The sequence below is a fragment of the Sphaerodactylus townsendi genome, linkage group LG06, assembly GCF_021028975.2.
Source record: "Sphaerodactylus townsendi isolate TG3544 linkage group LG06, MPM_Stown_v2.3, whole genome shotgun sequence".
Lineage (NCBI taxonomy): Eukaryota > Metazoa > Chordata > Lepidosauria > Squamata > Sphaerodactylidae > Sphaerodactylus > Sphaerodactylus townsendi.
The window spans coordinates 34,364,383-34,488,636 of record NC_059430.1 but is presented as its reverse complement, the minus strand read 5'-3'; the positions used below and the strand labels follow the sequence as shown (position 1 = coordinate 34,488,636).

The following is a 124,254-nucleotide window of genomic DNA, read 5'->3' as shown; positions in this document are numbered from 1 at the left end:
CATTACCATGTGTAATTTCTTTAGATATTTATGCCCTTTCTGTCTCAATAGAAGACCCAAAGAAACTTACAACATCATCCTTTCTTTCTTATGACAACAGCACTGTGAAATGCCTTAGGCTGAGAGCTTGTGCCTGGCCTAAGGTCACCCACTAGGCTTCCATGGCAGAGCAAGTACAGCAGGGGCGTATCTGCCATGGGGACATATCTGCCATGGGGACATAGGGAGTAAAATGTCCTTAGTACTTAGTACAGTATTCAAGTCTGGCTCTCCCAGATCCCAGTCTGGTACTCAAACCACTGTGAAACTCTAGCTGTTGCTAGTGTTAGTAGTACAGTGCCTTCAATATGCAAGGCATTTCGCAGAGCAGAAAAAAGACAGGTCCCTGTTCCAAGGAGCTGACAATCTAAACTATACATTTTAATGTGTCTCTTGCCAATCTTTTGAATGCTTTCAGCTGCATTAACTTCTGAAGGATACTCATAATAGTTAATTCCATTGCTAAACGTCAGTTTAATGTGCAAATTCATGTAATATATATTCAGAAACCATAGACTTGATTCTGTGGCCATTGGTTTTTCAGTCAGTCTTATTTGTTCTGCTTTATTTTGAAATGTTTCGCTTCCCTGTTAGTTCTCAACATTTCATAGTGTTTGTAAGCATGTGTGTGCGCGCGTTCAAAGCACTCTGCTGTCTTTTGGGTTCTTATAACACCTCTGTGGGAAAAGGTCAGTATTCCTCCAGCTCTGCAGATGGGGAGCAGATGCTGCAAAATACTGACTGGCCCCAAAGGACCACCTACTGAAGACCAAACCAAAAACAAACCTGCATCCACTTCTAACATTCTAGGCATGTTTACTTGAGAAAAAGTCCCCCCCCCACCCGATTTTCTCCTGTGGGATTTGCTCCCAGGTAACAATGGTTCAGATTGCAACTTTTGTCCAAGGCAAATCACTGGAACCGGAAGAAGCAGCACGTGAGGCAGAGATACATGAATTGCGAGGGGAGTCTTTTAAAATATATTTGGGGCCTGAGACCTGATCCTTTCCATTCATTGCTTATGTCTTTTTTAAAAAAAGAAAAGCACAGTTTGTATGCATGTGCCCTTCATAATTGGGGCCTGGTGACCTTTTGCCCCCATCTTGCAAGGCTTGGGTTGTCAGATCCAAGTTGGGAAACTCTTGGGGATTTGGGGATGGAGCCTGGGAAGGATGGAGACCTCAATGGGGTACCATGCCATAGAGTCCACCCTTCAAAGCATCAGTATTCTCTGGGGAAATTCAACTATGTAATCTGGAGATGAGCTGTAATTCTGGGGGATCCTGAGGTCCTTCCTGGAGGCTGGCATGCCTATTGATGTGTTATGTCTGCACATCTTTCCCTTTGCCATTTGCACCTGTAGAATGTGTTGGCTAGTATCCAGTGAATTGTAAAACCCATTCCATTTGCCCAAAGGGACTTTTAATTTGTCTTCCCCATATCGCCTCAACTCCACTGCCCACCATGCCACCTGGCAAGGTATTTTTGAAAGTGAAGGGACATTCCAAAGCAGGTGGTTGTGTGAAAACAGAATCCTCTTTGCTTCTTCGAGGTTAAGTCTTATTACAACTAGGAGCTGTATAGAGGTGGAAATGTCAGACTGTGACTGAGGAAACCAGGGTTCAAATGTCCAGTTGACTATGAAATCAGTGTGATTACCATGAGATATGTTTATCAGTCAGAGGACCAATTCACATATTACAAAGGCCTTAGTGTCAATTCAGTCCACTTTGGAATGGAGACTACAACCTGGAGGTAGAAAAAGCTAAGCCTCCCCTTACACTGTTTTCCTATTAAAAAAGTAAAAGTAGTCCCCTGTTTTTCCACTGGGGAACTACCGTTTGCCCATTTAGGAAACTGACATGTAGCCATTCATAGATGTAAGTTTGCCCAGTGGGCAATTAGCATCTCCCAGAGGCCATTTCAGTTTGGGGAAAAGGTGCTGGGGGAAAACATAAGCATCTTCTCACTGAGCACCATGGTCTTAATCCAAATCAGGCCTCTGTGCACATGCAAATCACGTTCCTATCAGGAAACACCCAGAACATGTCTGCTGAAAGTCCACATAGAAGACACCTGGACTTTGTAACATACATCTCAAACAGTTGTTGTGAGGATAAAAATAGGGGGGTGGGGAGACGATAAGACTGAATTAAAATTAATAAATCAGAAGAGCTGGACCTTAGAAATTGTTGCTATAAATCCTGTACATTTATTTAAATGCATAGTTAACTACAGTATTCCAATGATGCTGAGAAATGCCTTGGTTATTGTTAGAGCATACACACTTTGCATCTCACAAGGTGTCTGATCAGTTTAAGAATTGCTGGCTTTGGAGCATGACTTTTGATGTATCCAGAATGCAGAAGAGTGCATTCAAGGAAAGTGTCATAGTAGGGTTGCCAACCTCCAGGTGCAGCCTGAAGATCTCCCAGAATCATAGCTGATTTCCAGACTAGAAGAAGAAGAGTTTGGATTTCTCTCCTGTAAGGAGACTCAAGTTGGCTTAAAAGCTCCTTTCCCTTCCTCTCCCCACAACAGACACCTTGTGAGGTAGTTGGGGCTGAGAGAGTTCCAAAGAACTAGCCCAAGGTCACACAGCAGGAATGCAGGAGTGCACAAAACACATCTGATTCACCAGATAAGCCACTGTCACTCAGGTGGAGGAGTGGGGGACCAAACCCAGTTCTTCAGATTAGAACCCACCTGCTCTTAGCCACTATAACACACTGGTTCTCTACAGAGATAAGTTCCCTTGGGGGAAATGGATACTTTGGAGGTTGGGCTCTATTGGTATTGCACTCTGCTGAAGGTTCTCCTGTCCCTAAGCATTGCCACCCACCCCAAATAGGGATGCCAGCTTCCAGGTGGGACCTGGAGATCCCCCAGAATTCAAGTTCGTCTCCAGACTACAAAGATCAGTTCCCCTAGAGAAAATGCGTGCTTTGGAGGGCAAACTCTATGGCACTGTCCCCCACTGAGATCCCTGTCCTCCCCAGATCCATCCCTAAATCTCCAGGAGTTTCCCGACTGGGATCCATCAACCCTATCCCTACCCCCTCCTGGTGGCCAGAAGGGACCTGGCAACCCTATACAGAAATTTAATACTAATAACTCCCAACCTTAGCAAAAACCACATGGTACTTGGGCTTTCTGGAGCAAGGACTATTTAAATACATGATTTGAATAACAGAAAACAGAATTTGTGGGATTGGGATGCTGTACAGTTTCCAAGAAAATCAATAGCATCTATGACAGTCTTAAGAGTACTTGCAAGTCTCTCTGGCCCCTTCCGCACGTGGGATGAATAATCACAGCTGACCTGATAAGGGACGGCAAAAACACCGTCCCCAGGGAGCCGCTCTAAGCGACAGGGGCTGCTGCTTACACTTGGCAGCCGCCAGGCCGAAGGCGTACAAAGCCACCGTTTTCCAACCTTGCTTGCCCAGCGAGGTTTTTGGAAAATGGCGGCTTGGAGCCACTGCCGTGCGAATGGCAGCGGCTCCATGGCGCCTTCCCTCCTCCCATGTCTGGGCAACCTACCTGTCCTGCGGCCCTCCGGCGCATCGCCGAGGCCTGGGGACACGCTCCCTCTGCCCTGCGACTCTGGAGCGGTCGTGCAGGGCAGGGGGCGTGTCCCCTGGCCTCAGCAACGTGCCAGAGGGCTGCAGGACAGGTAGGTCGCCCTGACGACGGCGCAGCTCTGCGGCGATTACTTGTCATCGGGAGAGCTCTGGGACCGTTTCATCGCGAAGCAGCTTTCCCAGAGGTAGTCGGCGCGGTCATCTCACGCCGACCCAACCCCTTCTGCCGCCGTGCGGAAACGGCCTCTGATTGTGTGTGGGGATGTCATTGATCTGGGATGGAAGAGAGACACTTGTCTATTCTAATTAATGTAGGTTCTACAACTACATTCTTAAGTGCAGCATGCTTATTTGAATGGAGCATTCGCCATGGTCCTCTTCTTGACAGCGCACAAGCACAAGCACAAACGCACATGCACATCTTCAATTTCTTTGGAGGCTTGTGAATACCCCTTATTGTGTATTACTCTTTATGTGGAATTTGGTCCAAAATAGTTGGAATCCAAGGCTTGGCTTTCTAAGCTTAATTTAAGGCTTAAGCTAGTCTTTAGTGAGAAGGGATACCTTCATGAACTGGGACTGGACTTTTTTAAAGATCTTCTTGGGTGAAACTCCTTGACAAAAATTGATAGTCCTTGGTATAACATCAGATTTAATGAAAACGTCATGGGAAACAACATATTCTTAATTTTGACTGTCAAAGTGACAGATTCAGCCCACATTTATGTTTGCACCTCTCAATAGTTTGGTATGTCCCCGCCATATTTTTTTCATCATAGGCATATTATTTGAATATTCCTCAACAAGCAAGCACATTCTATCCAGCTAGGTGAAATGCTAATCCTTCTTAGGTTTGCCAGGGTAGATTTATGAGTATCCCATATTCTGATCAACTCCATCCACACAGTTTAGGAAGATTTTATACCTCTTTTCATATCCTTCTCAAGTGCCCAGTTTGTGAGGATCTCAGCACCCTTTTTAGCACCCCTTTTGTAGCTTGTTATTTTTGGAATTTTTAATTTTGTGATAAAATCTCCAAAATTACTTTGTTTGTAGGCAGGGTTTTTCCAGTCCTTTCAGCCTTTAAGTTTCTGCTGCTCAGGAGCATTGTCCCATGGAAATTTGATGGGGGGAGAGGAAAGGAAAGAAAAGCCTCCCCTTTTTAGCCTAAGAAATCAGAACTGGTTTAAAGAAAGAAAAATGGTCAAGAGGCTAATGTTTATTAACCATTACTCTTTATTAGACCTCACAGAGGTGTAAACTATACATACAAATACATTAGAAAGATACCCTCTTACAGTAATGTTTCACATTATGGACTGGATCCCAAGAAGGGTTGACAAACATTTCAGTACATTCTACAAACCAAAGGTTGTGGTAGCCTTTATGAATACAGTATGACAGAGCCCTTATTTTTTTCTGTTGTCAATGTAATTGTTTATTTTTGAAAGAATCCTGACAGCTAACGCTTGAGATCTTTTGGATTTATCAGGATGAAGACATATGAAGTGGCATTTAGGAAGCACAAATACACAATTGTTTATGAAACAATGTTTACCATGTTGGACAGGTTGTACAGAGTGGGGAACCTGGCTAAATGATTCTGAGTAGCCTGTTGATCTATCAGGGTTTGCTTTTCTTTTGGTCAGTATTAAGATGCTTAGCTTTGCTGTGGGTCTGTGGAAAGCCTGCATGTGCTATATGGGGAGAATAACTGGTTGAACAATATTGTCGAAGTATTTGGTATAGTGTTGGGTGGGAGTTCTGCAACACAGTGATGTTACATACACAGTATGAAATATTGTCTGTCATCAAGTCATGACAATTTTCATTTTCCAGTATCAAAGGGAAAGCTAAGCACAGTACAAATCCAGTCATTTACAGCCCAACCTACAAAGCGTTATGATAGTGCATTGCCCATTCACCTTAGCAGGACTTGTGCCAACATGAGCAAATGTGCCCCTTCATTACTGCCCTATTATACCATTAAAAACAGTGGCCTTGTGGTGGTTTTTTTTGAAGATTGCAAATGCTTCCATGCAATCCAATTACTTCTCAACACTGGTAATGATCAGACTGATGGCTTTAAAAATAAGGGGCACATTCATATTTTTCTCTGAAAACAGTTTCTCTGGAAAACAATGTAGACATTAATTTCAGCATTTAGGGTTTTTTGTAGTTCAGTGTAGAATTATCAATAAGTTAGAGGGCTACCTACAACATCACAGATTTGTAGGAAGTCATGCATCCAGATATCAGCCAGTCCAGTTGGCTTTTAAGAGTAGATTCTGTTGGACACAGGCAGACGCCACTATGAGTTTGAAAGCAATTTTGGTAATCTTAGCCTCTGAGGTTGCATGGGCAAAAAGTGTGTACAATTCCAAAGCCTCCCAGGACTGCCATAGCATACCTTACCACATTCTGATTTTTTTTTAAAAAAAAACCCAACACATTATCACTAAGAAATCTTGTGTTTGGCTGGCAGATATCTGCAGAAAAACTTGCTCAGAGGTACCAGACGGCTGCTTCAGTTGCTTCACAGCTCTCCTTGGGTCGCAATTGGTTTTCCCTCAGGTAATCACTTGGGTTTTGACAGTCCCTCTGTCATACCTCAAAGTAAAAGTTGTTCTCATTTACTGTATTGTAAAAGGAAGCTTTTAAGTTTGTGTAAGTTTGTTGCAGGCAAGCTCCTTGCTTAAGGCTCCAGTCCTCAATGGGGCTTGTGCCGGCGGAGCGCTTTGGGGATTGGGCTGCAAGTGGAAATAAACCTAAATTACAACACAGTTTTTGTAGACTGCTTACAACAGGCATTAAGCAAATTGACAGATTACAAGAAAGTAGCAAAAATCATTAAGGCGCACAAAATCACTGACATGCACAGAGCCCTCAGCACATAATCTGTGCTAGCACAAAAACCTTGGAAATGTCTATGTGCTGCCCTCTGCCATCACTTAAATTCATTCTGCAATAGCAAAGTGCTGTTTATAAATTAAGGTCAGTGGGACACTGTATTTTTTTTTCCTTTGCAAGTAAAAACTATCTTACCAGATGGTAGAACTGGAATGTAAAATGTGGACTGAAGTCCACAGATCAATGTAGACAGCACTCCAGTTGCCATCTAGGGTGAATGGAACTCTGCAAACTCAAAGAATGCTGTCCTTGACTGCTGTAGATCATGAGCCCAATGCCTTCAACTGAGTGCGCATGAAGGTATTTTGAACTATCTGTGAAGACATAGGACTTAAATAGTAAGTGTGTGCTTTCAGACCTGAAATAATTTGAAGGTGCTGCTGTGTTGTTCAGCACCAATGTCAATCCGTAGTGCAGGTCACCCAAAGGAATTTGAGTTCTACTGAATTTAGTCTCATTGAGTTGCATGCAATGACTCCCTTCTGCTCAGGCACTTTCCTCGGACTCGGTGAAGAAGACTTCTCACTGTTAGCAGAAGGACTGATTGGATCCAACCCATTATTCTCAGCTGGGATATTGTGGTTGAACTGTTGTTGTGGATTAGGCCAAGGGCCCATGAACATGTTATTTTTTTCAAAGTGTACTAGTAAAAATGTGTTACGTGAATACAGCAGCTATCTGTCACTACATACATGTATTATAGAGATATGTTTGTCCTGCAGCTGGAATTGAGTTTGGTCCAATTATAGACACTCTGCGGCACATCCCAGTTTGCTGCCATGTAATTTGGGGAAAGGCCCTGATAACATGCATAAAAGGTAAAAGCTTTTCAACAGCAACTGTTTTCTTCATGTGATGGAAGTAGAATGATTCCTATGCAAAACATATGTCTGCATGCAAGGTGAGGATAACATATGCCTTTAAGTCAGAATATATATCAGCATATCTTGTGATACCTATCGAATGAGCAGGCTCGCATAGCAAAGCCAAAGAAACAAATAAGCAAGCCACGAACACCATTATTCAGGTGCATCCGAAAAGAAGACATTTTGATAAGTTTTGAATTAGGAATGCATCAACCAACATTTCACAGATACATGGAATACTGACTTCCTTATTATTTTTCTATTTAATACTGTTTTTACTTGTGACTTCCAGCTCAGCCCATGTATCAATTAAGTTTGACAGCCCAGATTTAAGATTATTGTCAGCCAATCACCAGTCGCTCTATTTGGAATGTCCATTGATGTCAATGGAGCATGCAGTGATGTTAGAACTGCAGCCACATATCCATGAGGACCCCAGGCTCTGTGGAATGCAAAGAACTGGAAGAAGAAGGTTGGATTTATATCCCTGCTTTCTCTCCTGTAAGGAGACTGAGAGGGCCTTACAGTCTCCTTCCCCTCCTCCCCACAACAAACACCCTCTGAGGTGGGTGGGGTTGTGAAAGCTCCATAGAACTGTGACTAGCCTAAGGTCACCCAGCTGGCTTGTGTTGGAGTGCACAAGCTGATCTGGTTCACCAGATAAGCCTCCACAGCTCAAGTGGCAGAGTGGGGAATCAAACCTGGTTCTCCAGATTAGAGTGAGCCTGCTCTTAACCACCATACCACATTGGCTCTCATCTTGCTATGGGGGATAAATGCAGTGATAGTACAAGCATGGTGCTGTCCAGCAATTATTCCTGCTAGTAGCAGAGTCAGTGTGACCCAGGGATGGTAGAACAATGTACAGGTACTCCCCAGAAGACTGGGACATCTGCTATTATTCCAGATTTCTCCCTTCATGTTTTGGAAATGTTGGTTGTGGTTAGTTAATAAATATAAGGCTCCATTGATGCATGCCTTTAAAATTTGGTACAAATGCAAGAGTGCTGCAAATAATTCCAGAGTTTACATGCAAGAAGCAAATAATTTGTAGTTATGTTGCAAGTTATTTTAAAAAAGAAAAAAACAAACAAACCCAAACCCAAAGCAAAATCAAACAGCCTTCCCTTTTAATTCAGTAATTTTGAGGCTAGGTATAGACAGCAGTTTTCCAGTTACTTGAGGCAGGAATGATAAAGTTATCATTGCTCGTTTCCATACCATTAAGGTCTCTTTCCAAATAAAGTATCTATCACTGTTGGGTCTACATGAATGAAGGTTCCTGTTATACCTTTAATTCTGTTTTTAGAATTTAGGTAGGGGGACAGCTAGATTCAAGCTCAGTAGTGCTTCAGTGAAACCAACAAATTTTCAGAATATAATATTTTGAGTCAAAGCTCCCTCCATCAGATGAAGAGGCGAAGGGTGCTTTGACTTTTTGAAAACTTATGCCCCAAAATTCCTGTTGATCTCTAAGATGCTACTGGATTTGAATCTAACTTTTCTATGCAGAGCAGTGCACATACCCTCTGAAACTAGGTTGAGGAAGTATTTCTTCAAACCCCAATACTGATTTGGATGATGAGACTCTAGAACTTGGTTTACAACTTACAGACATGACTTTACAAAATGGAAAATAGAAGCCAGCGAAGTCCAAGTTTACTTCAAAAACTTATTTGGCCAGAGATCAGCATGCCCAGAAGGGCCATTTTAAAACAGGAGTGAGAGGTGGAAAACCAGCATTGCGCTAGTCTAGGTCAGATTTTAGTTCAAAGGCATCCTGTTACTTACCCTTACCCTAATGCAATAGAGAAAACAGACATTGGTAATGTTATTTCTTCAAGCATTTGAAAAACTATTGGCCCTGATCCAGCTAAAATTGGTTACAACTTGCACTGAAACCCCATACATACTTATGCAATGAGTGAATACCTTTGAACAAAAAGGGGGCTTACTTTTAAGAAGTCATACATAAGATTGTACTGCATGTTTCACTGAAAGACTCATCATTACATCAGTAGCTGGTATTAGTCTTGGTTAACTTTAAAGGGACTGGAGCTGCTATCAGTGCCTAGCCTCAATCTTCCTAAAAAAATGCCAGTAAGGTTTGGTTTATTCTTTGTTAGAGGAGTATCTCTATACTGTATTATATGTAATCAAGTTTCAGATATTCTTATAACCTCCTTAATGTAAAAGTCAAACAGAAAAAATGGTATGTATGATACTGTGTTTGAGCAACAATAGTCTTGTAGAATATTGCAATATTGTGACAAGCAAAAATGTCTATTGCAGGATTAAAATGAATAATAGGTTTGTATTCAGGATTTTGTATCTCTTTTAAGACAGGAATTTGATGTATATGATTTACCAAATGGTGCTTCTATTTCTAAAGTAAATGGTCTGTGACAAAAAAAAATCACCACTGTAGAATTGTGACATTAAATAGTGTCAAAAAAATTCAAATTCCCCTTCTAAAAATAATCACCAATGAAAAGGCATTTAACCTGGATTGGCCATTTGAAGCAAGAGCCATGGAAAATCAGTCTGGATATACAGAACACTTGGATGAACTGGAGCAATATTTTAAAAAGAGGAACCAGTGGTATATATTGAATATTTAATAAATTATTACAATTCATTTCCAGACTAAAAGTAGTTTTAAAACACATTAAATAGACTGGTTATACTTTTCATCAGAACAATTTTTTTCCTATCTAGTCTCTAAATTCAAAGAATCTCTAATTGGGTTTAACTTTTCATTTATTTTTAAAAAACCCTTTAATGGTGTTGTTTTTACACATTATAATATCTGTGAAAATAATAGAAAGTTTTTAAAAAGAAAAACCACACATACAGACTTGTTACACACACACACACACTCGCGCGCGCACACAAACACATTTTCAGCTTCACAGGATGCTAGCCATGCATTTTCAACTCTTTTTCACAAACTGCAGCAGTTGGTTTTTAGGCAACATGTAGCTTCTTTTCTCCTTGCCCCCTGTAAATACATCTGATGCTCCCCTTTTCTTTCAACTTCAGGGAAGTTATAGCTATAATGCTCATTCAGACCAAGGGGGTATGTCTAACCATGCAATTCCTCTGATAGAAGTATAATTCCATTTGTGGAAGTGGGAGGTTAATGATTTCAGCCACTTCGCCATCCATATTGCCCCCCATGCTCTTCAAGAATATCAATTACAAATCACAGGAGCAAAATGTCAGGGTTTTAGTGCACTGCCACAGGATAGGGAGTGGATATCCCAGTAGCTCCAAAGTGGTCTCACTCATGTCAATGGGACTGCTCAGGAGTTATCAGAAAAGAAATGCAAACGCTTTTGCCCCAGTCCAGCTAAAAAGGTCCCTATGCATGCTTCTGCTTTTGGATCATTTGCTGGATCATGAACTGTGGGCAAATCCCATGTGCACTGCAACACATCTGAATGGGGATGTCAGTTTTCAGAACACTGCATTGATTTTCAGTGGGATGCATATTAAAATGCATGCCCTTATCTTACATGCTACCCATGAGTACCTGCTTTTAAAGCACAACAAGACTTAACTGGGTTGTTTATCATGTTTAAAGGTCCTTTTTAGGGCATTTTCATAATTGAACTTAAATCATGACACTAGAATCAACTAGGCACGTAATTGCGACAGGGGGCAGGGCACGCAGTAAGCACTCCAAAAAAGGAGAATGTGTGTCCCTGGGCTGCCGGATGGCCACACCTTCCCACCCGGCAATATGCGTGCTAATGCACACAGGCTTTTGGGTGGCACAAGCCACCTTTATAAGGCAGCACGCGGTGGCCTCGGCCTCCTTTGACAGCTTGAGGCAAACTGACCCACCCGCCCTCCTGGAAGGGATGAGATATTTTAGTTTTCGTTGCAGTCCTGCAGGGTTGGTTTGGGCAGAGGAACACATCGTTTGGGGGGAGACTGAGCTTGCATGCCGGACCTCCCCGCCTTTGGGGGCCTCCATAAGAGGCTTGGAGAGAGGCGGGCTCGGGGAGCATGCTTCCAAGGGCCTCTGCAGGCGTGCCCAACACCCCAGATGGATGGGCCACAAAAGAATGGGGCGGATGCCCCGTGGCCCAGGAAATCTGTCCTCCCAATAAAATGGGGTGGAGCCAGGATCAGCCAGGGAGGCTAATCGGCTGAGAAGATGCGCTCCTCTTGATCGCCCAGCTTCACTATAAGAATTACATAAATAAAAAGGGCTGCGGCCCTATTTCAATCAAAGCCGTGTCTGTGATTACTTGAGTAGCCTCTGCATGTCTTGCCGCAAATCTGTTTTGCCCTGATTTCCCTCACTAGCCAGCACTGGCTACCATGTATGTTTTGCTCTGAAAATGATTCCTCGTTGCCAGCATTCACACATGCACATGAATGGCACAAGTGAGGCTCAATGGTGCTTTTCATTAGTGTTGTGGGTAGAAATGCTCCCAGGCATTTGAAGTGGAACTGCAAGGTGGCAACTGAGCCTTCTTGATGAGAGTCTGGACCATATCGAACTCTCCGTTTGTTTACTTCAAGACAGGTTCAGTGTGTGTGTGTTTAAATGCGTGTACTAACTGTAATTTTGGATCAACACCATTGTTATAAATGATTTTTAGGTATATCATTTATTTTATAGCAGAAGCCTTCTGCCATGATCCAAACTCCCACATCCTGGAACAAGTATAAGACTATTTCCTGCATTTGCACAGAACAGATATGTATGGAGTTGGGATTTAGCACCCTTACGTACGCCAGGTAATGCCTCATGAGTACAGTGTACTCAGTACTGTTGCAGTACAACATCCATTAATCCCAATGGGATGTGTGCAGTAGTCATTCATGAGTCTCACTGAAACAAATGAAGGTTAAGCAGCAGCCATGTGGGAAGGTCCCTCCCCTGGATATTCAAGGGTCTTGAACAGTGGTGGGATCCAAAAATTTTAATAACAGGTTCCGATGGTGGTGGGATTCAAACAGTGGCGCTGCCGCACACATGCACCTCCAGTCCCTATTGGGCAGGGAGGTTGCTTTAGTAACCCCTTCTCGGCACTCAGAAAAAATTAGTAACCACTTCTAGAGAAGTGGTGAGAACTGGTTGGATCCCACCTCTGGTCTTGAAATTCAATGCAGTATCCATCATTGGGGTGCATCTTGACTATAATATTTTCTTCAGATGTAAAATGTAAACACACTCCCAATTTTACAGATGTCCCTCTCTTAAGTGAGAAAAAGTAGAAAGGCTATGGCTATGAACGTTTTTCTTTTTTAAGCAAAATCTATATATTTGTCATTTTCTTACCTTAAAAATATGTATATACTTTCTTTTATAGGTTTTTTTTAAGTCAAGTACTTTCTTAAACGAAACAATAGCACCACTTTGGCATTGTTGACCAAACCAGTAAAAGGTAAAGCAAAATTAGCTACATTATTATTTTCTGAATTTAATTGGTAAAAGTTCTTGCTCTCAGAAATGGAGGAGACTTGGATACAGCAGATAGTACATACATATATACATTCACAGGTTCCAGCCATCATCCAAAGTTATATTAGAAAGGTATTAATATGATACCCATCTCAGTCCATCTGAATTAAACCCCACCTGTGCAATGTCACCCCATATATCCGTGGTGGTGAACCTATGGCACTCCAGATGTTCATGCACTACAATTCCCATCAGCCCCCAATTGGCCATGCTGGCAGGGGCTGATGGGAAATGTAGTTCATGAACATCTGGAGTGCCATAGGTTCACCACCACTGCCATATATGGTTTCTCAAAAATGAGTTGGATCCAAGCCATGGGATTGACTTGAGAAGTGCACTTACACTAATGGAAAGAGCTGTGTGAAATAGTGGGAATGTATGTTAACTGATTAACACCTCTATTCTCTTCACTAGAACTGACTTTAATTAGTATTAATAAATTAGTATTAAATTGTATCTTCTTCCAAAAGAAGAGGCAGAAAGAGCAAAATTCTGTCACTGGTTCTAAAGTTCATCCTATAAAAACAGTCATGGGTGATCCTTTCCACTCCATGCTATCATGCATTGAAAGGCAGATTCTCTAAACATTAATCTATGTGTAGCTATAACTCTGCACCAAGTTAGGTCCCCTTCATATGTGTAATCACCACATAGAAGCCATCTCCACATAGGCTATAGGGTCACATGACTTTGTGAGTGAAGTCATGAATCCTTTCCATCCAATCAACTTTCTCTTCCAGCAGATTATGTGGGAAAGATCTACATTACTGACATGTGAGCCCCGCAAGCATGAGATCACATCACAAGGTCCCCAGCAGCTTCTGAGTTTGAGAACAAGGCCTTAAGCTTTTTAATTTTCAGTGAAATGATGCAACTTTATTCTGTACAGTCTGAATCGCCATAGCCATGGTAATTAATTTACGGTAGCCTGGATTTCTCGCTCCAATTGTGGAGAACCAGAGGGGTGCAAAGGCCCCAGTGTTAGTGAAAAGACAAGATGTAGCTTTTCTGTGACACCATTAGTTGATTCTAGAGTAGCAATTAGTCAAGAATTTCTCTGCAGTGACACAAACTGTTGTTCATTTTAAAAGTTTTGTGACTTTACAGAACCAATTGTTGCAAATTCTTACAGCAATTTTAAATTTAATACTGAAATATTTAATTATGATTCTTTTTTCAAAAGCTTAATGCTTGGCTAAGTTTTCACCACATTTCCAAGTTTATTATTTTGCTTTTACCTCATAAAGTTTTGGCCAAACCCTCTCGTATCACAAGCTACAAAAACAGCACCATAGTACTATGAAACAGTTTTACATACTGATGATATATGTGTTAGTATTGATATGCTAAATTTCTACATACTGCACTATATGGAGGAAAAAAAAGACATTTTATTTATATTGTTGCAAAATAACTCATTACCTGAAAGAATCAGTGAGGATTTAAGAGAACCGATGCATGCTCTCTGCTGATTCAAAACAAACAAACACAAAGAATCCTATTGTTGTATCTATTCACATCTTCATGCGTATGGGGAGGGGGAGAGCTTTGCCTTAAATTTTGTCATTCTGATGCAGCAATTTGTTGCAGACATGGGGACTCCCATGCAGATATGGAGCTCCAGCATGTGCAGGCTGCTCCATTCACTTAAGTGGCTAAGGGCAGCTTTGTGCATACAAAAGGTATGTGCATCTATATAGCTGCTTCCATACGAATGGAGGAGCTACACATGCCTACTGCAGCACATATAGAGCTCTGGGGCAAATGTGAGTCACCCATATTCTGTTAATTGCCACAAGTGAAATGAATGTTACTTTATAGCTGGTGATACTGGGAATGTTAGACTGTGCAAATATGGAAAGGGGCAAACAAACAATGTTATCAGACACTGTAAGACAAACAGTCTGTTGCTTGTATAGAAGTGCAAATATTAAAAAAAAGAAAGAAAGATACCACTTAGACAAGGCTGGTGAATGACTCCAACAGCCTGGTTCATAAGTTAATTTAGTGCAATTGGATTCATCCAAGGCCTGTACATTTGCTGGCCTTTGAGGGGCTCAGGACTTTATAAGAGTTGACTTCTTGAGCAGATGTGTGTTTGTATGTATGCATGTAGGACATTTAATGGCAAGTGAATGATTGAAACAGCAATCTACCAGCCTCAGACACGTTTGAGTACTGAGCTGGTTTCTATTGGAATGTTAACTTGCATTGTTCATGGGGAGAATGCCCATTAGTGGCGATTTCATCAAGCTTATCAAACTCTAGTGATTTGTCCAATGTTTGACAAATTTATTTACAGCAAAGTATCCTGCAGATGGCACATTCATTCTTCAATCTTATTGATGGGTTTTCTTACATTCTGTAGTTTCTGTTTCCTGTGCTTCCCCTACTTGTGTTCTTCAAATGCACTTCCTGAAAGGGAAATGGGAAAAATAAATCAACATAAATATATAAAGCTTTAACTGCTCTTTCCCAATCCTTATCATCTTTAATTTCTTGGTCAGCTGCTACAGTTCCCACTTCAGTTACTCAACGGAAGAGGTAACTTTCCCAAGGTTAGTAATCTGTTGAGTGTAAAACAACTATTTAAAATGGCAGCGCAAAGTTATTAGTAAAATGAATAACAATACCATTAATAAAAGCAAGTATATACCAAAATCATGAAAGTTAACAACTAAGAACACCATCTGGCAGACACTACCATGGGCAAAGAATCCCCCACTTCCCCCAAGCATTATTCAGCTGACTGGCAAGGGTCCTACCAGGTGCAAAATGAGGTCAGTGTGATGACATCACTTCAGGAAGTGACATCATTGTATTGCTAATAATGAGGGAGATGCCTCATTTTGTCCCCGGTAAGACTCTACCTCCTCTGCTAGCAACCCTATCTGGTGAATAACTATAAAAATCACTGGGAATAATAACAGCAAGATGTACAAGACCAATTAATGATGTAACGAAAGATCTGGAACAATAAAAGCATTGTCTTCATTCAGTTGAAAGACAATAGATTTGGTGGCAGGTGAATCACAGTGAGGAGGATGTTCTAGAGATCTGGTGTGATACTAGAAAAGCCCCTTTATGGTGCTTCTGAGCAAGAACTGTAAAGATGATCTTAGTGGGTGAGGAGGTTCATATGGGAGGTGGCCAATGTGCTGGACTGTGTGCATGTGGCTGAGATTCAGCTAAAGAGAGGAGGTAGAAAAAGAGCTTGATTGAGACCACTACTGATCCCTTGTGGGTGCTGCTATCTGCTAGAGGACGGACAAGTATAAGGTAGCCTGTATCCCATCACACCACTCAACAATATAAGAAGTCTTCCTTGGAGAGTGTTTCTTCAGCTTAAGTGGCGGGTTTTCTCCAACAGAAGAACTACTTTAAGTTGAGCTAAGGGGGCGTGCTTCACATTTGGCTAAATCAGAGTGGTAGAACATAGGCCAGTACTCCTTGGTGGTCAAAAATGCTGTCAAGTCACAGCTGACTTATAGCAATTTCATAGGGTTTTCAAGGTAAGAGGCATTCAGAGATGGTTTGCCACTGCCTGCCTCCATTGGGCTGAGAAAGTTCTGAGAGAACTGTGTTTAAGCCTGAGATCACCCAGCAAGCTTCATATTGGAGGAGTGGGGGGTCAAATCTGATTTTCCAGATTAGAGTCTGCCACTCTTAACCACTAGACCATGCTGACTCTCCTAGTAGATCTCATATACTTAAAAAAATCCTTATTCTTGTGTCCTCCTTCCTTGGCCAGATTAAATTATGAAATGACATGCTCTGACATAATTAAAGATGAATCTTAGCTATAAAATATGGCATTTTTTAGAAAGAACCCTCCCCCCACACACACATTTTATAGAAGGTGAAGTAAATATGTTAGCCTCAAAGAATGTTCCTTGTCTTTGCACCAGTGCTTTGATCACCACTGCTAGAAAGGCAGGAACTGGCTGCCATGGCAGCACACATTGCAAATGCAGCTTTGGTCGGAGTAACACATTTCTGACAAACACAAACAGCTGAAACCAGTTAAAATCCAGGGAGGCATCTGGTTTGCATTTGGATCACTTCCCAAGGCCTTAATGAGACTTTCTCTTGCAGCCAATGATATTCCTACAACAAAACCACTTAGAGAGCTTCGTCTCCTTCCCATTGGTTGACTGTTTTCATATTGACATTTGACATTGACATTTGACAAATGCCCAGTCTTGACATTTCTTGATAGGCCACTGGGTGTTTAAGTAGTAGCCAGGCTGGTTTGTAGACTTCAGCAGAGGGGTTGTAGCTCAGTGGAACAGTCTCTGCTTCCCATGCAGAAGTCCCAGGTACAGTTCCCAGCATCTCCAGTTAAAAAAGGCTGGGCAGTAAGTGATAAGAAAGATCTCTGCCTGAGACCCTGGAGAGCCTCTGACAGTCAGAATGAATAATACTGATGGTCTGATTCAGTATAACAAGGCAGCTTCATGTGTTCACATGTGGGTCTTGCGCATCCTGAGAAAGGGGGTTTAAAGGAAGTCAATGTATTATTGCATTTACTTAGAGCAGCAGTGGCGTAGGAGGTTAAGAGCTCGTGTATCTAATCTGGAGGAACTGGTTTTGATTCTCCGCTCTGCCGCCTGAGGTGTGGAGGCTTATCTGGGGAATTCAGATTAGCTTGTATACTCCCACACACACCAGCTGGGTGACCTTGGGCTAGTCACAGCTTCTCGGAGCTCTCTCAGCCCCCCCTACCTCACAGGGTGTTTGTTGTGAGGGGGGAAGGGCAAGGAGATTGTAAGCCCCTTTGAGTCTCCTGCAGGAGAGAAAGGGGAGATATAAATCCAAACTCTTCTTCTTCTTCTAGAAGGTTGGACCAAGCCCTGCCCCTAAGGTTTAGGAAAGGTTGCAGAGTAAAAGCCTGCAAGAACTATTCAGATGAGTTTCGGGAGGGTAGTTGTGTTAGTCTGCAGGAGCAGAACCAGATTCATGTCAAGTAGCACCATAAAGGCTGCACATGATATCAAGATTTTGGAAGTATAAGATTTCGAGTCATTGGTATAAAAAACATGTACCCTGAAAATCTTGTTCATCTGGAAGGTGCTATTGAACTCAAATCTAAATTGGATTAAATTAATTTTAAGATTTACAGGGGAGGGAAGGTGGCACTGTATAGCCCAATCTTGTCAGGTCTCAGAAGCTAAGCTGATGCCCAGGCAATCCAATAGTCAGACTGGGGGGAGCGGCATTTCTGCTACTGTCCTCTACCAGTCATAATCTTGATATCATGTGCAGTCCAGTCTCATGGAGTGGAGCAAGGGTAAGATGGTTGCTGATCTTAATTGAAGGGTTTGGTATCAAGAGTGTCTGCTCGACACATGACACCGTTCTTTTCCCTCCCAAATTAAGAATGCAAGACCTGCAGGGGAAGGCAATGGCAAACCACTTCTGCTTCTCACTTGCCTTGAAAACACCTTGCCCCAGGGGTCACTTTACACACACATATACACAGTGTATCTCTTATTTACTTTTTAAAAAAATGAAATAAAATGAAGATAATCTTTAAGATACACAATTTATTAAATCTATGATGTATGTTAGAAATTAAGAAGGAAATAATAATTACTGTTTTGTGCCTTTTATTATTTATTTTTAAAAACATGTCTATGCTGCCTTTCCACCCAAATAGGGTCTCACAGGCAGAAAACATGAAAACATTTCCACATTAAAACAGAATTTAAATTAAAGCATACATGAAACAACTTAGTAAAACATACAAAAACACCAACACAAATAAAACCAGAACCAGGGAAGAGGCCAGTGCAGCTGTTGAAGGTATATCAAGCAAAAGAAAACAAAAAATCTTTACCCACTAGCAAAAGACAAAGAGAGAGAGAGAGAGAGAGAGAGAGAGAGAGAATATTTCTCTTCCTAAGAAAGAAGTTCCAGGTTTGTTGCCATGACTGAGAAGGCCCTTTCTCAGGTTGCCACCAAGTGGATGTGTAGGTTCATATGGGAAAAGATGGACTGGTCCCAAACTTTAAAGGTCAATACCAGCACTTTTGAGGTAAGGCTGAAATCACCACAGAATGGTGCCTCCCACTCCCAACTCCAAAGGATGGTCCAGAAAGTTACCAGGGTTGATGCCACAGACAATTCATCATCAGTCTCATAAGCAGGTCTAAAACCAGATCAGAATGGAGCCAAACAATCTGCTTCATTCAGGAATCCCTGAAGCTGTCCAGTCACCATTCATTCAATCATCTCACTCAATAATGCTATTTTTGGCTGTATCTGTATCTTAGAATTTGCTCTCTTGTCTTACTACAGAATGTCATTGCCATACTTTGATGCCTTTCAAGGCCGGAAAACTACTGCAGCCAAGATATCTAAGCTGTCCATTCAAGTTGCCCATAAATCCTTAAGCAGTCTATGTATAATGTATGAATTGGTTCTGAGGAGTGGATTGGACTGAATGTGGAATAAGGAAAGACTTAGGCATGGTGTAACCATTGGAAAAATGCTTGGAAAGCCTGCATAGGTAGTGGCTTCTTGCCTATGATGAGATGGCTCAATATATCCACAGCCACATGCAGAATTTGGCTTTCAGCTCCCTTTTGAGGCAATGGGAAAAACAGGCCTGCAATTTCCTTGCCCACAGCCATCACACACCTAAAGTAGTGTATGAGGATGAGTTATTGAGGGATCAGTGGTGAAAGAGACAGCAAGAGTCTTGGTGTTAGAGGGAAGTATTGCTTGCCATTTTTAAACTCCCACAGACCTGTGACAGGTTGAAGTGTTTTGTGGAAATCTTTGCTTAGGCAGCTGTGATGATCCAGATAGGTAATTTTAGATTTTTATCCTTACCCCTCTTGGTAATTTATACTTTAAATATGAAGCACAGAATGAACATTCAACATACTTGCCTCATCCCATCCCACCATACCCAAAGATATGGAGCACATGATCTCTTTTTAGTTGTTATAACCATGTGTACCAGGAGTCCTTCAAGTTGCATGTAAGCTACCTGTGATGTTCCCAATAGGCATAGTTACCATTTCACTTGAATAGGTGGATTTTGCCTGCATGTGCTGCTTTATGTTCACATGCAAAAAAGCTGTACAGGCATATTTACATAATGGAAGCATTTGGGTCACATGCAATCTCAGCAGTGGGTTCCTAGTATGTGTGGTTGTAACCTAATGTTTATGTAAAAATAAGTCCCACAGCAATAAGTAGTCATTGCTGGCTACAGCCTACATCACCCTACCCTGCACCACCTAGCCTATCATATTTCTACCCTAAAGTCTGGTTGTAATAGCTCTATTGTTAATACAAAGGCCTTAAGTTTTAAAATGAATAGTCTTGTACTATTCCTAATAATTGCTCATGTTTTCCTTCACACAGAGAGGCAACTAGCTACTTTTAAACTAGAAAAGTAAAATAAGTTACATTTATTTTCCTATGGCTGTGTTACTTTTATTGAAGTCCTGTTGACTGATAACTGAATTTGCCTTGTTAGCTTTTTCATAGATTCCAATGTAATGAGGAATAAACAAGGACTCAGAACATGTCAAAAAGTCAGCCTTTTCCCTCCTTGTGAGAGGATGACAAATGTTCAGTTGATGAAGTCCAACATAAAAATCTGATTTCATATGCATATTGATTCATCATATTGAGAACACTGAAAATAGTTTAATAATAACTTTTCAATGACCTCAACCTGATGCTGTTAGAAGCAGGATACTGAAGTCCTCCAAAGCACCTGTTCTTGTTGGCAAGCCTTGGGTGCTATATTTTTTATTGACCTGAAGTCATCCAAGGATGATGACCTACTTCTAGCAACCAAGTTTCGTTCTAGGTTGCTATATGAGAGAGAGAGACCATATTATTTAGTCTAGGGCTGGCAAACTTAACTCACAATGCAATTGGCCAGAGGTTTAGAAAGATGGAAACTGCACTGTTAGACACATAAATGGATGGACAATAATCTTTTCCATGGGGGCAAAAGGACGTCCTTATTCAAATGCTTAAGTAAGCAGGCTGTCAAGAGCTGGTGAAAGCCTACTGGGATGTTGTGTTTTCCTCTTGCTCTTGACTTGGGTCTTTGGGGAGGGCTGGGAGAAGGTGATGTAGAAACCACTGCCTTGTTTCCCTTTCTGCTCTGAGCGTGAAAGTTTTTTCTCACCCTCCTGCTAAGCAACACCTGTCTTAATTATAGATCAACTTGCCTTGCCTATACTGCTGCTAGTTACTTCACCCTGCTGGGATTTCAGGGGAAGGGGTTAGAGGGAGGGAGTTTTTAACCCTGAACTGCTGTTTTGAACTTTAGTTCCAGCAATGAATTGTAGGTGACTGTATGCCCTGATCCCTTTTCAATAAACCAATTTCTGCACCCAAGAGTCTGGTTATTGCAGAACCTGACACAGGCCTTGATTTTCAGTGATGCTCTGAGATTTCATTTATTTATTTCATTTATACCCCACTTTTTTCAGTGAAATTCAAGACAGATCACAAATATAAATTCAGACAGAAAAAAATATCCAATAAACAATGAGGTAGGATTAGAACTACAGAACTGTAAAATAATGCAAACAAGTGACAGCCTGAAAATTACCTGGGGCAGCTTTTATGAGATGCAGAGCCAAAAGCAAGCAAAGGAGAGGATCTGTGATTGTGAGAATGAGCCAAGTGCACAGGCTCAAGTGGCAGACCAGGTGCTTCAAGAGGACCTGGAAGGCAGAGTCTTCACTCTAGTCCACTCCTGCCCTGTCTCAGTCAGTGCTGTTGCCTTGCACATTGTAGCACTGTATCAATTTGGTCTTCCTGCTTGCACGCTCGGTCACAGCTGGATCTGTTTAGGGGAAAGACTGAGTATGCGTGCTCACCTCTCCTATACTGGGGAGCCCTGTAAGGGATCTTGGGGATGCAGTCTTTCAGCAATGTGCCCAGCTCAGGGGCTGTTGGGAGGCTCTCATCCCCAAGTGGCAGGGGAACCATGGAGAGGCTTGGTCCCATGTGGAACTCTGGGACTTGGCATTCCATGTTGCTCCCTTAGCAGGCAGGTTAGGACAACATGGGTGCCATTGGTCGGCAGGCAAGTCAGCTGATGCTGGATCTGAGCCTCATGCTGTGCCAGTGCTCCTAAGGCTATACTCAATAAAGCTGAGGGTGCTTTCACTTCAGTTATGTTCTCTGATTCTCCCCATCACTCTCACCCCCTCCCCTCCCCCTAGGACTGCAAATTCCTGTCTAAACACCCCAGACTCCAATTTCTTACCTAGCCTCTCTGTCTCTTGAGTAGTAATGATAAATGACTCGGGTGAAATTTTCACATCAGCCATTAGGCAAATCTTTTGAACTTCTTTAGGCAGATATGCAAATGTTCAGTTGAAGTATTTCTTTTGGCACCATTTCTTTCTAATAAGGGAGCGCTCATCTAATCTAGCCTTTCGCAACTCTGCTGTTGGACCATTGATTCATCTAATCTAGTACTCTCTACTTTGAATGGCAACTGTTTCCAAGGTAGAAGTCTTTTCCAGCTGTGCTCCCCAATATCTACCTGCTTTTATCCCAGTCTTTCTACAAACATGAAGTAAATAGTTCTTTTGTTTGTTTTTTTCTTTATGACAAATGTAGGTTAGGCCGAGAGAAAGAATGACCAGCAAGCTTTATGGCAGAGTAAGAATTTGAAACAGGGTTTCCTAGTTCATTCAAACAGTACACCATACTGGATCACAATGGCATTGTTTAAAAAGAAAATTAGATTTTTTAAAAATGGAGATGAGATCCTAAGCACTTATGCATGTACTTGATCACTGAAATTTGGTGTCTGCCAGTCCATCATATTTATCATTTCTTATGTTAAAGAATATGTAGCACAACTCAAAATTTCAGAAACTAAGGATTCGTGTTTATAAAGAGGAATGAAACCAGGTCTCACAAATGTTGCAAATGTTTATGGTGGAGATATAATTCCTAGTGTGCAAATTCATGAAGAATTTATTGTACATAAACAACTTTTGGTGTTTTTTTTTTCACAATGCTGGATTTAAATTTGGAGGTGCCTCAGATTAGCAGGTTAGATAAGTTCAAATCAAGGCCTACCTTTTGTGCTTTAGGCATATCAGTATGGCGCTGCGCACGTACAGACCGTGCCGATTTTGGTGGTTTGGCAGGTGCACAGTACATCTCCAGCCGCTTCAGGTCGCAGCTCTGGAAACAGCATTCATCCACTATTCCTTTGGTGGGATTTACACGCCTGTTGCTCCCATACCCTGCTGGTTTACCTATATGAGACCAAAACAAATCAGTAGTTTGTTTAGAGTAGTCACAAGAATTTGTTCAAGAGTTTCTTTAGAGAAGTCACAAACAGAGTATTGTTAGTTTGGTGATCTCAGAATGTGAAACTGGTCATGTGCTCTGATCTATTTAGTTGGACCACATATTTTAAAATGTTGCCTACAATCTAACCCACTGCTAGAATCTTATGTGCATATTGTATGCCATAAATGGGTTGTGTATATATTACATGTTTAAGGATGAATGGTCCTCATATTGCAGCAGTTGGAAATCAAATGATTTGACCAGAGGTTCTCAAACTTTTGCAATGGGAGGACCACAAGTTTGCTTGTTGTTTTTCACAAATCCCCAAGCCCTCTTCTCCCTTGATGGCTCCTGCCACCCATTCCTCAGCCCCTTTTGAAGAAATATACACATGCGGTATCCTTTCTCATCCTCAAAATGACACAGTGAGAACCATAGTATGTATACACACATGTGCTGACAAGTTGCAAACTTTATGGCAGCCCCAGCACGGCATATGATAAAAAGAAGTGGTTGCCTTCCTTCACAGAACCTTCCTTGATGGTCTCCCATCCAAGCATCAACCCTGATTAGCTTCCAAGATCTGATGAGATCAGCCTACACCATGGCACCTTCCCTCAGAGAACTGTAGTTCCTGTGCTTTAAAAGAAAGTTTCAATAAAAATGTTTGTAGTATCAGGTACATGGCCTACAAAGTCAGGTCTAATAGGGCAGCTGATGCTATAGAGTTACAACATAAAAAGCCCTAGTCCATTTTCTAATCATTCTCAGCCCTTCATTGGAACCAGCTTAGCACCAGAGATAATACAAATCTTAGTTATTGGTTAATAATTTCTAAGTAGAGTCCTGCTGAATTAGGAATGGAAACGGGTCTGCAAGCTTTCACTGATGGTCACAAAAAGATGAAAATCAAAACAGCATTAAAAGGGGAAAGACATGTCCTAACCTCACAGCTCCACTGATAACATTGCATTCCACTCACTAAAGTTGGAGTCCAATAATTAGTCAGGTAAATTTTTAAGTGACTGATATTTTGGTGGTGAAAGGCTGTATTAAACACCTGATAATTACAGAGTAAAACTAGGCATAGATCGGACAACTCAATTCCTTAGGTCTAATAGAGATGAAATAATAACTGAGAAATAATGTTCAGAAAAAGATACAATTATAGTGGACAGCTTTTATTCAATGGCCAGTTGTGTTCTCTGATTTCCTTTTTGGTTGTTCACATATTTTCATGGACAGATAAAACCAAAGTTTATGTTCTGGTTTCATGTTTTTGGAAAGATGAAGTACTGAATGCCAAGATTTTCTATTGTTTGAATCAGGAAGCTTATATTTTTAGATCTGGATTTTTTCTTTGATTTCTTAAGAATATGAGTTCGGTTGCTAATTTCTTGGGATCTCCTACCTCAAGTTCCTGTTGCTCAGCTGGGCAATGGGAGGAAAGACCTAGGAGAAATAGGGGATACAGGCAGAATCCCCAGCATGAGGATGTTGCTTCTTGCATTTCCTGGAAGTGATGTCACCGCATGAGGTGATGCTCCAGCATTCGCCCAGAACTCTGTGGTTAAATCACAGAATTTTCAGCAAATTCTAGAACGTCACTCTGGACGATGACATCAATTCCAGATTCTGCCAAAAGCTGTATCATTGCTTCGGATACACCAGCCACGCACCACACAAGATGGAAGTCTCCGCTTCCCCCTTTACCCACAAGTTGCCAGCCATTCAGCCCTAATCTTACACAGTTTAAAAAATTGTTCAGATATAGTATTTGGTTGACTAATGGAAGGTTTCAAAAGGAGCTAGGTCTTGTTGGATAAGAAAGTATGTTTTTCCACATTCTGAGGAAATCTGTGTGAAGTTTAACTGTGATTCAGAGCCAGAAGTCTGAAGCAAAATTCATATGATGAAAATTTTGGAAGCAACTACCTGGGACTTTAAATATACCATCTCTTCTTTAATAACAAAATAAATATTGAGCCAGAAAACTGCTGTACTCTGAACTATGTATTTGCATTATCAGTATAAAAGCTAAATGATTGTAGCAACTTTCCCCAGGTGCGATACATTAAATCAAGAAATAATACTTTGTAAGTCACTAAAGATGCCCTGCTTGAAGTAAAGGCACACTGTGGATGAGCTTGTTAAGGCCCTTGGAAACAGGAATTAAGTATCAAAAGCTTCAGAAAGGCAGAAAAAGAATGAAATCTGAGCTCACTCTAGCTACTGCCTAAGATGTTCTGATGTTGGGATGGGGGGATGGGGGGGAAGAGCTGCCAGAATACCTTATTGAACCAAACTCCCTCCACACCGTAGCCATTGTTGTAGCATCACGGAATGTTCATAGGGCTGTCAACCTCCAGGTGGGGCATGGAGATCTCCTGGAATTACAATTGATCTCCAGATAGCAGATATCTGTTCCCCTGGAGAAAATGGCAGCTTCCTGTGGTGGATTCTATAGCAATATAATCTGCTGAAGTCCCTCCCCTCACCAAACCCTGCTTTCTCCAAGCTTCAGCCCCAAAATCTCCAGGAGTTTCCCAACCCAGAGTTGGCAATCCTATATCTTTGTGGAAATTCTAACTTTCAGGTGTTAAATACTCAAAACAGAGCCAAAGGACAGAAAGGTTTGTTGGTGGAGAGACAAGAACATACAGCACTATTTCAGAAGAGCTTGCATACACTTTGAAGCAGAGATGGGTTTATCCCACTGAGCTTGGATTGGAGTAAGGCTCAGGAAACTGCAAAATTTGCCAAATTTGTCAAGTATTTCCAGGCTCCTTTCAGAGCTTGGAATTACTCAGAAGAGTCATTGGTCTTCCTCCTTCCCTTTCTCTTTAATCCCACTGCCTACCACTATCAGGTCATACTTTAAAAAAATTCAAAAGAAGTCATGGCTGAAAGAGGCTATGCATGGCAAGCCCCAAATCTGGGAACACAGAGACAGATCATACAGTAACATTGGTGCTGGGATGTGGCCAGAGGGCACCCGCCAAGAACAGAGCCGTAGGGAGGGGGAACTGCACCCGGGGCACACGTGTGCCCTGCGCCCCCGCCACGCCCTAGAATGCTCCTGTCACGCCCCTGCACCGGTACGCACTTGGTGCATCATGCCCCCAGTCCCCTTGGCACTACGCCACTGACCAAGAATGACTGGGGGTGAGACTGCTTGAGGTAGCAGAATCTGCTGAGAAGGGCTAGAAAGAACTCTCATTGGGAGAGAGGGTTGGATCCAGACTATATTTTCCATTACTGGAAAAGGAGTAATAATTTCTAACTCCCACTTCCTTCTGCAGGCCCCTGATTTGCCCCATATGCCATTCCTGAGGGTCTCTGCTCCCCAAGAAAAGCTTCTTGGGAAGATAAAAGAGCTGCAAAGGGAGGCAGGATAGTTCTGTTCGGCTGGCAGAAGTTTCTTCTATCAGTGAAAAATTTAGTCTGGATCCAACTTGTAGTGTAGAATCTCATGTTGGGAAAGCATAAGGTTGCTCATGATTCAGTAGTTGCCCTGTAAAACATGGGACACATGATGGGAGACAGCAGGCAAAAGAAAATAATAATTAAAAATACGTTTAGTATTCTGAGTATTTTCATTGCTTTTCATGCATTATCTTCCTACTCTTTACAAAGACTCTATACAGATTACACAATATTATTACCATATATTGTAGGTGGTGAAGGTGGGAGGCAGGGTAGATATGTCTTCTCTAAGGCCATCTGGCAGGCTCCTGGCCAAAGTGAGATTTGACTTGGGAAAGTTCTGCCTTTCAACCACTATATTACATCACATCTTACATGCTCGCAGTGCATGGGGAAAGCATGCCCCTCAGTGGTGGGATCCAAAAAATTTTAATAACCGGTTCCGATGGTGGTGGGATTCAAACAGTGGCGCTGCCGCACACACTCACCTCCAGTCCCTATTGGACAGGGAGGTTGCTTTCGTAACCCCTTCTCGGCACTCAGAAAAAATTAGTAACCACTTCTAGAGAAGTGGTGAGAACTGGTTGGATCCCACCTCTGATGCCCCTCCCTCCTGGCAACTCTGGAAGGCCTGTATTTGTGCAGTTCTTAGGATTTTAAGGTGACATAAGGACATGAAAGGACTGGTTTGCATTTTGACCCAATGGGAAATGGTGGAGGGTGGCGCAGGATCATGGTCACTATAATTATGGTCAAGAGTATGTCCTGCCATGTTACATTAAGTTTTGCTCCCTCATCACAGGTACTAGATAAGTGCCCTTGGTAAGCTGGGCCAGATTGATCTGCTACCTGTTTGAGGCACCACACATTGTAATGTGCATTGAACTAACAGCATACCCAGAGCTGAATTGCAGTCATGTGAATCAGCTGTTTCGACTACAGCCAAACAAAAGTCTGTTGACTTTTATTGTATGTATTGTTCAGTCCTGAAGTGTGTTGTTCCTTTGCTGGAGTGGTGAAGGTGGAGCATATCAGCATCTGTCTGCTTAATGCCAGACAATAATTATGTTTATTATTATTATTACCTATACAGTTGCTGAAACATCCTGTTGTGTTGCTATGACATTGCACATTGCTCCCTCATGCTATACATTCCTTTTATCATGACCTAGTTGCCAGGGTTTTTTTTCCTAGTTGTCATTAATAGGATCCTTATGTCTATTCAGCCTTCAGAGTTGCTGACTTCAACATGTAGGAGTCTTGTGCCTTCGTTTGAGATGTTATTACTCATGCACTTGAAATGAGCTTATTCCATCACATTTTTGGTTAGCTCTCATGAGGTTTTCTATCACGTAGATCAAAAATGGTATTTTGGCTACTGCTTTAATCTATTGTAGTCAAATTGACATTGCCTGTGCTATGAACTAACATCATGTTTAATCATACCATTCAGTTGGCTCTTGTAAAAACAGGCCAGTTATAGAATTTCACTCTTTGAACAGCTGGCTTCTGTGGCAACAGCACTTCACTTTAAATAGGGCCACTGACGTAATTCAGAACTCGGTTGTGTACTCCGTATTTTTCCAATGTAAAATTTTCTTTACCATGAAGAAGAAGAAGAAGGAGGAGGAGGAGGAGGAGGAGGAGGAGGAGGAGGAGGAGGAGGAGAATTTGGATTTATATCCCACTCTCTCTCCTCTAGGAGACTCAAAGGGGCTTAAAATCTCCTAGCCCTTCCCCCCTCACAACAAACACCCTGTGAGGTGGGTGGGGCTGAGAGAGCTCCGAAAAGCTGTGACTAGCCCAAGGTCACCCAGCTGGCATGTGTGGGAGTGCACAGGCTAATATGAATTCCCCAGATAAGCCTCCACAGCTCAGGCGGCAGAGCCGGAAATCAAACCCGGTTCCTCCAGATTAGATACACGAGCTCTTAACCTTCTATGCCACTGCTGCTCCTGTCATTCAGCGTCATTCAGCTAGACTGAATTCAAATAGCATCTTAGAGATCAACAAGATTTTCAGGGTATAATATTTTGAGAGTCAAAGCTCCTTCGTCAGGTACAAGTAGGAATGGAGATTCCTGACTGGGATATAAGGGGGGGGGGGGATGCAGTGAAGAAGGGACTCAGGATACAAAAGTACAATGCACACTGTAATCAGCTTGATTTGAGGAGAAATGTTTAAAGCAGAAAATTAGCATTTGTAATGAGCTAAAGAATCCTGTTTCCCTGGGCAGTTCTGGAGGGTCTATTGTTTTGAATTTGTGAATGAACTAAAGTTCAGCAATCTCACATTATAATCTCCCCTTGAGGCTTCTCTGTTTGAAGACTCCCCCTCTTAGGTCAGCAATGGAATGTCCTGGAAGATTAAAATGTTCTCCCATTTTTAATCCATGTTCTACATGATATATAACAATGATCCTGTTATTATACTTGGAATGCATGGTACTTCTGGTTTATGCCTAATAAAGGTTTTTGGATTGGATTGGATTCTCTCAGGTTCCTTATAGTGAATGTAATTATTCTCTAAATGTGATATCCCACAACTGCCAGACTTTGCCCTGACCTGGATAGCACAGGCTAGCTTGATCTCACCAAATCTTAGAAGCTAAGCAGGAACAGTTTATTATTGGATGGGAGACCACCAAGGAAGTCCAAGGTTCTGATGCAGAGACAGGCAATGGCAAACCACGTCTAAACATCTCTTGCCTTGAAAACCCTATGAGGACTCCATAAGTCAGCTGTGACTTGCTGGCATTTTGGACCCCCAGTGTAATGTACTTTTAATATCATACTAGGGAGCAAGGAAGTTTTTGAAGAGCATTATTTCCATCTGTATAAGACCTAGCTGAGCCTTCGTCCCTTCCTGTCTCCAGATACTTAAAGCCTGAGAATGACCAGAGGCATGAGATTTTTGGAGCAACTCAGAGCTCTTAACCTGTAGCTTACGATCTATGGTCATCATGGCCCCACAGAATTTTAAGCTTACTGAGAATGTGGTCTTATGATTTTGTTTTCTTTGTTTATTTAAATTACATGTTATTAATTTTATATTTAGGTGTTTTTCAAAGTTTCCTTTGGTGCTCATAGGGGAAAACAGCAGTGTCATACACCATTTAAATGAATGAAATTTTATCTAAAATAGTATTAAAACTAGAAACTGGACAAACATCATGTTTTTGTCAGTAAGAAGAAATATCTCTTACTACCTTTTCCCTGTAGTATGCTTTATGGCAACTTTTAGAGCAATTTTACAACACAAGTTTAACAAAGGCATATTACTCTAAGTAGCAAGTTATTGTTTCATCTAGAAAGACGTAATGAAATTAGCTATGTAAAGGCAATGCTGAAAACATGGTTTGCATAGTCTGACCTTTCCAGAAAGTTCTCCAGAAGTTCTAAGCAGGTCTGCTCAGAAATAAATCCTATTTTATTTAATGGGCTTTGCTCGTAGGATTACAGCTGACGTGTCTGACTTTTGTAGCGCTGTTCTCACAACACTATGCTGCCCTGCCAACAAATTCTTGGTTGCAGAAACTTTAAACACAGTCCTATGCAGGGAATAAAATAGAGTCGGTCTTCACATGGAAAGATTATGAGATAATTATTCTTCTGTGAAGTCTCCAGCTTAGCTGCATTCTTACCCTATAGCATAGCATGCTTAGGAATGAGTAATTTGGCCTTCACCTCTGCATTTACAACGTAGAGTCAGTATTCACCAGAGAATTTGCATTTGTAGCTGAGTAGGCACAGAGATATATATGACAACTGATCTTTGTCATTGCCCATTTGATTACTAGAGCAGATTCTCTGATGATTATTAAAGCGGTTTGCCAGAATATGTGCTAGTCTTGCAGTGGTGTCCTACCCCCAGGACTCATTGTAGATTGTTAACTTGGATATTGAAAGAAAAAGTTCTGGACATTGAAAAACCATTTGTTTTTCAATATCCATGCTGATGCCTAAATCTTTTTGGTCCATGAACAATGACTTAGCCAGAGATAATTTTATCACAGAGTGTCTGCATACTGTAGAATGCTGACTAGCCAGTGTTTTAAGGATATTTGTAACATATTGTATTAAATTTTGTGTCTCCTAATGATTTCCTTCTGCAGACTACATTTCCTGCTGTTCAGATTTTTAGATTAAAATTCAAGGCATTAAAGTATAAACTTGGACTCTTAAAATACATCTCTGATGAAGCTTTATACAAAATTGAGATGCTCAGAGATTCGTGCAGCCTTATCCTAAATGGGTTTCCTCAGAAGAAAATGGACATATCTTAGTATGTATGTATGCTTAACTGCCTGTGAAAACAAATAGGCATTCAGTCAACTGTGTTATGTGGTTTCAGAGAATCATATGTATGTAGGAAGCAAATTAATTAAAAGCTATCAACAAAACTATGAGTGTGGATTCCTCTTCTAAACTACCTCCTCTGAGAGCTGGAACTTCTGCCACATCTCAGCCTAGGCATTGTGGACCATTTGTTCCAAGAACACAGAAGGCTAAATTTTGAACTCTTTCTGATTTAGTTTGAACAGTCCCATTTTTATTCTGGTTTTCCCTTTAGAGACAAATCCATGAGTGTATTGTCGAAGGCTTTCACAGCCGGATTCAACTGGTTCTGGTGGGTTTTCCAGGCTGTGTGGCCATGGTCTGGTGGATCTTGTTTCTAACATTTTGCCTACATCTGTGGCTGGCATCTTCAGAGGTGTATCACAGAGGGAAGTCTGTTACACACTGTGTCTTACACACTGTGTGACACACTGTGTAACAGACTTCCCTCTGTGACACACCTCTGAAGATGCCAGCCACAGATGCAGGAGAAACGTTAGGAACAAGATCCACCAGACCACAGCCACACAGCCTGGAAAACCCACCAGAACCATGAGTCTTCATTTTCACATTATGATAATTATTCCAGATGGATTTTGTTGCTGACATTCAGTGGTGGTTTGCCATTGCCAGTCTTCATCACAACCCTGTTATTAGTTGGTGGTCTCCTATCTATATACTGATCAGGGCTGACCCTGCTTAACTTCCAAGATCTGAGAGATCTGACAAACCAGGCCAGGGCAAGATTTCCAGATGAATAGTCATTATTAATTTGTTTTATTTTTGCATTGGTTTCTCTTTCCTTATATGGAATTTTCTCCTTTAAAATTAATAGGTTTTCAATGCAATTTCCCCATCACTTAAGTGCTAATGGTGTAAAAATGGCTTGCATGATTTGTGCATGGCATAAAAGAAGCAAAAGAACTGTCATCAGTAGGGGACCAATAACAAATTAGATCACACATAATAAAAAAACCAAATGAAAATAGCTGCATCACCTTTACCCAAACTTGGCAGAAGTTTTTTAGAAGTTCTAAAAAAATCTATAGCTCTTGCTGCTTTATTCATTAAAATAGTCCAGTTAGCTACAGTCTGTGTATAACAGCAATGCACACAGAATAAACCTAAGACAGTGATTGCGAATCTTTTCGAGATCGAGTGCCCAAATTGCAACCCAAAACCCACTTATTTATCGCAAAGTGCCAATGCGGCAATTTAACCTGAATAACCCCCTCGAGCGGGGGCCATCCTGCTGTAGCCTCCAGCAAGTCCCACATGCACCACAAGACCCTTGTATGCACCTCAGTTCTTAGCTGACCTTGCAACCCTTCCCCTCCAAACACATAGGTCAGAAGTAAATAACCAATCACCCCTCCCCTCTGTTATGTGTGGTTATGCAAGTGTGCAAGGGGCCAGTATTTCTCAGCTATGGGGATTACTGTATTAAAGTATGTGTCTTGTACCAAATGGAAATTGAGTTTCAAAAAGCATTTTGGCATGAAGCCATATAAGTATTTGGAAATTTTGCATAAAGCAACTATCTTTATAAGAAAAACGGTAAGAAACTGTGAGCAATACAAAGAAAATATCTTTACTCTGACTTTTGGTAGCATGTCATAGAAAAATACCTTAATATATGCTTCATATGATAGGGTAGCAAGCAATCAATGAAACAAACTCTAAACGAGGCCCTTTTACATTATTTGAATTGATAAGAAACTTATTCTGGATTTGACCTCTAGAGGTCTTAATTTTAAACTTAACTTTTATATTTGTAGCAGAAGTATGTTTGCAATTGTTTCCTTGTGCCAAATGCAGCATATGTTTGCCTGTTAAATGGATTTATTTGCATTAAACTCTGGTTTGTTTTTTTAAAGTTATCGTGAGACATTTTGTTCTTGCATATCCTAAGAGAATTATGTTGGGAAAGGATGTGTGTGCTGTGTATGTAAAGAGAATATAAAATACGGAATCTATCAGAAACCTACGTAAAATGCTCTTTCTGATTATTAGAGGATTTCAGGTCCAGTTGATAAGCCTATTCCAGAGTGAAATGATTAGGAGGGAAGGTGGATTGGTATAGCCCAATCTTGTCAGATCTTGGAAGCTAAGCAGTGTCAATACCTGGATGGGAGACCACCACAGAAGACTATGAAAAAGAAGGCAACGGCAATACCATCTCTGCTTTTCACTTGCCTTGAAAGCTGTCTGCAGTGGTTGCTGTTAAGTTGGTTACTACTTGATGGCACATACATACATATGTGTGAAATAATCACATATTTAATAGGGATGCCACATGATTTCTACTGGTGGAATTTCACACATTTGTTCTGTTAGTGAACACACATTCCTCTGGCTTGCATCAGGGAAAGCCTCCTTCTGCCAGAGGAAACCAGCTTCCCTGGTGGAAAGAATGTGGAAGATCCAATCAAACGCAACATGCAGCAGAATCAGATGTGGTCCTAATGGTTGGCATGGCTGGGCAGGAAGCATGCACTGGCAAGGGGTCCATTACAGTCTGCTACTGCGCCAACTTGCTACTACAGTTTGCTCTTTTGCCTGGCCTCTCTCTGCTAAAAAAGGCAGCCAACAGAGATTGAGGAAGGGAGAGGTCTTGATGGTAGCCAAGAGGACAAAATGCTTTCTAAAAATGGGAGTCTTGGGGAATTTTAAAAACATATTGTTTATTTAAAAATATTTATATACTGCTTTTTTTCCTAAGTGGCTTACAAAGTTTAACATCACCACCCCAAATTCAAATACATCAAGACCAATATTTACAATAAATGACAGTCAATGTGTGTAGTGGGTAGGATGGGAAGCTCCTCAGCCCCAGCTAAATTTCATCCTTAGAAAGTCCCACAGAGCTATCAGCCCTAAACTGGAGAAACCAGGCTAGCCCAGTCTCACCAGATCTCAGAAATTAAGCAGAGTTAGCCGTGACTGGTACTTGGATAGGGAACCACCAAGGAAGTCTAGGGTTGTTCAGATGCAGGCAATGGCAAAACACCTTTTTACTTGCCTTGAAACCAATTAATTAATAGTTAGCAAAAGGCTTATTACCTAAGCCAGGAAAGGGCTAGATAGCAAGTTGAATAAATAAACAAATCTTCCATAAATTTGTCCAATCTCCATTGAAACCTGTCCAATCCAGCGGGTATCTTCAAATTTCACATATTTGGAAGCCAGTGATGCTGACATGAAAAGGAAATCAGGAAGTTTGTTTGACCACATGTTTCATGTTTAGAAGCATGGCTATATCAGTGTATTACACATCTAAGGAAACAGGTAACTAGTTGCTTTACCCATGACGATTGACCAAGCCTTCATGAACACTGGAGTTACGGCATTATGGGGTGATCTGATTTAGCAGAATGAATTTTAGCTGAACTGTGAAAGCAACACTTGGGAGATTTGTCTGGGAATCAATACAATAAATAAACAAATAAGAAGAGGATTGGGTTCTCTGGCCTATGTGTGATACTTCTAACAATCCTGAAATGCCTATTGGATCCTGGCTGTGTGCAGAAAGATTTTCTGGCTCCCATGCAAACAATGCAGGTTGTAAACTGAACAGAGTTGTGTTAATTTTTAATTTGTTTGCTAGACACTTTGTTTTATAATGGGACAGGGTAATAGATTTCCTTTGGAAAGAATCTGCTTTCAACAGCAATTTTCCAATTGCTTAATCTTAAGGGGGGTGGTGGCTCTTTCTTAAACTTGTTATAAACTCTGTACTTTGGAAACTGTTTACTCACACATACTCAGTGCCCTCTTTTTAATGCTGCTGTTAGGAAGCTTTTAAGTCTACAAAGTATGTGATATGAACTATGCCATCCACACAGTAGTTTCCTCAGCCATTTGGGGTGGTGTGAAGACCAGAGCCTATATGTGGCATTGATCTGGGATATGAAGTGTAAATTTTATAGGATTTCTTTAGAGAGATGGGCCAACAAAAGAGTGGTAAATGATACAATGTACTGCTGTAGACCAATACAGTGCTCTAGAGGGTATAATTGTTGCCAACAAGTCAGAGTTTACAAGCCTAGGTCAGATTCCATGGCTGGAAAATGGTAGACTCAGCCAAAAAAAAGAGGAAGGATACTTTGGCAATAAAAATGCTGTGCTGGACAACAGTCGTTTTGAAGAGAATTGCCAGATTTATCAAGGACTATGATAAGATAATTAGAAGCTAGTAGATGATTGTTGCATTTTGGTTCAGGATGGAACAGTGTAGAATAATAGATACCAGAAGGCTTTTAAAAATGGGGGTGGGTGGGAGTTAAGCGTTCAGCACATCAGAGAGGAGCCAAAGTCTGCAGCTTCATACTCATCTCACCCTATTCTGACATACTTGAGAAAATGCACGCTCTTACCTCTGTATCCTGATTACTGGAGCTTTTTGTGGGCATAGTTACCCTCATTCAAAGCACCATATCTGGTACACACAGGGAGTTAGATCAGAGGCTGCCCCAGTTAATACCCATTTAAAATCAGCAAAGAATGATTCCTTAAACACAACAAACCAAGACTACAAGATTTTCTCATGGGCTCATTCCTCACATGCAGAATAATGCACTTTCAAACTGCTTTCAGTGCTCTTTGAAGCTGTGCGGAATGGCAAAATCCACTTGCAAACAGTTGTGAAAGTGGTTTGAAAACGCATTATTTTGCATGTGCGGAAGGGGCCTTAGAGACTTGCCAAATATATTTCCAGAGGCAACATATTATATAGATATTTTTAATTAACTAGCGGGGGACTGGGTGAAAAAAAAAGCCAGCTCTATTTCCCATGACCTGAGGTTGAGTTGAGATAGAAAACTGAATTCATAAGGTAGAAGTAGAATGGGATATCCCTGCTCATTTGCACACTGGATATTACGCAACTTCACTGAGGCCTTTGGCTGAGGCTACTGCCTGTTCAGATATTTCTTGATAATATTAGTATCTGGAAACATGATTTTAAAATTGTCTTTCCAGAATTCACATTCCATGCTAGGTATCCAAATCTATAAGGAGTCTGGCCAGGTTGCCAATCTCTAGGTGGGATCTGGAGATGTCCTGAAATTACAACTAATCTCCTGGAGGCCAAGTCCTATGAAAAAAGGTTTGGAGGCTTGGGAATATTCAATCTGGAGAAGAGGAGGATGAGAGGGGACATGGTTGCTTTCTTTAGCTGTTTGAAAGGCTGACACTTGCAGCCCAATTGGGGGGGGCACGAAGGGAGTCATGGAGGTGGTGGGACCCTGTGCTGGCAAATTTGCTCTCCCGGAGCACTTACTGCCACTCCCCTCCATGACAGCCACACCTGGTGCAGAGCACTTCATCAACACTCCTGTGCCCCTGCCAGCTCCACTGGAAGTGTGGCTGGGGGTGGAGCCAATTTTAGTCTGCTTCCGCCCTGTTTTGCCTGCCAGGATGCTGGTCCCCAGAGCATGGACCTTCGGGGTGGCATAAGCTCATTGAGCCAATGGAGGGCTTTTTGATGGCAGGAAGGTTTTTTGTATTTTGCCTCCCTGGGCTGCTGAAAAGCCCTCTGGAGGCAGTGGGGTGGCACTTCAGAAGCACCATCTTTGGCTATTCCAGGGCTCTGGACTGTGGTGCCCAAGGAGGCCAGCGAACTGTTCCTGTTGGCAGCATAGAACTTGCAACAATGAGTATAAATTGCAGGCAAAAAAGTAGTAGCTAGACATTAGGAAACATTTTTTCAATGATAACAGTATTTCATCAGTGGAATCGGCAGCCTGGGGAGGTGGCAAATTCCCCCTCACTGGCAGTCTTCACACGGTGGCTGGACAAACATTTTTCAGGGATGCTATAGGCTGATTCTCCTTTGAGTAGGGAGTTGGACTAGATGGCCTGTACGAGTCTATTACAGAGATTAGTTCCCCTGGAGAAAATGGCTGTTTTGGAGGGTGGACTCTCTGGCATTATATTGTAATGTTATTCCACCCCACCGCAAACCCTGCCCACTTCAGGCTTTACCCTGAAATCTTCAAGCCCCAAGCTTGCAGTGCTACATTTTGCAGTTTTGTGGAATTATGGAAAATTAATATCTCTGAACATCACTTAATAAAATATTCCAAACGTTTGATCAATAGCTCTATAATTGCATTGACACCCACTCATTTCAAAGCAACCACAGCATATGTGGCACAATTCTGTTTTATGTTTAGTTCAGCAGTTGATAAGACCTTCAAAATGACACTTTATCTCTGAGACACACACTCTCTTTCTCTCTTTGGTGTTAAGTCATATCTGACATAGCAACCCCTGGTAGGGTTGTTCAGAGGTAATGTTCAGAGGTAATTTGACACAGCCCGCCTCTGTGTCATGACTCTGGTATTATTTGGTGGTTTCCCATTCAAATATTTTCCAAATTCGACCCTGCATAGCTTCTGAGATCTGATGAGAACAGGCTAGCATGGGCTATCCAGGTCAGGGCAAGATTCCGATAGTGAAGATACTGATAATGGTTGAATTTTGTTGTTGTTTATTTTAATGATTGTAGTTTATTTTGATTAATGGCCCTGGCTGGTTGCTGCATGTATGTAGGATAGATGCAGAGCATTTGCCATTGCATAACATAATGCAATTATTTATTTTATTTGGCTTTTCCTTGGTGCTTTATGTTCCTTTTTGGGGGGAAACAGATTTAAGCTAATCACTATAGCACAGAGCAGATGAAAAATATATAGGAATATATCCAAATGTTATTTTCTGCTATCCCAGTGAAGGTATTTCTTGAAGTCCTCCTCTCCCGCAGCAGCATTTTCAGAAACTTAGTGGGCTGCAGTGCATGGGGGGGCGATTTATGAAAATCACCCCCACCTTTCATTTACACTGGTAGAAAGTGACCTTCAGATTCAACCTCTTGTTCAGCCAAAATGATAACACATTGGTCCTTACCTTGATGGCCCAGACTAACCTGGTCTCATCAGATCTCAGATGCTAAGTAAAATTGGCTCTTGTTAGCAACTTGATAAAAGACCTCCCCTCTTCTCACAAGAATAGGGTTGCTATGCAGTGGCACCTATGAATGTCTCTTGGCTTGAAAACCATGTATGTTGACTATAACACAACATGTTGACTGTCTCAAAAACAAACAAAGAAAGAAACCAAAGTTTTGTTTTCTTTCCTGTCATGGATGTTTTGGGCTTCGAGCCATGATGCTAATACAAAATCTCTAAGCAATCTGACTGAAAGCTGAACAAAGCTTGAATTTCACAGAAAGTCCCACATCCCATGAATAGGAGGGGGCTGAATTGAGTGGGAGGCAAGGGCATTGCTGATAAGCTTTTGTATACAGAAAAGAAATGCTCACATATTTGCTCATAAAGCAAACAAACTATAGATTTTCCCACATTCTTATTTGTGAGTCTTTCAGTGTGGCCAATTGTTCAATAAGTACAGTTTCCCCTCATGGTTAAGTTCCTAAAGTAATCACAGTAATTCCTTCTCTGCTTTAGTTATCCTAATCCAAGTTTTCTGAGAGTTTGACATGAGTCCTAAGAACATTTAAAGATGTTTCTCAGTGATACATTTTTTTAAAAAAATTGGCAACAGTTCTTTCCTTTTGTTTCATTGGATTCAAACTCTGGATTAAACAAACATCATAAATTACAGAAAAGCTGAATTGTGCTGAAGTTTCATCTAGAAAAGAGTAGAGTTTTCACTCTGAATTTCCTGCGCCTGGTCAATGATTCTCATAAACATCCTCCTTTTGAAAATGTGCAACTTTTGTTTTAGAATTTACTGACCCACTCATTTATTTTGTATGTCTATCTCCACAGGCAAAAAAAATTGTGTGGACAACTATACCATGCTCTTTACATAAATGGTGTGTATTGCTATAGCTACTGTGGCAAGTAGAAATGGAGCAGTATACTGTACTACCTGTAAATGACCTTTTCTGCATTCATCGCTTACCACAGATTTTCCCAGTGGTCAAACCTGGTGTCCTCGAAAATTTTCTGTGAAATAATTTTGCACACTTCCCCCCCCCCCTTTTGGTATTTTCCCCCCTTGTCTCTTCAGTTGCATTTATTCCACATGCTACTGCTGAAAACATATTATTCCTGATGGTGGTGGGATGCCATTCATGATCATGGGCGGAGCAAGGGGAAACTGCACCCGGGGCGCAAATGTGCACCCTGTGCCCCACACTGCCCCGCCCCGCCCCCGGAATGCCCCTCCACTGTCTGGCCACGTCTCCACCTGGACATCACACTCCCCACCCTGTTGGCACTATGCCACAGTTCATGATGTAAAACAACCCCTCTTTTTTTCTTTTGTGCTTCTTTTGTGCTTCTCACCTTAGTGTTACTGCTCTAGTTGCCGCTAGTTCAAAATATTTCTCAGCCCTAATTTTTACATCAGTAGTTTGCTAGGAAATTGACAAAGCTGCTCCAACAACCATACTTGTTTGTATCTTTGCCTGTACATTAAGATAGCAAGTTCTATGTGAAATTGACATAGCTGATCCAATCGACCATGCTAGTTTGAACCTCTGTTTCAATGTTACATTGCTAGTTAAATACGACAAAAATAAAATTAAAGAAAATCCTTTTGAAAACAGAAGAGGAGAAAATAGCTGAAGGGGAGGTTGGGCAACCTCACAGGGCATGAAATAAGGACCAGGTGTTTACACAAAATAGAAGCTACCCCCCAACTACTGGAGCAGGTCTCATTAATTGAAGGAACAATCACATAGCGCCCCCCAACCACATTATTCAGCCAAATTAGAGCTGCAGTAACACAATCGCTTCTGTGGCTGTTCCTTGACAATTTCCTACCGCAGAAGCAACTTCCCTTGTCAATTTCATTCCTAATTGTGGACACAATTTATCTTCAGCTTAAAATTACATCACTAATTCAAGATGAAATTGACAACGTTGATACAATCAACCTGGCTTGTGTCTGTGACTTAACATTACATTGCTAACCTGATACGACAAAGAGAATTTTGAAAATGGAGGACACGGGAGAAGAGAAAATGGCTGAAGGGGCAGTTGGATGACTACACAAGGGTATGGGTAAGGGCAAGGTGTTTGATGGGGCAGAGAAATAAAGACCATTTCAACATGATCTCACACTCAATGGAAGCTGGTTCATTAACAGACTGAAAAAAATTGAGGTAAAAATGCTCAGGAAAACAATGGAGGGAAAATGTTTCCAGAACCAAATGGAGGAAAAAATGTGTGGAACTAAAAGACAAAATTTAGCATTTGGTGACAAGGTATGTTGTAAAGAACTTGTGTGGAGAAGGCCAATGAAAGAATTCCATTTCAGTGTGTTATTTCATGTGTAGCTCTGTACCAACATAGCTGGGTTTCTATTGGTTATAGTCCAATTTGAAGAGATGAATAATGTCCTGTTCCAACTGTGAATCTAGTAATACTGATTGTTTCCCCTACAATGTCACTGCAGTTTTCACCCAGGAAAATCCAGTTGCAAACAACTGTCAAAGTGCATTGAAAGTGCATTATCTACCATGTGTGAAAGCCACCACAGTAATGTCCTTGGTTGGCTTACAATACCTGCTTGTTTCCACAAGCAGAGTTGGTGTGTTGGTGCAGAAACAATTAGTTTTTTAAAATTCAGAAACACCAGAATGTTGGTACATGCAGTGCTTTTGAAGCTGTGTACATGAAGCACAAAGACACTGAAATTGCCATTGGAAAGCCTGTGATGGATAAAAAAGTTTATGGTGTATGTTCCACAAGAATAAAACAACACCTTTCAGCTGACAGGTATAGGAAGGTAGAGAACAGGTACAGAATCCATCTATAGCCAAGCTGAGATAATCAGAGATCCTACATCATTGCTTGGGAGATCATGGGAGGAGGGTCTTGTAAAGAGATTCAAATTTATGAATCAACTATTCCATGTAGAGGTTATACACAGTAGCATTGGGTGATCCCAGATGCTTGAGAAAGGACCACTGTGATCACACAAATCATGGTAGCCATGTATAAAGCTCCAACATGGACTAGTGATTTATGTAATAACTCTTTCCATGAACACGAGCCCACTGCTGTTTCTACATGTTTTTGCAGTTGATTACATAAAGACTCTCTCTCTCTCTCTCTCTCTCTCTCTCTCTCTCTCTCTCTCTCTCATTCCGCATGGGCCAAAAACAGTGGTGTGAAAATGGTGTGAAAATGGTATAAACCCTTTTAAACTGTTTTAAACCCATTTCCACCATTTTCACACCGTTTTCACATCGCTGTTTTTGGCCCATGCAGAATGAGCCTCTCTCTCTCTCTCTCTGGCCCTTTCTGCATGGGCCATAAACGGCGCCCTGGGGACGGCAAAAACGCCATCCCCAGGGAGCCGTACGCACAGGCGGCGCTGCGAAAACGCAGCAGCGCCAACCTGGCTCTCCTCCCCCTCCCCCAGGGCGGCGTCAGGCCGCCTCCAAAAACCTCCCTGCCGGTGGGGAAGTGCCCTTTCCGCAGTGCGGAAAGGGCCTCTCTCTCTCTCTCTCTCTCTCTCTCTCTGAATACTAAGAAGAAACACAGCCAGCAACTATATACTTAAATAGATGAACACAAGTGGGGACCCACAATACTTATGGAGGGAAATCCCTTCCCCCATTACTGCTGATTCCTACTGCTCAGTGGGGGAGGGAGCAGGATATTTGTGGAGGGAGAGAATGCAAATATATTTTGGGAAGGTTAACAGCCCCATATCATTCATTGTTGATTTAAAATGTTTCTGCAAACATGGCCCCCAAGTCTGAATAAAAATCTGTTTAGCCGCAGATTTGCTCTGCTCTGCAGATGGGGGAAGGCGGTCACACATCACTATTAGATATATTGATTCCCAGTAAATTCTCACATGGCAACTTATTTCCTGGGTCCCTTCTTATTTCTTCCTGTAGGAAGGTTAGATCGACCATGGCCGGACTTCATGCACTATGGGTGATTTCATTATGTGAAGTGGCCTTCCTGAAAGTGGCAAAGAGATGCCCTCTTTGCTGAGGTTCTGCAAATCAGAACTTTTCAAGATGTCTTTCAGAATCAACACTTAAGCTTCTTCAAGTTTAATTTAATGTTATGTGGTATTGTACGGAAGTCAGTGTTCAACAGTACGAGATCTTCGGGCATATGATGGGAATAAAAATACAGTTGCTATTGAAATAATTTCTTCATAAGCTGAATAAATGGAAAATGGATCACAGTAAAACATTGCAAACTAGGAAAAAGTGGAATAAAGTTCATACATGTATAAAGCTAGCAGTATTGTACAATCAGCCTTGGCACCTCTGTGACTGCGCCTTTATTAATCTATGAGTTTTCACTGCACTGTTTAGAGAAGAGGTCACTACCCGTGTTGTTCTTGACTGTTTTGAGTAATTTTTGTCTACCACTTCTGCCATCCTTAAAGGTGTAGGATTTCATTAACACAGATGTGGAGCATCTGCTGTTGCTGTAGGAGGGGGCACTTTGGTGGTTTTGATCATATTCAGCACAAGCAAATTTCCTTTGGGTCATTTGATTATCAAGCTACAACACGTGTTAAATGGGGGATCTCAGATCAGGTCTCCTAACCAATTGGCCATGCTGGCAGGAGCTGATGGGAATTGTAGTCCATGAACATCTGGAGAGTCGCAGGTTGCAGACCCCTGCCCTGGTTCTTATGTTCTATGATCCTAACTAATTTACCTAGGGAGGGTCTATGAACAGTGGTAATTCATCTGCTTTGAAAGTATCAGTTTCCAGCACTTCGAGCTCAAAGTATCAGGTGATGAGAAAAACCTCTGTCTGAGACCCTAGAGAACTGCTGCCAGTCTGAGCTGACAATACATACTTTGAAGCTATTGTAAGGTAGCTTCATGTGTAAATATATTATAAAATCTCTCTTTCATCCCAGGAGTGTTCCCAGGCTTATGGAAATAATGAAGTGGTCTGTTTGCACTCTGGAGACCTCTCAAGCATCCTGGGATTGCTAGACTGTGGAGAGTAGATGCTGTTCTAAAAAAAGTTAAACTTTCTCTAGTTTATGCTGTTTTAAGAAAGTTAAACTTTCTCCAGTTTTGTTTTGAATTGTGACCAATGCTTTTGTGGCCAATAAGTAAATACAAATTAACTTAGAAAGCAACTGATTAGTATAGATATTTACATTTTTCTCCACCTCTCCAGGTTTGTAGAAAAAAGACCTTTGACAAAATCAAATGCAAGGTTTAAAAACATACCAGCAATATTCCTTTTTTACATGTCAATCCTGATTTTGCTGAACCTCAATGCATGTTTTAACATTTATTAATTAATTTTAAAATTTATTAAATTGTTTTTTGCAATTGCTGAATGCTTGTTTGTCCCTCTACTATCCAGTCATCAGGCCACTCAGAATAAATTTTAGGTTTGGGGTGACTTTTATACTTCCTTTTTCATTACCTTAGGTTAGGAACTGCTAGCAATAAAAGCTCAGCTAAGCAATGCTGAGAGGCAAAACAAAATTTATATCTGGCTTGTAAACTAAAAAAATAGTGTAATCCATAATCCATTGGAATTTTGAAAATATAATTTTTTATAGAATATACAGGTTGTACTGGGAAAGGACAGGGTAAAAACCACATAAAATATAAATAAATAAAATAATTAAGCAAGCAAACAAACATGGAGTGACTAGGTGGGCAGACTAGATTGCTTTTCGGTAACATTTCTATCTCAGTATAAATCTCCGCACATCCAAAAACAAAAAGCCAAACAAAGCAGAAAGGCAGAGACGAGGAAGCTTATGACCTGACATCCCTGCTAGTTTTGGGTGCAGCCACATTGTCTCCATCACTACTAGCTTCAGTCATGTTTCAGGATTGTGGTTCAGGGTTTTCCCCACCAGAAATCCGAATCCTTGAAGGAGGGGCCATGGGTCATCTGGTTGGCATGCAGAAAGTCCCAAATTCAATCCCTGACATCTCTGTTAAAACAGACCAGGTACAACGTGAAGGGCTTGCTTGTGAAGGGCTTGCTTGTGATTGTAAGTTCCTTTGAGACTCCGGCCGTTTCCGCACGGCCCCCAAGGCGCCCCAACGCCGGCAAGAATTCTGCCGGCGTGGGGGCGGAGGCCATTCGCACGCAAGCGTGCGTGCGGCCTCAGGAGAGGCCGGCGGACGACAGGTGGCTCCGCATGGAGCCGCCTCTGCCCCCTTCCCTTTCCCACTCACCTTGTCCCCGTCGTCGGCCTGCTGGCCTCTGAAGCCCCGCCCACGCTGCCCTCCGACCTCCAGGGGTCGGAGGACAGTGAGGGGAGCCGAGGCTGTAGAGGCTAAATGATCAAAAGACGAAGCTTATCTCATTCCGGCGGTGACTGTTACTTCCAGCATCGCGAAGGCGCTCTTCAAAACAACCCTTTAAAGGGTTGTTTTTAAGGTAACCCTGACTTACCGCCCTGAGGGAGGGAAGGGCAGCCAGGTCGGCGCTGCTGTGTTTCAGCAGCGCCACCTGTCACCGGGCTGGCGACACAAAGAGGCGTTTTTACTGCCCCAGGCAGCCGTTTTGGCTTATCTGGGCGGCCTCCATAAGGTAGAAAAAGGCAGAGCAAAAAAACAACAGCTCTTCTTTTCAGCCTGAGACCCTGAAGAGCTGATGCCAATCCAAGAAGATGGACCAGTGGTCTGATGCTTGATGGACCAGTGGTCTGATTCATGAGACTTTCTCAAAATAAACTGAAAGATCCATATTTTAGTCTTACTAAAAGCCATGTGGACAGCTCTAGGAGTTATTGCTAGTGATAAACTGGTACCAGTGATCAACACAGTCTTAGCACTCTTGTATTTGTGCCTCTTTTTTTCCCCAACCTCATACTGGAGAAAGTTGTAAAGCTAACTATTTGATTTGGGGAAATCACCAACTAAGACTTGTAAATATTTTAAAATGCTTGGAAACTATGCGGTACTATAGGTTGGCAAGGTGTCTGTACTGAAATTAAGAGGCCTTGCTTATACAAGCTGCAACTCACTCTATCTGCATAGAGTTCCATCAATCCTAATTTAAACATGTGCACCAGCTGAGAAGTGTATTCAGTGAAAACACTGGTTGTTCCTCAATAATATAGCAATGAGAGTAAGAGATTAACTTCCCGTTTTCCCATAGTGACGTCAGGTCACTACGTCTTTTGGGCTGATAATCAGGACTTAGTAAAGATTTTATGTTCTTAGCACCAGCATTGCAAAAATCTAATACTGATTGTTAATATAAGGAGAGTAGTAGGTGGAGCTTTAAACGTTAATATTTGTCTTGCATGATCAGTAGGCAAGCCTTTTTCTGTCTTCACTTTGGGAGGGGGAACAAAAAGAGAAGAGAGAGAGAGGTGAACTAAGGATAAGCTAGCTCTGGACAGCAATGTTCCTCTGTCACATCTGGCAAAGATCTAGAATATCATCCAAACTGATAGGCTGTAAAAATGTAGCAATCAGGAGTACAAGCATATTGCTAATATTTCAGTGCTGAAGCTGGCAATCATGACAGAACTGTTTAATAGAGCAGCCATTCTTAATTCATGAGTTCAGATTATAAGCTTTCATGTCAGACTGTACTGGGTGAAGATTTAGCAGCACAGATGTACTACTTGTGAGTTTTCATCCTAGCACAGGAGAAGTGAGTGAGCTCCTCACTTAATGCTCAAACATGCTAGAGTACATCATGTCCCATCTGGTGGAAACCTTCATGGACTCTCTAACTCAGCGGTTCTCAACCTGGGGTGTGACCTTGGGGAGTCGAATGAGCCTTTCACAGGGGTCACCTAAGACTCTCTGCATCAGTGTTCTCCATCTGTAAAATGGATAAATGTTAGGGTTGGGGGTCACCACAACATGAGGAACTGTATTAAATGGTCATGGCATTAGGAAGGTTGAGAACCACTGCTCTAACTCCTTATAAGTCTCTTGTTAATTATCCCTATTTTTAAAAATTAGTTTTTATTCAAATAATTTCAAAATACAGTTACAAATGTTGCAAGTGTACCATTATTCCCATTAATCTTTTTCCCTGTATAGTAATACATATACTGTAATACATTACATATCTTGTTCAATTATCCTATCAATGTTCTACATATTAGAAGCTATTATATCTTATCTATTTTAATATTTAATAGGAATTTTGGGAGATCATGGATAGATTCCTAATGACAAGCACCTTTGATTAATAATATTGAACTATCTAGCTCACCTCCTGCTTGGTCATATAAATATTACCTTTGAGTCAAGTTCTTAGGATACAACCTCCTACTCTATTCACGTTTGGCCAAAAGATTTAGATTTAGATTTCTTTAGAAGACACCCTGGTTTCAAAATCAGTAATGCAATTTTATTTACACCAGGAATAAAGAATGTCGGGCCCTTTCCTTTTTCGTATCTTTCAGCTTGCAATTTTCTTATGGCTCTCATTAACTCATCTCTAATTGGCTTTGTTTCTTTCTTACGCAAACAACATTTTGTGCACTGATTCAATCAGGTTTGTGGTTAAGATCCTCTGCAGGGACCCGATTCATTAAAATTTTCCTATATGTATGAAAATAGAGCAGAAAATCAGATAAAAGAAGCCGTTTGTGCTACCCTCACATTATAGAAGGTAAGAGGTGGAACGGAAGGCATGTGCTGCCCTTTCGCTATGCAAAAGGACTTGGAGACCTGGTAATGTCTGAAACAGGTCTAACAGCAGAATCCTAAGGAGAGTTACTCCAGTCTAAGCCCATTCATTTCAGTGGGCTTAGACTGGAGTAACTTTCCTCAGGACTGTACTGTAGGTTAGCAAGGTGAAGATGGGAAGCCCTCAAAACATATCTCAGTCGTTGGAATGCTAGATCATAATTGTTGGAATGCTATGTCATAAGCAGCATCTATAATCAAGTTTGATATAATGAACCACTTCCATGGTTAGGTGATAGAACATCTGCTTGGCATACAGAAGATCCCAGGTTCAATGCCAGCATCTCCAGCTAAAATGATGAAGTGGTAGATGATGTGAAAGACCTGAAGATTTGCCTAGAGTGCCTTGCCCACTCTGGGGAGGGAATACTTACCTAGATGGACAATGATTTGATTCAGGTTAAGGCAAGTTCATGTGATACAGTTACATTTAGCAGGAAGTCCAATATCCCTTGTATCAGAGATATAAATTAGGAATTCTACCAGCTATACTAGGTATTATTTGATGGTCTAGTTACAGTTATCACCAGTGCTTGGTACATACATTGAAAAAACAAGTCTTCATTCTGTCCAAATAAATCACCTCTTGTTTGGATCATGCAATGTTTCTCCCTCCATGAGCATTTTCTCTGCCCCAGACCCAACGGGCAGCCCAATCTGGGGGGTGGGACCAAATGGGCTATAAGATGAGTGCCAGACTGTGCAGATGCATTTGCCCCTTTCACTGGTGCAAGGGGCATCCCTGCTGGTGGATAAGGCAAAGGTGCCGGTGGCCAGGCATCCCTCAGCATTGAATTTGCGAAATCCAGAAGTGAGCGCCATTATGGGCGCTTTCACTGGTGTTCGATTGAATGCTGGCACAGTTGGGGTGCAGGCTGGGCCATTGCTGGGGTGAAGCCAACTTTACTCAGCTTCCACACAGGCTTTAGGGCTAGGAGCACCGGGGCCTGGGCTTTGGACATACACCACTTCATTAAGGGGGCCAGTTTTTTTTCATTTTAGCTGCCTCCCTGAGTTTCATGGAAGCCCTCTGGAGGTGTAAACACGGTGAAGCAGTAGCAGCATGTTCCCAACTGCCTGATGCTTTGGATTGGGCTGTTAAACTCCTCATCCTTCAAAAACCTTCTTTTCCACCTGACCCAACCAATGGTCCCTCAAACAAGTGTGCTTTTTTCCCCTTGTTGCAATTGTCTTCCAGAACACTTGTCTAATAACTTTTTCTCTTTCTTAAAACCGACTTTTTGGTACACTTTTGGAACTAACTTCCTTCTGTATTGAAAACTAAGGCTTATAAAAAGAATGAGTGCAAGTTCTTCCTCTGCTTAATCCTTTCATCCATCTCCTTCCTCTCTATTGATGTCTTCCATATGCCAAATTTAGATTAACAGATGGACAGACAGTGATCTTTTTTAATACTTTGGAACACCATGCATGTTTATAACACTATATAAATGATAATCCTCATAACAATGTCTGGGAGCCAGTGTAGAGTAATGCTCACAATGTCAGATGACAGTCAGAAAGTTCTGTGTTCAAATCCATACAATGCCATGAAGCTCACCTTCAGACAATCACTTTTCAGCCTCACTTATCTTATGGAGTTGTAGCAAGGATGAAATAGAGGCTCATTCTGCACATGCAGAATAATGCACTTTCAAACTGCTTTCAATGCTCTTTGAAGCTGTGCGGAATGGCAAAATCCACTTGCAAACAGTTGTGAAAGTGGTTTGAAAACGCATTATTTTGCGTGTGCGGAAGGGGCCAGAGAGATGGGACTATGAACACTAAGTTTCTTAGATGAAGGGAGGCATGATATGATACCAGTCCCACAGACAAGGATATAGGTTTACTTGAGATGGCCCATATGCCACTGACTACTTTCTTTATTACATTTGGTGATGAGATAAGAGTTCCCCAATTTTGTGGCTAACATTCCAGCATCACAGGCTCCAAATGCCATTGACTGGGAGCAAATAACCCTGTGCATGGGTGAGTTCATAATTCAGAATGCCACTTTGAACTAAATATAACAACACTCCTGAATTTTAAAATCGCATAATGTGTTTGCCAAAAATTGACACTACTGTGGTCATGAGTTACACAACTATCTGATGTCAGCCTCTTGACTGGAGTCATACTATTGAGCAATGCAGCTTGGATGAGAGGGTTCACATGCTGCAATAGCCTTTCCAGCAGTTCTAGGAAATGCATATCTTTTAAAACACTCAATATATTTCTCTTTCTGCTCAGGCTTAGGCCTTCCAAACCTTGGCTGTTATTTTCCAGGAATATGAATGAACTTGGGCAGTGGTGGGATTCAAATAATTTAAGAACCGGTTCTGGTGGTGGGATTCAAATAATTCAGGGGTAGGGAACCTGCGGCTCTCCAGATGTTCAGGAACTACAATTCCCATCAGCCTCTGTCAGCATGGCCAATTGGCCATGCTGGTGAAAACTGATGGGAAGCCAGGCTCTGGAAAACGATTCTGAAATAATTTAACAACTGGTTGTTTACAAGCACCATTTTAACAACACAGTCTGCCGAAGTGGTACGAACCTGCTGAATCCTACTACTGAACTTGGGGCAACTGAATAGAATTCTTGTCGGCTGCACACATCTTCTACCTCAAGTGCAATTTTATTGAACAATTTTAAGGTGAACTGATAAATTTAAAAATATTGTTTGTTTAGCCTGCACATGCAGCTAGGCTATATTCAGATGTCATGATGTCAGACTTGTTTAAACTGTGATTTTTACAACAAAATTCTGATTAGTGTACCAGGTATAATTAATACATCCCAGCTTGTTTGCTTCTTGCCTTCTCTCCCAACTCTCAGTAGAGAGGACATTTTCCCTATACTTCCATTTCTGTGGTCAGGCAGCTGCTACTCAACAAACTGTAGCCTGTGAATTCAAATTTTAGTGCAAACTCCAATTAACACACCAGTTACACATTGGAAATCCTGTTTGTTCTCCAGTCAATAAACCAGGTATAATTAGTTTCTGATAGTCAGCATATAGTATTTTATTTGTATATTCATATAATGCTTTATCTGGTTTCCACCTCCTGTATACAAGAAACTCTGAACATAGGAAGTTTATCAGGAAATAATCATAAACATGTAATGTTAGTAATGTTTCCATGATCAGTTCTATGTGATTCCACTGCTCTGCCCTCTGTTATTCAATCAATCAAGATTACAGTTTATCACAAAACTCCTTAATAAGTTTTTTGAACAATTCAGTTTAGAAGACATAATGTTATTGCAAAGCATGCATTAAGGCAAAAGTCCAGTGCTTATTATTGGGGTTACATATTTTTTCCAGTTTCCTGTTCTGCATAGTTTTTATCATTTTGGGGTGGGGGTACATCTTGAAAGTGGAAAGCCTAAAACTTTAGAAAAAGGCCACCACTTTAACCCAGACTGACCTCTGTGAGTTTTTTTTTAATGCTGGCACAGAATAGGTTTTTCCCAATTCCAGACACTGTTATTTTTAGCTCATGCCATAAATTATTAGCTTTCATTTGGAGCCTCACATATTTTTTTCTGGGGCTAAGCAGATTTTATCCTAAGCGTATTATACTGCAAGCCTAAGCAGAGCTCCATCCTCCTAAGCTCATTGATTTCAGTGGATTTAAAGGATGCAATTCTGTTTAGGGTTGCACTGTTAGTATGTTCATGCCACAAGGAGTCAGGTCTTTAGGTTGGTTGTTATTGTGGCTAGACTTTGTTCACACTGGATTTTTAGACATCTTAATTATATGCAAGTCTGACTGGTTTTTCTTAAAGTCATAAAATCATTTGTTCATTTTTTGGGGTTGCCAGCAATAAAGCCATATTCTACAAAGAGCTAATGTAGTATAGTGATGAGTCCCCAAAAGTGAATGATAAGCCACACACCCCTGCAAAGAAATCTATCAGATAGGTTTCCCAGGTCTCTCCTTTTCCACAGGCAGGGGATGGGGTAGGGAAGGTTGCCAGATCCAGGTTGGGAAACTCCTGGAACTTTGGGAATGCAGCCTGGGGAGGAAACAGTGGGGTAGATTGCCATAGAGTTCATCTTCTAAAGCAGTGGTTCTCAACCTTCCTAATGCCGCAACCCTTTAATACAGTTCCGCATGTTGTGGTGACTCCCAACCCTAACATTTATCCATTTTACAGATGCAGAACACTGATGCAAAGAGTCTTAGGCGACCCCTGTGAAAGGGTCGTTCGACCCCCAAAGGGGTCGCGACCCACAGGTTGAGAACCGCTGTTCTAAAGCATCAATTTTATCCAGGAAAATGGATCTTTGTTGCCTGAAGATGAGCTGTAATTCCAGGAGATCCCCAGGTCCCACCAGGAGACTGGCATTTCTAGTCAGAAATAGGATCATCTGACCAACATGTTTGCAATGTATGCTGTAAATGTCAAAAAATAATATTATGTTAATGGGAAAAAATAATCAGGTGAACACACCTTAAGACAAACTCTAATTCTCTTCAAAAAGAGGAGAATGGTCTGTGTCAGATAAATTCCAAGGCCACTGGCTGCTTTGGCTCATTTGGAAAAATAATATTTGGCCCAAAAAACTTTCATGGACCACTTTGGTTTTTCAAGGCCTTCAACATCCTAATTGGTCTGGGGACTTTCATGAGTCTCCAGGGTCCTGATCATTTTGTGTAAAACAATCAAGTTAATTCTTTCAGATTTGTTTCTTTTCTCCAACTGATCACAGTTCTTCCGCCCGCACTGTCTTCTACTCAGTAACTAATTTCTACCTGTCAATCTTGTGAGGACAATCATTATGACTTTTGCTCTTCCTGTTTGTTAACAGTCTCAGACCTTTTAGTTGTTCATCCTGTTTCCCCCCTCTACTATATGTCTGATTTTTGGCTTCTATCAGTATAGAATGATTTTTACAGTTTCAGCTTTGACCAGGGCCAAGATAATACAAAGTTCAGTATCAGTTAAAAGCCTGACAAGCTTTTGATTACCTTTCAATGGCTAGCATATTATTAACCTTGGAGTCCTTATTTCTTACATTGTAGCCAGTTCTTCTTGGTCCACTCCACACAACACAAATAAAATGCATTGAGGCTGAAATATAAAATGTTTTCTGCTGGAATTCTTCACAGCTAATCTTTAAAAAACTTCAGGTCAGGCAGAGAACTGTTCCTCATATGTAAACAGAAAAATGTGAGGAGACCCCTCTGCAAGCCCACTGTGAACTGAAGAGTCCCCGAGGTAAATGTTCTATGCATAATGAACCTCTCATCTTACATTCAGAAAATATAAAACTAAGAATGCAATATCAGTTGCAAAGAAACATAAAGCACAGAAACTGCATACTTATCTACACCACACAGACATAAATCTCTCTTTTTTATTCTTCTGTCATTCTCAAAGAACATAGTGATTAAAAATTGGCAAGAAGTGACCAAGTACAATTCACAGAAGACCCATACCACTGGTTTGGAAATTGCAGCCACAAAGGTTAGCATTTCCAATTTCCAGTTTACAAAAGGTCAGGCAAAGGGAGCAATTGCACATTATCTTAAATGAAAGGAAAAATGGAAATGAGACAGTATGAGAGACTTGGCACTCTTAATTTGGTATAAGCCCTGACAAAGCATTACCTTTTACCAGCTATCCTTTGTTTACTTTAATGAGCTTTCTGAATTCAGCATTTTCATGCTTGATCAGTGAACGTGAACCAGAAGAACCTATGGGTAGAAACCAGAGATAATATCCAGGAAAGGTGCACAAAAATTATTCCTATAGACAAAAGAAATGAAAAACCTTGATGGATGACTGATGAAACTCTTAAAATTGCTAAAGACAGATGAGGAGCAAAAGTAGCAGGTGACAGAAACAGAATCAAAAGTCTAAATGAAGTGTTCCAACAACTGGCATATAGAAAAAAGAGAACTATTAGAATAACTAGAAGTGGGCATTTGGATATGCCAACCCAGAGGTGGGATCCAACCAGTTCTCACCACTTCTCTAGAAGTGGTTACTATTTTTTTCTGAGTGCCGAGAAGGGGTTACTAAAGCAACCTCCCTGCCCAATAGGGTCTGGAGGTGCGTGTGTGCGGCGGCGCCACTGTTCGAATCCCACCACCATCGGAACCTGTTATTAAAATGTTTGGATCCCACCACTGTGCCAACCCCCCCCCCCCACACACACATCCAAAGCCAAAAAAGCTGTTTCAGCTTTTTTAAAACTTTCATTTTCAGTCAAAAAGAGGGACCATTTTAAGGGAGCTGAAAAGACAACGTTGATTTTTTTCAGATTTTTCTGGTTTTTCCCCCTAGTCCATTATTTTTGTAAGGCTCCTGGAGGAGGTAGAGACACAAAATTTGCTGCATAGCTTCAGGTGACTCTCCTTACATGAATCCTGTAGTTTGATGAAGATTGAGTTGGGGATCCAATCTTATGGGCTACCAAAGAGGATGTCCCCTTCTATCTTGCATTGGAAACAATAGAGAAAAAATTGTGGGGCTCATAATAAAATTAATTCACATGCTCCTATTTTGACAAGCTCCCCAATATCTGTTCTTCTCTAAATTGATTATGCTGTTTTGTCTATGGGGTTGCAATGGTTTGTAAAATTCTTTATTGATTATGGAGGACAAGAGAAACTTAAATACTTAAATACACACACAAGCCTTTATTGGCATACAACAAGAGAAACTTACTATTAATTACAATAAGTCAAAAATTCTGATTTTTTTCTATGTCATGCACTTCCAAATTTACTTGGAAAATTACAAAACAAGTTTTGGAGCAGCAAAGACACAAACCTGGTTTGCCAGATTAGTGTATATAACTCATGTGGAAAAGTGGGAAATAAAACCTGTTTTTTTTTTCATATTATAGAGTTTACTGCTTGTAACCTCTCACCACCACACTGGTTTGGATATCTACTGGCTGTAATTTGACTCTTTTTAGTATGGGTGAGCAATATCTTCCCCTCAGCACTTATGGTATTTAGCTCTAAAATAGTAACATAGGCGGTTTCTGCACAGCCAAGGGAGAGACCCTGCATCGGCATTAATCATGCCAATGCAGGCTCTGGGGCCGTTCGCGCAAACGGCCCCATGGGATGCGCAGCTGTGGGAGCAAGATCCGCACAGCCGCGTATTCCCCTCCCCGGCCCCAAACGCCTCGTTACCTTCTGCTGGCAGCTGCGTCGCTCTATTGTCACCCCATGGCCACAGTGACGGCTGAAGCACCGGAGACCAGGGGGCGTGTCCCCTTCCCTCCTCAGAGTGACGATAGAGCAATGCGGCTGCCAGCAGAAGGTAACGAGGTGTTTGGGGCCGGGGAGGGGAGGGGGAAATGCCGGCTTCCACCTACTGCCGTTCGCATGGCAGCGGATGGAAGCCGGCATTTGCAGGAAAACTTGCTCCCCAAGCGAGTTTTGAATACACCATTTTGGCATCGATTTGGCAGCGGCGCCTGTGGGAAGGGTCCCTGCCAAAACGGTGTTTTATTGGGCTGAAGCCGTTGCTTTTAGCCTGTGCAGAAACCGCCATAGATACTATAAGAGGCTCACATATGGATACAACCTACCAGGACTCACTGGATTATACACTAATAATATTTCTATGTAAAATTTCTGGAATTCTGGTTTGAATAGCAAAAACAATAATATGCTTAGAACTGGAAGCTCACTCTTTGGAAGCATGAGCCTGGATTGCTGTATTAAGAATGTGGTTGAAGGTTGTCTTTGTTTTTATTTTGAAATTTTATCGGATTTGATATTTCACCCTCCCTGGCCAAGGCTGACTCAGGGCGGCAAACACACATAGTTTAGTTACAATGATAGATGACGTACACAATAAATAAGAAACTGAGCGTGCTACTAGTAGGTATGGAACAAAAGGTCACTTTGATTGTTGCAAAGTTCCCCCCACCCAAGTAATAGCAAGATATAACGATATCAATAAATAAATGAGTCCTAGTCTGGGAACAAATTATTAGGACAGGTATATATAAAACTGATAGAGAGAAAACATAGCAGAGACCTAGATTTGAAAGAGGATAATTGGACCCCTCAAACTAAATAGTAATGATCCTAAAATCTACTTGTTACTTCGAGGATCTACTACTACCCATTAACTGCTCCCAAATTACACCAAGAGAAATCAGATACATTTCTAGTAGCTCATTCTCAGATATTTTCCATGAATCACTGTTATTCTTTTTGCCAAACTAAATATATTTGAGAAAGGTTGGAAACTTTAATGGAAAGAAACAAAATGCAAAATATGTAGGGGGTGGGGAGAGAAATCAAGCTCTTCCATGGACTGCCTGTTGAATCATAATTCAGCAATTTAAGGGATGCAGAAGTGAGATATCAGTTTAAAAGGCTCTTGAGATCGTAATAGCTTTAAACATGCTAAATTGAAATACAATACATATAAAAATTAGCCGTCCATTAACCTTCAGGGACTGGTGAAGTAATGCATGCAGATCAAGCTCTTTGTAAAAGTAAAAATAAAAATAAAAATAAAAAAGGAAACTTTTGCACAAGAGGAATAAATATCAAGATAATGTGTTAACAATAAATCTCTTTGGCATGATGTGTATGTCTGTGTGGGAATGCCCTCCAGACAAAGGTTGAAACCAGTTCAGGAAAGATATAATAAAAAGACTAGGGACAGGAGAAGACATATGCCTCCTAAATCAGAGTAAAGGGAATTAGGTTCTACAAAATTAGTTGCAGCTGTGGAACCAGACAAAGTGAAAATTGAGGTTGCAAAAGCGTGAGAGAAAAGGGAACAGATTGCAATGGATGGCTCAAGTGGATTCAGATAAGGTGTGCCACCTGAATATATAGCTCAGACTGTGAGTTTTGATGGTGAATCTTCATGTTTAAAAAGGGGTAAAATGCCAAGCTTTAATCAGTGTGACAGCCTAAATAAAACCCTCCGGAAATTCCTTCTTGGGCCTGACTGTACTGCTTCAACTGTCTGTTGTGGGTTTTCTTATTTTTGTAAATTATAGATTATGCATAAATTTTATGTCAGATGCATGCTGCAAGACTGGTGTAGCTGGCTTTAGAAAAGGATTAGATAATTACTTGGAGTGTAGGTCCAACAGTGGCTAACAGCCATGGAAGTGAGATGGAACCTTCATTGTAACAGGCTTTATACCTCTGAAGAACCACTTCTGTGAAGAAAGTTTTGCCCTTTAGGTCTCTGAGGACCTTCTGGGGCATATAATTGACCACTTTGGGAACTAGGATGCTGGATTAGATTTCTATATAACTTAATGGCATTCATATTTTATATCAACAGGATTATAGTTGATTATTTAAGTAATCCCTGCAGATTATAGTTGATTACTATAGACCCCTTCTCCAATTCAAACTGATGGAAAGAAAGGACAATAATTGAAAGCAATAACAACCTCAGGAACCTATAATGATGGGGAAATCAACTTTCTACTCAGTCATGACATACAGATGGAAGGGGAAATGGGGATGGCCAAGTAACTGGCTTTTCGGTCACTGGAGCAAATAAATAAATAAATAAATAAATACATAAATAAATAAATAAATAAATCACAACTGTAGAAGTCAGGATATTGTGGCCTAACATTTTGTGAATATTTGCTGATGAAAAGATATGCTAAAGGAGGGAATATTATGTAGGTAACTGTCATTCTGCCATCAAAGCTCCTCTTAGCTTCACTCTCAGAACAATAAAGTCTTCTTGCCTTGGGATGAAGAGAATGTTTTAAAAAATCACTCAGAAACAAGAATCAATAGATATTCCTGTCTTTCTAAACAGGCTCCCACACAACCTCCCCCTCACCTGACACTGAATGATAAAAACATGAGTACGTGAACACAAGGAAAAGTGAGGACAGAAAGTCTGGACAGAACATAACAAAGAGTACTACTCCATTTTCAAAACTAGTGTACAGACCACAACAGAATCCAGGATTAGAAAGTGTGGGAAATTTCTTATAGTAATGAAAAAATCAGTACAGTGTCCAAATTAGAAAAGCAGCAAAACAGAACAACGCAAAAATAAATTCTTTGAACACATGGAGGAAGGAGTGACCTTCATGTGACTCCAAAAAACAATATGCAGAACCCTGTGAACCAAAAATATAATAGAGGTAGCTTGTGCATGAAAAGTCATGGCATATAGCAAAGTAGATGGAAAAACTATATAAACAGTAAAGGGTGTGTGTGTGCATATGTGTTTGTGTGACAGAGATGAACCCTCAGACTGAGCTCTTGAACAAAAAAATGTTAGCAGCAAGCTGAAAAACAATAATAAAAATAGTAAAATTATTCAGTGCAAATAAGGACAGAAGGTATTGTCAAAGCTCAGAAAAACAAAGAGAAAAAATGACATACATCTGGGGAAAAAAGAGAAAGAGATGGTTAAAATAATTTGATATACTCAACAAAATGGTGTCTAACATGTAGAAAGTTTACACAGTATTCAAAGGAAAGTAAAAGGAATAATAAATGGGAGTGATTCAGAAGCAGCCACAAAGCAGAACCAAAGTTGTGAACAGTTGACAGAGGTGGGAGCATAAGCAGACAAAGCAGACTGACAATGATGGGGTTTTTTAGTGAGAAGAAATTGAGGAATAACAGCAAAAGAGAATAACAGCAAAAGAACACTGGCGACGGACATTTCGGTGATAGTTTCAGTGTATGTTGTCATGTAAGAAACCAGTCAACAGTGCAGATACTGTAAAACAGAAGGGTACTTGAAGAGATCAAAATAGTTCAATGTGTCCAAAATGAGATATGTTCACTATCTAGAAATTCAGATATGACAAACTCTCACTCATATTAAAGATGTAGAAGAAATAGGTTTTAAATGTGATCTTCAAAGAAATGTTCAGGTTATAAACTTTAACATTGTCAGAGGTAACAAATAAGAATAGCAATGTAACATCATTCCATCAGAGCCAACTGCATGGTTGGATATATAGCAATGTTTATATTTCCCCCTTGCTATCAAATCAATTAGGACAAATTCTGCAAAACTGACTTTAACATGAAGCAGAAAATCTGCCAAAATGTCTTTTGTAAGAGCAGAATTAGTCTCAAAGGTTTATCGTGAACATGTGACCAGCTGTGCAGTTTCAATATCCTATGACATGGAAGAGTACTGCTTTTAGCTCAGGAATGGAACATAGCAGGGTAAAGTATAGGAGGGGGAGTTCTGTTTTCTATAACAATATGAACACTCTAAAAGGTGGGAGCATACCATACACAAGTTTCAAAGTTCATATCTGTGTACCTTTGGATGAGATGGAGGAAGTTTACAAACTATGCATAGTTCATTTCTTTCTCCTATAACTCTCCACACAAGAGAAAGAGCAGCTGGACGGGAGAAAAAACACTACACCCTTCAGCAGGATCAGTGCTCAGTCCTTCTCCCCACCCTTTCTCCCACTGTAGTGAAGAGCAAGATTAGATAGTGACCTTGTGGGGTGCCCATCAACGGTACTCTCCTGTTCTTGACGGAAGCCCTCAGAGGTTTCTTTGTGGAACCTCAGTGATGCCTGTAGAGGGCTCATCACTGATAGGTATCAGAGTTTGACAGATAAATCTGCAATTGTGAGGCAACTCTAGCATCAGAACCTAGGACAGCGTACTGTGAAGTAGAAGCAAAGAAAAGGGAAAGGAGCAGGGCCTTGTCCAATGATCACCTATGGGGGAGTGTTATACCAGTGCTGATCTGAGACCTGCTTAGGGACTACACATGGTCTACACATGGTCTACATATGCAGCTGAATGAAGCAATAACATCTCGCGGTGATATCATGGCCAGGGAAGATTGCAAATTTAAATGGTCCCTCATGTAAGAGAATCTCTGCAACTAATAGACTAGCCCAGGATGGAATAAGGGCTTTGTCCAGCTCACTCTGTAGTCCATTAGAAGCATTGCTATCCTTCACTCATGTGTCCCTCAGAGAGGGTGGTTTGGTTTGAGTATTTGACCATTTGTATATGTACTACTTACCCTGTGGCTGATTCTCTAACTTTGCTTCACAGTGGGGTTTCCCCACAGTTTTTTGTTTGCACAAAAGAACCCTCCATTGTGAAGTGTCCTAGCCAAGCCAATTCGCCACAGTCCTTTTGTTGTTGTTGTCTGTTCTTGCCATTCTTGGTCTAGTGTTACTTCACTAGACCAGCTGTTACAGGTTCATTGTTCAAAAAATAGCCCTTCATCATAAAAATAAAGAGCAACCCTTCTGATTGGGCTGAAATGGTAGGAGGGAACAAAGATAGGAAAACCTGCTGTGCAGCAGGACAGAAAGCAGAGAGCCTGAGAACAGCCAAAACATGATCCTGGCTCATCTGAGGAAAGCAAAGGGGCTATATGCTTCTGGCGTCCGGTTAACCCTTCAAGTGTCTTCTGTGCCTCCTTCCTGAAGCTTACCTTGCTGCTTTGACCCTGTAGACTATAGACCAGCAGCAGTAAGATCATGTCTTCTGTTGTGGCTCTGATGCTGCTCTCACAGTTTTCCCCGCTCAGCTCACAGAAGGGGAACTGAGTGGGAGGAACTGCTGTGGTGTAAGTGGGAGAAGGCAGGGAGGAGTGAGACCTGAAGAAAGCCTAGCATATATGGATTTCCTTCACTTTCCCTGTGAATTGAGAGAAAAAGTCACACTTTGACAGCTTTCAGAAACTGTGGGGATTCTCTGATCTGAGAATGTGGTGAGTTTCAATGAGGGGAAAATGTATGTGTAACCAAGAGTCCAACCTGAAAGGAATGTATACTCAAAGTGATGGAGACCTTAAGTGCGTAGATGCTCCTTGGTGTATTTCCTGTCATTCATGGATAGGAAGGCTTTAGCACATAGTAACAACAGCCAGAAAATTGTAAGCAGGAGTCTTGACAAAGTTCACATTTATGTCATCTGTTCATATGTCACCCAGTAATATTCAGGGTTGGATATGGAATAAAATAGTGATGAAATAAACATGCTGCTGTTTGACACAGTGACAGATCACAGATCCAAGGATATTTTTTTTTCTGAATTGAATCAGGGCCATTTCATATGTTATATGAAACCCAGCTTTGTCGCTTAATAAAGAGCCTCAGACAATACTGGCTTTCTATATGGCAGGTTTTAAAACCCATTTGTCATATTGACATTTTATATGTTTATGCAGGGGTGCTTTGCAAAAATCTTATGCAACATGAAAACAGTAATGTACATAGAAGCTTGATGTAACACAGTGAACACTATGTATGTTATATCCACTAATCTGGAGCGCGGCAGCTATATAAATTGGTTTACAAGCTTGAAAATTTGAGCAAAAGGTTTTAATTAAGACACTGTGTGGTCTTGGTTGACTGTATGACTTGTCAGACTGACTCTCTCTACCCCTGCTCAAATATTGCAAAGCCATTAATAATATCAGGACAAACAGAGAAGATCATGTGCAAAGGATTTTGGCTGATTATACAATGGAATGTGCCAGAAACAAAAGAAGTCAAGGATTTCTTGGTATTTAAGGTTCTGTGAAAAAGTGAGAGGGACAGTTATGCCAAGAAGTGGTGCTAGGCTTGCCAAGTGCTTCGTTAAGTAATTTATGCCAACATGACACTAAACAATGCATTGGCAACACACACAACTAGCTGCAGAGAAGGAATACGCTATAGAGTATAACTCTGTGTCCCCCACCCCGCAGTTTTGCTATTAATCAAATACAATAGAAGATGTTGTTGTGTCTTGTCTAAGATAAAGGGCAAATGTGATTTCACCTTATAAAACTCTCATTTATTTTCAGAAACAAAGGCAGCACTTGAAGATTTATCTGCTTGAAATATTGCCTTTGGCTACAGCTACAGTTCAAACCAGTTAGCTTACAACCACTGTAGCAGTAATAATATCATCCATGTAAAAGCATACTACTGTTCAGAGAAGGTATGAAATAGATTTGATTTCCCCCCCCCATGTGTGCTGTTTTTAATTGTTACCAGCTGGTGAGAATCTAGTGCAGCCATGTTATCAGAAGATGGCCACTGAATGATGGTCTTTAACAGCAACTAGCTGGGTCAGGGGTAGGGAACCTGCAGCTCTCCAGATGTTCAGGAACTACAATTCCCATCAGTCTCTGTCAGCAAGGCCAATTGGCCATGCTGGTAGGGGCTGATGGGAATTGTAGTTCCTGAACATCTGGAGAGCCGCAGGTTCCCTACCCCTGAGCTGGGTTTTACCTGTTGCAAGGCTCACAAATACTGTGAGGTAAGGGTTGTCAAAAGTGCTGATACCTTTTGTTCAGTATATTAGCTTGAAGCTCATTATGAATGGTCATTCGGCAGCACTGATACAGCAAACCAATAATGATTTATGTTCTTTAATGTTTCTATAAGATGTGGATTGATTAAACTTTAAGTGGTGTATCAAAAGTATTTATCTATGGAAGGTCTGACAGATACCCTTAAATTTCATCCTTGTTATCTGCAGTTTACCTGGTTGAAATACCGGAGTTTTTTGTTTGTTTGCTTGCATTAGAAAAAAGGTGTCAGAATCTCCTATTGGGAGAACCTTGACAAAAGATGTCACTACTCAGTATTGGTGAGTACCATCACACACACATTCCAAAAGCAATATAGACAAGATCCCTGCAGTGGTGGTGAACCTTTGGCACTCCCTATGTTATGGACTACAATTCCCACTAGCCCCTGCCAGCATGGCCATGCTGGCAGGGGCTGATGGGAATTGTAGTCCATAACATATGGAGTGCCAAAGGTTTGCCACCACGGTTCTATAGACTTGTTTATGTCTGGTTTGCTGGGACATTATTAAAATATGTACTAGTATATATGAAAGAACCTCAACAAGAATAATTGGTATGTTTCTGTGTATACCACCTTAACTGAATTTTTATTTCCCTCAAAGGAGGGAAATTTTATTTCCCTTAAAGGAGAACATGGCTGCCACTCAACAGACCAGTCTGTTGTATGGCCTGGGAGCAACTTTACAGTTAGAACATAAAGATTTGACAAGATACCTCAAATGTGTCAGGTAGGTAATTCACATTCTGATGCAATTTTCTTCTTGGTGGAATTCTCCTTCAGATTCAGGTCATAATATTTGAGGATAGGGAAGACTGTATCAGTTTGGTAGATCATTTTGTAGGATGGGGAAGCTTAATTTTCCCCTGTAGTGTGTAGCTTGGCTTATTTGCTTGAATAGTCTGGTGTCATCTGTATCACAAACACATTGTTGTGGTGCACTGTTTGTTTCTGATAGTGGTCAAGCATATGGCATTGATTTATAGAAGAGACTGTCTTTGGGTAGGGGTTGGGCTTGCTGAAATTCTGGCTTGTTCTAGTTCTTTGATTATATGATTGTTATTCAAACATGTGGTCTTAAACATTGCACCTTTGCAGCTATTTCTCATGACTCTCATAAGAAATTTGCCATTACTGTTGATATATTCCCTTAGAGTCTATTCAGGGATTTATTGACTAACCTAACTTCTTCTAATGTTTACACTAAATCCTAAATTTGTCTACTCCTAAATAAGTCTCTTTTCATTCAGTAGGGCTCACTTCCAGGGAAGAGTTCTTTGGATTGTAGACATAGATGAACCAAGTACTCACATTTGGTAAGCCATCCTAGTTGATCTTTCAATTCATTTCATTTTCCAAGAGCAAAAATTCACAATGCCATCTCAGAAAAAGACTGCATAGGTTAAAATATCAATTGTTGAGAAAAACAAAATGTGATTATCACAAGAACTACATGACCACAGAACTGTCTAATACTAGTCTTTTGTTTTTCTGGTCTGTATGGTTGGATAATATTGGATAATGGATCTCATTACCAAACTCTTGCTTGGTCATTTTTTGTGACTTGCTGGCAAAAGGAGAGGCCCACTGTTTCAGTATTCTTAAAGAGTAATTTCCAACATAATAGTATTCTCTGTTCCTTCTCACTTGGAATTTCATACCACCAAGAACAAAACTATGCATCTTTCCAGGCATCACATATGTAACAAATTTGTACTCAAATAGGAACCATGCAAACATGAAAATATTAGCTTATATGAATATTTTAATGTAAACCTCATCTTTAAAAGACAGTACAAACTCATGTTTTTCAAAGCTATCACTCAAGCCTAGTGCTGTCCAGTGTGTTTATATGTGCATGGTGTGCACACTCATGTTTAGATATAAGAATATGTAGCAAATCACTCAGGAACAACAAGAATTACAAGTTAACATGCCCATAGAAACAGACATCTTTTTCCATGTGTTTGAGGAAATACCAAAGTGTGGCAGTGAAGTCCATCATCAGCCTCAGGGATACACACCATTGGGGTGCTGTGTGGTTTCCGGGCTGTATGGCCGTGTTCTAGCAGCATTCCCTCCTGACGTTTCACCTGCATCTGTGGCTGGCATCTTCAGAGGAGGTGATGGTAGTAAAGCAAGTGGAGCATATATACCTGTGGAATGCTTTACTACCATCACCTCCTCTGAAGATGCCAGCCACAGATGCAGGTGAAACGTCAGGAGAGAATGCTGCTAGAACACGGCCATACAGCCTGGAAACTACACAGCACCCCAATGATTCCAGCCGTGAAAGCCTTCGACAATACATTGATACACACCATGTTTTTAACTGTCTCAATGACAAAGAAGCCAGGAGACAAATGATGTAATGGATATTTCCCTAACTGCAGTCATAGGCATTGCTGACTGCTGAATATCAGAAAAGCTAACTCTGCCCAATTATTTCATAAAATTACTTCTTTTGTTCAAGCAAGCATATGCTACATCATTCTTCTTGCTCAGTGCTAGATGACCCATCATACAGTTTTCATTTTTAAAGCCAGTGATCTTCAGAAGGTTTGCTTTAAATAAATAGACTATTTTTGTTACTGGAAAAATGTACTGCATTTTGTGGAAGTGAAAATCTTCATGATAGCTTTTGCATTTACATTAGGTATGTTGAATGAATGAATCAAGCATTGTATGCTCTACCTGCTTTTACGGAGAATCATTAGCAACTTTTTTTTTTACTAGCATCAACATGGTCATTCTTCCTACCATTTTCTACAGATTGTCCAACCTGATTCCCTACAAATAAGTTACATTCTTTTTACTGTGAAAAAATAATTTAAATGGTTGACAGTTTCCTTCTTTAGAAAACTGAACAAGGTATCTTAATTGGCTTCTACCATACCATTCCACATATCCATCTCTGGACTGAACTTCATAGCAAAAAGAACAGGTCATGGGACCTAGACATTTTTAGTAATGGGCAATTAGCTCTTGGAAGCTAAGCAGGCTTTGTACTTGGACGGGATACTACCAAAGTGGACTGCTGAGGAAGGCAATGTAAACCACCTCTCCTTCTCACTTGCCTTGAAAGCTCCTTGCTGGGATCACCATAAGTTAGTTGTAACTTGCCAGCATATACACACACATACATAGTGCAACAATTGCTAGCAATCTGCCTAGAAGACACGTTTAGCCTCTTCTCTCTTTTTCTGTGACTCTCTGAACACGCCAGTATTTCAACTGACACATAATACTCTGGAGTAACTCAACATTAAAAGCAATTAAAATGCTGAAACATTTAAAATGTATATGTGAAATATTTAACAATATAACAATATAACAATATTTAACAATATAATGAAATCATACAGACATGCAAACAGAACACAGATAAGAGGCTCAAAATGAGTTTACTAGGGATACACCAAATGATCTTTTAAGAAGTCTTACAAAGGGAAACAGACACATCTCCCTGGAAAGGAGTTCTGAAAAACATGCTGTCTATCTAGATAACATTGAAGACAAAAGGAACATACAAGAAGCCATTTATTAATTTGCTCTACTCAGTGGAAACATATTAAGACCTCTTCTCCTGTTTTGGATCTCAGATACCAAATCTATCAAGAAAGTATTCAGTTTGTGGGGAATTCGGGTGTAATTCTTTGAATGCTTGCTAGTCAAGTGTGTCTTATGGAGTAAATCTGTTGCAGAAGTTGGGGCAATATGGCAATATTACTCATACATGGGAAGAAGTAATAAAATATCAAAATTTTGTCTGAAGTACCTGTGGTTCCTTCTGTTTGGGTCTTAAGCGCTATCAAGCTTGGACACAAAAATTTAGACCAGATGCTAAGCATCTTTTTCTGTGTGCTTGGAAAGACATAATTTCACCATGGAATTTTGGTGTCTGAGCAGCTAACTTGAGTGGTAAATAAAAGAAAGACAACTTGGAAACATCTGATGCTATTTGGCAACTAGGACTAGATTGCTTTGCTCAAAAAAGTCCAGTTTGTTCTTTATCACCTAGGTGCTTTTGGCTAGCTCTCCCTTCCTTATTTTGTCCCTAATTTCCCCCTTTTCTGAATCCATGGATTAATTTTGTGTGTATATTTTCTCTTCTTTTGTGTACTATGTATAAATCAGATATTAGTATAGTACAAGTGGAGGACCTGCAAGTAGCATCTCATTTTTCTCTCCCCTAGTATTTCTTCTCTTCCTTCCCTGAAAGCATTCACTACCTCTCCTCCACTTTTCCTGGTTTGTTCTCTCCTTCTCACCCACCACCCAACCTATCTTTACCTGAAACCCCATCTTCAGGTTTCCCTCCTTCACTCCCCCTGGCAGCTTCTCCCTGGGAAAAATCTGCACACCAAGCTGGGTTGGTAGAACTTGCAAGGATTTATGGGAGCACTTACTTTCCCCCTGTACCCCCTTCCCCACCCTTCTTTCATCTCCTGGCAATCCCCATATCCTCTCCTTTCCCTGCTTTCTTTCATTCCACAAAAAATATGTTTAGAATATACTGGACATCACAATGATTAAGCAAAATGCATAATTGTTGATGCTGCAACTTACAAGACACATTTTTAAACATACAGAAAACAAAACAATGACCCACACACTGGAAATGCCCAACCTATGTTCCAAATCAAAAAAGGAGATGTCAAAGTATGCAGCAACTATCAGACCATCACATTAATTTCTCATGTGAGTAAAGTGATGTTCAAAATATTACAACAAAGACTGTTACTATATATGGAAAGAGAAATGCCAGATGTTCAAGCTGGACTTAGATAATGAAGAGACAGTTGACATCATACTGTAAATTTTCATAGATTACAGGAGCATACAAGACTATATCAGAAGAAAATGTGTTTAATAGATTATAGCAAAATTTTTGACTGAGTAGATCATGAAAAATTATGTGATGTTTTAAAAGAATAAGTATGCCATGACATCTGATTGTTTTGATGTGCAATCTTTACTCCAGACAATAGGCTACTGTTAGGACAAAGTACAGTGGAACCTCGGTTTTCGTTGGTAATCCGTCCGAAAAGAATTGATGAAAACCGAAACCAATGAAAACCGAGGCAAACTTTTCCATAGGAATCAATGTAAATCCAATTAATCCGTTCTAGGCACTCCAAAAAAACATACCAAAAACACATTTTTGGTGAATAAACATAGTGTTTAATACTGAAAACAGTAACAAACAATAACACTAGGACCAGCTTCAGAACCAGTGGACCAATGTCGCACCAGAAAGCTGTCCAAAGAGGTCTGTTTCTGATGCCTCTTTAAGATGTGTCTGAAATGGGGCAAGACATTGTCATTAAACAAGTTGCAGACATGGCCTGTGACAGCTTTGTCTGGGTGATTTTTCTCCACAAACCCCTGCACCTTGCTGCAAATCGATGAAAACCGAGGCAGGTCGATGAAAACCGAGACCAATTTTTCACTGAAAAAATCGATGAAAACTGAAACCAATGAAAACTGAAGGCAATGAAAACTGAGGTTCCACTGTATAGAGAAACAGAATTGTTTCTAATTGGCAAAGGTGTCAGACAAGAATGCATTTTATGTTCCTGTTTCTTAATCTATATGCAGAACATATTATGACACCACACTACTGGCAGACAATAACGAAGGGGAATGAAAAAGCGCAAAACAGATGAACATCAAGAAGATAAAAGTAAATAACTACTGGGGAATACACAATGAAAACATTTAATTTTTTAAGGGATTTTCTATTCCCTGTCTCCATCCAAAATTGCAAAAAAAAAAAAAGCCTGAAAAATGGACTGCAAAAAAATAAACCAGAAGGATACTGAGACTGGGAAGGATAGCCATGAAGGAGTTAGAAAAGACTCCTTAGATGTAAGGAAGTCTCACTGGTGACCAAGATCAGGACAGTTCAAGCTGGACAGTGAGGAAGACTGACAGGAAGAAAGTTGATTCCTTTGAAATGTTGGAGGAGAGTTTTATGGATACTTTGGAGGAGAGTTTTGGAGGAGAGTTTTATGGATACTTTGGATTGCCAAAAAAATAAAGAGGTGGATTTTAGATCAAATCAAGTCTGAACTGTCCCTAAAAGCTAAAATAACTAAACTGAGACTACCATTCTTTGATCACATTGTGGCAGACAAGAATCACCAGAGAAGATAATAATGTTAGGAAAAGTGGAAGACCCAACGTAAGATGGATTGACTCAATCAAAGAAGTCATGGCCCTCAGTTTGCAAGACCTGAGCAAGGCTGTTAATGATAGGATGTTTTGTAGGACATTAATTCATAGGGTTGCCATAAATTGGAAGTGACTTGATGGCACTTAAAACATGCAGTCACTCATATTAATTTTGTATTAGAATAATCATTGATCTTTGAGGATGCTTATGTACTTCTAAAACATTTGCCTATCTCCTGAAGACAAACTGATGGAATTGAACTGTCTGTGCCCTTCCTGTTGCTAAAATACTTCTATTACAACACTGGAAGATAAATGTCTATTCTAATAATCCAGTTCACTGAGGACCTTACAACTTCATCAGTATTTGAACATATGGCTATAGGCAACAACTGCATATGGACATATTTTGAGATTTTTGGAAACCTTTTATAGATGCCTATCTATAGACTTGACACCATTGTTATTTTTATTTATTTTTGTTTGTAGTAATTAAAATAAAAAGTTAACAATTTTTAAAAGCTACAGCTGCTGCTGCTATTATTTTAGGGTTTTTAAAAATCCCATAATGTTGTTTTTTAAAAGATTTTTTTGCAATTTCAGGCTTGTAGAAAGATCTGTCATCTGTTTACAGCTCCAATGTCTGGATTTGACTATCTACAGATTTTTGTCAGATAGAAAATTGGACATATTGATGGAAGTGGCTAAGAGGCAAAGCTCTAAATCAGGAAAATTTTGTCTTGAACTACTGGCATTCCATAGGGGACCATAAGGTAGCCACTTTCCTCTCAGCCTCAATCATGCCCACACCTTCCCACAATATGAGCATAATAATGCTGACTTATCTTGCAGAGTTGTTGTAACGGTAATTAAGATAGTACATTCAAAGTCACTACAGAGCAACCCCTCACATTTGAATTGTGCTAATACTCTATTCCATGCCTTCTCAGATTTGTCCTGGGTCTTTTTCCATTGCCACTCTGTCTCCCTTATTGTTTCACTGTCTGCAGCATCTCAGTAAACTAAGAGGCTGCCTGGGCTCTTAGACTCAAGACAGGACACCTAGCAGCAATCGTTTCCTCATTCCAAAGGTCAACCAAGGCATTGACAAGAACGCCAACCATATGAGCAAGAAAATCCCCTAATTCCATCTGAAAACTGGCTGGATCCATCAGGCTATGGAGGCGGATTATCGTAATAGATCCCCCATTACTGTGAAGTCTTGATATTCCTGAAAGTCTAAGCCCCATCAAATAGTGATCTGTCTATGACAAGGGGGCTATCTTCAATCTTTCTTCCTGTCCAGAGGAGAACACCTGATCAAGATTGTGACCTACACAATGCGTGGGGCCAGTTATTATCTGAGACAGGCCCACGGTTGTTACAGAGATCATAAAATCCTGAGCTGCTTTCAATAAGGAAATAATTTTTCTTGACAGACTAGGACTTAAGGTTTTTGTGAACTGAATTTCTATGATAGGGGAAAAGAGACAAATATATGGCATCCCCACATATAAATAAGGGTTCTATAGGTGGCAAGGAAAGACTGAAATATCAAAAGATGGTGTATCCTATTTCCAATATGCAGAAAGAAAGTGTGTTTAACGGTAGACTTACTTTTATACTTTGAAACTACAGTTCTATATCTTTTTCAGTGGCTAGGATGTCTCTTTGTCAGCCAAATGATGGCCTTGCTCTAACCCTGAGCATGGACTGACTCAGATGGCAAAGTAAGGTCAACCGAATAAGCATTTTCTGCAGCAGCTTGTTTTCCTTGGAGATCTTCCATCTAAGAGACAACTAGGAGACTTGACCTTAGTTTTATAGCTGGAATCCACAAGTCACTACATCCTCAAGTGCTGCCTACTGGCCAATGGGTATGAGTCCACATAGCAAAAACCAACAGCATAATAAGCACTATTGATTAGTACACTTGTTGGCATTCTCAAAATAGAATTTCAGGACAGAATCAGTACATAGCATGAACTGTCCTTCTCACCCCTAGAGATGGTCCCTGCAGGTCAGGGTTGAGGCCCACTGGCAGTGTGGGGAACCTTGCATCACTGCTGCCCATCCTATACTTGCTCTGTGAATAAACAGATGGCTTCAGTCTTCCACACTGCCACTTCAAAACCTATTCGGAGTACTGCATTTCCTCAAAAGAGAAGGGACACCATTTATACTGCAGGCGTTCCTTGCAGGAATGATGGGGTAAAATGCAATAAAATAATAATTTGGAGCCACTATATAGTTTAATATAGTTTTGACTGCCATCCTTACATGCTGGGAGCAGTAAATGGATTCAACTCTATATCAAAATACGGTCCCCTATTTCCATGCATTTATTACACTAACTGGTGTTTTGTACCGAGGAAGACCTCAACTCATAATATAATTGCCAAAACAATTGCCAAAACAAAACAAAAGATTATTGCCAAAACATGAAAGAGCCCCCTAATGTTACATGAGATTTTTCACTTGAGGATCGTTTAAAAAAGGATGGATGCACTGTGACCTCATCGCCTTGGTTGTAAAAACATCCATTGTTTAGCCAGAGAGAATTTTTCCTCCTAAAAGTGATGTTAGTAAGACTTTCTGGTCTCTAATGCAGTGGTTTGCAAGTTTTATACTTGAGGACGCCCTTATGAAACCTGTCTGCCAAAATATCCTACTGCACTGATGAGGATTCTGGGGTATGTCCTAGGTTGCATACTGAGATTGCATAAGGTGCTGGACAGGTCTAGTGGGCCTAATTAGTAATTCTGACGTTTATCTATGATTTGACTTGTTTATCTATACACACTGCAAGGAGAGGTTGGTAATGATAAATAAGCAGTTCTTCACAGAAGCATTCAACCTTTCTGATTGTCTCATTGAAGCATCTCTAATAAACTCCCAAGATACAGCCCTGATGAAAACTGCTATAATGCTGCATTTCTAAATGTTGCAAATGTTGATTCAGTAAAGAAAAGAGAACTGCATGTTACTTATGAATACAAGTCTCTTCTCCTTACTGGAGACTTCCACTGATTCCAGCAGAATCGAGACATTGGTCCATTGTGGTCACTGGGGTCCTTTTCCTCCATTTGCACAGCTAGGAACATTCAGATGCTAGTTTTACAGTTCCTTGGATCTGTGGATTGAGATCTCAAGTCTGTTGGAATCATTGGGGGAATTCCCAGTGGTTTAAATGAAACCGGGACTGACCTTAGGAATTGTGGGGCCCAATTGGGAACCTTTTTGGTGGGGACCCAGGTTCACAGCCAAGGTCTGTAGAATCATAGAGATATAAATAAGGTCTATTCTGGACTTTACATGTCTACGGTAGAATTGAAAGCAATCAAAATGTGTGCTTAAAAGTGCATGTGAGTTAATGGACCAAACAAATCTAAGATACATTTTAATATAAAATTGTATACATGCAAGGCTACAAGTAAACAAACAAAATGTATAGATTACCTTTGAAATGTATAGATTACGCTACCATATCTGAAGCAGCTCAGTCCCTAAGGGGAAAAAGACGGGAAAAAATCTGACAAGCCAGGTCAGAGAGTGGTTTGCCCACCTCAGCAAGTAAAGAAGGTGAGGGGTCCATCTCATGTATGTTGCAATGTGTTGTTGGGCATACTTGACAAGTCAAGAGTAGATTACCTTAGTGTGGGGCTCCCTGAGGCACAGGGTCCAAGTGGGAGCAATTGGTCCAACTGGCTTAAAGCCAGCCCACAGTGAAATTAATATTAGAATCTTGGTAAACTGTGATTTGCAAGAGAAATATCAGGATTTTCAACAGTATAAGGTTCCAGTTCAGAAAAATCTTCACAGTTCTTTCTGTCTGGATAGGAAGTAGGACTTCTTGGAAAAAGCAAATGGGAATTTTTCAACTCATACAAGGTTTAAGAGAGAGAAAAATTACTTTTTGTGGGGGAGAAATTTTTTCAAACTTAAATTCTGTCCAAGGCTATTTTTAGACACATTCTAGTACTGTGGTGGCAAACCTATGGCACTCCAGATGTTCATGGACTACAATTTCCATCAGCCCCTGCCAGAATGGCCAAATGGCCATGCTGGCAAGGGCTGATGGGAATTGTAGTCCATGAACATCTGGAGTGTCATAGGTTTGCCACCACTGTTCTAGTATGTGCTGGACAACTTGACAACATATTAGAACAACCCCTCACAACAACTGGTCTTCTGCAATGACTATTGATCCGCCCACAGAAAGCTGCTACTGGGTCAGAAAGGTAGTCCATGAAGCACTATAGGTTTCCAAAAAACTTTGATGTTTGGCATTTCATTCTGGTGGCATAGTGAGAGGATGTAGGGCAGGGCTAAAGTCACAGGTGCCTCTTCCCACAATCACATGGGGGAGTGCATTACAAGGTCTACCCCCTTGCAACTGAGCCATGCCCCCAAACTCCCTGTGGAGTTCAGGGCAGGGTGCAGTTGAACACCAATGAGCAAATCTCAGCCCATCCTCAAACTCCATGTGGACCTCAGGAGCAGGGCCAGCTGGGCTCTCCTTGCCCCAAACCCAGGTGAAGTCCAGGGCAGGGGTGCAGTTGAACGCCAGTCAGGTGGGCTTGTCCCACCCCCAAACTTCATGAGTTGCCCAGGACAAGGCCAACCAAGCTCACCCCGCCCCAAACTCCACATGGAGTTCAGGAGTGCTGAGGGCACATTCGAAGCTGGCCTCAAATACCCCCTTTTCTCAAAGGCATAAAAGACTTATTGACAAATGAAACCAAGTTGTGAACTGAATTCAGCTTAAAATGAGTCACAAGAGACTGCCTTCACTTCCCATAAGGAGGCCTTTCCCACTACCAGAGTTTCTTTAAGTCAGGAAAAGGGCAGGAATTTATGGATGCAGCAAACTCTTCTCATACCAATTGCTTTACATAATAATTTTCTTCCTCCTACACTTCCTACTTTGATGAATGCCAATTCACAGAACTACTCAGACCAGATGTTACAGCTGAGTGGGACAGTAATATAATGTGGCACCCAGTTCCTAACTTGTTTAAAAGCCTTGCAGTGCAGTTCTAAGGCATTAACAGATGCAGCATCTTGTGGCTTCCCATTAAGAAGGTCCTTAGAAAGCAGCAAGAACAGCAAGAGGAAAAGAGAAGTGATTAAAAGGCATAACATTCTTGAAAAGGAAAACTCACTAAAGCTTGGAGAAGGGGAGAGAAAATTCTGAACTCAGAACAAACTCTATCCTTTACAAAATCCCCGAGTTCCTTTAAGATTTCATATTTTCTGCAGCATGGTTGGACTATCCCCTAAATGTTGTCAGGAGAAAAAAAATATATTCAGACTTTTGAACAATAGAAATAATGATGGATATTCAACTTACTGAAATAAAAACCTCTTTCTCCACACACAAACTGAAGAGCGTCAACCAGCTCAGCTCCACAAAGCGTCTCATGGCCAGCAACAGCAGAGGGACTGGTTAACGTAAGCAAACACAGGCCAAAGTAGAAGAGATGAACGTAGGACACAGTGTGCATCTTCACCTGCCAAAGAAGCAAAAGGACTGCATCAGTAACTCCCTGAAAAAACCTAAAGTATGGCCTTGACTGGAGATTAGGTACTTTAGACTCCCTGTTTGCCTTTCCCACTTCCCCTTTACTTACATCTTTATTACAGGCTTGATGAGTCATTTTCTCTGAGGTAGGGCAGCCAATAAAATTGCCACCATATTTCCAACTAGAGCTAAATTTTCAGCCAAGTTGTACCCCTTAACCCCAGGAAACATGAGGAATTTCAAGGGAAGCTACACAAGAAGAGTATCAAATAAGAACATTAAGGTTTGTCCCAGGGCTTCCACATATCCTAGGTTGCCACTAGATTTTGCATAAAGCAAATTCAATTTAGAACTTCATGGTATGGCAAAACATGGCAGCAATAATACAAGTCACAATGGCATCCAATGATGAACTTGGAATCTTGGAATCCTCCATGCTGTCAAACATACAAGTCATATAACTTTTGTCTTTTAATTATTGATTTCTTCCTTCCTAATGCATGGATTTCAGAGTGGAATTCATGAGAACTACTCAAAACCCAGGCTAAGCAGAGTAGTTGTCAGGTTCCTTTACTATATTTGACAAATACACATTCTTTTCTTGCCACTATGCATCCAAGTTAAATAGCTAGATTCTTCTATGGATTTTACTGGAATAAGAATAGCTGAACCATCAGTGCTGGCTCACTGATAAGAGTATCTGAATGGCACATATTTGCAAACATATGCAAACATATGTTTGATGCTTTCCTACTTAATACTTTAAGGTACACATTTGAAACATCTTGGGCATATACCTAAAAACCTAACAAGGAAAGAGGCCCCATTGGAAGGTGTTGTATGATATGAAAAACCGGCTTACTGAAAGGAAGTTAGTCTGCAGAAGGGACTTTGACTTCCAGTCTTCATCCATCCTATGACCAAGATGTTATTGCATAGGTGTGTTCACTAGATTATAGCTGTTGATGGTGGTAGAATGTGCTATCAAGTTGCAGTCACCTTATGGTGACCCCATAAGGTTTTTAAGGTAAGAGAAATTCAGAACTGGTTTGCTGTTCCCTGCCTCTGAACTTTCTTGGTGGTCTCCTAACCAAGTATTAACCCTGATTCTTTTCTGAGATCTGACGAGACTGAGCTAGCCTGGGTCATCCAGGTCACGGATGTTAATAGTTTACTGTTTGGGAAATACAGTTGACTTTTTCATTCATGCATGAAAAAGTAGAAGCAGAGGAAAAGGAATTCAAACCACCTCAGAGTCATCAGAGGAACCCTGACAAAGTTCCATGCTTCACCCCTTAGTAATCACAGGTCTCCTCTATCATAATGAATGTATCTAATTCTCAATGCGGCCTCTTCTGTGGCTAGTTCCAGAGACTGGGGCCATGGACAGACAGGTCAGATTTTGGGGGCCATGGAAAGACAAGTCAAATCTTTCCACCAAATCTGAGATTTGAAGAAAAAATTGAACTATATATATACTGTGTGTGTGTGTGTGTGTGTGTGTAACTATGTTTACATAAAACTATATTTAACATTCTCTCTCTCTCTCATTTATATATCATTTTAATGATAAAAGGAGTACCTTGAGCTTTAAGAGCAGGTGCCCTCAGTGGGCATTTCTAGGCAACCTCAACAGTATTCATCCCTTGGTTTCTGTCAGGTATATTTTGATCTTTGATGGAGGCCTCATTCAGGCCAGGGCCAGCAGCAGCCACCAGGCAACCTGCTGCTATGCCACTTGTATGATTCACCCAGCCCCAGATGTTTGCTACTGTTCAACAGCAGCTGCCCTGTGAAAACTAGTATAGTGGTTAGAGTTTCTGAACGGGGTCTGGGAGACCCCAGTTTGAAGCCCAGCTCTGCTGTGCAGGGCCAGAGCGAAGGGAACTGTGCCTGGGGCACGTGTGCACCCTGTGCCCCTGTCATGTCATGGAACACCCCACCATGCCCCTGCACCGGCATGCGCCAAGTGAATCGCACGCCCGCTGTCCCCTTGCTGCTACGCCACTGCTGCTGTGGAGGCTCACTGGGTGACTTTGAGCCAGTCACACAGACTCAGCCTAACATACTTCACAGGGCTGTTGTGAGGATTAAACAGAGGGTGAGAAATTATGTAAGCAGCTTCAAGTCCCCATTGTTTAAAAAAGCAGAATATAAATGAACTAACTAAATAATAAACATAGCTGAAGGTGCTCTAACCAAGGCAGCCTGATCTCATTAGATCTCAGAAGCTAAGCAGGGACAGTCCTGGCCAATACTGGAATGGGGGCCAACAAGGAAGTCCAGAAATGATATTCAGAGGCAGACAATGGCAAACCATTTGTTTACCTCTTGTCTAGAGAACCCTATGGAGTTCCATAAGTTGCTTGCAACTTGACAGCACTTTACATACTCACATAGCTTAAAAAGGAAGGAAGCTTGGTGGGTGGGTTGGTGGAAGGGAAGGGAAGCAGAGAAGGAGGCAGATAAAAGTGAGGATATGTGGGCTGCCAGGAAGAGAGAAAGAGGAAATAGTGTAAGGAAGCGATGCGGGGGAATGTGAAGTCCCCCCTGTAAGTCCACTGTACAACCTGAGCAGTTTTCCCAGGGAAAGGCTGCCAGAGGGAGGAAAGGAGGGAAAGTTGAAGATGTGGGATAGAAAAAGAAAGGTTGGCGGGTGGGTGGATGGGAGGAAGAAAAGGAAGCAGGAAAAAGGAGAGACTATGGCGGCTGCCAGGAAAGAGAACTAGTGGGGGCTGGTGAAATGAGAAGGCCCCCCCCCACAAGTCCTTGCAGTTCCCATGTGTTCATCATAAGCAGAAGAATAATCAGATAGGTGAAAGTAAAGGAGTCCCCTAGTAATTACAGGCCCATGGGGTGATCTCACATCACAACATTTACTAGGCATACTATGTTTATTAGGTGGTTTGCCTCAGTCATATATACTTTACCCCCAGCAAGATAAGTACTCATTTTACCAACCCTGGATAGATGGAAGGCTGAGTCAACCTATCCGAGACTGATTTCCATCAGCGTTTAGCTCAGGTTTTGAGCAGAGCTTTAACTCCAGTATGGTTTTACAGAGTATACGAATTAGACATAATCAAAGGTAATGATACAATCTGTCAAATGAACCCAGTTAGCTGCAATTGTCAAAGAAAATGGTAGTGGACTCAAATGTGGAACATGTGTAGTAACAACAATGCATGTACAGTGCATATTTCCTTCTTTACAAAATAACTACATCTCCTTCCCCCCCGTATGGGTTAAAGGGCGAAGTTCAGAGGTTCTGATGCCCAGGTAGGCTTACGCTCAGACCCTTTTGTTTCTATAAAAACACTTTTTACCACATGTCAGGCTGCACCAGAGACCAAAACACTCATTCCATGCAGCAAATGTGTGAATCAGAATTATGCAGGCAGCTACAGGTTTTGAAGAGACTGTGACATGAGGCAAAATGTAGTTGTCCTCTGTGTACAATGTATATCTTAAAGGCACTATAGAGAAATGTCTCTAAAAGCTTTTGGGGTTTTGTGATTGCAAACACCTTTCCTGAAAATACAGGACAATGAGGTTGCCAAGCTGAATACAAAGCAGATGTTGGTGCCTTTGATAGTGGCACAGCAAGGAAAACTCTGCCTGACTTCTCTAACCACTGTGGCACAAGAAGTTGGACTTGCCCAAATTATCTCCTTTGTCTATTTAAAGTCAAACAAGAGCCCTGACATCCTGGAAACGCAAAGGTAAACCCATGAATTTTCAGTTGTCAGTTTCATAGGCTCCAAATGATCAGGTGGCATGGTCCAGCCGCTAAGGGCAAGACCAAATGGATTGGGTGTGGTCCAGCTGACAAAGGAGCTCTACACCCTTATGTAAATGTTGTTTAAATTAGGATTCACAGCTGCTTTTTGTTACTGAAGCATCACAAAGCATCTGTAGCACACTGATCTTTCCAGGACATCAGTGGCAATTCAATCACATTCTTCACAGATTGTTTCAAGAACCAGACGGAAATAATCTATTCATTGTGAACACAAACACCATTTAACTGTGTGAAGCACAAAGGCCCTTATGTTTCAATGGAGTCAACAGCAGTTGGTAGCCCAACAACACTGACTCAGTTGCATTGTTTTCTCTGAAATAGGTGAGAAGCCAATGGCCAACATTCCATCCCATTCTGTCGCTTTCTACTATGACCAATCATCGAAAGGGAGTGGTGTTGTGGGGTCATTGGTATTGGGAAGAGGACTAGCCTCTACATCAATGATTTTGAGCGCAGCCCTTAATTTTTCATACCCAAGTGAATGACTACAGTTTGCCATGTGGGAAAAGTAAACTGTTGCAATACCAGCCCTAGGCAGCAGGTGGCTCCTGTAGAGAGGTAGAATGTGTTTTAGAATGCCACGCAAAGAGTTATCCATTGTGCTTCCAGGGTTTCTCACTGAATACAATCCCTTCTTCAGACTAACTCCACACATCAGGATTAAAGACAGAAACATGATAAAGGAAGACAATATTGAAGCAAGAATTGTTGCCTTCTTTTCCCACTGCCATAATGACAGCATGCAAAACAAAGTCAGCATACACATTATGGAACAATTAAGAATGAAAACTTTTTCTTTTCATAACAAGAATCTTTGGGCAAGCAACACTGACATTCCAAAAACCAACAAACAAGCTCAAATCACTGAACATAACTTCAGTAACGGAGAGACGAGCCATCTACAAATGACTCCGCATGGTATTCTGAACAGTTCATGCTTCAACAGCGTCACTTTCCCACATAAATAGCATCTTAAACAGGGTTAGTGTACCTACTTGTCTACATACTCTGCCTTCAAAGAAGGCAGGTCAAGTACCCTGTCATGGTTTCTATGGGATGGCATTACATGTGTCTACGAACACTTCATATTTAAACAGCATGTTCCTTAATAAACAGGGTTTTTAGGTTGGGATAGGGTGTCTGTGCTTTTCCTCCTACTTTGGTGCAAGTCAGGAAAGCCTCGACACTGCTGTCTACAATTATAAAGTGACCAAGAACTCGCAAAGTTTTTTTGGGGTGAGATCACAAGGACTTCACATGTTCATAGGCTAAATGAATCTTCCACCAGATCTGCAGTGTACATAATAGTCTCTTAAAATTATTCAGGAATCTGACACAAAAAGTTCTATTTTGTACTTTTACAGCTCCTTCCTTTATAGATGGGATGGTGGAATTCATACAAAAAATACTTACAACAATCTAACAGTTTGGATGCTGGTCTTTTCAACAGTTCAAGGTGTGTTCCATTTATTGCATGTCCAAATTGAAGGGGAAACAGAAGCCTTTAAAAAGCATGCCCAGACATGTGGGTGGAGTTTATAGAAGCATCTGATTATGTTTGGACTCTGAGTCCAACTCTGTGCAGTCCAAGATTGGCTAAACATCCTTCTAATGAATGACCAATTGTGTTTCACAGCTGGAGTTTCCATGGATCTCCCATTCAATAGAAGATCCAGTATCTACTGCATACAGAATGCAGCAATCCAAAACAGTGGCACTTACAGAAGCCAACACGTGGTTCATTGCAATACTTTTACACCTTCCTTACACTCCCCCAGCTCCTCCCATTCCACAAGCTTTAAATCAAGCCGCGCATAGAAACATTCATGCAAACTTTGCGTGAATGCTGACTTATAACCATTTAAACAATGTCACAGTATTTACTAGAAATGGCTTGCGATGACAAATGCCTTGTAATGACAGGGCTCTGGAAACAGAAACACTACAGACTTAAAAAAGGGAACATATTGTGCATTTCCTACATTGCCTTGCTACTATGGAACTGCAAGAAGTTATCCATCCATGCCAAGGACATACTTGTACAAACTGCTGTGCAATAAAATACAGCATTGCAGGTATGTAAATAATAATGGATGGGATCAAAGCAATGCAAAGAAGGCTTTGAAAGATTCATCTCTGGTGCTTCTATATAAAGAGTTTTTCTGATTGACATGCGTCACAGCAAAGTGAATTGTTTTTGGTTAGTAGAAAACATAGAGTTCAGCAGAATTCATGCAGATGGTATAATCCAAAAGAATGACTTTGGAAAAGACCCATGTCACTTGATACCTTTTTCTCAAGGTGCCTTTACCCTCAGTACAACAGGGCTAAAAGCTGCAATCTTAGACCAGGGAATAAGATCCACTGAATACTTATTTCTGAGAACATGGGTATCAGAATCCTAACAAACAGCCTTCAAGAAGCTGTCTTTTATTATAAATTGGGGTGGCTGGAGAGTAGAAGAGCTTCTTAGTAGAAGCTGTGAATATTTGTTACATAGGAAGGGGTTACATTAAAATGAATGGTTTATTTTATTTCTTCCTCTCTTAAGTAAACTCTATATTTGGATGGCCATAGTTTTGGAGCTGCAGTTCTGACCCTTTGGTGGCTATTGGCTTAACAAAACATGGACAACATTCTGTTTTCTTATACTCTCAATTTTGTACAACCCCCGTGTGAAAATAAAATGGATGAATCCAGTTTAAGAACAGCAGTTTTAAAAACTAAATTGGCACCTACTGCATTGAAGATTGTGTCAACTATCTAAAACTCTGTCTACAAATGGGGAGGGGGGAGAGAATTAATTCTTAAAGGATATAATTTTGCTGAGAATGGAAACTTGAGTGAAGGCCAGCTGAGAGAACAGAGGTCAGTGCATCTATTGGAGCCAAATTTACCTAAAAAGAGTTTATTTTCTTAAGCAGCAAGGAATAGTAACAAAGTGTACAAATTAACAGTTTGCTTGACAAAACCCTCTTTGCTGCAAAGGACATAAGGAAAAAATAGAACAAAAGAATCTTTCCACTTTTCTTCTTGCCCAATTACCTAAAACTTTAATAAATATGCATCACCAGCAAAAGCTGTGCATGGTTTCTATTTTAGAAAAGGAAAAACAAACTTCACTTTTAATAGGAAAGCAATAAAAAAGTAAATGCAAAATATTACCAGCACACATCTTCAGCAAGAGCTGTATGTTACAGCCTTCAGTGAGAATTCTATGCATATAATATTCTTAGAGGATGGAACTAGCTATCTGATATCTAATGGCTATCATGTCATCGTCTGCACCTGCAGAGAAATGCAAAACTTCTTACTCTCTGCTCAGCAGCTTAGCTATAGCAAGTGATGTAAGTGGAAATTTCAGCTATGACAGCCAGCATTTTGCAAAGTTTCCCCAACCCAAGTCAATTCTTAAATACCTGCAATAGATTTACCTTTACAGTCACTTAGATGTACTAAGACCAATCACATGCAGTCATTCCTCAGCTCTGCTCAAAGTTGTCTGCTCAGCAGTTTAGAAATAATGCACAGTAAAAAATTAATGTCCCTGAAAAGTGCAGAGTAGTCTTCTAGCCAGAAACAGATCACACACAATTAAATGGTTTTTTTTAAAAAATGAAATCAAATAGGAAGAAAGATTTACCTTCAAGAAATCACAAAAGCAGCACTTAAATAATTGTGTTGAAAGACTGTTGATTTTTTCCATTGCTTCTTAAGTGCAAACTCTGGAAATGAATTGGTTAGCAGTAATAATGAGGAAAAAAAAAAGAAAAGAAATCCAGAGAGAGGTGAGATGTTGAGAGCAATGTCACATTTCAATATTGAGGACTTTATTCCATTGCGCAGGCTCTATCTGCTCTGATTTTAGCAGTGACAGTGAGATTTAGCAAACAGAAGAGGGATTTAGAGAAAATCCTCACATTTATCTACATTACATAGACACTGTAGACAGGAAACAGCTGGGAGAACATTTGCCTTTTCTCTTTCTCTCTCTCTCTCTCCCTCTTCTGGCAAAGTTACCGAGTAAGGACTTTTTTGGGCATGGTGACAAATAACATCATACCTTTGCATTTTGAAACTGGAGCACTGAAGCATGTTTTTTTTCCCCTCCCTCCTCAAAAAGAATGTGCATTAGCAATGGGGAGAAAAATGGTTTAGAAGAGGATAAAGCTGAGGCAGAAGCTGCAATGGGAAACTGACACACAATGGCCATATTTCAGCTAGTAGCATTATATGCATGGCTTGTACACCTTTGCATTGTTTGAGCTGAGAACTTGGGGGAATAAGAGCACGGCATTCCAACCAGCGCCTGCTAATTTTAACCCTGAAATTGCATTGTGTAGCATAATCCATGCCCCAAATGTTGGACTTCCTAATGTTTACTGAACCTTATGGGCGGCGGGGTGGTGGTGGTGGTGGTGGTGGTGCAATTTTCTCTTTCACCTAGGGTCATCGTGGTACTGATTTTCATTTCTTGCCATTTGCTCTGATTTCTGAATTATGACAAAGTGGGCATGGTGTGTTATGCACATTGAGCCATGATGTGTTTGTAGGGTATATATGTGTGCATACGCACGCATTCTGTGCCGGTCCTGTTCTTTTAGCAGCAGCAGGTGAAGCTTTTCATGACAAGGAGATAAACATTCCAGTGCTTACTGATAAACTGCTAGTAAAAGTGTAGGAGATGGTTATAAAAAAGGTGGGCAAGCCTAGTGGGTGGATTATTCATGTATAAATTGTATCAAATGCCACCTGACAGGAGATACATGCCTTTTACCTCTTTATCACCTCGTGTCTATTATAAATAACACCAGCTGGCTAGAAATATATATTCTCATAAGTTATGATGTCATTCAAATCCATTAGCCTTGTTAGTGGCTTGTAACACATTCCAAGACAGCTGTTTTTACATTTATAATGTATACTTGCCTTTCAGGTCTTACTCGCTGAGAATACAATGAGGAGATGTCAGAGACACAATTTGTACTAGCTATCCCTTTGTTTTGGGACTTGGTTGATGAAACTGCTCTGTGGGGAAATGACCACGCGCAGGAGACAGAGCATGGTTTCTTTCAAAGTGGAATGTATTTGCATTTTTTGTCTTTCTTGCTGTTCTTAAACAGAGAAAGGTACTACACTTTGCTAAAGCAGACCTGAAACTGAAGGACAGGTTTCAAAGATCCATCATGTAATATGACAGCTACGTAAACCTAATACTGTAAGAATGACCTGGCTGGAGATGATTAAAACTCTATATAATTTAGAAGTTTAGCTCTCATTGAGACGAGTAGGTATATATTTTTTTCAACTTAAAAAAATGTAATTCATTTTCATGTCGTTAGTATACTAATTAATTACATTTTCTTGTCTGGTCATGTTTCATTATTTCCCTTGTGTTTCTTCTTCCGCTATTTACTGTGCAGGTTGACATGAGCTGGGGCTGGGGCCAAGGCTGAACTCCATCTTGCTATTAGGTTGATCCAGTCCTTCCCCTCATAACAGGCTGTGAATCCCTCTTTGCCCCTTGGGCACCATTTGTGATGCTTTTACGGTTCCTCACCTTGGTGCCTTCTGAGAAATTATTACTCAAATATCAATCTATAATAGAAGAGAACTCAGATGGACCCCTGTACCTTTAAGAGTTGCATGGGAGGCCTGTCAGCGTTGCCTTCTGCAGCATTTCTTATCACAATGCAGCCAGTCATAGGCAGTCTTCATTAATGGGCTGGATTTCAAATAAATAAGGAATTTATGATTTAATCATAACCTAAAGAAACATCTAAAATTCTTTTAACGAGACCAGGTGAACTTACAGCACACACCTTCCCCAAACCCCCTTCTCTATCACACATTTTATCACACACTCTATCACACAATCATAACAGCTGAAGGGGAATATTTCAGGATAGTTTAAGCAGGATAAGAGCAAAAATGCTCTTAAAAAACCCATTATGGGTGCTAACTGGCTAGAGAAAAAAAAAGCCCTATCCCTTTAATAGATGCTTAATTAGGGGAAATGGGCAACATAATATTCTCAAGACCTGCAGGTAAAGGAATCACCTAGTGAAGAACAGCTGCTTAAACCTCTGTTAAAGGACGTTTTTTTCCTGCAGGCAACTGGCAAGACAATAGTGTGTGTGTCAAGTGCCGTCAAGTTGCTTTCGACTCATGGTGACCCTGTGAATCAGTGTCCTCCACAATTTCTTATTGTTAACAGCCTTGCTCAGGTCTTGCTACTAAATTATTTTAAGTACACATTTTCTTGTTGTAAAAATAACCTCTCATGCTTTAAATAGAAATTTCACACATTTTAATATGTTTTTCAAGTGATACAAAGTCACAGTAAATCAGTGTGCTAGCCCCACGTCTCACCCAACTGCAGCTATTACGACTTGCCAGTGTCTTAAAGAGACATTTATCATAATAATCTCCTTGAACTGTGTGTGTGTGTATGTGTGTGTGTGTATGTGAGAGAGAGAGAGACACACACAGAGATACTGCACTAGGTAGGCCTATTAGTCTGATCTAGAAGGTCTGTTTCATGTTCTTCTGGAACTTTCCCTCTTTGTACATATCTGTTGGTAACTCTGGTTTACAGTCATGGGATTAGCAGTGCGATCTTTAACCCATTAACAATAGATTTAGAAGCAGTAACTATGTTTAGGATGGTTGACCCATTAAAGGACCTATTACAACTGTATTTATTTCATTTATACCCCGCCTTTCTCCCCTTTCAGGAGAAAGTAGCTTGCATCATTCTCTTCTCTGTTTCATCCTCACACCAGCAGTGAAGTAGCTTAGACTGAGAGTGTGTGACTGGCCCAGGATCATCCGTCAAGTGGGGGATTTGAACCTAGGCCTTTTAGGTGCTAAGATGACATTCTACCACTACACAATGCTGGCTGTAAGTGATACTCAGACATACGATTAATCTGTGAGAAGCAGACAAGAAATTGTTTGGCTTTTGTTCTCAAGAATGTAGAAACAGCTGTGCTGGATCAAACCAAGTAGTATATACTCTTTTCCATGAAAAAAATTAAAGTGCAGTCAGTTGTGGTGCAGCAGTAGAGAAAGTAGCGTGCTTCTGCAGCACGGAATAGTCCCGAATGACTATGAGCATTATAATTCATTTTTAAGTGCAGCCCTTGTCAAAACCATTATTGTGTGCATATTTAAACATGGTACTTTGATACAAGAGCATTTATATGTTCCTAAGGAAAAGAAACAAATTGCTGACCGGATGCTCACATGCAGTGGAGTAGTGCCAATAAGGCAGGGCGGGGTGGGTGTGCAATGCCCCGGGCGGAGCCATGGCAAGGGCGTGGCCGGGCTGTGGAGGGGGAGTGGCGGGGGCATTCCGGGGGTGTTCCGGGGCAGGTGGCACTGTGGTGGGGCACAGGGCACGAACGTGCTCCAGGCACAGTTTCCCCTTGCTCCGCCCCTGCTCACATGGGTACACTCGCTTCCCATCCAGCAACAGCAACAGGAGCTTGCAGGAGAGGCGGAGCCTCAGATTACCTTGCCTACAAGATGGGAAGTGGTGGCAGCACTGAGGCTTGGCAGGTGGCGGGGGGGTGGGGGTGGGTGGAGCAGGAACCAACCAGGGAAAGGAATCTTCAGGCCACCCCTCCGATGAGATAGGAAATGATGGTGGTAGTGAGGCTCAGTGAGCGGGAGAGCAGGAGGACGAGAGGGAGTGCACAGGCTGCTGAAGATGGCAAAATGTGCCCACAGTCAACCGATGCCCAGTCTCCTAAAGGGGAAGGAGGGACAACAGAAGGCAAACTGAGATGGGGGGGAGCAGAAAGAGGTAGGCACTAGTATTCAAGCAGAGCATTCTGCAACAAAGAAGGCAGTCACATTGCTGCAATTGGGACATCCGGGGCAGCTTGTTCCGGGTGGCACCATTGCAGTCACGTGGGGAGGCGCGCCCGGGGGCGTGTAGGAGGCGTTTCAGGAGTGGGGGTGTTGCGGGGCGAGGCGTGTCAGGGAGGGCACGCACGGGCAGGTCATGCCCGAGCACAGTTCCTCCTCCCTTCAGCACTGAAAGAAGGTCCAGCAAGTGGTGGATGAATATACAATGAATATACAATGTTACAATCTAAACTGCTTTCCTCTCTCTCAGGACACCCTAAAAGCTTCTATAGAATCCTAGAATCATAGAGTTGGAAGAGACCCCAAGGGCCATCAAGTCCAACCCCCTGCAATGCGGGAACACACAATCAAAGCACTCCTGACAGATGGCCATCCAACCTCTCTTTAAAAACTTCCAAAGAAGAAGACTCCACCACACTCTGCGGTAGCGAATTCCACTGTCGAACAGCCCTTTCTGTCAGGAAGTTTTTCCTGATGTTTAGGTGGAATCTCTTTTTCTTCACCTTCACTCCTGGTCCTAGTCTCTGGAGCAGCAGAAAACAAGCTTGCTCCCTTACTAACATGACATACTTTCAAATATCAAATGGCTGTCTTAACCTTCTCTTCACCAAACTGAACATACCTAACTCCCTAAGTCTCTCCTCATAGGGCCTGGATCTGACTTTATATCTCCTTGAGAGGGTTCCTGTACCAGGTGCAGATTTCCCCATTGCAGTCTTGCAGTCTTGCATGCAGTTCTTCTATGCGAATCTTAAAAGCATACGAATCTTCTGGGTCTGCCTCTGGCAAACCTAGCAGGTTCTTTTTATGCAGACTGAAGTAGGGGAAACTGTGTGAATATAGCACGGACTCGTATTGACTTGTGGCAATTGCCAACTTAAACATTTCCACAGTAGCAGCCTCAGGAGTTGGCAAACCCTCTCACTGTTTATCTTATCAGGGGGTTGAAAGAATTCTGTGTGAGATTTGATAAGGAATTTATTTACAGATGTTTGAACATTGACACTTTTTCTTAGAAATCATTGTCAATGTGACTGGAAAGTGAATGTCTCAGCACAAATGGAATTCCGGACAAATTAATGGAGGATGGGACCATCCACGGTTATTAATCCGAGTTACAGAATGGAACCCGCATATTCAGAGACTGCCAAAACACTATTGCTTGCATGTTGTGTCTTCTATGTGAGTAGAGAGTGTGTTGGAGCTTTTGTACCTTCAATAATTTCATTAAAAAGAAAATTGTACCAAAGACTGTTTCTCTCCTGAGTGTGTTTGTTTACATTTAGTAGGTATAAGCAATCTCACATTGTGGAGATTAAAATAATCTTTTTCCAGCAGCTATTGAACATAAGTTGGTATTTGTGTTCCTGAAGTAGCTCCATAGAGAGTCTAGCTAGGATATGAGGGTATGAATGGGGAAGTAAATAGATAAATTCAGACATGTAACATGGTCAATTTACTAGTTCCATAAAAAACTGTCAGCTGATCAGAACACCTGTAGCCCAGCTATACTAGGGAAATTATGAAACAGATGAAAGAATCACTAATGGTCAAAAATAGGTAGATCAAAGGACTCCCTGTCCCCCAAATTAAGCAGATAAAATTATGGCTGCCTGATTTTCCTATTGAGCAGTGATTTGTGACATCCACCTCAAACCCCACCCCCCACCCCCCACACACACCTCAGGAGTGAAAAGGATGGAGTGCTTGCAAACAAATGAGCAAGTGGAGTTGGGTGACAATGGGCCCCAGTAAAAGCTGTGGGCCCTTTCTGCTGCCACAGTTTAGATCATGCTGATGTCAGCCCTGTCTTAGACAGACAGAGAGTATCTCCAGGTTGCATGGAAATATCAGTGAACAAACCTGTATTTTTTTTAAAAAAAGCTACCGCAGCCAGATCAAAGCTGGCAACTTTATCATTTACTAAGATTGAAATTTGAGTGCAACCCATGATTTTATTTTCTTTAAATTAACAAACAAGCATTGTATTGTTGTATTACATGAAGCAGTTGCAGATGAAGCTATTTCTGGTATCCAAAGGCTTCAGTTTCTAGTCTCTCTCAGACATCTTCACTTGCACGGATTTCTGCTCACATTTCCTATCCAACAGCTTACTTTCTTGGTTTCTTTTTAAGACATTTCCTTTGACTTCCTTGGAAATATTGCCCTAGTAAACAATGTTAACTAAATTATTCATAGAATCATAGAGTTATACAGGACATTTAATCCAACCCCCTGCTCAGCAATGTTTCCTTAAAGGCACAGAACCCTTTTACACCAAAAACATGTTACAAACTTGTGTCATTTTCAGAGCACTATTTATGGCTCCTTTGCTCAGTGTTTTCTGCAGTTGTAAGGCTACCAAGTGAGTTAGATTAACTGATTTAAAAAGTTTTGGTTGTCTAAAAGATTGCCCGGGATTAACAGACTATCATGTTTTTAAAATTATTATTTTAACAAGATTAAAAAGATGAGTCTCAAACGAAACATTCCCCCTTCTCACCTTGGAGGGAATGCCTCGTTCATTTATTTAGAACATTTCTATGTCATTTTTTTTAGAGTTTGTCTTGAGGTGATTTAAAATTAAAAACCACATTATATAAAACACAAGCCATTAAAAAGTTGTTAAAATGAAAGGGGGCTTCCAAAAGTGGGCTTATTGAAATGCATGTCCATCTTTTACAAACAATGATGCTTTGTTTATGAAGATTTAAACAATTATAGACTTATCTAGTCACCGAAATCTGTCAGGATTCATTGACTAAGATGTTTTGTTCACTGGGTGATGGTCCAAGGACATTATTTTTATTTGCCTGTGTTGTCCCTTGGGAACAGATGACCTAAGAAGGAGTAAACAAAATGATCAGAAAATTTGTGAGCCCTCTAGTGGTCACAAGTATTCACTTCTTATACATAACATATTATTTGTGAGAGAGTCATGACCGTCTACTAAATTGGCATCCTTTGTCAAAGTAATCCAAATCTACTGCAAGAAAAGTTAAAGCCTGTAAATTATGCCAGGAAGCCAACTTTGCCCACACTGCTCCCTTGTGGGTTGAGAAGATAAGATAAATCCTTGGCCAAATGGAGAAAGACCATACTGCATAGGGTTGCAAAGTCTGGGTTGAGAAATTCTTGGAGATTTGGAGGTTGTAGTCTGGGGAGGGCAGGGTGGGACCTCAAAAGACTGTAATGCCGATGACTCTACCCTCCACATCAGCCATTTCCTGCAGAAGAACTGGTGGCTCTCATCTGGAGATGAGTTGTAATTCCAGGAGCTCTCCAAGCCTCACGTGCAGGTTGGCAACCTTAAATTGCTTCACCTTCTCCCCATGCTAGGTTGCCCCTGTTGGAAATAGGGACAGTTCTGGTAAGGGAAAAGCTTCACCATAGGTTTCTCTTAGCTTTCCTGTGGTTTCTGACCTTACCTTTGTGGTAAAGATAAGCATCCATAAGGGGACCGTTTGAAAGAGCTGACCTTCCTTTATTACAAACTGCAGAGGAAGATTTCGACACTGTATGCTGCAGGTAGGCAAGTTATAGGTTTTTTTTTAATGTTGCCCTGTGTGGAAACTCAGAGACACACACCCGCCCCACACATAGCAAAACTTTATACTGGGGAAAATGTAATGTTAAACCTTCAAAAAACTTTCTGGTTTTGACATTCTGTATAAAGCATAAGGCATACAGTATGGCTGCTACAGAAAAATTAAAAAGGAGACCTCAGAATTTCATGGTGACCGTAGTATATCATATTGATTGTGCACTCTGCATTTTTAGAGATTCCAATCATTGTTGAAGTCTTGCTTCTTTGCATGTAAGGAGTTTGCATATGGAAACATTTTAAAATAATGAAAAATGCCGTTAAGGAAAAAGCTAAGAAGCTCTTCTCACTATTTTGACCTTTTGCCTTACACCATAGCCTTCTCAGCTGCAGATTATATGAAACGAAAGTGTTAGAGAATATCTTCATGTGTTTGTGAGCATCTTGTTTAGTTTGGTTCTTGATCTAACATCTTCTGTATAATATGCAGAATGGCCTTGAGCGATGACCTAAAAAGATAGCCCTGTGATAGTTGGTTAATTGTTTAAAGGTGCCATTTTGCCATTCTCATGTTGCCTGCTTTTCATGTGAACCACACCGTTCTCTTTCTCAAGAAAAAAAATCTATGGAAAGGTTCAAATACCAGTTGAGTTACAGTATAGTCTACCTCTATCATCTTAGCTGTGATGTGAACAGAACGGCTCTGGGTGAACTTGTGAGTTATGAGAACACAGTTGAAGTTTGTGATGTAACCCTGTTAACACTTTTTATAGCACTGCAAGAATGCACAAGATATTGTTTAATATGCAGCTGTTTAAAGAGAACTGCATACACTCCAGATGTTGCTGATACAACATTTCTCATGACCAAAAGAAGAAGAGGCCCCTCCCCAATCACATCCATTTTACATGATTCTGACATGGTATATGGTGCATTTGATACTGCTCTCCTTCTCTGTGAACTGTAGCAATAAGCTTTGGTTAGCATTCTGAATTTGAAGAAGCAGCTGCCTAGAAAAGCATTTTCGCTCTCTGTTGGCCTTTAGTTCCTTGTGGCTGACAGCCCAATACTACAAAACTACTATAATTCAGCATAGCTTGGCAAGGTTGGTAGTTTCAGTGGTCTCCCATTGTCAAGCCATAACTTCTTACAGTAAATTTGTAGAAGCTATGAAATTTGGCAAAAGCCAAAGGTTGAAACCACACACAGACCCAATCATTCCATTAAATAAGAGGGTTTTTTTTGAAGAACCATAAAGTTAAATGACCTATAGTAACTGGGGAAAATAGCATTTATTTATCTCTTACTTAAATTTCACAACTTCTTCCAAAGGAAACTTGACATTCAGTGCCTAATGAACAGTAACCCTTTTATTAGGTTTACTGAAGACAGACATATCCAACTTAATATTATTGAAACATATTGTGAAAAAAGGTGACTAGAACTTTGGGATATAGGAAATTTGGCAGTGGTGGGTTAATTCTGAGGTGACTGAGTTTCAACCAGGTGATCCAGATACAAAACCTAGTTTAACTGTAGACTCATGGCCTTGAGTAAAACACTGCATTTCCACCTCACTACTTCATGTGAAAATATGAATAGTAAAGGCCAGGTTTGCAGATGTTTTATAAAATGGGGTGAGGTCAGTATAGCAATTTCTTTTTCATCAAAAATGTGCACTGTAGATGCAACACAAAACGTCTCAAGCTATCTCCAGCCCTCTTGTTGGTATAATCATGAGAATGATTAGTTTCAAATTTGTTCCTTCCCGATGCAATGTTTCTGACAGTGTTGGATGAGTTTCCTAGCTCAATTCAAAATGAGCTCACCTAAAATGAGCCAATTCAGCTTGTTTTGGATTGTTTCCAGATTTGTTCATCTTAAACTAGGGTCCGTTCCAAGTTTTATGGCCATGCCATTGGAAACATAGAAATATTTGAAGTTAATTTTTTTAATGAAAAAAAATAGATGAGTCTGGAGACAGCATCATTCCCTTGTAAGCTCCCAATGATCAGTTTCCCCAGAAAACTTCCCAAGGCAGTGACAGTCATGAAATGAACTGAAGCCATAACCTTGATTAGCCCTTTGAGAATGATAGGATCATTAACCTTGGTGCTAAGATCCCTGTTAGATATTTGAGACAGTATTTACCAGACCCCTGATAGATATCTGAAACAGTATTTACCTGGTCCTCTGGGACCACTTATTGTTGCTGCCTGCTTCTATGAGAATTCATTGGGTAAAAGGAAATAAAAGTTTGCAGAAACAGGGAAAAGTGGTGATAGGCCCAAACTAACTGATCCTGAACTTTGAAAAGATTTGGGGTTGGCTTATAATTATATTGGAAGTTCTGAACTGGGGTGATCAATATTCTGAACTGGTTCTGGCCCTAACGATTCAGTCATTTAAGCCACAGGTGTCAAACTCGCAGCCCTCCAGATGTTCATGAACTACAATTCCCATCAGCCCTTGCAAGTATAGCCAATGCTCATGTTGGGAGGGACTGATGGGAATTGTAGTTCATGAACATCTGGAGGGCCACGAGTTTGACACTCCTGATTTAAGCTGATCCTTTTATGTCGACATTCATTTTCACGATTACCTTTGATGAAGAGTTGAAGATTTACATACAGCTCAAAATACATTGGGTTTCAGATGGGTAGCTGCATTAGTCTGTAGAACTGGATATAGGCCCAGGCCAGATAGGAAATGTAGGCCCCATTTCAAACTATATTTTCAAGTACTTTTAAAATCCACCCTATAACCATATGGTTTATGTATGGGTATATACAAATGCATGTGGTATAAGATATACTTACAAGTAATATAACAGAATAAAAGAAATAGAACTGTAACAGCTAAGAAGCTGCTCATTTGGCACAAAATCACAACCACTTATAAGAAATTAAACAATTTATTCTTAAAACGGTACGATCCAAGAAACTCAATGTCAAAAATACAAAGATTAACTCAGAACAGTACTATAACAAGAAGCATCAAATACATTCTGCATTGGGAATTTCAGATCCGAAATGGGCACCACTTCTTCACATGTAGAAATCCTTTACATGTTTTTGTTCTGGAAAATTCAGGAATAACATCAATAAGTAGGGTAGGGGGTTGGGGGTGAATAGTTTAGGCCCTAAGGGCCCATAACCACCTCAATCAGCCCCTACCTGTTATAAATAGAAGAGAGTTACAATTCTATGGAATTAGTTACAATTACATTTGTCTGTAAAACTATGGCAGCTTTTGAGGCGAGTCATTGCTGTCCCTAGCTTCCGGTGTAACAAAACCAAAGAATCTCATCAAAATTTTCTGTACCTCCTTGTTTTTCATGAATTGTCACTTAAATTTGGCACAGAGTTGGTTTTGGTTATCTGCATTTAATTGTTTATATTTCATCTGTATTAATATTTAGTGCTAAAGGATGCCTCTTAACTCTCTAGGAGTAGGCTCCTCAAAATCATAGGCCCATGCCAACTGGCCCCACTGCTTCCCTCCCTTGTGTTCTGGCCTGGAAGTAGCAGAACAAAATTTGAGTCCAGTAGAACGTTAAAGACACCCACCCCATAAAATTCTGTGACATAAGCTTTCTTGAGTCAAACCTCATTTTGGTAACTGCCTTCAAACTGAGGTGATATAGTGGGATATAAATATTTTCTTAAATAAATATTTCTGCCACTTGAGGTCAGGAGGGGCCGAGCTACCATGTGCCAGTACAGCAGTGTAGCTATTCAGTTACAGCCCTAAGTAGAAACCTTTTAGATTCATCAGTTACACAGACATTTCTATCCTATCCTATAATGGTCTAAAAGTGATGGAATGTCACCATGATGAACCCTCCACCAGTCCGTGAGCAGGACTTGCCCATTGATAGACAACATTCCTTCTACTTCCCCACCAGCCTTCCCTCAAACCAAGAGCAAATCAGGCTCTGTCAGGCCCCCCCAACACCCTCCCAGTTCCCTCCATCCTCCCACAACCTCCAAAAGCCCAGCCAGCAAAGCAGCAGCACCTTGGTGCCCACGGGTCTGCTGGCCCACCCAAACCCTCCTGGTTTTCCCCCACCCCAAGCCTCACCTTTTCACCCTCCCCAACATCAAGCCTTTCCTTTCCACCCTGCTCCCATCCCAAGGTTTATCTTTCTACCCTCCCCATCCCACTTTTTTCCACCCTCCTCTCCCCTCCCCTCCCCTCCCCCACCCCACCCCACCCCACGCCACCCCACCCCACCCCACGCCACACCACATCTTTTCACTCTCCCCCACTCCAAGCCACTCCTTTCCACCCTCCCCCAATCCTCACCTTCCCACCCTCCTCCACCCCAAGGTATACCTTTTCACCCTTCCCCCACCGCAAGTCACTGGCTTAGGACCAGGTAAGTGGGAAGCATTGTTCCAGGAGTGGAAGGATCACTACAGCCCTGGTAAAACCCACTGCAGGGGGAAATGCTTGCTTGCCACTCTGCCTTTGCATCTCCCCCAACAATGGGCTTTGCTGCTAGAAAAGCAAATAACCTATCTCCCTTCCAGCATGCAAATTAGATGACCACTTCTAAGAGCACTGTTTCCCATTTTGCCTATAGTGCCATGTGTGGCCAGAAGATGTTTGCAATTTATATGGTCCCCACAAGTGTGCTCTATTTTGTGGCACAAATCTGTTTCTGTGCTCAGTTTTGGGTTACACCTGGTGTTTGCCTAAGTAGTTTACCATACTCAAACTTGAATACTTGGTATCATCCTTTGGCAAGCCTCGCTAAAAAAGAGATTCTTCCCTTTTTAATCCCCTTCTTCTTTCCACCCTGAATGGCGGCTCTGAAAACCTGCCTGTATATCTGTGCAAACACTGGTCTAAACAATACCTTTAAGCCACTTCAGTGGTAAGGTCCTACAATAAGTGGGATCTGGTCCTGTTTTTTCTGCATTTCTTAATTTATATTTTATTAATTCAGACTGCCTGGCTTTCCTACCCCCCAACCCTGTGTTCCTCATCTACTTATGCTAGATTTACTACAATCCCAAACTGTTTCAGTGGCTGGATGTCTGTAAAATAAATAGAAGAGATTGTGATAGCTCAGGACCAGATGGTCCTGATAGCATGTTGCCAGCAGAAGAATTCTCATCTTTGAAGAAAGTTTTCTAAGTGGTCATGACACTCTTGTTCATGATAGGTTTTTAAGTATTTTTGGAAAGGAGCTAAGTGCCCTGAAATGACTCTCCAGACTTGGATCCAAATCTGTAGGACACACACGGACAGATATATATAAAAGCTTAATTCATACTGATTATCATGTGAGGGAATTTAAATTCAAAGAGATTTTGTTTTAACTTGCAGACCAGCTGGATCTGCTGTAGTCATTTCTACTAGCCAGGTTCTGGATTAAAACAGTGTATGGAAAATTTGGATTAAAACAATGTATGGAAAATCTACTCCTCGTGTCATGGCTGCCACATGGAAGCTTCTGGAAATGACCTCTTTGCACTTCTGATAAATCCATGGTACCTTTATTATTCTTTATGGTAACCTATTATGCTGCTGCAACAAATTAACACAGCTACTCCTCCTGAAATTTGTGCTGCTGCAACAAATTAACACAGCTACTCCTCCTGAAATTTGCAGTTCTGACCCACCCTTCCCTCAAGAAGCTCAGCTCCCCACCCTTTTATTGTTTCAGAGACTCTCTGAGGCTGATTCCGCATGGGCCAAAAACAGCAGTGTGAAAACGGTGTGAAAATGGTATATAAGGGTTTAAAATGGTGTAAAAGGGTTTATACTGTTTTCACACCGTTTTCACACCGCGGTTTTTGGCCCATGCGGAATCAGCCTGAGGTGGGTTAGGCTGAAAGAAGTAAATCACCCAAGTTCACTCTGCAAGCTTCATGGGTGAGTGGGCATTTGAAGCAAGTTGTCTAAACTTCTAACCACTATACAACACTCCATGTGCTCAGAAATTCACCCATAAATCTGGGGCTTGAGTCCATACCACAGTCAGACATTCCTGGAGACAACTTATATATTTATTACATTATTAGCTCACCCACCCTCAAACGAGTTCAGGATGACCTAGATGGTTTATTTCATCCTCATTTTATCTTCTTGACAACCCTATGAGGAAAATTATGCTGTGTGAGTGATTAGTCTAGGGTCAGCTACTGATGGCTAATTAAAAAAATATTTATATCTCACTTTTCCTCCCACTTGGGACCCAAAGCAACATAACTTCCAGCTTCCCTATTTATACTCCCAGCTGATAGATTGGCTTGAGAAATTATAACTGAGCCAGCAAACTTCAATAGCAGAGGGGATTTGAACCATGGTGTCACAGATCCTAGTCTGACATTTAACCACTGTACTAATCACTGGGGGGCAGCTTGCACTAGCTTGATTGCTGGGAAGCTCTGGAAGAATGGGGTGGACAGAGGCTAATACAGCTGGATCTTGTTCTTGGTCCTCCAGATCTTAACACTACAAAGTCCCTGCCTTAAGCTGGATACAGCCTTCAGCGCTGTCATGACCTCACCCATCATGTCAGTGGTTCAGGGTCAGCGTTGGAGCCTGAGGAACTAGCAGAACCAGGGAGGTCCTAAAATGGGTGGGGCATCATCTTAAAATGCTCCAACAGCAGCAGAGGCTATCCTGTCTGAGCCTGCAAGGCAGCTTTCACCATTATCATGTCAAACAGTCACCATGCATCTGTTGGGCAGGATGTGGAACAAACACCATGGTTCCCTAGGTACGGTCGCCAGCTCTGGGTAGGAAAACACCTGGCGGTTTGGGGGAGTGTGACCCAAGGAGGATGTGGTTTGCGGAGGGAAGGACTTCAATGGGCTATAATGCCATAGAGTTTACCTTCCAAAGCAGATTTTCTCCAGGTGAACTGGTCTCTGTTGCCTGAAGATCCATTGTAATAGTGGGAGATCTCCAGCCAACACATCGAAATTGGCAAACCTACCACCAGAAAACACTCTCACTCTGCAGGAATGCTTATGGAAGAAGGTCCAGGCAGAGGTGGCCCGAAGAAAGCAAAGTGATTGATTGGCTGCACACAACCCTCTCCCGGAGCCAGGTAGGGTTGCCAGTCCCCCCCACCACCACCATGCCGGCCACTAGTGGAGAGTACGGGGATAGAGTTGCCAGCTCCAGGTTAGGAAACTCCTGGAGATTTAGGGGTGGAGTCTGCTAATGCCAGCAAATCTGGGAAGAACACAGACCTCAGTGAGGTACAATGCCATAGAGTTCACCTTCCATACCATCTATTTTCTCTAGGGGAACTGGTTTGTGCTGTGGAGATAAGCTGTAATTAATACTGGGGATCTCCAGGTTCTACCTAGATGTGGAAAACTCTAGTCAGCGAGACAATGAGAACAACTATTTTTTGCAGGATCCAGGCTAAAGTACAGTCAAGCTTGATTATTTCACAGTCTATTTATGGTGAGGCTTGGGAAGGCTGCCTTGCTCAATCAACCAGTCCACTAGACAGAAGGCTCTGTGGACTGTTTTTATTCTTGAGACCTGCTGCTGTTTCTATGCCTCTCTACCTAGATCTGAGGGCACTGCCCCAATGGAGACCTGATTGGGCCTGCCTGCACGAGACAAGCACATTAAGAAAGACCTAGAACAGACTGAGAAGCAGTGGGACATAGTTAAGAGTTGCAGACCATAATCCAGAGAACCAGGTTCCATTCCTCACTCCTCCACATGAAGCCTGCTGGGTGATCCTGGGCCAATCACAGTTCTCTCAAAACTCTGTCAGCCCACACAGAGGCAGGCAATGGCCAATCACCTCTGACAATCTCTTGCCTTGAAAGCCCGACAGGGTTTCCATAAATTGGGTATGACTTAACTGCACAGGCATACACATAACAAACTGAGAGGAAGAAGCTTTAGGGTCAACAACTCCAGCTTGGGAAATAGCTGGAAATGTAGGGCAGTGCCTGGGAAGGGTGAGATTTAGGAAGGGGAGGGGGCTCTCATCCTCTCCAGGAGGACTGAACTCTTTTGTCTGGAGATCAGTTGTAGTTCTAGAACAGGGGTAGGGAACCTGCGGCTCTCCAGATGTTCAGGAACTGCAATTCCCATCAGCCTCTGTCAGCATGGCCAATTGGCCATGCTGGTAGGGTCTGATGGGAATTGTAGTTCCTGAACATCTGGAGAGCCGCAGGTTCCCTACCCCTGTTCTAGATCTTCTGTCCCCACCTTGAGATGGCAACCCTGTTTCCCTCTGGTGTGAATTTTAAAAAGTCTCTTTGTCACTGTGTGAAAGTGCCCATGTGGTAGATAGGCAGACTCACCCCCTCAGCTCAACTGGGCCCATGAGATCTGCTTGAGCCTTTCCAGCACAAATTAATCCCTACTTGAGTGTGGAAGTACTCATTATTTGATGTTCTAACTTCTAACTTCATTTTCTAACTTCTAACTCGTCCCTTTTCCTAATTTCATTTCCTAATTTCATTTTCTAACTTCTAACTCACCCCTTTTTGGTTTTGTTTAAAAGAGGTTTTCTGTTGGGTTGTAAACCTCCGGGTGAAACTTGTCGATCTCCCAAAATTACAACTGATTCCCCTGAAAGAAATGGCATCTGTCAAGGGTGGACTATATGGCATTACATACCCGCTGAGGTCCCTCCCCAGGCTCTACCCCCCACAACTCTAGGAATTTCCCAACCTAGAGTTGGTAACTCTCAGTCGTGCACTTTTATGGCATTTTTACTGTGCATTTTATTACACATTCAGGCACATGTCAACAGGTCCATCTTGCCACCTTGTGTGAAGAAAGGGCTGCATATCGGCGCTGCTTGTCTCCAGCGTGCTGATGGTGACTATTGAAACAGCCAGATAATGAACAGATGTGCACAATACACTATATTAATATGTAAGAGGTCAGAGGTCAGAATGCTAGAAATATTACTGCTTATACTTTAGGTTAAAATATCCTGGCTGTCCTGATATGTTTTATACCATTGGGATGACTGTAGTCAGCCAAATTAAAAAAAAACTTTGGCCAACCTCTCAAAGGTAGCTAATTGGTAAGAGTGGATGCCAAAGAATAAAAATATTGTTTGGTCAGGACTAACGGACACGTAGATATTTTAGAGTGTATGGGAGGACTGCTTATTGATGCCATATGGCAGGCCCAATCAATGGCCAGCGTTGCTATAATGAGTATTGCAGGCATGTGTGTGGCGACTCTTTCCAACCACAACTTTTTCTGAGCTGCATGAAAACGGAAGGGTTGCTAACATGCTACTCAGTAATCGACATTAGACCTCTTCATGGTTGAACTTCAGGAGCCAAAAGAGCCTTAATGTATTTTGTTTAAAAGCATAACCAATTTCTAGTCCTGTTCTGTTAATACCGCTGATGATGACTCACCTATTTTACAGTGATCACAGGAAAGAATGGTGAGGATTCAGATAAGCTGTTAAAAAAGCCACAGTCCATGGACTATCATGGGCATTTGGTACTGACAGACCTAAAGTTGACCCAGTAGGCATGTCTTCATTATATAACATTCCCAGACATAGTCCTGTTTGGAAGGACTGTGGCTTATTGGTAGAGCATCTGCTTTGCATGCTAAAGGTTTTGGGTTTAATTGCTAGCATCTCCAGTTAAATGAAGATAAGGTAGTAGGTAATGTAAAATATCTGTGCCTGAGACCCATTGATAATTGGAATAGTCAGTGATCTAGATAGACCAACGGTCTGACTCAGTGTGAGGCTCTTCAGGTGTATTCATGTGTTCAGGTACTAATCTAATTGGTATACTGCAGATCAACACAGCTACCCTCTGAAACTATCTTGAAGGCTTATTCATGGATTTATTGCTGCAAAAGTTATTTGAATAGCCCCAACTTTTCCACATAAAACTACCCACATGTGTAACAGGATCACTTCACGATAGTTTTGTAGGATGGTAATGTGGGTCTTCAGTAGAATACATAAATTCTAGTCCAGTAGAGTCTTACAGACCAATAAAAATTTCAGGGCATGGGCTTTCAAGAATCAAAGCTCCCTTTGTTCTGGTCTCAAAGTCAGTGGTGTAGCTAGGGGGCATGGGGAATTCAACCCTGGGTGCCACTTCTTAGGGACGCACTACAGTACTGCACCCTCCTTGCAACTGCACACCCATCACAAACAGGGGTGCAGCTGAACGTGGGCATGCAACTCACTGCCCTCAGTCTCCACATGGAGATTGGGTGCAGCCAGCTGGGCACACCCCACTGCCATCTCCATGTGCAATGGGAGAGGGGGGCCAGCCAGGTTGTCCCAAATCTGCACATGGAAGTCGGGGGACTGTTTGAGTGTGGCTAAGGTGAGGCTTCGGTCCAGCTTTAAGCTGTAGGCCTCAGGCAGACTCAGACTGAGCACAGGAAGTCTGTCAGTTCTAGATTTATACTATTGGTTCTGCCCCCTACATCCCTTACAAAATCGGTGGAAGGGCCCAATCTTTAAAGCAAAAACCGTTTGCATGTCGGGGAAGCTGAACTTGTCCAATACCTGCTGATTATCCCGTCTCCCAATTGTTTTACCCTCTGATCTTTTTTTCTTAACGGAGCCTGTTTCTTATATTGGAGTTGAGCTCAGAAGAAAAACATGTAGAACAACAGTCTGCAGGGAAATAAATGGATATTGTGGAAAGGATTTACCTACTCTTTTGTTAAAAAAAATATACTGGGCCCTTTCACTGCTTTATAATTAATTTCTGTTTAAATAAATGAGGTTTAAATAAATAGCTCTGCCACCACTACATGCAATTTGGTCCTAAGATCATTAATCTATTGTTGGGTAATTGTAAATGTATCAGCCACAGGATGGGACTTTGAGAAAGCATCTTGTTAAAGTTTCCAGTTTAAGGTATTTAGTTCTATGAAATGCCAGATAATCTATAAATCTCAGGTAATATTAATTTTTCTTGCCATAGTATGTAACAGAGTTTATTTCATTAAGTAAAGTGCATATTTATTGCATTCTGTGGCATCAGTCTTTCACCAAACATATTGCTGAGAAATGGTGTAGTAAATCAAACAAGACAGAAGGCATCTCAGTACTTTTCCACTTACATTTTAAAAACATTTTGAACATTCACACTCTTAAAAAAACAAAAGCGAATGTACGTGGCAATATTGTGTGCATGTGTTCTGAAATGAATCAGTATCAGACACAAATTGCATTTATACACACGAGGTTTACTTAGCCTTTCAGCCTCATGTGTGTGTGTGTTTTTATGAACGTATAATAATTGTCAATATGGAATAGCGCATGGGCATTTTGACCAATGTAGTCTAAATATTAGTAAGACAAAATTATCTAAGAAAAAAAGCTAGAACCCATGTATGTTCACTTGGAAGTAAGTTCCACTGAGTTTAATGAGATTCCAAAGAAATTATGTATTGCAACTGAAGACTGTTGTATTTGAAATGCATTGCTAGTCTCCTTCAGTCTGTGATTTGCATGTTGATGACCGTCTTCCTTACACCACTGCACCCTATCTATAAGAAACACTGAATATTCTTAGAAGGCATTTCTCATCACTTCCAAGCCCTGATTTTTTGACACAGTTAAACGGTAGTAAATTGGGTTTGGTTCACACATGCAACTTGATCACTAGATGATTGCAAAATCAGCTGATGATTTGCATATGTGAACGTTTTTTGAGTTAAGGTTGCAGTTGTTGTTAACTGATGTTTTAACTGGAATTTTATTGTGATTGTGTTTTTATTGACTTGTACACCACCCAGAGCCCTTTGGGGATGGGGCGGTATATTACATTTGAATTACACACACACACACACACACACACACACACACACACACACACACACACACACACACACACACACACACAAATATAAATATAAATATAAATATAAATATAAATATAAATATAAATATAAATATAAATATAAATAAATGGGCCATCACAGATAGAACTTGCATATCACTGCCAATTCAACCTATATTGCTAAATGTGGTGACTTCCCATAGAAGTAGAGCCAGTCACAAAATGATTGCCACAGCTTAACTCCAGTAACATTTTAAACTATCTGCACAGCCAATCTACAATTATTGCCCTCACCACACTTTTTAGAAACACTTGGCAAGCACTAGAAAGGGTGTTGGCAGATGCCACAGACACAGCATTGTGAGCCCCTGATTTATACAGTAAGGCTCAATAAGGTTGGGCATTCCCGGTCTAAATCATATATACAAGGGGCATCATTAAGAGGGTGGCCTTGATTTATAGCAGAGTCTACTCCAATATGTTGCCTAGAATGCATAGAAAGAACAGAACTGTCAACTACATTGTACAGAAGTAGCATAGGGTAGCTCTGGGAATTACCGGCCTGTTCATGTGTGTTTGGCACAGTGAGAAGAAGATGGCCCCTCCACCAAGGAATGGAGTCCCTGGCTCAGGAGTCCTCATACAGCCCCAAACCATTTCCAGTGCAATCGTTAGCAGAATGAGTTTAGGATTGTACTATAAGAGCATTAAAAAGAACCACCACTTCGAATGGTGCCTGGAAATATGATGGGCAGTCAATTCAGATCTTTCAGAACAGATATGAGCCACTATCCAGCTCCAATCTGACTACCGCATTTGGACCCCTGGACATTTCAAGACAGTTTTCAAGGGCAGCCCCAAGTAAAGCACCTTACTGTAATCTATCATAAATGTGGTCAGAGTATGGATTGCCATGACCAGATCAGCTCTTTTGAAGGAATGGTCATAACTTAGATATCTGCTCAAGTGGCTAAAAGGTTCTATGTGCCATGAAGGAGACTTGAGCCATCCAGATTTAGCCTAGGAACCGGAAATGCAATCATGTAAAACTTTCAAAGGAAATGCAATCATGTAAAGGCACTGAATCCTGAATTCTGCACCACTTGAAGACTCTGAGACAGTTTTACAATAAGCTTCATCTCACAGACCTTATTGCAGTTCTTGAGATCACTGGGCAGTGAAAGAAGACAATGGCCACCTCTCTGTATCCTCCCCATCATTTATTCTCCACACCTGGCAGCCTTGAAGCTTCAACTAGCATAGGAGATGTCAAGTGAATGCAAAGCAGCAATTATTTCTGCAGCTGAAAACAAAACAAAAACTCCTATTTTTGGCATCGGTTTAATTGGTTATGCACAATGATGTTTGCAAAGACGTATTTTTTTCACAGTCATCTTGACACAAGAAAATCAAGTGGAGAATAACAAGCAGAAAAAAATCTCAACAGCCGAGGAGTTGTTTTTCACAGTTTACTGCGAATCTGGTGTAATATGGGAGATCACATGCAGAAAAACTCCCTTCCCTGCCTGACTTGGAGAAAGACAATCACTACAGAATCGCAAGGATTGTCAATGTTCACACAGTTGAACCAGCTGTCATGCAGTGAATAATTCCCTATCTTACTGCATGGGGTGGGGGATGGTGGCTGGAATAGAAGCCAAATCTGCTGTCCAGAAGGGGGAAGGAAAGAGAGAGAGAGAGAGACCTTGGCTGCAGAAAACCTAGTTGAACTCAGTTTAAACATTTTGTCTGTTGGAAATCTTGTTTGTTTATCCTCAGTAGGGAACTGAAACCCAGCTAAAGGAAGCTGTTTTTTATTTAAAGAAACCTTCTTTTAGATCCTGACAGTGGGGAGCGTTGGGGTGGATACTGTGACTGTGCTCAGAAAAGCTGCACTTGAAAGAAAGCTCAGCAGCCATTGCTGCTTATACACAGTGAACAGGAAAGCAAACCATTCGGACACAAAAGTGGCCCATGTCCCATTGTTAGCCTTGCGCTTGACCTCAGCGAAACTCTGTCCTCAACCTCCCATAGAGATCTGTATGAATGCTAGACCCCAACTGGCATTAAGTTTACACTAAACTGAGAATAGTGAAATGAATTGTTAAAATTTCCTTAGAGGAGGAGGGGGTGGGGAACAGAGAGATAGAAAACATTTTTAATTAAGATTTATGGTTTGGTTTCATAATCTGTGAGTTGATAGCAACTGCTGATACAAAGTGTGGAGTCTATTGGGCTAGTTTATATAACAGATGGTTTTGTTTTAAAATTTACTCCAAATGTTGCAGACGTTTAACAAAATTAATATTTCCCATCTGATGATAAGCTGTGGATTAAGCTTTACAATTGCTGGTGTTTCCAGCTACGACAATGACAAGAAGATCTACAAAAAAGCGTTAATAAAGACCTTCAGTATCATTCACACTTGATTGTGAAATTATAACCAGGAACTATTTGTGCAGGATGCCAAACCAGATTGCAGTCAGGGAGAGGAACATGATGAATGAATGTTGCTGCCACTTCCAAGAAGGAATAGGTTTCTTTTAATGGGATCTCCTTCACCAGGAGTGCAAAAGGTGGCAGCAGTGGGTGTGCTTGTGAATTCTTGGATGAATCTAACCAGTGATGAGTGTGTAAGAGTGGGAATGACCAAGTCAACCACTGATACTATAACCAAGATAGCCACTAATACTATACAGTGACAGAAGGTAGGATGAACCACTTAGTGGTAAGGGAGTGGCTGCAGTAGGATGCACAGTTCAGGCTCCATGCCCACAGAATATCTTGCAGTACCCTGTACAAGCTAGTGATGTTTCTCTGGGAGTGGAATTGCACTGTGCATCACAACACAGTCTTTTCCCCTAGTACAGGGGTCGGCAACTTTAACACCCAAAGAACCATTTGGACCCTTTTTCCACAGAAAATAAAACGCTTGGAGCCGCAAATACTTTTTGACATTTAAAATGAAGATAACACTGTATATATTGTTTTTTTTTACCTTTACACTTTGTATAAACAATTATAGTGTGTTGCTTATGAAATTCATGAAGTGCTACAGAGAAAATTATATTTTATTTATGTAAAGAACACAATAACAGACCTCCATGTCTGCCATGGAGGCTGGACTCGACAGCCATATTCCTCACTGAGCATGGCCCCCGCCCTGGTCCCAAAAGCCACAGCTTCTGAGAATCTACCCCTAAATGTCCTGGGATTTGCCCGCCAGGAGTTGGCAACCCACGACAATCATGGCTGAGGATGATCCTGGCCTTCCTCCCTTCCATGATCTACAAGCTTGCCCTCCACTGACCTACTCTGAAGTAAACCTTCCAAGATCCACGTGCAAGGCTTTCCCCATACGCTCCTGCCCTCCTTGACAATGCAGAAGCAAACAATTCCCACCCACCCCCACCTCCCCATCAAACAGCCTTGATGAGTGCAACCTTGCAGGGCTGCAGGAAATAACTCCTTTAAAACCTGACATCATCTTTCTCTCCTGAACTCAGCCAGGCTGCCATCTGTCAGGAAAGCCCCTGGAGCTTAGCGGGGCTACTGGGGGGTCTGCAACCCAAGGTGGCGCTGCTGGGGTCCCCCATGTGGTCCCGCCCCCAAGAAGGATCTGGGGGAGGGGGAAATGAGGCCACCCAAAGCAGGGTCTACCCCTGACCCCCCATTCAAGGGGGACGGACTGTGCTGCAACTCCCTCCTGTTTCCTGCCCGCTGCTCACGTGTTCAAGAGGATCCACCAGCAGTGCTCCGCCCCCGCCCCTTGCTATCATCACTGGTGTCAGCCAACCAGGCAGCTGAGACAGGGAAGCCAGAAGTTGCTTGGGATAGCCGTCTTGGGCTGTGCCTCTCTAGGAACAGGGACTCTTTCCCATTAACCTTTAGGGCAACACTCTGAAGGAGGCTGAGAGGACCCAAGCCATGTGGAGCCGCAGTACAAGGATGAAAGAGCCGCATGCGACTCCAAAGCCACAAGTTGCAGACCCCTGCCCTAGTCCTAGCAAAGCCCTTAGTTAAGGCCCTTCCTTCTCCGTGGGTTGTCATATAGTGGTGGCAGCTGGTTAGTGAGTTCATAGACATCATGCAGCACTATGTATACGTAAAGTGTCATCAACTCACAGCCAACTTATGGAACCCTATCAAGTTTTCAAGGCAACAGAGGTGGGTTGCCTTTGCCTGGCTCTGCATGATAACTTCTTTCTTCCTTGCTTATTAGCCAAGTTTTTAAAAACTTATCTGCCAAGTTTTGACAAGATTTGGCTTGCAGGGCACACAGCACCATACCACCAAGCTATTTTTAAAAATAAAAATTGTATTTCACAATATGCCCCATTTTGCAGCCCTCATAAAGGCCACCAAATCTGATACCTAAGTAACTTTCATGTTAACTGTTATCACTCTGGAGCTGGGAAGGTAGGCAAACTGGGTCCTTTCCAAGCTTGGTCCAAATAAAGGCACTCAGACACTTTTTTCTTTAAAGCAGTCCTAACCTGTCATCCAGTGGGATATGCCCCAGGTAGTTATCCCCTGAGCAGATTATAGGGACTGGGAAGAAGAAGAGGAGGAGGGAGTGGTAGTAGTATTTGGATTTATACCCCTCCCTTTCTCTCCTATAAGAACACTCAAAGGGGTTTAAAACCTCCTTTCCTTTCCTCTCTCCATGACATACACTTTGTGAGGTAGATGGCCTACTAATAGTTGAGCACTGCAGTTTCAATTACTTTCATTGGGATGAGAAATGGAAACCTATTATTTGCAGTAGTATTTATTTAATTTATATTCCAGAGATGGGTGGTCACCCTTTTGCCAATTCTGAATGCGCTAGGGTTTTTGGGGATGGGGCCAGCAGCTTTCTTTTCTGGATTGTCCCTCCCTTTCTCCAGATGGCCTCTATGAAGATATGGATATGGTGCTTCTCCAATGTAGTGGTGGCAGTGAAACTGCACAGAAACATGTGGAAATTGGGTAAGTAACAGCCCAATCCAAGGTGTGGGGGTGGAGCCACCTTTGGAGCTGGCAAAGCCCTGTGTTGGCATGGGTGCCCACCCTGTTGGCAAAAGGGGCAAATGTGCCAGTGGAGGGGTGAATTGCTCAGGCAAGCTGGCACTGTATGACTCTGTGACACCTGACCTGGAAGCCACCATCCTTCCCCATTTTAGTTTTATTTTATATTTGAAGTTGAGGTATGCAATACACCTAGAGGATAGAGAGAAAAGCATTCATTCTTTAGTACACTTCAGTGGGAAGCAGCTAATAATTTACTTTTAAAAATCCCCATGCTATAGTTATCAGACAATTGGATGCAACTATAAAGTTGCGATATTCATTTAAAAATTATGTTTGACTCTGGATCTACCCTGCCATCATCTATTTCTTGAAGTCTACCTCGTGAGCAACAGTGGACATGTCGTTTTTGAGCATCTCTGTTGCTGGAATCGCAGAAATGAAGAATGGAAAACTATTGTGAGATCATCTACACAAGATTATTTCTCCTTCTGAGGCAAGCATTTTACTGCTGAACAATTACTTTTTGTCCAAAGCCACAGAAGAACTACACTGAGAGCCATGATTAGAACCCAGGAGTTTTTGGCTCCTTTCTTTCTTCTCAGTGTTCTGAACTAAAGGCTGTCTTCTTGGAATGAGCCACTACCATGCTCTGAAAAGAAGGAAGAAACACAGTGGAGATCATGCCATATTTCCCACTGCTGAAGAGCCAAGTTGTAATTCCGTTGATCAGTGGGACCATTTCTTCATTGCTCTTTTAACTGCTGACATTCTTAAGACTATCTAGTGAGTGCATGGCTGAAATGAAATTTGAACCACAGTTCAAAGCCACTACACTATCTGTAGACCCAAAAGGCTGACTAGCTTACCCTTGGAGTTTTGCATCTTAGCCACAACATGCTATTGAGTTAATTCTTTCTAAATTGCTCTGGGACCTCTGGATAAAAGATACTACAGATGAGCAAGGTATTATTGTTCAAAAATGTAATCCTGTTTTTTTAACTGTGTGGGAGCACTGCATCAAATTTCTGGGATGCTGGGTGCTACAAATGAACACATTGTGTTATAATAGGACCTGATTATTATTTTTATTGGCCTAAATTCCAGAAGTTGTTAATTAAGTAAAACTCCCTTTGGTTTCTGTGGGAATTTCAGTTGTATGACTGCAGAATTTGGCCAGCTTTTTATTGTTCACTATTGACATTATATTTGATGCTGTGCAGAACACATGGAATAGCCTACACTTGTCCTGAGAAACCTGCAGTTTAAATAAGTGGACACACCCAAATGCATTGAGAAATGCCTTATGAGTAACTAATGAACTAATACTTTCGGCTGAGATCCAAGGCAGGGAGATGTGTGCACGCAAGAAAACTGTAAACACGACTAGAGGTTTGCTTGCTGTTTTCCTCATTGTGTTTCCTGTAATGAGGAAGAATGACAACCATTTTGTACCTGTCTCTGAGAATCGGGAAGAACCAAACCATTCCATACTCTCTGAAGAGTCAAGTCATTATTCAGTTTTCAAAGAACTTTTATTTTGGAAGTAGGAACAGTTGACATGAGAATAGCTATCATACTCATGTGTGATTCTAAGGTTGCATGGTGGAAGTCTGGAGGGACAGGGGCAGGGAGGGTACTATCAATGAAACATGTCATTCCTTGGGAAAACCCAGAAGTGACATCATGCCTCTCTAGCAATCACCAGAGTTCCCAGCAATTTCTAGAAAGGTATTATTGTCACTTACAGGTTTCCCCCAGAAAGGATGTAAAACTGTTGGGCCAATGGTTCTGGGCTAATTAATATTTTGCGATAGAAGCACCCTTTTCACAGTTTTGTATAATGTCCCCCACAGAACTGTCTAGTGGAACATGGAAGAGGATGAGCTAATCTAATTGACATCATGAGTAGCTGGTGAAATGCGGCACTAAGTTCTCCACTAGTAAGAGCAGAGTAGTAATGGTCCTAGATATCTCAGAGTGGCTCTTGCCATCTGGACACCATCACCAGATAACCCAGGCACATAAAGCCCTGTCTCAAAGTAAACTCACCCGCACAGATCAGACTAGTAGTTGTTCTAATCTATCATATGCTGAAGGCCCTGGAATGAGCTTCCTAAGCAGGTAAAATGTTGTACATCTAAACTGAGCTTCTGATTATTTGTTGTCAATTTGTAGGGCATTGCTGTGTTCCATCCTTCTTTAAGACAGTTATAGCCAGTATAGATTAATCGGTGGATTTTTTGTGAAACATTTCCTTTGAGAGGTTTAGGATGTTAACTTTTTAATCTGTGAGCAACTTTATGAGAGAGGGGGAGGGAGGTAAAATATTTCAAATAAGTAAACAATGAATGAATTGCTTGTCCTGCAGAGCTGTACTGCAGCGACCTCTTTGCCAAGAACATGATGGAAACAACATTGAGTACTGTGGCAGGTCACACACATGAAAAGACAGTACTGAGCTGCCAGACTCTGTGCTTGTTCTCTTTAAATTAATTAACAGCTTCCAAGACTTAGATCCTCCTCTTTCCAAGTTACATGCTGCTTTTGGATGCTGTTTACCACATGCTCTTCAGAACTAAGAAATGTTGTTGGCTACCAGAGTGTAAATTTCACTCAGGCTTCTTCTGCACATGCAGAATAATGCACTTTCAATTCACTTCCACAATTGTTTGCAACCAACGGGGCAGAGTGCAGGGCAGGTGGCTGGCTCTTGCTGGGTGAACGTGGCTTGCCCTGTCTGGGGCAGGGGTGTTTGTGGAGGCATGGTTGGGGGGGGGGACCCAGCTCTTCCCCTCGGCTCTGTTTTAGAATGGTATACCACTATCCACAAGGCAGGCACACAGGACTATGGAGGGAGGAGGGGGAAACCCAAAACCTGGAAGTGAAGTTAATGCTCCCCGTAGTACCAGGGATGGTAAAGGCACCAAGGGGAGAAAGGGAGTTCAGGTGGCATATTGAATTGCCATAGCAACCCAAGATGCTGTGTGGAAAGACCTTGGCAATGGTACCAACAGCAGAAGATAAGGGGAGGCTAGTACTGAAGATGTCTCTCCAAGCCTCCTTCTCCACCCCTCCTTTGCCACATTAGGCAGGACTGGAAAAATGAACAGGTGAAGGGGGTGGGGCAAGAAAGCCAGATTTGCAGAGAAAGGCAAGAAAACGGACAAGGGAAACACACACCTGAGGAAGCACCCAAGAGGATGGCTGAGACAGGAAGTGAGGGGCAAGTGCCCATACAAGAAGGCAAGGACAACTGGGCAGGAGGAGTGGGTGGCAGAAAAGAAAAAGAATTGGGTGGGAGGAGAGAAGGTGAGAGAGGAGAAGTTGAGGGTCTATGTGGAGAGTGTTCTGGGGTCTTTGAGAGGTCCCCATTTATTTTTCCTAAAGGTCCATATTTAGATGTTGCAATGTAGAAGAATGGCTATGTAATATATGGCTATAATATTATGGCCCTGAATGCACGGCCCAGGTTAGCCTTATCTCATCAGATCTTGGGAGCTAAGCAGGTTTGACCTTTGTTAGTATTGGAAGGAGACCATCAGGGAAATCCAGGGTCCTGACACTGAGGCAGGAAATGGCAAACCATCTCTGAATGTTTCTTGCCTTGAAAACCCCATGAGGTCACAATAAGGTGGTTGCAACTTGATGGGAAAAAAGAAGTAGTATGAAATTCTGACTTGCTCATGAATTCAGCAACAAAACTGTAAATTGTTCCAAAAGTTTGTTTTAAAACAAACTCTCCCCCTAAAGAGAACTTTTAGACCTCTTGAACACTGAATATTTTATAAAACTATATGACAATGGTTAAAATAGCTGGTATTTTTTCAAAATAAAATGGATATTTTGTAAATATAGCACTTTTGATTTTGTTTTTATGAGAAGTCAATTTAAAAAAAATAATTTCCACTCTTTTAAAATCAATAACATATGTGAAAGTTTCATGGCATGACATCGTTATAGCTCTATACTTCTTCACACTAGAGATTACTTTTGAGTTAATAAGGATTAAAGATCAGTGTGGCAGAGCAATGCCTGGCTCTGTAACTCGAATGCTTACTTCAGCCATCCTTAGAGGAAGTTACCTGCAGATTCCATCACCAGAAAGAACATGCCTTTGCCCCTTAAAGCAAAAGGAATCTATAGAACACATTTTGCTGCACTGTACATTCTACAGTTCCATAAGAAGTGTCTTCATTGAACCTCATTTTAATTCTGATTCCTTAAGTTCTGACATAAATAAGACCCGGTTTCTCCTAAATTGCTGTCCAAGACGAATGTATAATGTGGCTAAGTTTTTAGCAAAGGCACTCTATTCAGGATTTTTTGTAAAGTTTTAGCTGTATATCTATGCCAACAAAGGTTATTTGATTTGATTTGATTTGCTTACTTCGAACCACAACTATTTTGCTTGTTGTGCTGCAAAATCATGCACTGGCTTTTGCTGTACAAAAATGATCCACATAAAGGTTCCCAACAGTGTTTAAAAAACCTATATTCTGTTTTTTTCCTAATAAAACTTTTAAAAATATTCAAGTTTTGAACAAGGCTAAGAAGATTTTTAACAAGCTGTCAGTGCTGGCTACAAATTACAAAGAAAACCAGTGGTTTTGTGCTTTTGGGGAAAAAAATAAGTCTTCTGCTGTATACAATTGAACGTAAAAGTGGAATATGTTTTGCTCCCCTAGGTTAATAGTGATGTATAACAGGTAGGACTGCCAACTCCCAGATGGGGCCTGAACATCTCCCAAATTGAAAACTGACCTCCAGACCACAGAGATCAGTTCCTGTGGAAAAAATGGCTACATTGGAGGGTGGACTCTATGGCATTATACTCCAAAGAGGCCCTTTTAAAAAGAGCAAACTAGGCGGGAAGTACTTTTTTAAAGCTGGAAAGTTTGAAAACCGCTGAATTAGTGTTGGGATTTAGCAAGTGTCTGTCACAACTCAGTTATAATAAGGGTTTACTGATTGTATACAAACAAGTTGCTGAAGTCACATGACCTGATCTATTGATTAGCTATTGGTCAGTGAGATAGCCATGGCTTACATGTTAGTGAGCACGTACATCTGAAGTTATAGTTAACTCTGTTTCTTTGTTTCCACACCAGCAACACCAGCACCATGGCCATGGAGGCAGCAGATAGGTACCAAGACGTAACCAAAGTTACAGTAATGTAGATGTGTAACAGGAAAGAAAGGATTTCTTATTTTATCTCCATGTAACCCTCCCTTTGTAGTTAGTAAACGCATATATAAAAAGCAATTGAGAATCTGTCTTTTCTGTTCTACTCTGCTAATCTCTCTCTCTCTATGGTCCTCATAATTCCTCATAACTAAGTGGGAGAATTACACAGCAGTAATTGTTTACCTCAACAAGGATGATTTTTCAATAATTTGTGCTGCTTAACAAAAAAACACCCCTAAAACTATTTTACTGATAATCTTTCATTCCATGGCTGGGAAAGATGCCAATGGTACACGTCTGCATTGCCTCCTTCCCTGTTTCACTGATAACAGGTATGAGAAAGGTGCAATTTTAAAATGGTCTTGTTTCATGCCATGAGGGTGAGTTAAGGACAGCTGTTTTCAGCCCCAGCTATAAATGTTCTAGCTTTTGTGGGCTCTAGTTCTACTCTTAATGTTGTTTGAACATTTTTCATTGTGGTCGAATGTATACTATAACTTGTTCTTTTGTGACAACAGAATTTATCCTGGCTTCTTTTCTAATACCACTGGAAACTGGAAGCGGGCTTAGGAGTGTGAGCTTGTTCTCTAAATATTTTAAATGCTCAGTCACCATTCTGAGCAGGTTTTGGGTGGCAGTGCAGAACATTCTTCAATAAAAAAAGTCTCCATTAATCAAATCAGTGCTCCTAGTCCTAACGTAAACAATGCACAGGATGTACTGGCTAATCAGGCTATTTAGCATATGGTAAGCAGAAAAAAGAACAATGGTGCCTTTGTGTGCTTTCTTTGTGTACATTACGATGTGCAGAAATTGACCAAATTGTGGTTTTGGCTTGTTTTTACACTGGAAATTTTAATTCTGTGAATAGAGCCAAACCAAGACATTTTGCTGCCCCAGTCAGATGCACTATGTAATCCAAAAGCTGTGCCTCATGATGTCTGCAGTGTTGCAGAGGATGCTGGGAGATTATAACTCTCAGATCATGCAGAGAAGTGTTACCCAGCATCCTTCGTGACATTGCAAAGGGCTGTAAAATGTAACTATTGGGTTACACGTTGATACTTCAAAAATATTTGCTACGCTGAGTTACAGCTTGGTTCGCTTGGACAATTGGAACCATTAAACTGAAGAGGTATAGATGTTTTTGAAGTAACAGAATTGAAAGTTTATAGCTCATCCATATCTTATATGCAATCACAAGGCAGGATTGAAAGCTGGATGATTTTGGGTCCCTTCTCTGTATTTAGTTGAATGCCTCTGTGTTGGTTCTGCCTTAATAATCTGCAAGACAAACATTCTGTACTCAGTTTTAGGAACAGGAAGCAGTTTTAATGTACAATTATTCAGATGGAGGTTTCTAAGTCCTGTTACACTTGGAACCTGGCAAGAACATTACTTGGGCATACATATGGGGTCTGAGAGAACATTCAGTCTTTCTCTCCCCACTCCCCACCCCGAAGTCAGGATGTTGTTTATCATTTAGTAATGCCTGAAAATTTAGCAGCATCACAAAATAAAAATAAAGTTCCTGAAATAAAAAACTAGGACGGGGGTGGGGGTGGGGGGGAAGTAATAATTTCTAGTACTGGTTTTACTTCAGTCTTGCAGACTTTTCTATTCTTAAATGGTGGGCCATGGCCTGTTCTAAAATGGCTGAAAATCTAATCTGGTATAGCATTAGTAATGCTGCTTCTTTGTGGATGGATCCCACACCACCTTGCCAGTTTTCCACAACCATGGCAAAATTTCATGGCTGCCTCCTGCATTCTAATAGATGTCGTTCATCCCCATAGCCCAACATGGTGTTCTCAGGCAGGTTCAGAAACAGTGTGTGAAATGGTTAGGAGACAGTAAGGATGTAGTGTTCTGTTGTTTAAAAAAAATAAAATACCAGTCATCCACAGGCCCCTGGGTGTGCTGAACCACAGCTTTCAGTCCTAGCCCTTGTCTTTCTTTGGTGTTTTGACCCTTCTGCCCAGAAATCGGGTCTGTAAATTCAAAATATTTCATCAAGATTAGAACCAATAATAAGGGGGGCTGTTTTTAAGGTCTTATTTTGTTCAAGGTATCATAGCAAAAATTTCCTGAGTACAGTAGTCTAATAATATCAGTCATTTGAAACCTATCGATGCACTTCAACCTTGAAAAGTTGGAACAATGTAGGCCGTTTCTGCACAGCCCATTACAGCGTTGTGCCATCGGTGTTATTGGCAACACTAAAGCAATGGAGCATTTGCATGGGCGGGCGCTCCATGGACAGGTGACGCCTTGGCTGAACCATGGCACTTCACATGGCTGGGATTTGCAAATGGTGTTCTTTTTTCCTCAGGGTAGACATCACGGGCATTCAGCACCAGGATTGCCCAGTGTGGGCCACCACTGTGGGGGCGGGCTCTGTGGCACTGATTCCCGGCAGGCGCTTCGCACAACACCGGCTGAGAAGCGCCATTGTTGAAAAGACTCACTCATTGAGCGATTTTCGAATACACTGTTGCAGGGCTGCTGGAGCGTTGCTGCATTGCTGCTGCAGCGTTTCTGCAGTGGTGGCTGTGCATACTCCCTGCCCATAACGCTATTTTTACTGTCGTTTTACTGGCTTTTTTGGCCTGTGCGGAAATGGCCATAGTGTGATCCATTAGGCTTATGCTTAAAATGGCTTCTTTCCCCACCCCCTTTAAGTCTTTATGAATATACAAGTGCAAGCTGGAACCTGCAAGGATTTGTGGGAGGGCATCTCATTTCCTCCTCTCCCGCTCTCACACTATTTCCTCTTTCCCTTTCCTGAAACCTCTTCTTTTCTTGCCTTCTTGGGTTGCTAGCCTCCAGATGGGGCTTGGAAACCTCCTGGAACTACAGAGATTGGCTCTCTATTAGGGTTGCCAGGTCTGGGTTGAGAAATTCCTGGAGATTTTGGAGTAGAGCCTGTTGGGGGCATGTTTTGGGGAGGGAAATGACTGCAGCAGAGGATAATGCAATAAAATCTACCCTCCAGAACAGCCATTTTCTCTAGAGGAATCGATCTATGTCACCTAGAGATCTGATGTCATTACAGGTGATCTCCACTTGCCGCCTGGAGGCAGGCAACCCTAGTTTCCAAGGAGGAAATAACTACTTTGGCAGGTAGAGGCTACGGCATTATACCCTTCTGAGGTCCCTCCCCTCCTCAAACGTCAACCTTCCAAGACTCCACCCCCAAACCTCCACATATTTCCTAACCTGGAGTTGGCAGCCCTGTCTCCTTTCCACACAACAGCCAACCTACATTTATCTGTGTCTCTTCTGTCTCAAGCTTCCCCCCACCCCAGCAGCCTGTACCCAGCTTGACGTAGTAGTTAGAAAATCAGACTGGGGTCTAGAAGACCCAAGTTCATATCTACTACTCTACTATGGAAGCTTGCTGTGTGACCTTGGCCCAATTAATCCATTTCACAAGGTGAAGGAAGAGAAAATAATCTTGTAAACTGCTTTGGGGTCTTTGGGAAGAAAAGAAGGTATACATATCTAAATACATAACATTCTTAAAGCTGCTGAGAATATTGGCATTAGGTGAGGAAGAGAAGCATTTTACTTCTTTCCCCTAGATATTCCAGTTTTGGATAGAAACCATTTCATTATAGTGAATGGGAAGACACATCCCATCTAGTGGGTCATTAGATTTCAAATTAGATTTTAACTATTTTTCTAGTTTAAGTTAAATATTTGATAGCATCTTTGACGTGGAAAAGAAGGGGGGGGGGATAGACCTTGAACTATTTTTGAAGTGCTGTGCACTGATTGACTAAATATGGCATTAGTTGGAAGATTCTGTTGGGCATCCACACCAATAAATGGCTACCTGAAGGGAAAAAAAATCACTGCCAGAGTCAGCTTGTGAATAGGATTTTTTTTTGTAGAGTATCACTCAAGGCCATGTACATTCTGCCAAATGCTGGTACAACACAAGAAATTTGCTGTAATCCTAGACTTTTGAACGTGTTGCATCTTTCACCCTGAAGGGGTGAATACTAAGTCATCCACTGGATAACTGTGACATCATTTCAATTGATCTCATGATGAGTCATGTGGCTCGATATAGCTCTAACCAAGGAAATTAAAACAAACAAAAGTTGTTTAAATAGGCAAAATGATTATTCATATGCTAATTAACTTCTGTGTTCAGAGTAGTTTTTGTGGTCAATGAGAGACAGCGTGGACACTTCAGATGAACTAAAATGCATCTTAATAGAGGGAAAGGAAGCTTTTTATTAATAGCTGTTTGTTGTAGTTGTCAACAGTTTAAAAATGTTGGTGCTGACTGTACTGTTTTTCAACAAAGTAGTTGTTTATTACGGAGTTGATCCAGCAATGTGAAAGCAGAAACACAAACAGACTTAGTTCATTCTTCTTTCTTGTGCAAGATCTTGTGTAACACCAAGCACTTTCCTCCCTGCACAGTACCCAGAAAGTGCTAATGCAAGACCTTGGGCAAAAAGAGATACAATAACTTTGGTTTAGTGTGAATGCTGAAGGTGGACTTTTTCACGAGTTTCTCCTTGCACAAGAACAAGTGGAAGTTGAAATCTTGTGTTTTGGAAATTTTGCACTGGGTTCAACACAGTGTCTTATGCCTGCTATACTGAAATTCTACCAGTTTTGCAGCAATTGTACAGCATTTTGATTCCGTGATGTGTACCCATTGCTTTCAGGTGGTAACTACTGCAACTTTCATCTAAATGACACGGGTGGAGCTAAGCTTAAAAAGAAAACCTGAAATAAGATATTTTATTGTTTCATAGCTCAACCTAACCTTTACCTTAACATTTCTAGTGGGTTTGTTTTGTAAATAAATAGCTCCTAGTTAAGCACAGAAAAGTCTGCTTTGCTTGCCCTGGTCTTGTAAAACAATTGTGAGAATAATAATCTGCCATGTAAAACATGGTTGATTCATTTATTAACTAAAACATGCAACATTTTATATATTTTTCATATGCGCTTCCCATGGTCTTATGTTCCTTACAACTGCATGCAAATTTCAAGTAGGTGTGGAGAAATTTATTGGAATACTTTGTGGGCTGTTGTAAGATAAATGAATACATTTTCTGGCAAGTGTGATGGTTTAGAGTTTTTCTCTGCAGGTTTCCTGAGTTTCAGAGATGCAGCTTGGCAGTATGGTGGGGGCATAATGCAGGGGGAAAATGTACAAATGTCCCTGTGTGGACGAACTGTTCAATATGGAGGCCTTTGTATGAGTCATACCTGCACTTGTGCACTCCTTATTTAGTAATTAGTAGAAGCTTAAGTCTTGTTCTAAAGTTTTCTCTAAACGGTTTCAGAGATTGATTTTTGATAATTACTAAATAATGAAATCATAAATGCATTGAGTGGGACCACAAATGATTGTATAACCTGTCTCATACCAAATTGCAAAATAAAGATATTTGAAATATCTTTAGTAATTCCATTAGCTGGCTGATGTTTTCATGCAAGAAGGAAGCTGTAACTGATGTCAGTTTCCCTGTATTTCTGATTTTAGTTTTCCTTATGGATTTTATATAATATTTTAAAGAGCTACTCATTTGTGCATAATGCCATTTCAGTGTTTTCTTTTGACATTTCACAGATTAATGACCCTGTCTTCAAGACTGCAAACCACAAATGTATGATTCAATAAAGATATGGAAGAAAATGAATGACTTTTTCCCTATGGTCACTTGAGACCATTTTTAACGGTAGTAGACAGAGGAAAAGATAATGCAAAGGAAGAGTAAGAGTTGGTTTTTATATCCCACATTTCTCTACCATAAGGAGTCTCAAAGTAGCTCACAATTGCCTTCACTTCCCACCCACCCACACAACAAGTGCCTTGTGATGTAGGTGAGGCTGAGAGAGTTCTGAAAGAACTGTGACTGGCCCTTGATCAGCCAGCAGGCTTCATGAGGAGGAATGGGGAATTGAACCTGGTTCTCCAGAAAAAAGTCCACTGCTCATGTGAAGAACTCAAAAATCAAACCCAGTTCTCCAGATTAGAATCTGCTGCTCTTAATCACTGCACCACATTGGGAGAAAATCTGTATTTTATAAAATTCGTATATCAGCTTGATTCACATAGGACCTTTCTGCTAATAGTCATGTTTTTTGCTAGTGTAACCCCCATGCTCAGAATGGGTTAACCCAGTAAGGGGTGGAGACTCAAAGCAGCAAGAGGCTGCAGACCTCATGTAGTTTGGAGGAGACAAGGCTACCAGACTCGGACCTTGATTTCTATAAGCCCTTAACACCTTGTTAAGGTAACTGCAATGTTGTTGGGAACTACTGGGAAGGTAGTTGTTTATTTTTGCTATGTTGTAAATGTTGGAGTTTATTGTTTCAGGGTTTCTTTTTATGTTTGTAATGGGTGAGAGTTCTCCTGGAAACCTTCATCATGTTGAATCCTGTTCATCAAGCCCTTGGAGTCTTCAGGAGCCAACCCACTTGCAAAGAAGAATTGGACTTGGCAGTATCAGTAGACTGTAAATATAAGGACTTGAAAATGCAACCTGAACAGGACCTTGAAGTGTGATGTTAAATGTTGATGTTTAATGTTGTATGTTAAGAAAGTAAACCATTTTGTTTTTAAAAATTGTTGTTGCAAACTCATTCCAAGTTCTGCCCCACAGAACCCACAAGCTGAGGTTACACTAGCGCTCTTCTGCTAGTGTAAGGCAGCTCCATGTAAGAAAACTACAATTAAAATAAAAAAAACTGTTAGATCTAACACATTGGCTCATTCCGCACGTGCAGAATAATGCACTTTCAAACTGCTTTCAGTGCTCTTTGAAGCTGTGCGGAATGGCAAAATCCACTTGCAAACAGTTGTGAAAGTGGTTTCAAAACGCATTATTTTGCGTGTGCGGTTTTAAAATGTTCTGCTTGATGTGCCTTCTTGCTCTGACCAGCAAGTATTATTAGTTGCTGAATACTTAAAGAACTGTGTAGCTTTGGGTCTTGGGGTTGCTGTGCATTCGGTTTCTCTGTATAAAGGCACTTTTATGCAACTAGACCTTGTTGAATGTATATACATGACATAGGCAAACTGTGTATTCATGTTGTAGGATTCTATTACCAAATTATGGAGAGAAAAATCTGATGGCAGTTCTGATATCTTTGAAGAGTAGATAAGGGTAGGGAATATATTGGTGCAGGATGAATTACTGAAAATTGAGAAAAAGTGAGGTAAAATATTTAAGACAGCAATAGTAATGCAAGTTTTCCAGAATAAGTAGAATCAGAAAATGTCATGGAAAACTGCTGATGCCCAAAACAGATCATGGTCTGATTTAGCATGTTTATTTTGACTTATATTTAGTAAGCAAACTTTAAAAGTGCTCCATGTTAATTTTAGGTCACAATAGCAAAAATATTTCAACCAAAATATCTCTCTGAGTTAAAAAACCAGCAAGTGTGTGGTCAAAGAAATACAAAGCTTTATGAGGAAGTGATTTTAATGGAATAATAGTTACACTGTTCAAATTTATGGGAAAAGAACCTTAAAGGCCCTGAAAACTGTGTATACAATAATCTTGGCATACCCAAAGAAATTTGCATGATGTGCTGTGGAGTTAGCAAAATCTGATTGGTTCCATAATTATGTGACATTCTCATGCTGCTTAGTTGGTCCTTGTCTGGCCTATATCTCAGGAAGACTCTTTTAGATTATTCATGGCTTTGAAGGTACAGATGGTATAAAGAAGTACAAAACTTCTTTATTAGAGGTATTAATGACATAAAAGTATCCACCATGAGTAATGATGGCCCTATGACACCACAGTCAACAGATCAATTTTTTTAAAAAAACCCAGTTTTTCAGCATGAGTGCACCAAGGACTGTCTCTGGAATTAATTTCTCCTCTTCCATCAATATCTAATGCTTCTTCTTGTGCTATAGATATTGCCATTTTCTTGAAGTATTGCCTTTCACTCCTCTAGTACTAGAAATGTTTGCCAGCTAAGATGAGCGTAATCTTTAAGAAAATCTGCCTGGAGGTCACAAACATTTTCGAAGAAAAAGTTACCACTCTGAGAAAAACGACAGATTTGGATTATGAGACGAGTGGGAAAGGTCACTTTTTTGGCTCAAAAAGAAGTTGGCAGTAAAATCCAAACTTTATACTTACTTTACTAGATCCTTAAGAAGTTATAGTTATTTGCTGTTTAAGCAGATTTTTAAGAATATAACTTGAAATTGTTTGTGACAGTCAAATGGCAGCACTTTTCCACATACTGAGTGATTATTTTGGTGGATTTTTTTTAAAAAACACATCATCTGTGGATGTGAACAGAATAAATGGATTTATTAGAACGTTATTTCTTGTTGCCTTGTCAGTGGAATGGAAATTTTAGAAATATATTCAAAAAGGTACAACATTATCTACATCTGCTGTGTTTGAACCCTATTGTTTGAACCTTGTTGCTGCACAAGCAATGCTTTGTCAATTCACTGTGGCATAAAGGGAAACTGAACGCCTTCATCTGTAATGCCTACTAAAGAAAAACCAAGATGGATCTGAAATATGGAGGGGTACCCAAAATTAGAAAGGATCTCTGCTGGTGGATGGTTATTAAATACAATGCTTCTCATTTGTGATGTTTCAGATCGACATATGTTGGTTAATACCAGCCAATATGCCCAGTACTGCAGGTGAGGAATCTTTCTGCCTCTTATAAAGGATTACAAGGAAAAGATACCAAATGAGCACTTCCTTCATGTAGAGGTCACACCACTCAGTGGGGTGCTTGGCCCTCTGTCTGATTCCATTCCTAACTCCGGCCTTCCCTTCTCCCTTCCCTTCTAACATGTCTGAGTTACCAGTGGTCTGTTGCATGCTGGCCAGATGTTTTCTCCATGTTATTGTAAGATTATTCTTTAAGTGGCTTCTTAGAACAGATGCTTCTGTATCCTTGCCTTGGCTGAAAATGCTCTGCTTAGAAAGAGCAGCTTGCATGGCGGCTATTCTCTGTTTGATCTAAAGGAAGGGTGGGAAGGGGAGGAGTGGGAAGAGGCAAAGCTCACACAAATGGTGCTGGCCTTTGATGTAGACTGTTTGGCAAGAGCGTACCTGATGGATACATGTCTTGTCCTTCCCTGCTGCCCATCACTGCCGCTGCTGCCAACAGATGTTTCTGCTGGGCCTTTCTTCAGTGACCTGTGCTCCCCTTCAGTGACTCAAATCCTTCTCCTGTGGGTTTTGTTTAAGCTTGCAATCGATGGAGTGTCCGCCGTTGTTGCTTCCCAAGTATTTCCTGACTGTTGTGAGCTCCCTAGTTCCATCACCTCTTTCTCCCTAGTAGGCTGTTTCAGCTTGTTGGCTTGTCATTCCTCACACATAGAAATATGATGTACTGGGGTGGCGGGATAATCTTGTCTGAGGGCCTTTCCCCACTTACCTTAAGCCCCGCGCTACTTGAGGAGAGTAGCGCGGGGTCCCTCGGCACTCCCCACTGAGAGGGGCGGCGACAGCGCAGCCCCCCCGAAGCTGCTGCTGCTGCGCCCCTCAGTGCGCAGCATCTCAGGCGCTCTTCTTAACGGTGCCTTTTGATGGCCCCGTGCAGAGCGCGGGGTCGTGGGGATGGCCGGGCGCGCACCTGGGATGCAGTGCGCTGAGAGCAGCGCGCGGCATGGAGGGGAATGAGGAGAGTGGGGAAAGGCCCTCTGTCTTGCCTCTTCATCAGAGGCAAATGAGGTACTTTATGCTGAAAGTGGGTTTTATGGACCTATTCCTAAGGTTTGGAAATGAACTCCAGGCACAAGGCAGATCCTGACTATCATGAGAAACTAGAATGCATTGAGTGCTGTCTTACTTTTTTTGGGTGTAATGTAAGTTTTTTTAATGCATGTACACACATTATAAAGCATGAATGGGACAATTATGAATGGGACTATGTGACCTTTAGCTTATTGCTTTAATGACGTATTTTAGTTATTTGAATCGTTCGTTGTTTCTTACCTGTCTCAGGTTCTGACTGTGTCAGGAGAATGTATATTTATCAGACAGTTGAGGCAGTTTGCAGTTCTCTTCTAATTGGTTACTAAATTGGCAAATAATCCAGGTGTGTGATATGTGAAATAGTCCTTCCCTGTATGAGTACAGCATCTTCAGGTGGAGTGTGAGTTACTGGTACTATGACAGTAGGAACCATCTTTTAGCAGAGGTATTACTGAGATATTATATGAATAGTAGTGTGATCCAAAGCAGAGTTATACCTTTTAAGCTCATTAACTTCAATGGATTTGGAAAGACACAGGCTTTTCCTGCACAGCACAAACAAAACATTTTCCAGATGGAACAAAAGTGTTTTGGGGTGGAATTCTGCATTGTTTTTCCCCCACAAATTTTTTTGAAAACATTTTATTTGTGCTCAAAATGGTTTTTTTAAGCTAGTGATCTTTTATCCTGAGAAGTTATAATCGTTTCCTTCTTGCTTGGCAGAAAGCAGGAAGCATTTTAATTTTCCTGTCTGAGTTTAAAGCTTCCACTTTCATTTTCTCCACAGCTCACCATTTTCTGTCACTTCAGAGATTCTCAGTGCTGCCCGCCATTTGCTGAGTGTTCCCCATGAATGTTTCCTCAACAGGCATCATGGCCACCTGCCATTTCAGTGTTTAAAGTACATGAATAAAGTTAGTTTTGCCTGGCAATTATGTGAAGGTGTCATTTTCCTTTCTTTTTTTCCTGTTTCAAGTTAGGTATTTTCAAAGCTATGGAGACTCGATATGAGAATGGGCTGCCGATTATCATAGTGAGTCTCCATAGCTTCAAAGACACCTCATTGAAAACAAAACAAAAAGGAAAAATATGTGTGCATAATCAGCAGGAAAAACTAACTTTATTCGTGTACTTTAAACACAATGGTGGCTGGGTGTGATGCAAGCAGAGGAAATTTCTGTGGGAAGCACATTCAACAAATGGCAGACGGTACAGAGTAGTGGGAAAAAGAACCATTTTCAATTGAAAAGCTTAAATGTTCCATGCTACGCGGACCAAAAAAAAGGCCAAAATGGTTCTTTTTATAATGCCTGCAAGGCATTTTATTTGTGCTGTGCAGAAAAAGCCATAAGTCTCTTATGCATTGTAATTTCATTGTAATTTTCATGGAGATATATAGAAGAAAGGGTACTGGAACATTCTAACTACACTTGGCATATTTATATTCTCACAAATCAACACACAGGTAATATATTTATACATTTTATTGCTAGTAGAATGCAGTTTGTGCAGTAGATTAGCAGACTTGATGCATTTACTTCTGACAGTATAGGATTGTGGCCATGAAAGAGTATGCTGATTGCTACCAGGGCAATCCTAAACCAATTCCCATTGGAATCAATAGGTCAGAAGGATGTAACTCTGTTTTGGATTGAACTGTAAATATGTCCTTAGGCAAAAAGTGTAAAGGAATTATTTCCATAATTAATTTATTTGAAGATAATATACTAAAATGGGTATCCTGGAGTAGAGGTCAATTCACATTTTGATTAATCTGGTGATTCCCTACATGTAATGGAGTGTAGGAATGTATGGTACTTGCCAACAATGCATAAGATGAACTAACATCACATTATTCTATGCTTCTAAAGAGTCAGCTCCCTCCTGGCCTTTGCCAGTGTTTTGCTGGCGTGCTGCAAATTGGATGTAAGGCCACTTTTTTGGGTGGCGTACAACCATTACATCCCATAGAGGTTTCTTGGCAGTGGGGGATTTTTTGCATTTTGCAAACCTCCCCACACCACCGGGAAATCTCTATGGAAGTGGCAAAGTGGTACCACATCAAAGCCGCGGTCTGCCGCCTCCTGTTTGGCTGGGGCTGCCCAAGTCTCATAACTAGCTGAGCCATTACTGTGACTAAAGTAGAATATAGACCACTTTGCACCCTGTATGAATTGGTCTAGCAAGGAGGAACAGATTCCCTGGAATAGCTTACAGCAGCCTTCCGCAGAGTTAACATAACTTTGTTCAGATCAGCTCACCAAATCTCCAATTGCTGAAATAAACTGAACTATGGTAGGGTGTTTTGTTTACTTGGGTTCATGCAGGGTGGTTTTGCGAATAGAAAATAGTCCCATCCTGCTTGTACTGTAAATTGCTGGGGGTCGAGCGTGGCCTTTACGAGACTATAACTGTGTGTAGAAGGCGTAAGTGAAACTGTGCAGGGGCAGCAGGATTAAATACCATTCTTTCCTTCCTGCACTGAACCTCAGATTACTGTAGTTTTACTTTAAAAGACACTGGGAAGATCCACTTATGGATGTCTTGGCATCTGATCCAGTTTGACCCATACTTTGAAGTAAACAAGGGGGAAATGTATTTTGCTATAATCCATCAAAGAAATTTCACATTCACATATGAGCAAAGAAGCCGCTTGTGAATGTAGTTTCTTTGGCTTTCGAAATACTGTGCTTTTCAGGTTAAGTAAACCACACTTTAAACATCTAAGCAATAAACCAGTCTCACACTTACAACCCCCCCCCCCATTTATCAGCCAAAGATATTTGTTCCACATACTTCTTATGCAAAAGCCCTTTAGAGTGTAAGACCAGTGTTTAGGTGAGTAGGTACTCCTGAAGAATAACTGTATGTGGTCTATAACTTGGGATGGAGTATAGGAAGTAGATGTTAAATGCTCTTTTTAGATGGCTGTCTACTTTGGTCAAACTGCTGTTGTTTACTTTCTGTCAGCAATGGCTGAGAAGGACTGCAAGGTATTTGGCACGAGCTTGTTTGATTTGGAGAATTTCAAGTAATACTTCATAGTTGCACAACAGTCATTAGTAACTGACCCTGAGTAGATTGCAGCATCTATCCAGAGTCACCTAAAGAGATCCCTTCATGATTGCTAAAGTTAACAAATATTGCAATAGCAGTGTTTCTTGTCACTTTGGTGGGTAACTGATTTTCATGGGAATTTCCAAGAGCTCTGCTGACAACTTCCTTTAACTGAGCAGGCCAAAACTGCTTGGAAGAATCTGCCAACTCTTTCTTGTCGTGCATCTGCCTGAAAGTACTGCTAGATCAGATTTACAATGATTCGCAATGGAAATGGCTGCAGCTGCTCTTAATTAACACAAAGTCTGTGAGTTCTAGCAGTCAACAAAAGGAAACATCAGTTCTTATAGAGATTTAAGCATGTTCACTAATAAAAAGGTGGGCCCTCTTCAGAACACTTCATACCAGGCTTAACAATTGAGGGTCTGAGGTAAAACCTTGCTTATTTGGTCTTTCAAAATGTTACAGATACTTTGGAACCCACAAATTTCTCATGATTTTGTACTACCCATGATTCTCCCATTGTGTGTAGTTGCCATGTTATGTGACAGGGGCAGCCTGCATACTTAGCATACCCAGCCTCAGTATGCTTGAGTGCAAATTCTGAAAAAGGTAATTGTCAGTTCATGTATGCACACAGAAAATATCGTTGCCCTGTTTACACAACATGGGGACTGTACGTATTGGCAGTATCATGGGTAGTGCATATTTCCACTACATATAGTTGGTGTGCTTCTGGATTGCATTATTGAAAAGTGTGAAAAGAGCTATTGTTTCCCTTGAATGCTGGATTCTACTACTCATTTTTATGTAAAATATATTCTTTAAAGATAGAAAGTGAAAAGCAGAAATATAACATTTACTCTATTTAATCAGCAGATGAATCCATCCATTAAATACGTCAGATACAATCTAGCCAAAGTTAGGCATTTCCAAGTACTATTGATTGCAGTAGGAAATTTAAGGCCAAGTGTAACCCTTTGTCACTGAAGTCAATAGAGGTTTCTGAGGAGCTAACTTTGGCAAGTTCAGGTCCCTTAGCTAATGCATATGAAATGGGAAATTTAACTTGGTGAGGAAGATTTTGATCCATGGTGCTTTGAGGGCACCTAAGGGCACATTTGAAATACATTTTAAAGCCATTTTGGCTCAGGTCATATAGTTGGGTGCCATCATATGGGCATTTTATATTGTTGATTTTAAATTGTAAATTTATTGTTGTATGCCAGTATTCAGGTTTGTGCTTGGCCAACAATCACTATATGGCCTATTTATGACAAGAGGCTTATATTTTGTTGCACTTTGTAAGTTGACTTGAATATGGCTGTGGAAAGGTGGGATAGAAATACTTCAATAAATAAATAATAAGGGACTGATGCCAGCAGATGGTTTGGCTGGCCTCTTCTACCTACCTCAGTTTTGTCCTGTCCCTTCTCGCTTTTCATCCTCCTTTAGTAGTGGTGTAGTGGTTAAGAGCAGATGTACTCTAATTTGGAGGAGCAGTGTTTGATTCCCCGCTCTTCTTGAGCTGTGGAGTCTCATCTGTGGTATTCAGATTAGCCTGTGCACTCCAACACACGCCAGCTGGGTAACCTTGGGCTAGTCACAGTTCTTCTGAGCTCTCTCGTCCCCACCTACCTCACAGGATGTTTGTTGGGAGCAGGGAAGGGAAGGGAGTTTTTAAGCCCCTTTG

The 124,254-nt window shown here is 41.2% G+C and overlaps 1 protein-coding gene across 1 annotated transcript; it reads right to left on the bottom strand.

The window, feature by feature from the left end:
- Positions 1-4,855: 4,855 nt before the first annotated feature.
- On the bottom strand, positions 4,856-80,153 carry IGF1 (insulin like growth factor 1). The gene is made up of 5 exons (XM_048502351.1): positions 80,023-80,153; positions 72,407-72,566; positions 22,959-23,140; positions 15,241-15,296; positions 4,856-6,373 (listed from the first exon to the last, which is right to left on the bottom strand). Exons 1-5 carry the CDS (start codon positions 80,083-80,085, stop codon positions 6,334-6,336), a joined length of 501 nt encoding a protein of 166 aa, XP_048358308.1. The 5' UTR covers positions 80,086-80,153; the 3' UTR covers positions 4,856-6,333.
- Positions 80,154-124,254: the final 44,101 nt, after the last annotated feature.

Coding starts and splice junctions, on each gene's coding strand:
- IGF1 (XM_048502351.1), bottom strand. CDS start 80,085: ATGGAAAAAATCAACAGTCTTTCAACACAATTATTTAAGTGCTGCTTT. Junction 15,297..22,958: donor ATATGCCTAAAGCACAAAAG/GTAGGCCTTGAT, acceptor TTTCCCTTTCAG/GAAGTGCATTTGAAGAACAC. Junction 6,374..15,240: donor GGAAACAGAAACTACAGAAT/GTAAGAAAACCC, acceptor TTCCACTTGCAG/CCCAATCCCCAAAGCGCTCC.